Source organism: Morchella importuna, assembly GCF_003444635.1.
Source record: "Morchella importuna strain M04M26 chromosome Unknown Morimp01GS027, whole genome shotgun sequence".
NCBI classification, from domain to species: Eukaryota; Fungi; Ascomycota; class Pezizomycetes; order Pezizales; family Morchellaceae; genus Morchella; species Morchella importuna.
The window spans coordinates 10,907-138,259 of NW_025763424.1; the positions used below are offsets into that span (position 1 = coordinate 10,907).

Consider the following 127,353-nt stretch of genomic DNA (forward strand, 5'->3'; position numbering starts at 1 on the left):
TCCAGGAAGTTTGGGGGCATCGCCGGGTTTGTCCATTCAATGTCCTCCATCTCATCCGCTCCTAAGTCATCTCTCTGAGCATAACTTTGGAGTTGTGCTTGGACTGAGGAGACTTGTTCTTGCATATAGCCGAAGGCATTCCGGAGCAGGACCGCCTCAGCTTCTTGTCTTTCTTGCACCAAAGCTAGCGCATTGCCGGCCTTGATGACTTCCTGCTGCAGGCTGTGCTTCAGGTAGCGCTGCAACTCTGCAAAGAAGTCCTGTAAGGTGACTTCATCGGTATCTTGCCAGGTGGGCTCGCATCCGGGGATGTAGGACTGGAGCGCCGTCCTGGGCTTGTGGATCAACTGTGTCTGACCCTCTTGGAATCCTAAGGCTGCCGGTTGCCATTCAATCTGGAGAGGCACTTGGGGAGCCGGGAGGGCGGACATGTTGTAAGAGGAAAGAATAATCTGAAGGTGATTTGAGCCTTAAAGATTATCTGTAACGGGGGCGGACTATCTATGTATCGCTAGAATCCAATAGAATAGATGCGGCCGTGCAAGATAGAAATCAGGTGCAGATTTATTCAAAGATACTATCGCTTAGAACTCAATAATCTTTAAGGGCTCTGCTACTGATAATTCTCGACCTCAAGATCAGGATTCCGGACAGTTGGGCGGGAATGATCCTGAGTACTTATACTCCAAAGGATTCTATTCTCTGCTCCTACTTCCTTACTAAGTTCCGGTGCTGCCTCCTAGCGGAAGGGAAGCAATACCATCGCTACCCCGCTTCTCTCTAAGCGTCAGCGAGTGCTTCCGGTTCCGAAGGCAACCACCCTTAGTCAAAGCCTTTGTAACACCTGCAGCCTTGGTTGCCACACAACCGGGGGCCTGCATGAATGAGCTGCCGCTCAGGTGTAAGCTTAGTCATTGCTGTAGAGCTTTCGCTTATTGTAGACTTTCCCAGGCATAGTCCTTGCCACTACCGGCGGACTTATCATGCTCGGAGGATGTAGAGGATCGCCGAGCACTCAGAGCTTCACTCTGGCTGGCCTTCTAATCATCGGCGAGGTATTGACTCGTCAGTCATTACTCCCATGAATAGATCCTCTTCCTAGCGCTCAGAATGTAGTTACTCTGACAGCTGGTAGCTAACCACACTGCCAGTACTTGCATGTCACTGTGCAACTGGCTTCTAACAATAACTCTCAGCATGTAACCGGGCCCTGTGTGTACTCATACACCAGACAGTTGGAATGGCTCCGTTACAGTGCCCCATTCTAGCACCCCTATTACTGTATAACTTTAAGCTCCTCGCTTAAAGAACCCCACAAAAGGGAAAAATCTACCTAAATATCTGGGACCACTCTCAACACTGAAATATCCAAGCTGTTAGCTTTCTTTTATTCAGCTTGGGCTGGCATGGGAGAGGCTAACTCGTTACTATGGTCTCCACTGTATCCGTCAAAAGGCTTATAGCGCCCACATTCGCTGAAAGGGTTATAGCGCCCACATTCGTTCAAAGGGATATAGCGCCCAGATTCGCTCGAAAGGAGACCACATCTAGGATCGCTCCTAGAAAATCCTGATAGCCCCATTGATCAGAGGACCCCATTTCCCATCTGGGCCCCAGTCCCAACCAAAGTTAATCTCCCTCCGTCCACGATGACGGCAGGAAGAGTCCGGAAGAGGAGGATAACTGGCTTTCCTCTGGCGCCACCATGCCTCGTAATACGCGTCTAGCGCCAGTTTCTGTCTCTCATTTGCCTCCTCTTGGGCCACTCTCCGCCACATCCACTCCGCTCCACTCCCATTTCGCGCAATCTCATCACACATCCACCCCACCTGCTCCTGTTTCTCCCTCATTACTGTATGGACACGAGCCTGACCAACATTTCTGTCCCCTGGTTGGAAGAAGGGATAAGGACGATGGTAATCCTCCCGAGTCAGAAAAGGTACCTGGTTGAAATGGCCATCGAAGGTCGAAGTCTCCAAACCCCTAGGAACAGCATGCCTGTGGAAACATTAGCGGGAGTAAGAAGGGATTACACGACTCGCTGGATCATACCTACCTCATAGCACTCCGTGATCGGACGGCTTTACGAGCAACTCTCCGAGCGTATTCAGAGTTACCACCACCCAACTCTAGGAGATCGGTAATGACTGGACAAATTAAGGATCTAAGCCTTGTCTCCCGCCGAAATCGACTAGCATTAGATAAAAGCGCTTGTACTATAGACGAATTGACCGCGATGAAAAGGGAGATCAATAGAATAAAGAAAAACATTATTGCTGAAAGGAGGTGATAAATTTGGTGTCGGGTGTGGAAAGATCGAACTCCCTGGAGTGTAGAATGAATAGAGGGAAAGGAATTCTTACGCTCCCTGATTCGACGGATACTCCGCTTTTATAAGCGAACCCCTACTCCAGATCTGAGAATCAGCGTGGCTAGCCGAAGCAGGAGCTCGGTCCGGTTTTAACCGAACCCGACATTAACCATCGGAAGAGACAAGGACACCGAGTTTACCTGGTCTGAGGAAGGCGTGTATGCATTCGAAGTCCTGAAAGAGGCGTTCCAATCCGCCCCCGTATTAGCCCTCTTTGATGCTGAGCTAGCCACCAAGGTTGAGACCGATGCCCCCAACCTCGCCAAATCTAGCATACTGTTCCAATTCCATTGAGATGACAATAAGTGCCATCCAGGAGTCTCTTACTCCAAAAAAGGAAGTCGCGAGCTGAATGGAATTATGAAGTTCACGACAAGGAGTTAGGTGCCATTGTGTCATGCTTCAACAAGCGAAGTCACCCAGGAGGAACCTCCAGCCGGAGGGAAACCCCCGGTGGAAAAAACCAGAACCCAGAACCAGCGGGTAATGGTGGAGGAGATGGAATAGTCCCCCCGGTTGGTGGCGCTCCCAACCCAGGAGAGAACTAAGATAGTTCAGATTCGGAGCCTGAGGATGGAGATAGGAGATGATGGTGGAGATAGCTCAGGAAGATGCTGGAGAAGCAGCAGAGGGAGAGAGCCCTGGCCTCCATAGCCCAGTTCATGAGATCTCCGGCCCCCCCTCACACCCCTCCGCTGCCTCCAGTGGCCGAGAACCAAAGACACCTTCCTTAAGCCAAGTTCAATGGCAAAGCAAAACAATGTGCGGACCTTCATCGGGCAATGTGAGAATGTCTTCTCCATTGAAAGCAAGTCCTTTACCTCCGAAGAGGTTAGGATCCGATATGCTGGTAACATGATGGAAGGAAATGCCCTGGTCAAGTGGTATGAGGCTTACCACCACTCCATTGACCAAGCTTCTGCCAAACAGATAGCTGGGATGTCTGTGGTGTTAGATGAGAGATGGAAGCGCTGGGATTCCTTGTGGATGCTCTCAGAGCAGCCTTGGCGAAGCCATCTCTAGGGATGATGCGGTAGCCCATTGGAATGGCCTCACCCACACCGCCAACGGGGGAATAGACTCCTTTCCAAATAGCATTATTCAGCTGATGTTGAAGACTGGCTATGAGGGTCAGTTCGTGAATGATAAGATCCTCAGTTCCCTCCTTCCGGACCTAGGCATGAGCTGTACCCTCTTCACCCCGTTGCACCTCTGGGCTTCCTCCAGCCCGGGTTTGCCAAGGGGTTATCCCCGGAATCCCACAGAGGCACTGAAACCGAAACACGCTCGATGGGCGGCCAACCTCACGGAGTTTGACTTCAAAGTTGACACCGCCCTGGAAAACTGAAACGCCAAAGCAGACATCTTGTTGCGGCGTTGGGACCACGCCCTTAGAGAGCGGGGTAAGGCTCATCAAGACCCTGAATTCGCTTGTTTAAGTCAGGACAACTTATAATGGGTTCTGTCCAATACCCGATCGTTATGATCAACTCAGCATGGGCAAGAGCAGCCCAAGTCTGCAAAACTCACACCGGTGCTCCTGGATGAAATCCAGGTTCGAGCAGCCTTATTTCCAGGGTACCTTTCCTTGAGAAAAGCAATTGAGAACACCTCTGGGAATCTGGTGAACCAAGACCTCACTTTAAAGGACGGAGACGTCTTCTATAAGGAAAAGTGGTACATTCCAAATCATCGAGAACTGGAGCTCAAGATCCTGAGCTGTAACGGGGGCAGCCTATCTATGTATCGCTAGAATCCAATAGAATAGATGCGGCCGTGCAAGATAGAAATCAGGTGCAGATTTATTCAAAGATACTATCGCTAGAACTCAATATTCTTTAAGGGCTCTGCTACCGATAATGGTCTGCTCGAAGATGAGGATCAGGTCAGTTGGGCGGGAATGATCCTGAGTACTTATACTCCAAAGGATTCTATTCTCTGCTCCTACTTCCTTACTAAGTTCCGGTGCTGCCTCCTAGTGGAAGGGAAGCAATACCATCGCTACCCCGCTTCTCTCTAAGCGTCAGCGAGTGCTTCCGATTCCGAAGGCAACCACCCTTAGTCAAAGCCTTTGTAACACCTGCAGCCTCTGTTGCCACACAACTAGGGGCCTGCATGAATGAGCTGCCGCTCAGGTGTAAGCTTAATCATTGCTGTAGAGCTTCCGCTTATTGTAGACTTCCCAGGCATAGTCTCTTCCACTGGCGGACTTCCAATGCTCAGAGGATGTGGAGGATCGCTGAGCACTCAGAGCTTCACTCTGGCTAGCCTTCTAATCATTGGCGAGGCACAGACTCGTCAGTCATTGCTCCCATGAGTAGATCCTCTTCCTAGCGCTCAGAATGTAGTTACTCTGACAGTTGGTAGCTAACCACACTGCCGGTACTTGCATGTCACTGTGCAACTGGCTTCTAACAATAACTCTCAGCATGTAACCGGGCCCTGTGTGTACTCATACACCAGACAGTTGAAATGGCTCCGTTACACTACTCCCCTCTTCCAGGATCTTGGTCTCCGAGATCTATAATCTGTATCTATTTATCTATGCAATACTATATGACAAGGAAACTCCTTTGGTGTGGAAGGGGACGAGAATGTTAAAGGAAATGCTACTGGCCTAGAGCCCTCTTATCTCTGGGCTTCTTAGGGTACCTCATATGGAAATCCCGGAGGGCTTCTTCAGCACTCTTCCTGAGATGTTCCCAGGGTTCCCATGTAGCGTCCTCATTCTCATATCCTTCCCACAGCACCAGGTATTCCACCCTTCTCCTCTTCTTATTGACTCGGCTATCAGCTACTTCCCGGACGATCCAGTTTTGTTCTCCTGTAATCTCCTCAGGTTCCGGTGGGGGAACTCTTCTCTCAGGATCTATTGGTGCTCTATAGGGTTCTAGGAGAGAGACATGGAAGACAGGGTGGATTCCCATTTGCGGGGGAAGAGAGAGCTTGTAGGCACGGGTACCAATAGCTTCTAAGACCTTGAAGGGTCCCATCTTCTTCTGATCCAATTTTCCCAATGGCCGCTTTGTTTGCACATTGCGCCGGTCTAACATAACTTCATCTCCAGGCTTGATTTCAGGGGGTGCCAGGGCATGTGCATCATACCACCGGGCCATCCTTAGTCTAGCCTTTCCCAAGCTTGCGTTCATAGCCTGCCAGATAGATTCCCATTGAGATACCATGACCTCGCTTGCTGGATTATTCCATTCAACACCTTCTTTGGGGCCGGCCAGTTGGTTCTGGGTTCATATCCATAGTTGGCATAGAAAGCCGATACTTTGGTAGACTCAGAAACCGCCGAGTTATATGCATACTCTGCCAAAGGCAAGAGGTCTGCCCAGTCATCCTGTTGATATGAACAATAACTCCGCAAGTAATGCTCCAGGGTCTGGTTAACTCTTTCTGTTTGGCCGTCCGTTTGGGGATGGAAAGAAGTGGACATCTTCAGCTTCACATTGAGGAGGCTCATGAGAGATTGCCAAAAATGAGAAATGAACCTGCTATCTCTGTCCGAGACTATGTCATCAGGTAACCCATGGAGTCTCCAGACTTCCTTCAAGAACAACTTAGCCAAATCTTCCGTTTTGTTGAGTGTAGGAAGTGGGATGTAATGTGCCATCTTTGAGAAGCGGTCCACTATTACCCAGATCTTTGTAAACCCATTGGATTCCGGTAATCCCACAATAAAGTCCATAGAGATGGAAGTCCATGGCCGATAAGGTATCTCCAGTGGTTGGAGCATACCGAACTTCTTATGTCTTGAGGTCTTATTCCTCTGGCAGCTGTCGCAGCTCCGGACATATTCCTCAACATCTTTATCCATGTTGGGCCAAAAGAAGTTGTTTTTTACCCGCTCTAATGTCTTGAACTGACCGAAATGGCCCGCCACTTTAGAGTCATGGGTATCGGTCAGGATATCCATCTGGAGCTTCTTGTCTTTGGGAATATACCATCGATTCTTGTAGAAGATGAGGCCGTCCTTGACAGACAAGTTCTGGTCCAAGTTTGGTTTCCTTTCAACCAGGGAGCGGTGCAGTTCCTGCCAGATTCCATCCTCTTTAGCTGCCATACATAGGCGCTCTAAGAATGTGTTCTGCAATTGATTCACCCTGACAGCCGCTAGCTTAACAGGATCCAAAACCAATTGACCTGGCCTAAAAAACATCTGTGGCTCCGGCCGCAAGGTTTCACTCCCCTCTTCAGGGCGGTGATCCCAACGCCTTGATAGCACATCAGGTTTGCCATTCCTTTCTCCCGGTCTGTAGACAACTTTGAAATTGTAGCCTGCTAGGTCCTCAGACCATCTAGCTTGCCGCCTAGTGAGAACCTTGGTAGAGTTGAAGTACTCTAAATTCTTGTGGTCTGTGAAAACCGTGATCTCCTGCTCGCAACTCTTGAGCATATGCTCCCATTCCCGGAAAGATGCTACAATAGCTCCCATTTCCTTATCATGAATGTCATAGTTGATCTCAGCCGGGGAGAACTTCTTAGAATAGAAAGCTACCGGGTGTAGTTTCCCATCTTCCCCATACTGAGAGAGCACCGCTCCTTTGGCAAAGTCACTGGCATCAGTTTCGACCACAGTTCTTCTGCTAGGGTCAAAATGGAGAAGGATTGGAGCGCTTGTGAATAGCCTCTTGAGTTCCTCAAATGCTTGTTCACAGGCTGCGGTCCAATACCATTTCTTGTCATTTTGCAAGAGGTCGGTCAATGGTTTGCAAACTTTACTGAAGCCTTCAATAAAGCGGCGATAGAAGTTTGCAAATCCCAGGAAACCTTGCACTCCCTTAATATTTCGGGGTACTGGCCATTCCTGAACCGCCTCTACCTTGTCCTCTGACATAGATACTCCCTTTCCGAGATGTGGTAGCCAAGATATTCTACTTCTCGGACATGGAAGGATGTCTTGCTGATGGAGGCACACAGTTTTGCTTCTCTGAGCTTCTGTAGAACCTTCTCAACCAGCCTTTCATGCTCTTCCTCAGTCTCTGAGTAGATGAGGATGTCGTCGATATAGACAACCACTCCTTCATCCAGTAGTTCCTTTAGCACATCATTGATCATTGCCTGGAAGGCGGAAGGGGCGTTGCATAGACCGAATGGCATCACATTGTACTGATACAGTCCATAGCGGGTTCTGAAAGCGGTTTTCCACTCATGCCCTTCTGCTATCCTGATCAAATTGAAGCCATTCTTCAAGTCTATCTTTGTGAAGATCTTGGCTTTGAACAACCTATCCCTGAGCTCGCTCATGATGGGCAGCGGGTACTTGTCCTTGACAGTGACCTTGTTCAATCCTCTGTAATCAACACAAATTCGCCATGTTCCATCCTTCTTGGGTATGAACAATATGGGCGCCGCTGCTGGGCTATTAGATCTGGAGATCTTTCCCAAAGACAACTCTTTGTCCAGGTACTCCCGGAGAGCCTTTAACTCTGGAGCGGAACATGGGTATAGGGGCCAAATGGGGGAGCGGTACCAGGCAAGAGATTGATCTTCAAATCATTTCGGGAGTGCGGAGGCAGTTCCTGTATCTTCTCTTGACTGAAGACATCAGCCCATTCCCTATAGCGGAGAGGTATCCTCACAGCGATATCTCCTCCCTCTTCATCATGCCATACTGAAGCGGCCAGTTGATATACTACATATTCTTCTTCCATCATCTGGTATGAAGAGATGAGTTCAAACTTGATCGCTGCTGGGAGACAATTCTGCTTGCAGTAGTCACTTCGCCACCTATGGTATTGAGTTCCCAATTGATATCCGGGTTATGCTTCCTTGCCCACGCAATTGGCAGGTAGCCGGATATTCCTTCTTCCAAAGTAGCCACTTCCCATCGGAGTGTCTCCCTATGATCTCCCATGCTCATATGGATTGGGTGAGTGTAGTACTCTCCTCCACCCATCATGATATCTCCTTGAGCATCATACATTGTCAGAGGTTGATCTCGCCGCACTAAGGGAACTCCATGCTTCCTGACAAAACTCTGGTTGAGGATTGCTCCTGTACAACCGGTGTCAAAGAGGAATGTCCCTTGGGCGTCTTCAACTTTATTCTTGACCGTCCATGACAGTTCTGCTTTCAGTATTAGCCTCTTGCCATGTACTGGTAAGGATAGAAGCTTCTGTTCCATTCTTCTTCGCTTCTGTGCGGGTTCTGGGCTTGATTCTCTTTGTCTTTTCTCCATTGCTAATAGCTGCGGGCACTACTAAGATCAAAAGATCCTTTGGTTCTATTCCCAAGCAATAATATAGCAAGTGTATTGTGTGGAAGTCTGATAGCGGGCTGGAAGTGTCTTGTAGCAAATGTAACTTTGGCAGAGCACTTACAGACCAGCTGTTTCGGGTCATAAACCCATCCTCAGAGTGCTTGGAAACAATCAAATAGGCGAAAAAACACAAAATTTATTCAAGAGAAACAAAGAAATCGAGACCCAAAAGAAAACTAGTAAACATAGACTCTAAACAGACATTTCTACCAGATGATTTCATTGTCCGAGTCTTGCTCAGGCTGAAAGACGAAATCTTCTGTCACCTCTGGGAGTACAACAAGTGGTTCCTCTGCTACAACCGCAGCCACTTTAGCTTTCTTCTGAGGATTGGTCTTGCCATTTCCTCGTTTCCGCTTTTGTACCCTCACTGCTGCCACTCGGACTACAGTAGGTTCCCTGGACCAACAGTCGGTCCATTTGTGTCTGGACTTGCCGCACTATTGCACAAGTCAGTCTATGTACTCTACCAATAGGGAGTACCGGAAGGTCATACCTTCAAGCATACTTCTGCTTTCCTTCTTTCTTCTAGGATATCCCCCGGGATACCCTTCAGCTCCACCGCTTTGTCCTTGGAACTGGTTTCTTCTGAGGTTTGGAGGAGCTTGCAGCTTCTCTCTTCCTCTTGGGATGCCGTTCCTTCTCAGCAGGGGGATCTCTCTTGGTCCTGGCGGGTGCTTTCTCAGCGGCTACCGTCTGGTACCTCTCATGGGTGTGTCCTAGCTCTCTTAGAGCAGCTATCCGCTCCATCAAGGACTTGGGCTTGGGGGTAAAGAGAGCCCAACTCATGCCTAGGTCCGGAAGGAGGGAACTAAGGATCTTATCATCCACTAACTGACCCTCGTAGCCAGTCTTCCACATCAGCTGAATAATGCTATTCAGGAAGGAGTCTATTCCTCCCTTAGCTGTGTGGGTAAGGGTGTTCCATTGGGCTACCGCATCATCCCTAGAGATGGCTTCACCAAAGGCTGCTCTGAGAGCATCCACAAAGGAATCCCAGCGCTTCCATCTCTCATCCAACACCACAGGCATCCCAGCTACCCGGTTGGCAGAAGCTTGGTCGATAGAGTTGTGGTAAGCTTCATACCACTTGACCGGAGCATCTCCTTCCATCAGGTTGCCAGCATATCGGATCCTGACCTCTTCAGAGGTAAAGGACTGGCCCTCAATGGAGAAGACGTTCTCACATTGCCGGATGAAGGTCTCCACGTTGTCTGCTTTGCCATTGAACTTGGCCGGAGGGGGTGCTTTGGGTTCTCGGGCCCTAGAGGCAGCGGAGGGGTGTGAGGGGGCCGGAGGTCTCATGAACTGTGCCATGGAGGCCAGGAGTTCTTTCTGTTGCCTCTCCAACTTCTTCCTGAGGTACCTTCGCCATCCTCTCCTGTCACCATCCTCAGGCTCCGAGTCTGAACTGTCTGAGTCCCCTCCTGGGTTGGGAGCGCCGCCAACTGGGGGGACAATTCCATCTCCTCCACCATTACCCGCTGGTTCTGGGTTCTGGTTTTCTCCACCAGGGTTTCCTTCTGGCTGGAGGTTCCTCCTAGGTGACTCCGGGGGTGGTGAGCCTCTGTGGGATTCTGGGGATAACCCCTGGCGAACCCAGGCTGGAGGGAGCCCGGAGGGACCACTCCTGACCGGTGTCTGGGAGTAGTAATCGTCGTCTCCTATAGGTTGTCGGGGGGCCTTGCTAGGCCGCCTGCCAACGGGCTTGATGGGGCTCTCTGAGGAGGTAAAGGTGAGCCTCCAATGGCCGCTGGCATCATCAGGGGAAGTGTCCTCTGCCTGATAGACCTGACTGGAAACGCTGCAAAGGGGTTCACCCTTTGGTGGAAGGTTCTCAGGGCCGCTCTGGATGAGGCCCTGGAGTTTTGCGGAGGTGCGGGATTGGGGACAGGTGCTGGTGTAGGCATCCTGGCGATGGAGAGCCTTCCTTCATTAATGGCTCTCTGGATGTCTTCCAGGAAGTTAGGGGGCATCGCCGGGTTTGTCCATTCAATGTCCTCCATCTCATCCGCTCCTAAGTCATCTCTCTGAGGATAACTCTGGAGTTGTGCCTGGACTGAGGAGACTTGTTCTTGCATATAGCCGAAGGCATTCCGGAGCAGGACTGCCTCAGCTTCTTGTCTTTCTTGCACCAAGGCTAGCGCATTGCCGGCCTTGATGACTTCCTGTTGCAGGCTGTGCTTCAGGTAGCGCTGCAATTCCGCAAAGAAGTCCTGTAGGGTGACTTCGTCGGTATCTTGCCAGGTGGGCTCACATCCGGGGATGTAGGACTGGAGCGCCGTCCTGGGCTTGTGGATCAACTGTGTCTGTCCCTCTTGGAATTCTAAAGCTGCCGGTTGCCATTCAATCTGAAGAGGCGCTTGGGGAGCCGGGAGGGCGGACATGTTGTGAGAGGAAAGAATAATCTGAAGGTGATTTGAGCACTAAAGATTATCTGTAACGGGGGCAGCCTATCTATGTATCGCTAGAATCCAATAGAATAGATGCGGCCGTGCAAGATAGAAATCAGGTGCAGATTTATTCAAAGATACTATCGCTAGAACTCAATAATCTTTAAGGGCTCTGCTACCGATAATGGTCTGCTCGAAGATGAGGATCAGGTCAGTTGGGCGGGAATGATCCTGAGTACTTATACTCCAAAGGATTCTATTCTCTGCTCCTACTTCCTTACTAAGTTCCGGTGCTGCCTCCTAGTGGAAGGGAAGCAATACCATCGCTACCCCGCTTCTCTCTAAGCGTCAGCGAGTGCTTCCGATTCCGAAGGCAACCACCCTTAGTCAAAGCCTTTGTAACACCTGCAGCCTTTGTTGCCACACAACTAGGGGCCTGCATGAATGAGCTGCCGCTCAGGTGTAAGCTTAATCATTGCTGTAGAGCTTCCGCTTATTGTAGACTTCCCAGGCATAGTCTCTTCCACTGGCGGACTTCCAATGCTCAGAGGATGTGGAGGATCGCTGAGCACTCAGAGCTTCACTCTGGCTAGCCTTCTAATCATTGGCGAGGCACAGACTCGTCAGTCATTGCTCCCATGAGTAGATCCTCTTCCTAGCGCTCAGAATGTAGTTACTCTGACAGTTGGTAGCTGACCACACTGCCGGTACTTGCATGTCACTGTGCAACTGGCTTCTAACAATAACTCTCAGCATGTAACCGGGCCCTGTGTGTACTCATACACCAGACAGTTGAAATGGCTCCGTTACATGAGCGCCCTAAATGATTCGAAGACTGCTGGTCACTTTGGACAATTCAGAACGGCAGAACGCCTTCAGGCACTGTCCTTTGGCTAAAGATGGACAAAAATGTGGAAGAATACGTTTGGAGTTGTGATACATGTCAACGCGTTAAGGCCTCAACACACAAGAAGTATGGGACGTTGCAACCTTTAGAGGTCCCCTCTATCCCTTGGAGCTCCATCTAAATGGACTTTATCATGAGCCTGCCTGAATCTGAGGGCTATACCCGTATCTGGGTTATCGTTGACCGTTTCACCAAAATGTCCCACTTTATTCCGCTCAAGACCAAAGCAACCACCCAAGAGCTTGCTCAAATCTTCCTGCGGCAGATATGGCGACTGCATGGATTTCCTGAGGAGATTATCTCCGATTGGTACTGTAGATTTGAAACAGATCATCCTCAAACTGACGGGCAAACTGAGAAGAGTCAACCAAACGCTAGAACAATATCTCAGAAACTATTGCTTCTATCAGCAGGACGATTGGGCAAGATTACTCCCGCTTGCCGAGTAAGCCTACAACACGGCCACCCAAGAGTCAACCAAAGTATCACCGTTCTACGCGAACTATGGCTTTCAACCAGATTCCACTTGGCCCTCACCTAAACGGGAAACTAGAAAACTTCGACGCGTCCAGTGCGGCGCAAGAACAGCGGGAGAAATGGTATGATCAGAAACATATGAGAGCTCCAGAACTGAAGGTCAGGGACAAGGTGATGCTGGACCGACGGAACATCTTAACCAAGCGATCATCAAATAAGCTAGATCACCATAAAATCGGGTCCCTTTGAGGTTGTCGGGAAACTTGGCGTCACGTCCTACAGGCTGAATCTATCCTCTCAGTGGAACACTCATGATGTCTTCCATATATCTCTGCTGGAACCGTATTCGGAGTCAAAGGACCCTCAACGAGGTATAGTGCTTCCACCTCCGGATGAGGTTCAAGGCTGATCGTGGGGGAGAGGTTCGTGCAATATCGGATCACCTGGGAGAGCTATCGCTCAGAAGACTTCAGGGAACCGTACAAAGTGTTGCAAGGAACGGCAGACGGGACACTTCGAGAGTTCTATCTGAAGTATCCCGGAAAATCACGGGACTCATGGGTGAAACTTTAGAAATTCTCAAAATACGGCGTTTTTTCCCATCGGTCTGACAGTGTTCGGATGCCGCTGCTTCCCTGGGAAGCAATACAGGAAAGTGAAGGAAACCGAGGCGACGGAGTGTTCTGGGACAAGCGTGGAGAAAACGGGTCTCCCTTTGTTAGGTTACACGTTTTCACTTGAGGTTTCCTTTGTTAATAGAAATGGATGCGGAAAATAGAGTGTAACGGAGCCATTTCAACTGTCTGGTGTATGAGTACACACAGGGCCCGGTTACATGCTGAGAGTTATTGATAGAAGCCAGTTGCACAGTGACATGCAGGTACCGGCAGTGTGGTTAGCTACCAGCTGTCAGAGTAACTACATTCTGAGCGCTAGCAAGAGGATCTATTCATGGGAGCAATGACTGACGAGTCTATGCCTCACCAATGATTAGAAGGCCAGCCAGAGTGAGGCTCTGAGTGCTCGGCGATCCTCTACATCCTCTGAGCATGATAAGTCCGCCGGTAGTGGCAGGGACTATGCCTGGGAAAGTCTACAATAAGTGAAGAGCTCTACAGCAATGGTTAAGCTTACGCCTGAGCAATAGCTCATTCATGCAGGTCCCGGTTGTGCGACAACCAAGACTGCAGGTGTTACAAAGGCTTTGACTAAGTGTAGTTGCCTTCAGAAGTGGAAACATCCGCCAACGCTTAGAGAGAAGCAGGGTAGTGGTGGTATTGTTTCCTTTCCGCCAGAAGGCGACTCCGGAACTTAGTAAGGAAGTAGGAGCAGGGAAAGGAATCCTTTGAAGTATAAGTGCTCAGGATCCTTCCTGCCCAACTATCCGATTTCTCTAGTCTTCAAAGAGAGTTATCAAGTATTCTACTCGGTAGCAGAGCACCTAAAGATTATTGAGTTTTTAAGCGATAAATCTTTGAATAATCTAAACTTGATATTTATCTTGCATGGCCATATCTTTCTATCGGATTCTAGTGATACGTGGAAAGGCTGTCCCCATTACAGTTACATCCAGCGGTACTTTAGAAGGAAGCTACATCTTGGATACAAAGATATGCCCAAAGACATCGATAGCTAATGTGTAAACATATTCAAACAGTTCAACGTACCCATCCTTTTGTACAGTAAGGGCGAGGGGAGTACAATTCACACACTTTGTACCACAGGAAGGCCGGGTTCAAGTTACAGAGGGTGAAACGAACGCAATGACTGGGTCTGGTTTTGTCAAAAGCCGGCTGACTTGAAGGCTTTGCAGAGTTAGGCTCCCGCCAAACTGTTTCGATACTTCAGTCTTCACAAAAACAGTTTGGCCCTTAATGATTATTGAGTTCTATTGATTGAATCTTCAAGAAAAATTCTGAACCTGGCTCTTCTATCTTGCACAACCGTCTCTTTTCGTTGACTCTATTCTCCGTAAATAGAGACCCCTGTTACAACTATACCAAAATAGCTCCTAAGTACAGTCGTCTCTGGGTCAACGACGATACCGGTCCGATGGCGAATAGGCCAATCGAAGCCAACAAAATCGCTCCGACCCTTTTTCTTTGACTGACTATCAGCCCAAAAAGTAGTCATTCGTCATCGAGCCGGTTTCGTCGTTGACCTAGAGACGAGTGTATATCCCTTTGTTCATAGTCCACTCCCACGTCCTTTGTATCCATTGTGTTCCTTGTCTTCTATCCTACATAGTCTCATAGCCACACGTTGCATATATGTAGTCTAACTGCTAGTACCAAAAATAAACGGGCAGGACCAGCCCCTCCTTCCCAACCATCTCCACCTGTAACGGGGGTGCCTTGAAAGGGCGCGACCGTGACTTCGATCAGGTAGATAGGCAGAAAGGAATTCGACAAGCTATCCTTTCGGCTCGTTCGATGGAAAGATAGAGTTTCATTTGTTTGATCGTTATTTGTAGTCTAGAAACTTAATAACTTTAAGGGGGCTCCTCGCTGGTAAAGACTCGCTGATCCCCCCGAAACCAAGCTGGGGCAACCGAGTTCCTTTATGGAAGTTCGGCGCCCCTTCCTTCATTACCTCTTTCCTTTTTTCACTGGCCGTCCGCCTTTCAAATAATCTGGGGGCACCACCTATTTTCTATCAGGGGGAGGAGAAGAGTTGCTACCACACCACGGACGAATTTTCGTCCGAGTCAAATCTCGCAATCCTTGCCAAGAAAGGGTCGGGATCCTAGGAACTAGAGGAAACAGCCGACCAGACAGCAATTGCTTATTCAGTGTATTTAGAATAGATTTGGGTGTTTTTAAAGCAAAGGTTTGCTTTGGTAGTTTGGGTCGCACTCTTACTCCCCCCCAAAGATGCACCGGGCTGAAACAGGAGGGTTCCGGCGGTTCGACGCTCCGGGGGTTATTTTTGGGGGTCTAAAACGTGTTTATTTTGCAGTGTTTCCTCAACTCCGCAATGCGTTCATTCAACCACCCCAAATGGACCGGAGCATCGCCAGGATCCTTTCTGACGTGGTAAAGCATATTTTCCGGGCATCGGCTGCAAAGTTATTGCGCCTCAAAGGTTGAATGCCAAGGTAGGGTAACTTATGTTTGGGGTTACCCTTCCTTATTTGGTCTGCTCGTCCTGCTGCTCTAGTTTTGGTCCAGTCGTCTAGCTTGACTTGTAAGACTTCTTGCTCGCCAGGATCTCTACCCTCTATACCAATAGAGGTAGGGGCTCATCTGCCCTTCTCTTCACCCATCGATGAAGAACCAGCTGCGGTTAACCTAGGGCCGTATGGCTTGACTGGTAGAACAGGTATTTTTGTAACAGCCCTACTGTGGCCCTGTTACACTACTCCTCCCTCCGGTAGACTCGTCCCGAGTCTAACCTAGGGTTTTTGGTATGGTACGTTATGAGCATACAAGAAAATGTAGCTCTAATAATCATTCCATACAAACTCAATGTAACGGGGACAGCCTTTCCTCGTATCGCTAGAATCCGAGAGAAAGGATTTGGCCGTGCAAGATAGAAATCAGGAAATCGGATAGTTGGGCGGGAAGGATCCTGAGTACTTATACTCCAAAGGATTCCATTCCCTGCTCCTACTCCCTTACTAAGTTCTGGTGATCCCTTCTAGCGGAAGGGAAGCAATACAACCGCTACCCCGCTTCTCTCTAAGCGTTAGCGGGTGCTTCCGGTTCCGAAGGCAACCACCCTTAGTCAAAGCCTTTGTAACACCTGCAGTCTTGATTGTCGCACAACCGGGACCTGCATGAATGAGCTACCGCTCAGGCGTAAGCTTAATCATTGTTGTAGAGCTCTTCACTTATTGTAGACTTTCCCAGGCATAGTCCCTGCCACTACCGGCGGACTTATCATGCTCAGAGGATGTAGAGGATCGCCGAGCACTCAGAGCCTCACTCTGGCTGGCCTTCTAATCATTGGCGAGGCATAGACTCGTCAATCATTGCTCCCATGAATAGATCCTCTTCCTAGCGCTCAGAATGTAGTTACTCTGACAGCTGGTAGCTAACCACACTGCCGGTACTTGCATGTCACTGTGCAACTGGCTTCTATCAATAACTCTCAGCATGTAACCGGGCCCTGTGTGTACTCATACACCAGACAGTTGAAATGGCTCCGTTACACTCTATTTTTTGCATCCATTTCTATTGACAAAGGAAACCTCAAGTGAAACGTGTGACCTAACAAGGGGAGACTCGTTTTCTCCACGCTTATCCCAGAACACTCCGTCGTCTCGGATTCCCGCACTTTCCTGTATTACCATGCGTCCCATGATTTTCGGGGATACTTCGCATGGAACTCTCGGAGTGGCTCGTCTGCCATTCCTTACAACAATTTGTACGGTTCCCAAGAGTCTTCTGAGAGATAACCCTCCCGGGTAATCCGATATTGCACGAACTTCTTCCCACGACCAGCCTGCTGTCATTGGCTATCGGCTATTTTCTTGAGAACGTAACTGTCTTCCCCTTGAACCTCATCCGGAGGTGGAAGCAGTATAGCTCGTTGAGGGTCCAGCAGAGATATATGGAAGATATCATGAATGTTCCACTGAGTGGGTAGATTCAGCCTGTAGGACGCGACGCCAAGTTTCCCGACAACCTCAAAGGGACCCATTTTTTTTTTTTTTTTTTTTTTTTTGTGGTCTAGCTTATTTGAGGGTCACTTGGTTAAGATGTTGCATCGGTCCAGCATCACCTCGTCCCTAACCTTCAGTTCTGGAGCACTCATCTGTTTCTGATCATACCATTTTTTCTGCTGTGCTTGTGCCGCGCTGGACGCGTCGAAGTTGTCTAGTTTCCGTTTAAGTGAGGGCCAAGTGGAATCTGGTTGAAACCTATAGTTCGCGTAGAATGGCGATGCTTTGGTTGACTCTTGGGTGGCCGTGTTGTAGGCGTACTTGGCAAGCGGGAGTAACTCTGCCCAATCGTCCCGCTGACAGAAGCAATAGTTTTTTGAGATACTGTTCTAGCGTTTGGTTGACTCTCTCAGTTTGCCCGTCAGTTTGAGGGCGATATGTTTCGAATCTAGAGTCCTGATCGGAGATAATCTCCTCAGGAAGTCCATGCAGTCGCCATATCTCCCGGAGGAAGATTTGAGCAAGTTCTTCGATGGTTGCTTTGGTGATAAAGTCCATTGAAATGGAACTCCAAGGAATAGAGAGGACCTCTAAAGGTTGCAACATCCCTTTCTTCTTGTGTGTTTGAGGCTTTAGCGCGTTGACATGTATCGCAACTCTGAACGTATTCTTCCACATCGTTGTCCATCTTTTGGCAAAGGACAGTGCCCGAAGGCGTTCTGCCGTTTTGAATTGTCCAAAGTGACCAGCAGTCTTCGAATCATGTAGGGCGCTCAGGATCTTGAGCTTCAGTTCCCGATGATTTGGAATGTACCACCTTTCCTTATAGAAGACGTGTCCGTCCTTTAAAGTCAGGTATCGGTTCACCAGATTCCCAGAGGTGTTCTCAATGTCTTTTTTTTCAAAGAAAGGTACTCTGGATCTAAGGCTGCTTGAGCCCAGATTTCATCCAGGAGCACCGGTGTGAGTTTGCAGATTTGGGCTGATCTTGCACATGCTGAGTTGATCATAACGATCGGGTGTTGGACAGAACCCATTATAAGTTGTCCTGGCTTAAACAAGAATTTCAGGGTCTTGATGAGCCTTACCCCCCTCTTTAAGGGCGTGGTCCCAACGCCGCGACAAGATGTCTGGTTTGGCGTTTTTAGTTTTCCAGGGCGGTATACAACTTTGAAGTCAAACTCCGCGAGGTTGGCCGCCCATCGAGCTTATCTCGGTTTCAGCGCCCCCCCCTTTTTTTTTTTTTTTTTTTTTTTTTTTTTTTTTTTTTTTGCTGGTTGGTGACGACCGTGACCGTATCTTTGTAGGAACGCAGAAGGTGACTCCGGGGGTGGTGTACCTCTATGGGATTCCGGGGACAACCCCTTGGCGAACCCAGGCTGGAGGAAGCCCAGAGGTGTAACGGGGGTAAAGCGAGCCCAACTCATGCCTAGGTTCGGAAAATATGGGAACTGAGGATCTTATCATCCACTAACTGACCCTTATAGCCAGTCTTTCACATCAGCTGAATAATGCTATTCAGGAAGGAGTCTATTCCCGCCTTGGCTGTGAGGGTAAGGGCCTTCCATTGGGCTACCGCATCATCCCTAGAGATAGCTTCGCCAAAGGCTGCTCTGAGAGCATTCACAAAGGAATCCCAGCACTTCCATTTCTCATCTAACACCACAGACATCCCAGCTATCCGGTTGGCAGAAGCTTGGTCAATGGAGTTGTGGTAAGCCTCATACCACTTGGCCGGGGCATCTCCTTCCATCAGGTTACCAGCATATCGGATCCTAACTTCTTCGGAGGTAAAGAACTGGCTTTCAATGGAGAAGACATTCTCACATTGCCTGATGAAGGTCTTCACATTGTTTGCTTTGCCATTGAACTTGGCCTGAGGGTGTGCCTTTGATTCTCGGGCTCTGGAGGCAGCGGAGGGGTGTGAGGGGGCCGGAGGTCTCATGAACTGTGTCATGGAGGCCAGGAGCTCTCTCTGCTGCTTCTCCAGTATCTTCCTGAGGTATCTCCGCCATCCTCTTCTATCTCCATACTCAGGCTCCGAATCCGAACTATCTGAGTCCCCTCCCGGGTTGGGATCAACACCAACCGGGGGGACTATTCCATTTCGTCCACCATTACCCGCTGGTTCTGGGTTCTGGTTTTCTCCACCGGGGGTTTCCCTCCGGCTGGAGGTTTCCCCCCGGCTGGAGGTTTCCCCCCGGCTGGAGGTTCCTCCTGGGAGACTTCGCTCATTGAAGCCTGACACAATGGCACCTAACTCCTTGTCGTGAACGTCATAATTCCGTTCGGCTTGTGACATCATTTTGCAGTAAAAGACTCCTGGATACCACTTGTTGTCATCTCGGTGGAATTGGGACGGTATGCTAGATTTAGCGAAGTTGGAGGCATCGGTCTCAATCTAGGTAGCTAGCTCGGCATCAAAGTGGGCTAGTACGGGGGCGGATGGAAGGCCTCTTTCAGGACTTCGAACGCATGCTCCTATCCCTCAGACCAGGTAAACTCGGTGTCCTTGTCTCCTTCCACGGTTAGTGCCGGGTTCGGTTAAAACCGGACCGAACTCCTGCTTCGGCTAACCACGCTGATTCTCGGAACTGGAATAGGAGTTCGCTTATAAAAGCGGGGTATCCGTCGAACTAAGGAGGGTAAGAATTCTTTTCCTTCTATTCATTCTACACTCCAGGGAGTTCGATCTTTCCACACCCAACAACCAAATTTATCACCTCCTTTCAGCAATAATGTTTTTCTTTATTCTATTCCTCTCTTTGTTCATTGCGATCAATTCGTCTATTGTACAAGCGTTTTTATCTAACGCTAGTCGATCTCGGCGGGGGACAAGGCTTAGATCCTCAACTGGTGCGGTTGTTACTGATCTCCTGGAGCTGGATGGTGGTAACACCATCTACGCTCGGAGAGTTGCTCGTAAAGCCGTCCGATCACGGAGTGCTATGAGGTAGGCATGATCCAGCGAGTTGTGTAACCTCTTCTTACTACCGCTAATGCTTCCACAGGCATGCTGTTCCTCGGGGTTTGGAGACCTCGACCTTCGATGGCCATTTCAACCAGGTCCCATTTCTGACTCGGGAGGATTACCGTCGTCCTTATCCCTTCTCCCAACCAGGGGACAGAAGTGTTGGTCAGGCTCGTGTCCGTGCGGCACTGATGGAGAAACGGGAACAGGTGCGGTGGATGCGGGATGAGATTGCGCGAGATGGAAGGGGAGCTGAGTGGATGCGGCAGCGAGTGGTCCAAGAAGAGGCAAGGGAGAGACAAAGACTGGCTCTCCAAGCATATTACGAGGCATGGTGGCGCCAGAAGAAAGCCAGTTATCCCCCTCTTCCGGACTCTTCCTGCCGTCATCGTGGACGAAGTAACGTTGACTTTGGTTGGGACTGGGGCCCAGATGGGGAATGGGGCCGTTGGTCAATGGGACTATCAGGATTTTCTAGGAGCGATCCTGAATGTGGTCTCCTTTCCGAGCGAAGCTGGGCGCTATAACCCTTTGAGCGAATGTGGGCGCTATAACCCTTTGAGCGAATGTGGGCGCTGTAACCCTCTGACGGATACAGTGGAGACCATAGTAAAGTGTTAGCCTCTCCCATGCCAGCCTGAGCTGAAAAAAAAAACAAGCTAACTGCTCGGTTATTTCAGCCTTGAAAGTGGTCCTAGGTGTTCAGGTAGGTTTTTTTTTCTTTCTCGTGGGGTTCTTTAAGCGAGGAGCTTAAAGTTATACTGTAACGGGGGTGCCTTGAAAGGGCGCGACCGTGACTTCGATCAGGTAGATAGGCAGAAAGGAATTCGACAAGCTATCCTTTCGGCTCGTTCGATGGAAAGATAGAGTTTCATTTGTTTGATCGTTATTTGTAGTCTAGAAACTTAATAACTTTAAGGGGGCTCCTCGCTGGTAAAGACTCGCTGATCCCCCCGAAACCAAGCTGGGGCAACCGAGTTCCTTTATGGAAGTTCGGCGCCCCTTCCTTCATTCCCTCTTTCCTTTTTTCACTGGCCGTCCGCCTTTCAAATAATCTGGGGGCACTACCTATTTTCTATCAGGGGGGAGGAGAAGAGTTGCTACCACACCGCGGACGAATTATCGTCCGAGTCAAATCTCGCAATCCTTGCCAAGAAAGGGTCGGGATCCTAGGAACTAGAGGAAACAGCCGACCAGACAGCAATTGCTTATTCACAGTATTTAGAATAGATTTGGGTGTTTTTAAAGCAAAGGTTTGCTTTGGTAGTTTGGGTCGCACTCTTACTCCCCCCCCAAAGATGCACCGGGCTGAAAGAGGAGGGTTCCTGTAACAGGGCCACAGTAGGGCTGTTACAAAAATACCTGTTCTACCAGTCAAGCCATACGGCCCTAGGTTAACCGCAGCTGGTTCTTCATCGATGGGTGAAGAGAAGGGCAGATGAGCCCCTACCTCTATTGGTATAGAGGGTAGAGATCCTGGCGAGCAAGAAGTCTTACAAGTCAAGCTAGACGACTGGACCAAAACTAGAGCAGCAGGACGAGCAGACCAAATAAGGAAGGGTAACCCCAAACATAAGTTACCCTACCTTGGCATTCAACCTTTGAGGCGCAATAACTTTGCAGCCGATGCCCGGAAAATATGCTTTACCACGTCAGAAAGGATCCTGGCGATGCTCCGGTCCATTTGGGGTGGTTGAATGAACGCATTGCGGAGTTGAGGAAACACTGCAAAATAAACACGTTTTAGACCCCCAAAAATAACCCCCGGAGCGTCGAACCGCCGGAACCCTCCTGTTTCAGCCCGGTGCATCTTTGGGGGGGAGTAAGAGTGCGACCCAAACTACCAAAGCAAACCTTTGCTTTAAAAACACCCAAATCTATTCTAAATACACTGAATAAGCAATTGCTGTCTGGTCGGCTGTTTCCTCTAGTTCCTAGGATCCCGACCCTTTCTTGGCAAGGATTGCGAGATTTGACTCGGACGAAAATTCGTCCGTGGTGTGGTAGCAACTCTTCTCCTCCCCCCTGATAGAAAATAGGTGGTGCCCCCAGATTATTTGAAAGGCGGACGGCCAGTGAAAAAAGGAAAGAGGTAATGAAGGAAGGGGCGCCGAACTTCCATAAAGGAACTCGGTTGCCCCAGCTTGGTTTCGGGGGGATCAGCGAGTCTTTACCAGCGAGGAGCCCCCTTAAAGTTATTAAGTTTCTAGACTACAAATAACGATCAAACAAATGAAACTCTATCTTTCCATCGAACGAGCCGAAAGGATAGCTTGTCGAATTCCTTTCTGCCTATCTACCTGATCGAAGTCACGGTCGCGCCCTTTCAAGGCACCCCCGTTACAGTTCCGGCGGTTCGATGCTCCGGGGGTTATTTTTGGGGGTCTAAAACGTGTTTATTTTGCAGTGTTTCCTCAACTCCGCAATGCGTTCATTCAACCACCCCAAATGGACCGGAGCATCGCCAGGATCCTTTCTGACGTGGTAAAGCATATTTTCCGGGCATCGGCTGCAAAGTTATTGCGCCTCAAAGGTTGAATGCCAAGGTAGGGTAACTTATGTTTGGGGTTACCCTTCCTTATTTGGTCTGCTCGTCCTGCTGCTCTAGTTTTGGTCCAGTCGTCTAGCTTGACTTGTAAGACTTCTTGCTCGCCAGGATCTCTACCCTCTATACCAATAGAGGTAGGGGCTCATCTGCCCTTCTCTTCACCCATCGATGAAGAACCAGCTGCGGTTAACCTAGGGCCGTATGGCTTGACTGGTAGAACAGGTATTTTTGTAACAGCCCTACTGTGGCCCTGTTACACCACCCACAGAACATACTCACACACCCAACTCCTCAAAGGTCTCCCCAACTCCCCCAAGAAATGGAACTCGACTGCCATAAAAGGCGTCGCCCACCTACCCATCGAACTCCTCGCATCTCTCCCCCTCCCCCTGATAGAAGGAGGCATCGCCCCAGCACGAATGAACCTCCACGCAAAAACACAACTCCTCACCAACTGGCAATACTTCTACCCACACCCTGAGTACTACCTGTTACAGGAACTACGGAACACTGTTCTAAGGGCTTAGAACAGTGAGGAATACGAGTGACGGGTTGTGATTCGAGGACAGTCGGGTAACGGAAGAACAAGCATAGAAAGATATCGGGTAGTGTGGGGGCACGCGGTGTTACAACACTAGTCCCATACTATTATGGCGGCACGCTTACTATTGGGTGTCTCACCCGGAATAGAATAGTAAGCGGGGTGTACGGCTGTAGGCTGTTCTACTTAGGGAAGTAGGTCTAGGATAATAGTATGGTACAGCCCGATGACTGGCAATTGCAAGGTTCATGATTACGCGTCGGAATTAGAATGGAGGACGGAACTATGCGGGGGCGCTTTTCTATCTGGGTTATCTTCGGGAGCATTATCTTATTCTATTATCGTTGTATCAGTTAGTATTAGAAAGCGGGCCTTGGCATAGGTTCCAACATGTATAAATAGGGCTTGATTCTGCGAAGACTTGAGGGTATATAAACCATCAAGTCAAGGGAATCCGGTTTACAATATCATCAGTTTAAACGCTACAGAATTATCGCTTAGCACTGGCCATTTCCCCAAACACTACCCCCACCCACTCTCCACCACCCCACTACCCTTCAACGACCTTCACAAATTCATCGCAACCCGCATCCACCAGTTCAGGTCAGGAAAGAGCTACCTTCGAGCCCAAAAAACCTGGATGACCGCTCACCTCCCCTCAAAATGCGAACGCTGCAACGCAGCAGAAGAAACACCAGAACATGTCATCCTCCACTGCCCGGCGCTCGCCCCAAACAGACACGGCCCGCTCCAGACTATCACATCACAAAACGATATCTGGAATGACCAGAACCTCACCATAGCTCTAGGTGCCTTCATAGCAGTCAAGAAAGTTGGCTACCCCAGAAGCGCCCCCCCCCTCACCACTGGCCACAGGCTCAACGACCATGTCGACCCTCACATCGATCCCACCACATCCTCCTCATACCCGCTAGTGGGGCCTATCCCCACAATCTACGCCTCATAAGAAAGACCCACATTAGGCACATGGGCTCGGCCCACAAAACCTTTTCTTTGTCCCGCGCTGCTTCGCTTGTCTTCCTTTGTATATTTTTTCAATTTGTTTGCAATATCTTTCCTTAGGGGGACGTGTTTAAGAAAGGTTGGGGTTAGGTTTCCTTACGCCATAGTTTATACTGCATGCGACCATTCTGTACCTAGAAACTAGAAATGAAATGACTACACACACACATAGTACCAAAAATAAACGTGTACGCACTTCATTATATATTACTCGATGTCTTACTTTCAATGAAACACGCCGCATATTTTTGTTTGTTTGTTTAATTCATTAATCACATAATGACGCAGTATCCGTCGTATCGCTTGAAGTATCCCGTGAAGACGACGAAAGTATCTGTTTTCTTTTAATTACATATACATACATAAAGTATATACTAGGTAGTCCTGTCATGAACGAATCAGATGTGGTGATGGTAGAGCAATATCTAGGTCTAGATAAAAATAATTAATGGCTAACATGATAAAGATAATTATAAGTACCTTCTCACTATGTTCACCCCTAAGACAGCCACTGCGTGTTTTCAAATACAGTAAGAGATTCTTTTGCCATCTATGATCATTGCCTCCAGGACCTGGCTTTATCAGGTTTTATCGAATATAATAATTATAATCAGGTGCACACTTTCAAAATGGTACTTTCACAAGTGAGGGATATTAAGAAAGCTTGTTCTTGCGTAATATTTTACTTCATAGAACGTATTTAGGATCCTTATATACGTCAAACCCATGATCAGGAGTCACTAACGAAAAGGATTAAGATTTTCCTAAACCGGTCCTTAATCTATTTCCAACTTCATCCGCGCCAGTCCCGTTCTATATTTTTCCGTGACTTTAACATGTATGGATCACTGATTGATTGATTGATAGATTGATAGATTGATTGATTGATCTTGATTGATATCTTTTAGGCATACATTTTAAGTGGGTCTACTTAATCTAAAGTTTCCCTACTCGGTGAGACTCAGATCTTTCATACCCATCGATCCCTTTCTCAAAGTCGAACCCTAATTCCTCCAACTTGCGCACAACTACACCTTGCTTTTTCCTCTCCAGATAGGCGTTTTTAATTCGATGGGTTCTAGCTCTAACCCATCTTTCCCTTTCTCCCCACTTTGGCGCCTTAAATCCAATCTCGGTATTTCCTTCGCCTTTGGCTTGTTGACACATGTATCCTAAAAGATCGAGGTAGTCCGCATCTCTGGGAAAGTCCATGTAATGAAAATGTTTTCCATCTCCCTTTTCGGCAATCTCCCGCAGCTCCCAGTGTTTCATTTCAGCCATAGAAGGTAGGATAATCCGACTGGCCCAAACTCTTGCAACTAATGCTGCTGCTGCCTGAGCTAGTTGAAAGGGGATCACCTTTACTGGGAGCCCGATAATACTAAGTGTTGGGTCTGGGATGTAAAAAATATGCTGGTATAGATTATGAACACGGGATCCATTCACTATTAGTGGGTCCTTTGTTTCGTTTAGTGATGAGAGGAAAGGAAGTGAATGAAGATATCCCCTTGCAAGTTGAGTATAGATTAGTATCATATGTTATGAAGCGAAAGATCACCATCTTACGTGCAATATAATATATGGTCCACATTTTTTTCTATTCTCCCGTCGCAGAATTCTACAGATCTCTCGGGAATTGAGAAAGACTGGATCTCTGGTAACTTGCAAATCGCATCTTGAGTGTCACCCGCAAAGAGACCTGACTCCCCCCGGCATGATTGAAGGATGGGAGACTGGCTAAATCGACTTATCTGAGCAGCTATGTCGAGACCGCTTGCAGAGTTTCCTACTATAACTACTTTCTATTTCATTCAGTAAATCTTTGAAGTCATACTGAACTATAGTAGTAACTAGTCAAAGGGTACACTACCTTCCCAATATAAGAGTTGGCCTTCCTAAAATTCTTCGAATGCGAAATTGAACCTGGATATGCCTTTGTCCATTCATCTAGGCCGGGCACAGATGGTATATAAGGAATGTTATAATGTCCTACAGTTATGATTATAGCGTCATAATAACGCTTTCCTTGTAATTGACCAGTCTGTGGATCGTTTACCAAAACTTCCCATTTCGTTCCTTTCTTTCGACAATCTACCACTTTAGCGTTGAAAGTGATAAGGTGCTGGACGTCCTTGCCATATTCTTCGATGTATTCCTTCACAGCGGTATGAGGAGGAAATAGAGGCAAGTTGGCGGGAAATGGGTGCGTATCAAAATTCATCAACTGCTTGGGAATATTGGTTTCTGCAGATAGAGGTATTGTGGCCAGACATATGCTCAGCCTACATCGCCTCTCTAGTCGAGAGATGGAATTGAGAGCGCATACCCAAGTCGTCGTACATTGCCGAGATAAACACAGGCTTTCCCGCGCTGATTACCGCCTCCTCGACAATACTAGGATCAGTAGAAGGAACTGATACATTGGCAGTCTCTCTGGTGTAGTTCCAAACTCCTCCCGTCTCCATCCGTTGCTCGAGTATCTCAATAGATTGGAAGCATTTTTCCGCAATAAGAGCTTTTGCTGAAGAGAGTCCTGACGCCCCTGCACCAATAATTCCTATATGTTGAAGCTGCTGATAGCTCATCGCTGGCTTGATAATATCGACTTTTTACACCGCGCGATGTGGGTATTCTACAGTTCCAGTGTTAATGTACGGAGTGAGACATTAACCGATATGTGAGACGCTGCGCGTCAAACCTGGTGGGGTAATTACAGGTATCAATGGTGCCGATCTAAATGTAGTACAAAAGTACATGTACCTACTTCGATCTTCGAACAATACCACGGCCGACTAATGAAGCAGGCAATTGCATTTTTGTATATATATACCCCACTGTTGTTCTCCACTGAGAGAGTACATATAGCAATACTAGAATCATCTATATGTAAGTAATTACATATGTACTGTACTCTACCTAGATTCTAGGATAGCACTATCGAAGGGTTAGGGTTGTGATGGTTTGAAAGTTCACTTTCCACTACCTATCTAGGATATATATATGTACACCTAGAGTAGATAATCGGAATTAAGACCCGAGTTGCAATTAACCCAGCAACATTAGCAAGAAAAAAGTATGAGGGGCTCCTCATTGATCTGCAGTTCTTGTTCACGAGCAGTTGGAACTCGGTCACTCAATCGTTCAATCCGCCAATGGTCCTTACTTTCACCGCACACCCGAGTTCAACATCTTGTCCAAACCGCACCACGTTCTTTTCGCTCTCCGTCAACCTTACCTGAAAATGGTACACGGTCAAGCCAGATACTTACTGGAGAGAGTCTTCGTTCCCTTGCGTCCTTGGAGGAGAGAATCCAGAAAGCACTTCACAGTACGAAATCTTCACCGACCGAGTCGGACGTCCTTTTGGCACTGCAGGCATGCAAAAGTTATGCCGGCTTTCGACTACAAGGTTCGGCGCAAAGCTCTGCGGCTAGTACCCCTACATCCGTTTTACTGTCACTTGACGAGTGTCAACCGGCGGAGCCGGTGAACCATTCTCCATCCTCGCGGGGAGCATCTGAGCAGCAGACTCTTGGATCAACGGTAAACGCAACAGGGTCGGGTGCTATCATTTCCTCCAAACCAAGCTCTCTAAAAAGTCTTCAATCGCTCACGGGTCTGGCCTACAAGATTATATCTCACCCGGATGTCTTTATCACCCCTTCAATCCTTGCATCCTACGTCTCGCTCCAGGCTCTAATCCGCGATCCGTCACCGATACCGGCTGTGTTTTCTCTTTACGCCAACAAATCATACACACCTCCAGGCTCATCCAAACCCCGGCAGCCCAATCCCAACCAGATCAAATACGCAATCCCAAGTCATATCGCATCTGCCGCACTTGACGTAGCTATTGAGTCGAGAGATATGTCGATCTGTCTTGATATCATTGACACCTCGTATGGCGCTCCGGCTTTCATGAAAGCTAAATTGGTCCGGAGAGCTGCCCCAGCAGCTGTAGCAGGCTGCCTAGCTCCTTTTGCTATATACGCCCTCGCAGATACCATGGCTGGGTACCAGGATGAAGTTGATCACTCGCTCGCTTTAAAATATGCGTTCTCTGGCTTATTGGCATACGTTGGTTTTACCGGAAGCATTGGGATGGTTGCTTTGATGACTTCGAACGATCAGATGGTGAGAGTTACATGGATAGTTGGAACACCTTTGAGATACAGGTGGTTAAGAGAGGAGGAGAGAGAGGCGCTAGATAAGGTTGCCCAGGCATGGGGCTTTTCAGAGCCTAATAAATGGGGATTCGAAGAGGGCGACGAGTGGGAGCTTCTTCGAGCAGTGGTTAATCGAAAGGGAATGTACTTAGATAACCCAGCACTAATGGAAGGTATGGAATAGATGTGGCTTGTATGTATGCTCAGTATCTGGAGATATGTATTTCTGGATTCTCGATCATGGTCGCATACTTAAATATCAGCTCAATCAATGTTGGATGGAAATTAGGGACTTCGTGGAAGAAATTATGAGTTTGTTCCACAGATTTACGTGGGTATATACATGCACGGTACTGGCCACATGCCGGATAGGTTTCGCAATATACGTGTTTATAACAGGGCCTTGTCTACATTCATACATTTATTTAGTTCAATATAAGTACATAAAACAAGCACTTAGTATAGAAAAGAAGCACTAGAAGGTGAATTATATTAACAATCACGTGAGGCGTGGCATAATACTTTCACGCAAGTTTAACCAATCACGAGTCATTTTGACCAGGCTTTTATTTTAATTCTGGCGATATGAGTACCTACTACATGCATGTAATTCTGGGGCAAGGTACCCCCCAAATTCGTTCAAAGATGATAGGATTTTTAGAGCCTGTTCTGAAATTCTTCTGTGGTTAGTTCGGGGGGTATTTAGCCAAACATGGGTTTATTACTCTAGTACAAAGTATGTACATGTACCTACTCTACATGTAGGTACCTGACTTACTGTCTCCGCGCCACGGACAGTGGCGCTCTAGGTACATGTTGCATACCGAAAGCCACACTCCTATGGCCCCTTTCCTTGGTGTACCACTGTTCGTGACCGCCAACAGCTCTCTTCCCTTACTCGAACGATAGATATCCCATTTATACCGAAGTTCGCTTTTTTTTTTTTTCCTTCTCCTCTTTGTTTCTTACCTGCTACTTGCTCAACTTCCGCTCTAACTATTCCGATCGGCCACACTCCAGAAGCGGCTTCTTCAATCCCGTCTCGATAAGCTTCAAGGCTAAGGAAGCTGCTACTGTTTACCAGATGTCGCAATTTTTCGGTTCTTTAGGGTATGCTATTCTTTCTCTCTCTTGATTGTTTCCTCAATCTCCTTCCTCTCTTTTTCCCACACCAGCATCATACTTTCTCTACATCTGTTCGTGTTTCACTCTTATCCAACTTCAAACCTCTTGAAGAGTTATTTCTGACATGTTGGCCTCCGTCACCGATTTTTTTAGTCGCGGTTTCCGCCCCCGTAAGCCTAAGCCTGGCCCTCTTAATCAAGAACCTGCTGGTGCTGGTGCTGCTGCAGGCGCTGGAGCCGGTGGTGGAGCCGGTGGTGGAGCCGGTGGTGGGAGCTTTGGTAACGCCTCCCCGGCGGGACTTATGCCAGGCTCCCCATCAGCCCAAAGAGTAACACAGAAACCGTTGTACTTGTGCAAGCCATTTGTTACCAGTCAGCTTGTTAAAGGAAGCTTCTCAACTATTGTTGTGTTGCCGAGATATGTTGACCAGGGGGAATGGTTGGCGTTGAATAGTAGGTTCCTTTTGATTCTGATTTTAACAGACGAGCATCACTAGTACTAAAGGAACGTTATGGTCAACGCTAATCTGGATCTCTAATAGTTTTTGAGTTTTTTGATATGTTGAACAAATTCTTCGGAGTCGTTCAGGAATTTTGCACTGTTCAAGCTTGCCCGTCTATGTCTGCAGGCATTGGGTATGTAATCGACATCTGCTCAAACCCCACCCATTACACTCTCGAAATACTAGCTTGTGCAATGAAACCATGCTAACATAAAATTACTTGAGTACAGACTGGATTATTCATGGCTTGATTCCAATAAAAAGCCTCTTCGGCTCCCTGCTCCGACTTACATCGAGTACGTGCTGCAATGGATCTCAAACCGCATCAATGATGAGACTATATTTCCTTCGAAATCCAACCCTACTACTACGGCCACAATCAACACCCCATCCGCTATCCTTCCTGGGGGGTCTTCTGCTAGCTCGCCTGCCGGTACTCCGGGCGCCAGTGGGCAGGCGTGGATTGGCAAGGAAGGGGGATTCCCCCCAAATTTTTACACCACTTGTAAGGCGATCTATAAGCAAATGTTCAGAGTATTCGCACATATCTACCATACGCATTTTGCCAAAATAGTACATATGAGTCTGGAGGCCCATTTCAATAGCTTTTTCGCTCACTTTATTCACTTCGCAAGGGTATGTGCTTTCATCAAATAAATCCAAGTTAAACTGGCTCTTACATATATAGGCCTTCGATCTGCTAGAACGCCGCGACATTGAACCTCTACGGCCTCTTATTGATACATTCGAAGAGCAGGGTCTCTTCAAGGATAACGACCGATCTAGGGAGCAGCAATGAGCATAATGGGATGTTTTATGACTGATCACTATTACGCCAAAATGAATACCATGGAGTCCCTTTTTTGACCCCCCTTGGCCAACATTACCAAGACGAAATCTATTAGGGTCATGCGATGTCTTTTAGCCTAGCCTTATCTATTCATGTTCTACGTTCACAATGGTCTTTCTTCTCTCCTCTTTCTTTTTCTTTGTGATAAAGGATTGTTTTCTTGTTCCAGGAAATTTACCATCGCGTTGCCCCACACCTTTATTGTAATCTCGGGCTGTGTGATTTGATTTTTCGTTCTTATCAAACAAAACCTTTAAAGCTTCCTAACTTAAATCTTTATCGGGTATTAGATTTGTTTCTTTTATAGATATTCCCTTATTATTATTTTAGCCTATCTAGCATCAGATCGGCGAACAGTTGACCACCTTATAAGTGGACAGTTTCACTGATAATCGAGCGAGTGATGACGAATGATTCGTTTAGTTAAAATTGCCAAGAGGGATGTTTGACTCTACGTTTACGATAAACCTATCCTTTTCCCTCACCAAAGTTATCTCTCGTACCAAATATATCTAGCCCATCAAGAATAAAAAAGTATGTAAATTTCAAGACAGCCATTCTATAAGCGATAACAAGGACTACCGATTACCTGTTCCAGTCCCTCATATCTACATTTTTGAATGAGTTGGGTGAAGAACACGAACCTAATAGCCACCGCGAAACCACCAATGAAATCATAGTTTACCCACATAGATCCAGATCTATACCTCCATATAAGTGATTTCTTGATACATACGTACTAGGAATGGGTTTCCATCTCTAACATCGTTTTTCTTTTTCGTCTGGACCGATGGCCGGAAAGGCGCGCTAACGTCGACTGGCACCATCGAAATACATGTAGTTCAAATGGTCAAATCGTGTTGAATTTGAATACCTGCATGTATTCATACCAGGGTTTTCATACCTCGGCCGGAGTAAGGAGTGATATGACACAGATCACAGGAAGCTCTAAAGTGATGGCTCAAACAACTAGTACTTGCATGGGTACAAAGCCCAAGCTTGATGTTCCCCGAAGACCCGTGACTGCCAAGCCCCGTTGAACCTCAAACCTGCCAGCTTCAACTATAGCTAAGGACCACCGAATTTACCAAATCAAGCCAGCTATCATGATAACCCAGCGAATACAGCACCGCATTCATTTCGGGATATTACGCTTACATGCACAATGCAAGCAATGTTTCTCTTGCGTTCCGGCCCTCGGAAAAGGCAAACCGATGCCTCCCAGACCATCGGTCATTGAGGATGAAATTGTTGAAGTATTTCTGAAGGGAAGGTAATCGGCAATAATGGAACATAGAAACATTCATGATATGGAAGAATTCTGACATAACCACATTGTCCCAGCGGCCCTGGAGGTCAAAAGAGTAAGTGTTTTTCACACTCTATCCATATTTAAATATACTAACGCGAGCACACTTAGTCGTAAGTTATCAGGATACCCAGGCAGTCGAACAAACTAATCCTCCATTCATGGCCTTATAGAACAAAACAGCCTCGGCTGTTCAGCTCAAACATCTACCAACAGGCCTTGTTGTTAAATCCCAGGCCACGAGATCCAGGGAACAAAATCGCAAAATTGCCAGAAATATTCTGGCAATGAAACTTGATGAGCGATTCAATGGAGCCGAAAGTAGGCACGCAAAGCTAGTCGAAAAGGCACAGAAGAAGAAGGCCAGTAAGACGAAAAAGGCCAAGAGAAAGTATTCATGATGACGCCATATTTCCAACCATTCTACAGGTTTACTGATTAATTTGTGTAGGTACGCTAAACTGGACTCGGAGAAAAACACTATAAATTGTGAAACGATGGAGAGGGAGATGAACGATGACCTCGAGAATGATGAAGAGCACCCCCTAGATGCAAATATTGCATCACCACCACAATACGTTTCGGAAGACACACCTGAAGCATTAGATGAGACCGATGAGGCAATAACAGGGTCTGAAAAATCGCCCGAGGCTACCTCTGATTGTCAAAGGATAGGTTCCATAAATTGAGCCTACTCATTTGTTACTATCTGTATATTTATCTTAGCACAGTGAATTCTCAGTTTTCAGGTAACTTCAAAACATTCGAATCAAGAGCGCCGCGATGTGACGATAGTCGCCAAAACTCAGGCTTAGTTAGCCAATCCCTGATTTTATGGCAATCAAACGATTTATCCTTTCGGTTTCACTTACCATAGTGTTGGTTAAATCGTGCAATAGGTAACTAAATTTCAAGGTAAGTATCGTAGTCAACCACATACCACATTATAGCATTGTAGATATCTTTGTATCACTACACATTACATACTATGGAATTAGCCCTACTCTTACAGGTAATAAATATTATTAGCGCAAAACTTATCACTTTTAATGCGTCTCTTCTAGAACGAAACTAATTGTCATACCATCGGATACTCAGAAATTTTCAAATGATTTCCCGTGCTGAAGTCTGGTTCTCTGTTACTTCTTAAAATAAGATAGGCAATGTTCTTTACGTGTCGATATCTCTCCGAACTGCTGAAACGTACCGAGTGATATTCTATGACGCGTAGATTCCATATATTAGGATTCGCCGGGGGATCTAAGATAGCAAATTGATTTTGCAGTAGGAAAAACAGAACTCTCAGAGAAATTGGTCCGGGACAGCAAGGGATCCGGCATGCTGAGTCCCGCCATGGCAAGGTGTAACTAAATACTTGGATTGAAACGAAAGACACGTTGTATTCTTCTCATTGTGTTCTTCTATTTATAACCACACCCATCCCCATGTATTGGTAAGAATACCACACATACAATTATGAACACAAGCGCCACCTGACGGAAAAAAGAAGAAAAAAAAGGAAACGATACTTGGCACACTGTGATGCACTCGCACAGGAAATACCTTACTACCCTATCATTCAACTCGCAATAACAGCCTTGGTCCTACTTATGATTTGCGCGAATTGACTTTACAAACCCCCCCCCAGCCTCTGCCCCGAGGGTCCCAATAATCATATCTTCGTTCATTGCATGATTTCCCTATATTTTCTTTTACAACCCAGTACATCTTCCTGTGACAATCCTGCCCAACAAGAAGATTTATAACCTTTCGCCCGCGAAGAACTAGTAAACCTTCTTCTTTTCGTCGACACTGAATTGTCCAGGTCCCATGTTGACGAGAAGAACAAGACCGCCACTTTAATTTGTCAGCTTCAAGCTTACACAGAGGAACCCTTGAGGGCAAATCAGGAGATACTTACACGATGGACAAGATCTGGAAAAAATCGTATTTGGCGAAGTCCCTGTGCGGGTGGTGGGGGTGAAGCTGCGTTCGCGTTTAGTAAATACTCACTTTACCGACCCAACTCTAGATGAAATCCAAAACAAAGGATATACTCACAGTCCAGAAGTTGTTGATCAAAAGGTTGAAAATGCTCAGGATTACAACCAATAAGACAGCACTGAGCTTTGCCTTGAACCCAACCACAACCATGACGCAAGCAACAAATCCAAGCATACTAACAATCACTCTAGTGATACTCCACTCACCAGAGAATACGAACCCAATAAACAAAAAGATAAGAAGGACTCTTCCAGCAAGCTGAAAATACATCTTGCGATCCTTTTCATCGAGTTGGGGGAGACCTGCAAATGCGAACCGTTTACGGTTCCATGAGTCGGAAAGAACCATGAGGAGACCGCCCATGACGGAAAGATTGCGAAGGAAGAAGTTCAGGTCAAAAATAAGACCGTATCCCAGTGCTTGGGTTACAACAACGGCGAGAAGACCGCCGACGGCATATTCTGAATGACGCCGGGCAATAACTAGGGTAGAGCAAGCCAACATTGCGACTACATTGAGAAAAAGAAATGTGTGCGTGAGGCCCCAAGGTACTATGATAGATGACGTGTTAGATGTAATTCCATAAATAAAATCCTGATAACATGTGTCCTTTTGAGAACCCAGAGACGCAAAAGCAAGGTGCACGAACTGTGTCTATAGTCACGGAGATACTGGAGCTGGTCATTCCATTGTGTAACAATCCTAACTGCATCCTCAAGGAAAGTTACGACAATGAGAAATCGCCCAATTGCCGGTAGATATCTACGGTAATTCCGTTAGTACTCCTCATGCTTACTTGAGCACATCCCCGGCGGTCATTGAGAAAAACTCACGGTTTAACAGGTTCCGCAATGGTATCCAGAAAGTCTTCAATTTTGCTCGTCTGTTCACGAATTGCATCAAGGGGTGAAGGGTCAGATGTAGCTGCCGAGTGTGAGGGTCCCCCAAATGGCCTATTATCCGGACCCAAGTGATAGCCCGCAGTTCCTCGAATTTGTGCCATTGTTTCTGATGTTCTTTGGTGCTACACAAATGGTAGGGGAGTGGTAGTATTAGTGATTCCTGAGAGTAGTGGCTTTTATGAGGTTTATTATTCTCTTATTTCTCCACTAGAAGAGAGAAAATTCAAGAAGAGGCGATGATAAAAAGTTAGGTTCCAGCCGGACAGGTATGTTAGAGCTTAGTGGAAAAACCGAGATCGACACTAAAGCTTGAAAGAACGATTCCCGAGAGCAGCTCGAGCAAGCGAAAATCTGATGGTGATAGTAGTATAGGTTGTGCAGGAAGCGGGGAGGTGGGTGGCTTTATCAAGAGAAGGAAAAGGTAAGAAAGAAGGGAAGGGGGCGGGGTGGTGAGGATGGGAGGAAGTGAGCGAATGTGGGAAGGAGGTCTTTCGTAGACAGAGAGATGACCGCTAGGGCTCAGTGACGGAGAGGCAAGGTGGTCAGAACTGTACGGACGACCAACCCATCCCATCCCTTTGTAGCAGAACCACCGGTCAGTTAAATTCAACACCGCCGCTTTAGATTGGATAGCCTACTGCGTAAATAAACTGATAGATACATGAAATCGCATTCACGGGGATAATATCTCACAGATTTTACTTTATTAGATATTCGTCGCTGGGTACCTATATCATATCATAGGTGCGCACGTTCAAAGTTCTTTTGAGGATTCTTTGACCGATGACGCCTCACGTAACAACAAGGCGCCACAACCCTAATTGTTTCTCAATCGAAAACCCAAGGTGTACCTACATACAGTACCTACTGTAAAGCTCCAAACTTAGCCCAGAATGGAGGGGGGAAGTGCATTTGTGATGCCCGCCGGTCAATTCCCTAACCACGACGCTAGCACTCTCCAGAGCTATTTTAAGAGCTTAGGGTGGTTCAGCCTCCAGGTACTGTAGGGAAAAGGCAGCTAGGAGGCACGGGGGTAGATACATGTAGGTACCTGTAAGTAAGCCTCTCCGGCTTTACCAACAACTTATTATTACACATACGCTACAATGTACCTCTTCTGGCGGATTCACCACATGAGTGCAGCTGGCAATAGGGTTAGGGCCTAGATATTTGATATTTCCTGGGCGATAGGGTTAGGGTCTACATTAGTATTCTCCCAATCACTGTTAGCGATACGATACTCATCTTTTGTTATCTGAGTAAATGAGTTCCTGCAGTTGTCCCTGCAGTTTTTCCTTGAAAAACCCAGCAGCCAATTAACATATCTCGCTAGTATCCCATTTCCTCAAAGATGGGCATCTTTGAACCGCATATGTACCTGTTGTGCCGCAACACATAATGTACATTCTAAAAATGAAAAAATCCGATGTGCGTAGCTACGTCCTCTTTACTTCGTGATGCCATTTACTTCAATCGTAATGTTTCCCTTCAATGTCAGCAGCGCAGTTAGAAAACATTGTTTGATATACTAGGTGACATCGGCGGTAGTTGATGCAGAAATGGCAAGAGTTGAAGATTTCGGCTTAAACTTGCACAACCGGATATGCAAGACTGGACTCTACATAAATATGTAGGTAGTCTCTCCTTGATAAAGCGTTAAATCCGAAAAGAAAGCAAACGACAAAAGACGTTGAACTAGATTTTCAACAGAAGTCATGAACGAAATATTGATAAGAGGAAGCATAACCAGTTACAGGCAAACAATCAACATAAATTGCGGTGTTCTGCTTTTAAATGACAAGAGCAACCCATTCAAAGGTTGACTACCCAGACCCGTTGATGATGAAAAGAAGGAGTAACAAATAACTTCCAGCGTGATTGTAAGAAATGCAAATGGCGGAAATCCCCCAACCCAAATTTTTGACCGAAAAAAAAAAAAGGAAATCCGAACAGCATTAGGAACGTTTAAAAAGGCCACACCTATTCTTCGGGATGAACTGCCCAGTTGTCGGAATCGTCGATTTCTGCCCAATCGGAACTTGAATTCTTGGTATCACTTGTTGTGCTCCCGCTGTCCAAGAGTTGAAATCCATTCCCACTTGTTGAAGTGTCCTTCTTCTGGACAGTTTGCTTCACGATCTTGGCAGGTGCCTTAACTGGGGCCTTGACTGAGGACTTGATTTGGAAGTTCTCTCTCCCGCTCTTAGCATCCGTAGACTCATCCCCAGTTTGCGCATCAGTTGCAGCCTTCTTCTGCTTGCGACTCTTCTTTTGAACTTCGTTCCAACCCCCAATGAGATGCTCTGGGATTTCCTCCCAGTAAGAGTTGTCAAGGTGAGTACTCCTCATCTGTTTCTTCTCATCTTCGCTGTCGATGGGTGAATCGTCGGCCGTACCAGGCTTGTTTAGAGTTGACGTAGAAAATGTATCGAGAAGGCCATCTGTTTTTGGAGCTGCGGGGGCAACAGGTGCGGTTTGACTATTTACGCTCGTCCATGCGGAAGGTGGAGGTGGGGTAGCAGCTTGAGGCTTGTGCTTCTGCTTAGCAGATTCTGCGGCCCTCATAGTCGCACGGTGCAACTCAAATCTGGCTTTTTGTTCCGCCTTCTCTGCCTCCTTCGCGGCCTTTTGTTTCTCCTTCTTTTTGGCATTTTTGCTCGCATGTACACCAGCCTGGTCGGCTGCGCTTGTCGTCTTTTGTTTCTGCGACCTCGGAAGTTGGGTGGATGAATTGATTTTCAATACACCCGGTCCGCCGGTAGAAGGCTCAAGCATGTCACTTGGATCGGAAGAATGTGACTGCTTGGAGGCAGCGGAATATTCGGATTCTGGAAGACGAGTGGCTTCCTCTTCGTCAATATCAGCGTCTGCTCCTGCTGAGGACGTCTGCGAAGCCGTGGCGAAGGGCGAAGCCGGAGCTGCTAAAGCCTTCTTGGGAGCAAGACGGGTAGAAGAGCTAGAGGAGGAGGATTTCTTGCCCCCAACATTGCCACCCTCCTTCAAAGACTGGAGTCTGCGAAGAAGCTCGGCCTGGTCCACCTCTTGGGCAACATCATCATCATCCGTAGACTCTGCGGCCTTAGCAATGTTGCCAGTCGACACAGGCTCCTTAGCGGCTGTGTTACTGAGAGCGGCCTTCTTCTTCTTCTTTTTCTCGCCCGCTACAGCACTCTCTGTGCCGCTGGTACTGAGAAATATGCTGCCTGCCCCCTTATCTTCCGTGACTGCCTTGGAGCTAGGTTTAACGGTAGCAGATTTGGGCGAAAAGTAAACCCAATAGATGCCGCCCACTAGGGCCAGAAAAATGCTCCAGGAAAGAACGACCGAACTCATTTGAGCAATCGGACTGATATATCCAGGCCTCCCTTTAGTCTGTAGGACTTGAAGCTTTGCTAAGACGCGCGGAAGCTATTGGGAAAGCTAAGTGAACAATATCGAGGATCGAGGATGTTGCTCGGATATCTAAGCAATAAGATGATAAAATTGATGATTGCTTTCAAAGGATAGATAGTTTGTAAGGTTGACTGAGAGGAGAGGTGTCTAGAGGTGGTGTGGCGACAGAACTAGCAAAATAGCCGGATGAAGGACGGTCAGCGCCGAGTGGACCAATAATGGCCAGAAAGACCAATTGAGGTAAAGCTAGATGGCTGTTTTGAATGCCAACTGGGTGACAATACTAGATAGAGAGAAGGACTAGTAAAGCGAAAGAGATTCCCACACGAGCTAGCAATGAACGATCAGCGGGAAGGAAGCGCTGAATTGATTAATTGTTCAGGAATAAGAGAAGGAAGGAAAGAAGGAGAATGAAGGGGTAGAAAGTGAGAGCTGTCCGCAACTCAAGAGCACCGAATCTCTCTATCCAGCTTGTGGCCCGTAGTGTGCACTTGTATTTTCCTGGTCTGGCTTGTCAAATAATGTCGTACTAGGGCCATAAGGGGAATAGGCCACCTGTTTCTCCTCTTCATTGGATTGCCAAGAATGAATTTGACACCTTTACTTTTCAAAGACTGGAAGCTCGCAACGAAGAGACCACCTCGCGGAACCCTAGGTCTGAGGCTGGAGGTACGAGCCTTGGTACTTTCTGCCAGTTTCCTGGTATTGGGTACTTTTTCTTCCCAACCATCCTATGCCGTCACATTATAGAAGATGGCCACCCCTGCTAGACATCCCAAATCGCTGTTAACGTTGCGTGCCTTACCTGGCTGTGGTGTGAATTGGCCACTCTCACGTCTTTGTAGACGGAGTGTTACCAATATCTAGGAGCACAAAACTATTCGTCGCGAGGTGCAATCTCAAGACTTGAAAATCGACGTAGCGAGATCATCCCCGGCCTCAAAACCTTTCAAATTTAACTTACACCGAGGGATACTCCTTTTAAAACGTACGTGAGGGCGAGGATTCAATCCATCTGGCTTTCTGGACACTTCATGGAGCGATTGTCCTATTTCACCTTAACTGTTCAACGGCATTTATTACCCACCTGGTGGTTCACCAAGCTCCTTCAGGACTTGTTTCAAATGACGCAAAACAAACGACGCATGACACATGACAAGTTCAAAAGCGAAAGTTTAGTAAAAACTGAAAACGTACACGTTCTGTATTACCTCCCAGCCTACAAGATCAAATGTTTCAGCGAAAGGGATAACAGTCAAGGGATAAACTCAAACATCATTATCATGACCTGGGTGCAAAACAGATGTGAGATGGAACTGATACATTAGACGTTTTTGCTTTTGGTCTGAATAAATGTACCTACATAGGCATATAACTACAAAGAATAACCGAAAGGGGATGGGAAACCTATGTTCCGCGGGAAAGGGATATTGTTATTTGTGACATAAAATGCTGACACAGAAAACTGCCCTGGTAAATCGCTAAAACCAGAAGCCAAATCATATAATATCACTCGTGATTAACCTTTCCCTTTCTAATTCCTCGAGGTTTTTTTGTTTTTGTTTAATTCATTAATTTAATTCCTCGAGGTGGTCAGCATTTTCTACTAGTACTTATCCCCATTCTAAGTTATAATATTAATGTGAGTGAACTGTATAATACAAATCACCGGCTAAATAATCTCCGGGTATGGGTCCACTGGTGTCAATGACAGCTTGGAAATTTACCCGGGCACAGACAATTACAGAGCCTCGCTTTCTCAAGCTCAATACTAGTCATCAGCTTACATATTATATCGATCGACATGAACAGGCAGTAGCATGGTGCGCGGTTTGGGCCTAGCTACGTGTATTGTAAGCTGAGATATGGACTAAGTTTGTGTAAATAGTGTGTCGCGAAACTCGGACTGTGTCGCCCCTAGCCTTAATGTGGGCATTTTTATTGAGTTTACAATAAATACATGTATAGGTTCAGACAGGGCTCGTGAAGGTTTTTGGGTTATACCGAGAAAATATGTTTTTTTTTTTATTTTTCCCATTTTTGAGCGAAGATGAGAATAGGATTAATATGGGTGAGATCGGGATCGATATTTGCAATTACAACCCCCAATCCCGACCTTTCATCTTAGTGATGAAGTTATTCCCGGGTGCTCGTTTCCAGCGAGTAAATAAGTGGCAATCTACGTACATGTACTTAGCAGCGCCGTCTCATAAAACGGTACATAGGTTAGGGTGAATATCAAACTCGTTTTGGGTGGTAAGGAATGATTCAACTACTCGTAGAAAACCCCTGGGAATTTGTAATGAAAACGATTCCCCATAACTCAAATCCTACCTAGAAAATCCCTTACCTTAGAAACAGGACACTCCCGAGGGAATCAAATGATTTGAGGGTATATAAAGATAGAGTCAGATCCAGAGCTTGGCAATATTACAATAACTTTCTATGGCTATAAGAGTGTTCTTATAGTAAGGTCTATCTTTATAATTTTTGTATATTGGCAGGCATCGATGATGTTTAGTGGACATATCGAATGTTAGTCTTATAGACCTACATATATATGTCAGATTCCAAATAGAACGGACTTTCATAATGCAGATACAGATACGTCGTCCGCCGTCGACCCACCAGATTCAAAGAAATAATATATATGTTGTTTCTGTGCCACATACACGGTGCACCTATCTATCCATAAGATTACATGTAACTCGGCTCACCACTGACGCTCTTATCGTTGAAGGCTCTCGCAGCGCTTAATTGTGGCTAGTAAAATAGCAAGTATCTCACTTCCAAAGGATTCTTCCTACGGCACAGATGCATACTATCAAGTTTCGCTCACTGCACTAAAATCGCCGTTCATATCCAATTACAGACGGTGAACAGGATTTGAATCCGTGGCAAGAATCGGCAGGCATGGTCATTCGCAAAAGTGATGACTGTGCCTTTGATAGTGACATGTTCGAGACCAAGAAGATGCAAGGAGAAATAGTCACTAGGGAGAAGGCAAAGAAAAAAGTCCTCCTTTGACCACGAGGCAGTAAGCCAAAGGAGAAAGAAGAGAAGAAAACTGAGGGACTAGACAGATCTTAAACAGCGCCGTGTGATCATGCTACGGCATGCATAGCTACACATGTCCGATCTTTCGATTTCCGTATACTCTCATGGATCCCTGCTGTGTATCTCTCATGGAGTTATGGCAGGCATTACCGAGAATTTGTAATATTTTCCGGGCTTTTACAGGTATCTACCTAGATCCTGGATTCACCGATAATCATTTTTCTTTTTTTTCCCCTCTTTGCCACTGAGTAACTGATGGATCATGGAGGCTAAAAAAGCCTATCGGTTTTTCTTGGATTTATATCCCGGGACGGTTCATATGCCATACGGCGCACATGGCATTGCATCTGTTGAACCACGTCACTACTGTATATTTCCGAACGGCCTTATCCAGAATTTCTCCATCTGCTTTGAGTGATGGCAGAGTATAGCGTGGAAAGTGCTTTGGCCATACTCAATGGCTGTCGAATCAAAAGATTCAACATGGCGCTGAAAAGAGGCACATCCATCGCCGGAACAGACGATCTAGGTCTCGAAGAAGACAAAGGCGTCACCGTGAGATTGGTTGGTGAGAGCAATGAATGGATGAAAGGGACCTAAGCATCAATGAGCCAAGATATATGCGGAGCGGTGGATGCAATGAAGTGGGGAAACTGAACCAGAACTGCGCCTGTCCAAAAAACAAATGCACTGCGCGGTAAGTACGAATGCAGCTGCCTAACTTCGAGCCCCGGCCGGTGAGTATGACCGATCAAATAGGGTAATTACGACATGCGAGTAGGGGCAGTGCGGGAACAACATGCAGTGCTGCAAGACATGAACAATTGAGGTTGATAGGTACTGTCTGGCAAACTGGAGAAACCCGTTGACCAGAATCATGTATGATCACTCGTGGGCGTTTTCACGAAGTGGAGATTTAAGGTCTGTTTCTGATAAGGAGTATCGTTAAGCAAAATACAAGGGGCCGGGAGGGGGGTGGAGTACGTACAACATGCCAATATATTTGATCTCCAGAGCACGAGAATAAACATTCTTGAGGGTTAACTATGAATACCGCCATAACTCGAAAAATTGGCCAGCTTCCAGAGATCAAAATTACTTGTATGGGAAACTTCTGATGCAGATCGATGCCATTCAACCAATCACTCGAGTGATAATCCCTGGCCGGAGATAGCCAGTATATCGAGATCGATGAATAATTGCGGTAAATATATTTGTGTTTGTTTAATATCGGCCGCACGCAGGCGGTAAAGGTTCGGGCCTAATCCAACTCTACCCTCTCGGATATGTACCGATTCCTCCCAGAAGGGGCTTTATTTGCAACTCCAACCTTTCTAATAATAGGTTTGGAGGGGTCACCACCCGGATAGGGATCTAATTGGGGGCAATTAAGAGGAATAGGCGCTTAGCAGGCGAGATTAGTGGTATATTTTTGCCGCAGACTAGAGAAAGAGGGAACGGAAAAGGCGGAAAGGGAGGTAGGGTGTAGCGAATGAGGGGGCAACTTTAGCACCAGCCGAGCACCAAGCTTTGTGGAGATGAGACGAGTCGAATCACATTGCGAGTTTTGAGAGAGTGACGAGTGATGAGCGTGCAGCAGCAGGGGTGTGCGTCTTGGACTCTCAGGGATTGGCTGCAGAATCTCGTCTACAAGACACACAAGCCATGCAGGTACGGTTGAGCCAGACCGATCAAGCGAGCGAGTAGCTTGATGTGGGTATGGATTATTATGGATCATGGGTGGTAGAGAGGAGAGAGATACGCACTGTCCAGTGTGCAACCCGTCCTCGTGGGTAAAACGAATTGTTGGTTTGCCCCCCCAAATCCTGCTCCCTCTATTCCTAGGATACTGATCTAAGACTTCTTTTAGGTACTCTACTACGGACCTTACACCCCCCCCTCTCAACACACTCACCCACCCACCGACCTACCCCCTCTCAAAGCTGGGTTCTTGAGGGTTAACTGCATGCTCTAGTACACACAGTCTTAACCTTGCCTGTCTTAAGCATGCCTGTTCGAGAAATCCATGTTACTCCCATGTCCTGTAATGAGGGCTACCCAATACCCATCTACTGTGGCTACCAAATGTCTGAGACTCTACAACAACCGTCTAGTTTGGTTATGCGCCGCATGCTCGCTCGAGAGTACATATATATCTCCCTGAATGTCTCCCACTTTTGGGTGATCAGTTTCACCATCCCATTGAATCTGTCAATTCAGTAGGATACACTAGAAGATCTTCTTGCCGCCGAACTCAATTCTTCTCTCCCTCCGACTTGCACCCGTATCTGCAGCAGTGCCGAATTCGATCTCCTGCTTCTACTTCTACTTCTCTTCTTCTTCCTATCACTCTTCCTTTTTATCTACCCTAACCTCAGTCAATACTTCTTCTCTTATCTGGTGTTGACCTGTCTCAGTTCATGTTCAGTTTAGCTACTTGGACTGCAAATCTCTGCCCTTTTTGTATCTTGTTGTCTTTTTGTTCGCAACAACTTTAATCCGTATATATTTTGTATTTTCTCTTTTACTTTATTTTTTGTATTTTTCCATTTCTTTCATTTGAATATCTTTACGATGCTTTTCCTTCATTTCGCCGCCGTGGTCATTGGCTTCACCAGCGCCGCCGCGAACGCCTTCCCACTCGGTGCCAGTCCTCAACTGACCGAGCTCGCAAGCCTTCTGTCCGCTTACAAGAACCAAAAGATCACCGGCTGCGATCTCTCAGGTGCGGTCATGCCCGAGACAAATGGTTAGTTTCTCATTGGCCCATTCAACTACCTCATATGCATGCCCCGCAGTTTGGCGCCAACCTTCTAGAAACTATATATAAATATCAACCCCGAGTAATTCTTACTAACATATGAATTAATAAAGGCACGAAAAACCTTTCTCCTCCAGATGCGGGCACGAGCCTTGCACGCGTAGTCCTCGGACGCGGCGTCCAGAATTATACTTGCGCAGACTCACTCAGCACTACAATCCCAGCGGCCAATGGCGCCGTCGCAACCCTCTACGATGCCTCTTGCCTGGCTGCCTGCAACCCGACGCTCCTTCACACCCTCCCGGACATCATGGTCAACCTCCCCAAAGATACGATTGCGGAGTCACTTTCCATTGTCACGAGGATGACCCGTCAGCCGATCATGGTCGGACACCACTACTTTGCGCCCAACAACACCATTCCCGTATTCGACTTTCGGGTGCAGAGGAGCGACAAGTATCTGCTGGCGGGCCAGAGAGATGAGGGTGTGCCAGCAGTCACAACGGCATCGAAGGGTGAGATGGGGGTTGGATACGGCGCTGTGGACTGGCTCAGGATCAAGGCGATCCCGGATATGTCTGTGGATTACAAATTGGCATACCGCATCTTGACAGCGGGTGGTAAGCCACCGGCGACGTGTCAAGGTATGGCGAAAGAATTTAGTGTGGAATATGCGACTGAGTACTGTAAGTAACCTGACTCATGGCCATTGATTTGTGGGATAAGGACTAATGATTATCTATAGGGATCTATGCCTAAGATTCAAGCCACCACTACCACAACTACAACCACCTGCAAACGGCTTTGTGACCTAGAAAAGATTACCATACCTACCTCCTTCACTTTACTTCTACACACTCGTTCTTCCAATTAATCATTAATTTCACCGCTACCACGTACCATATCGTTCCTCTTCCTCTTCCTCTTTTTTTTCTTTTTTCCCTTTCACTGGTTGTAAATACTTTTTGGACTGTTTTGTTGCAAATATCAATTCTGAGCTGTAGTGGTTTTTCTTCTTTTTTGTTGCCCTCGCTCTTTATTTCTTCGTTCTTCTTCTTGTTTCTATACTTTTCTTAGTTTCATTCGTTCTTATCGGATTGGGGTGGTGGGTGCATGCATGGCGAACTAAAAAGGGCGTTATTTTTACTTCGCATTTTCTCTCGTTGTTTTGTCTGGGGTATTCTTACTACATTGCGTGGCATTATGGAATTTGAGAGAGAGGGAGCGCAACATTCCTTTTTGTGTGTATATATATCTTTGAGTCGGTGTGTGGGGGGGGGGGGGGGATTAGGCGTTTGTATATAGATATCCTATGACGATTTTACGAGGATCGACCACGAGGAACAAATCTTACGCAAAGGCATTTTCAAAACCGATGTCACTACGTAATCCAGTACAATCCCGGAAAGGAAGATAAAAAAAAAAAAGGGCGATTTCCAAATCTGCCACGCTAGCAAAACAAACCTTTCCACTGTGTTGGGTTTTACATATATGTCCTGGCCAGGCGATTAGTTGAAAACCCTTGTTTCCCACCACCACCACCCCTGTCAATGATCGTCCCCACACCTTTTTCCCTGAGCTCGCTCCGTTGCGCCATAAGCTCGCGCCGCCGCAGATCACGAATCGCGGGTCTCACACAGCCCGACCGTTAGAGTTCCCTCGTTATCGGTGCTGTACCGGATTATCTTTCGAAATCCGTACCCCCGGTCTGGCGCTCCAACTAATGCACGCCATAGCCGCATCCTGCCAATGATCGTTCGCGCAGGGCCGGGTGATGGGGGAGCGAGAAGTTACCCTGCCTGAGCCTCCACGCTAGAGGTCTAGAAGCTTCTCTTTGGCGGGGCGCGGGAGAGGAGGCGAGGGAGGGCGAGGGAGGCCAGGCGAAGGAGAGAGAACGCGGCTTAAGAGGCCTTGCAGAGGTACAACTGCGTTTGATTCCCCCCTGGAAGAGTAGAGTATTATCGTTCCATCATCTTCATCTTCATCATCATCATAATCATCATCATAATCATCATCTCTCACACCGGCCTCATTACTGCGTTATCATCATAATCACTTATCACAAAAATAGAACACAGCAAAAGAAAGCACTGCAATGGCCGCCCAGAAGTGTAACCACAAGGGCTGCGAGAAGACGTTCACCGACCCCGAGGAGGACTGCTACTACCACCCCGGGGCCCCGATATTCCACGAGGGTCAGAAAGGTATATTTCCACACACACACACACTCTCTCCGACACCACGCACACACACTCTCTCTCCGACACCACACACACTCTCTACCTACTTTACATATATATAGCACTGCTGACAATCTCTCTCTCCCCACCCTTAGGCTGGCAATGCTGCAAACCCCGAGTACCTCCCTTCCCCCGCCCCGCCCCCGTCCTTCCCGCATCACCGCCCCGCACTCCCACTAACCCCCGCCATAGGTACTCACATTCGACGAATTCCTCCAAATCCCTCCCTGCAGCACCGGTAAGCACTCGACCACCGCGCCCACCCTCGCTCCCGCACAGACTTCCGGCCCCGGCGCGTCCGGCCAGAAGCACATCGAGGTCGCGCCGCCGCCCGAGACCAACCCGGACGGCACAGAGATCTATGGCTCGGAGCACAAGCCCGCGCCCCGCCCCGTAGCCACGCCAACCCCACAGGAGAAAAAGGAGAAGCCGCTGGAGCAAGATGAGCCCGGCACCGTGGTGCCCCTAGGCGCAAAGTGTAAGCGCAATGGGTGCGATGCGGTCTATGATGGCGGGAGCAGGGACGATGAGGACGGGAAATGTGTCTTCCATCCGGGGGTGCCAATCTTCCACGAAGGTATGTGTGCAGCCGGGGGTGCGGGCGGCGGCGGGCGGTGAAGTAAGCACTCCGACTGACTGTCCGACCACCATACAGGCTCCAAGGGCTACTCCTGCTGCAAGCGGCGCGTCCTCGAATTCGACCAATTCCTCAAACTCCCCGGCTGCGCCACCAACCGGCACCTCTTCGTCGGCGCGCCCAAGCCCACTGACGAAGAGGAGCTCGTCACCTGCCGCAACGACTTCTACCAGACCTACACGCACGTGATTGTGTCCATCTTCGCAAAGAAGGTTGACAAGGCGCGCGCGCACATCGAGTTCCACCCGCAGCAGCTGGACGTCGACCTGCCCATGCCCGACAACAAGCGCTACAAGGTCAGCTTCCCGCTCTACGGCCCCATCGATCCCGAGGCGTGCGAGTACCAGGTTATGGGAACAAAGGTGGAGCTGAAGCTTAAGAAAGGTATGTTGTGCTTCTTCCCTTTTCTTTCCCTTTTTTCGTGGGCCGCTCGCATGCCTGCCTACCTGCCCGGCGGGCGCGGTGCGGTGCGGTGCGGTGCGGTGCGGTGCGGTGCGGTGTGGTGCGGTGTGGTGTAGGGGATTATGGTTGCTTACTTGAGCGCTTTTCTGTACCGCAGCGGATGGGACGTCGTGGCCGACGCTAAGGAGCGACGAGGCCACGGGGGAGATTATTCAGATTGGGAAGCCGGCGACGGCGTAAAGGCAGCAATACATTGCCCTTTTTTTTTTTTTTTTTTTTTTTTACTAGGCTGGCCGATCGAGTGATACACATGATGTTGAAAGGCATTTAACTTGCTTAGATCGTATGCATGAAACTCGAGATAGATGTGAGAATAAAAAAAAACATTGCGCAATACCCCCCCACCATTCGTTGCTCTGGGGGAGAGAAAGAGGTTGTAGAAGAATTCATAGCTCTCGCCCAATTCGTGGACTGGCCGTTGGGAGCTTCGAGTAGTGAAATGTGTAGTTTCACCGGAAATGGGTGGTGGTTCCTTCAGGTTTATATAAATATCTCGATACTGTCACTGATACTGTAACTGCATGGCATGGATGTATCTACCCACCAAGGTTCCCGATCCCGAATGCGTGCGAGGGCTCGGGCGCGGGCGTGACTTGCCGGATCCCTGTTTTAGGTGCAAAGTGATCATTGATATTCTTACAAACACCTACTACAACAACACACACACACCTTTATATTAACGCTAAACCTGGACATTTGCAAAAATGGTCCGGTTTTAGTGCCTTCCCGCACTGGCGGCGGTTTATTTACTGATGTAGGTATTTACATGTATCTATGGGGTAAATCGCTAAGGATTGTGACGCTGTGGGTAGATAAAGATACGTTTACATCACACAACAGCGTAGGCATTACCAAATTCAATCCCCTGTGCAATTTACCAAAGTCTTTACCAAAAACAAATACGCTATGAAAAACAAAAACCACAGGAGCAGTAGTGAGTTGACTCTTGTCTTGCACCATACGCTACTGGGTCTGGTTCCAGAGAAACTCAGCTCGACAACCTCCTATTGTGGCCAGTGATTACACTGCCTTCATTGACCGCCCGCTGCCTAACCTCCATCCTAGGCGTTCCGTTGTCTTTGTCCGGGCACTCGATCCCTCCTCGAGAAACCTGAAGGCTATCTCTCACATTCAGATACAGTCTATCCAGGGTAAACTCAATTTCACATCTAGCCTTGAGAAGCTCTCCTGCAGGCCAAATGCTTCGCTCACCCTTCTCAATCCAATACTTGACTGTTTGCTTATCTGGGTTTTGCAGCAATTGCTCAAAATCAGCCAACCTGAGGTGCGGGACCACTGTGACGCTGGCACCTGGGATGGTCTCGTCAATGAGGAATGTTCGCAGCCCGAATGGCAAAAAACCAAGAAGGTCGAGCTGGCCCAATCTGTGCCGGATCTCTAAACCCAGTAAGTGCACTATCTTCAAGGTGATGCCATGACGGCCGTGGCGGTGGAGATCGGACATTAGGAATGGGGCAAGGTACGGGCGAGCTTGAGAAACAATAAAGTGGTTGACATTGAAGAGCTCGGCGATTCGAGTCTGTGGGGAATCGCGGTCTGCGTTTGAAGCCTGTGTCCAGCGCTGCCAGGTGATCTCTTGATCGACCCAGGGAACTATCGCGCCATTCTCGTCTTTGCACATCAGCTCAACACTATCGTAGAGGGTTGAGGTTGCGTTAGAGGCGCAAGCAGCAGACCAGATCAACACGTTCGGCGCAGTAAGATAATTGAGCAACTTTGGGACCCCGTTTCTCTTAGCAGTCGAGACAGTGATGTTCAAGATCCGCTTGGTCTTCTGATAGGCCTCATCAAAGGTCAGATCACCGACATTGGCTCTTACACACTCCTCCAGCACTTTCACGTCTAAAAAGTACCCGTGCTTCCAGAATCTCATCAGTTTCCTCTTCAAACTACCTTCCTTCTTTTTTGTATCAAAGGCACTGAGATCTATTCCATCAACAGCAAGGAACCTTATCAACTCCTCCTCTGGGTGTATCCCAACCAGTGCGGCTATCAGCGCTCCCACGCCAGTTCCTGTTATTATTCTAGGCAGCAGGCCACGGAGGTGAAGACCCTTAACGATGCCAAGATGGTACAGTCCAAACATCGCGCCTCCCTGCAGAACAAGCGTTGAGCGCCCAAACGACTGCCTTGTATCGTGGAAAAGATCCAGTTTTGCTTGTGACGTGAGTTGGGGGGTTGGTTCTAAGTTGGCAATATAATTCAAGCAACTGACAACTTCCGAGACATATTCACCGATCAAGTATTTGCTACCAGCATAGGAGCGATTGAAAAGGTTTATGTGCGATATGTTTCCCAGATTCCGAAGCAGACCTACAGTACATGGTAAACATACCATCTTAAGAATTAGGTACAATCGATAGCTTACCAGAACGTACAAGGTTCACGAGTCTTACGATATCACCGTCCTTCCTTGCTTCTTTTAGGCGTCGGAGGGAGTCGCGGATGAATTGATAGTCGTAATCCGTACTGGTAGGGTCATGCCGCCTAGGGAGCGTGTCAGCGGATCGACTCTATCCACGAACGCAGGTAAAAGAGCACAAACCACAAATCATTTCCTAGCTCTGCGTCAAGCTTAATCGCGGTATCTTGCCACTGCTCGTAGGTTTCCGCGTGAGAAAGTTCCTCAAGTAAACATTCCTTTGGCTTCTTCTTTCTGTACCAAGCCCGTAGCTTCTAAGTCCCCGCAGATCTCATGTTAGCTCTCATGAACCAAGATCATGAAAATAACGTAGAAGCTGCCGCCAGAGTGTAGACATTTCTCCAAAATATAAAGACCTCGATAAACAAAGCGTATATTGATGTCAATAAGAGAATCAAGCTGGACTATCACAACGCTGTTAGCTACAGGGGTTTTTGAGGTTGCAGTAGTGATACATACAGGCATGCTATCGAACAGTAGCCTAGCTAAGTAATACATTTGACGTGAGAAGAGAGATAGAATATTCCCACTAATCTCATCGATGTATTTGTTTGGTTTCTGCTTTCTTTGTATGAGGTTTGCGGGAGAATTGCTTCATGTACCTAGTGGGCTTTCACATGTCATCCCATGTGATGTGTTACATGTAGGGGTTGTGCCGGCGGTACATACCACCAGGGGACATATAACGTCTTTATATAACCTACTACCGTGTCAGACTCGAACAAGTTTGCTTGTGAACAAATTTGGTTGTAATTATTGTCGAGTCTTTTCGCTTTAAAGTTTACGGCTCGTTTCTAGGTCTAACACATTACCGGCTAGTCAAATATGTTACACTTGGGCGACTTCGGGATACTACAGTCTCTTAGATTGTTTAATACAGGTAGTAGTAACGGGTCTAGGTATGTGGTTAGAAAGGCTGTAGCTGAGAGTGATCGATCATGATCATGATAGATCGCAGTCATTGTAAAAGAGAGCCAACTATAAACTCATTCAAATTTCCCTACAGAGGACATCCGTGCTTCCCGTACAGAATACTGTTGAATGTTCCTTTATTGGCCCTTTGCTGATTTATATATTTCTTATCTCATGGAAAGGTTCTCAGGATGGCCTTCCTCTATATACATGTATGAACCATTGACTACATGTATTCACAAGAAATTCGTCCCTCAATTTCTCGAGCAGTGCTCCCCAAAAGTAGGCTAGCTAAATAGCTATGTGTTCTTTTAATATTCGCGGTGATCCACCAGGTTGCCTCGCCCTTTATATTATTGTTCGGAAAAACATAATATTTGCGAACCGTTTTGTTTGACAGTTGCTCGTTCTGTCATGAGGGATGACGAGACCAATCAGCTTAAAAGCAACGCTTGAATTCATCACGAGAAAAGAATAATATCGTGAGCCAATGACATAACAATAGAAGCCTAATTTATTTAGAGACCCCGAGCGCCACTTTCAACCAAGCAACCAACAACACCAGCTCAAATGAGAGACGAAAGATCAGGCGTCAAAATGAGCTTTAAGAAAACAAAGCTGCAGTAGACCTACTATTCACAGATAAACCCCTTCTTCCATTTCGGCATCTGCACTCCCTTCAGTTGTGGCATGGGTAGTGGAGGAGCTCCCTTCCACCGCTGCTCCAATAGCTGAAGAATGTGGTGCCTGCTCACCAGTACCACCCATCTCTACCTCTGGGCCCAAACTGCTTTCTTCCCGCTCAGTACTTGCGCTGCCATTAACCAGTGTTCCTCCAGCTCTAGCTCCATGCTCCATTGAGAAACCCCTCCTTTCGACCTCCAGCCTAATCATATCGATTCTGTCGCTCTGGTCTTTGATGACGACCTTATTATCCTCAATCGCAGCCTTGCATACGGGATCATCCAAGAATTCCTCCAGTTGAACCTGGGAGCGCCTGAGATGGTATAATGAGAGCTCGAGGCGTGCCGCTTCTGCGTGTAGTTGTTCAAGCTCGAGCTCACGGATCGCCTGGAGGAAGAACTCCTGCTTGGAAAAAACGTCGTCAATAAGGGGGCGGAAAGCAGCTGATACATATGATGACAGTTACCGGAGTTATCGGGTGGGACGTTGCGCTCATTTTAAAGTCTTTTTTGCACACTCTCTGTGGTGAATAAGGTGAATAATGTCTTTACGCGGGGTTGGCGTGGGGCAACAATGAGGCTCTATCGTATTAAACCCTTTGAATCATTCTTGGCATAATAATAAAGAGTGCTCAGACAACCATGCTGCAGGTACAGCTTCCCAAGAAATAAATAACTCCGATAACTTCCACCAATGACTCAACATACATACAGCCTGAAATACGTATTTCTATAAACCTTACCCGATATTCTATAGAAACAGCTTAAAGTAAAATGGGGAAAAATTCCTGGGACCTATTATACAATGCCCACCCTACCTGATATCACTATTTAAAGAAGAGATAGAGGAAAAAATACCTCTAGTTGATTACCATGGAAGCTAGCCAGAGTTTTTGCAGGCAAGTTCTCTCTTCTTTTTGAACTCCTGATCTTTCCAATAGGCAAAGGCCAACCCCAGAGTAAACCTGACAAATGCGCCATATGATCGACTGTTTTCCATCCTCTAATGATCCCGACGAGCCCAACCAAGGCGAAGCCACTTACGAGCTGAGAGACTTTCAAAGGAATAAACTCTGAGGGAACGCGTCTAAAGGGAGATAATGTTAGGAAGTAGGTCAAGGTTAGGTAAGCCACGCAGAAAAGCTGAAGTATGTACGCACTCTGGGTTGAAATAAGCATATGTGCCGAGGACACCACTGATTGCGCCTGAAGCTCCAAGTGAAGTGATGTGGAATCTAGCCCCAAGAACATGGTATGCAAGAGAGGTAAATGAGGCTACAGCTCCTGCTGAAAAGTAAAGTGCCAGAAAGTTTCCCCGACCTATCTGATCACAAACTATAAAAGCCATCAGATTTATTCCCGATTAATTTTTCAATAGACAGGTAACATACGGGAAGTTCCGCCCGTATATAAAGCCTGTCAAATATATTTGGCCTAAGCGTCAGTACAATTCCTATTATTCGGGGCGTCCGGGTGTTTATTACAATCATGTTAAGCCCCAAATGAGCTATGGTCTGATGCGAAAAGACACTTCCAATCATGCTGAAGCTATACGGCAATCCCACTACAGAGATAAAATATCTGTTGAGTAGTCGCCATGAGACTGGGAGAGGGACCTTCCATGCCAGGAATATCGCGCAATTGGCTGCAATAATCGTTGCAACGGTTGTAAACGACTGCGGGAGCGTCGGGAAAAGACGGGATTCCACCGGTGCTGGTACCCAAGTTTGGGCAAAGTAATAAGAACCACCACAGATGGCTGATGTGAAAATAAAGGGAGCGAAGAGGCGTTGAAACTATTCGATACCTACGGTCAGCCTGGCACTCTATTGGGGGGAAAAATGTATCTTGAGTAGGTACATGGGACAAACTCGGGGGGGCTTGGAGATCAGAGACAGCACCCGCGGCTCTCAGACGATCAAGCAGTCGAGGTTGATTGTCCAATCCTGGTAAATTTTCCTTTATGTTTTGGACTACGAGATTTGATTTTCCCGAATTTGCCGATTTAGGGACAGGTTTGGCATGTTTTCTTGATTTGGTAGCATACTGTCTAAATGCACTTGGTTGAAAGAACTGAGGATAAACTGGTGGGCGCTGAACTAGTAGCCTTGAGCTCAAAGAAACTGAAGATGATACAGTTGCATAGGTATTAATTTTAGTGCATATTGTCCTTTTTGAAGTAGAAATTATTGCAATTGTACGTTTTGAAAAGAGATGTAACATGGTGACGAAGTTGTTCGGGTCACTGTGCCTGAATGGATGGGGGAATTTTAACATAAACCACTTAGGTTTCCTCTCACAACCAGGCCGGGTAACTGCCACACTGGTGCCAATCATAAAAATGTAGGTATGCATGTACCGTATACTAGGGGTGTGCCACCTCGCGACCGCGAGTTGTTGGATGATTAAATAAATATACAATGTACAAGTGGTTTCCGGCCTTCGGCCGGTTAGGACAATGAAATCAGCTAGGTAGTCTCGTCCAAATGTGACAGGTCGTCTTGGAAATGTGACAGGTCGCTTGGAAATGTGATATATTGACAGAAAGTGATATATTACATGTACGCTAGGCTCACTCAGGACTAGCGCGCAGCATTGCTGGGTGAGGATCCCCAGATCGCCTCCACCTCCACCTCCACCTCCACCTCTACCTCTACCTCTACCTCTACCTCTACCTCTACCTCTACCTCTACCCCTACCCCTACCCCTACCTCTACCCTACCCCTAACCCTACCTCTACCTCCGCCCCTCCTACCTGACACCTATGCTAACGTCTATATAGACTCTTAATTCGACACCTAATTCACGCCCAAATCGACGCCCAAATCGACGCCCAAATCGACGCCTAGGAGGCATCAAATCGAGCACCGCAGCGAGCACCGCAGCGAGCACCGCAGTCGAGCACCGCAGCGAGCACCGCAGCGAGCACCGCAGTCGAGCACCGCAGCGAGCACCGCAGCGAGCACCGCAGTCGAGCACCGCAGCGAGCACCGCAGCGAGCACCGCAGCGAGCACCGCAGCGAGCACCGCAGCGAGCACCGCAGCGAGCACCGCAGCGAGCACCGCAGCGAGCACCGCAGCGAGCACCTAGTCGAGCACCGCAGCGAGCACCGCAGCGAGCACCTAGTCGAGCACCGCAGCGAGCACCGCAGCGAGCACCGCAGCGAGCACCGCAGCGAGCACCGCAGCGAGCACCGCAGCTAGCACCGCACCTAGCACCTAGTCGAGCACCGCACCTAGCACCGCACCTAGCACCGCAACTAGCACCGAGTCGAGCACCGCGGCGAGCACCGCACCTGGTCGAGCACCGCACCTAGCACCGCACCGAGCACCGCACCTAGCACCGTTTCGAGCACCGTTTCGAGCACTAGCGCGGGCGTAAGTAGGGGTGCAGGCGCAGACATGAATCAGGCGATGGGAGGTGGTAGGCGCGAGGTGCTAGAAGCGGGTGCTGGAGCGGGTTCTGGGGTGACGCGGGTGCTGGGAGCGGGTTCTGGGGTGATGCGGGTGCTGGGAGCGGGCGGGTGCTGGGTGCTGGGTGCGGGTGCTGGGTGCGGGTGCTGGGTGCGGGTGCTGGGTGCGGGTGCTGGGTGCGGGTGCTGGGTGCGGGTGCTGGGTGCGGGTGCTGGGTGCGGGTGCTGGGTGCGGGTGCTGGGTGCGGGTGCTGGTTCAGGTAGGGTAAGGCTGCTAATATTATGGCGCGTTGCTGTCGTTGGGTTTCCCCTCTTCTCCTTTCCTTTCACAACACCGTCCGTTCGCTTGCGCAACAACCTTCGCTTGCGAGTTCAAACACACAACAAATAAGTGAGAGTTCAAATAAGATAGAAATTCAGATATTTCGGTGCTTTGCCCTTGATATCCTTCTATACTTAGGAGTACAATCGCTTGTTCTTGTTGTTCTTGTTGTTCTTGTTGTTGTTGTTTATTCCTGACTCACAGCTTCTACAAACCCGATTCACTAGCACAAAAATGCCTCCTATCCGATCCAAAAGAATACCACCCCCCAAAGCATACAAAAAAGCCATCAATGAAATTGCTATCTATATAGCTAGCAAACCCTCTCTTCTGCAGAAAATCAGAGATAATAATATTGATTCCCTTGTTTCTTCTATTAAGAGAGAGTTCTGTAATGTTGCCGATGGAGTTAACGATAGCATTTTCAATGATATTTCAGCTTTCCTCAACCACCCAAACAAATGAAGGAGCCGAATTGCCATCAAGAGTTAAGAGAAGCGATGAAGCATAGGAAGAATGAGAAGGAAAGAATTAAAAGAATCAAAGCTGTATTTGTGCAGGAGTGTAACCTCAAGGAGGACGATGCAAGGAGAGACAAATATTTGGAAAAGTTTACGATTGTGGAAGTAACCCGATATCAAACACCTTACCCTCCACCCAGTAATTGGGTGTATGAGTCCGAGCAAATCCATGACATTTGGCATGATCACCTCCATCTTGGTAAGCCGAAGGACAAAAGGCTAAAAGTACCACCGATGCTACTTTTGGAACCACAATATCTACAACTAGATGTTGCCGAAGACCAAAACTACATTTTTGTTGATTCCAACACCAAAGAAATTGTTGGATTGGTTGCTAGGAATTGGATGGCCGAGGGCAAGAAAGAAACTCTAGATTGGGTCAATGAGATTATTATCAAGGAATGTCAGGTCAGGAAATCAGTCCGAGTAAGTATTATTTCTTTCCAAATTTTACTATTGCGATTGCTAATTATTTTTTAGCTTGAAGATATTGGCAAACTTTGTCAAATGGGATATTCAGCTGTTTCCAGAAGCAAAGCCAGTTTCGATTGGGTTAGAAATATCACCTCCAAGAAAAACCGATTGGAGGACTTTGAGCACTTGGGCAGCTATATTTTTGCTCTTCTTTGGAACATGAGTAAGGGTAGATTGCCGAAGCCGATTATTGAGGATATAACTGGGTTTTGCAATTCTACCCTAATTCCGAGAATGAATTATGCTGCTAAAGACAGGGCTACTTCTCAAATCTTGGGGAATTATACTGTGAGGGTGGGAGCCGATGACATTTAGTTTGACTGTGTTCCGATGGCACCCCCTTCTGGATTTATGGCATATAATTATTCAAGTTAATAGTCACTCCGAGTACTTATATTTCATTGTTACTAATTAATTATAGGGGTACTCATAATGAAAAGTGCCCTCATAAGTATGCATTGTTCTGGACTACAGCTAGGACATATGGATCCGAAGAGGGGGGTCACTTCTTCATTGCCGATTATGGAATAAGAATTAAACAGTCAGCCAATTCAGTGGTAGTTTGGAAGCCGACTGACTTTCATGGTACTACTTTATCAGTAAAGGGCCCTACCGATGAGTCTGATTCCCATCAAATTGGTATGAGTATTGTCACTCCTGTCCGATTGGTAAAGTTGTGGGAAAAATATCAACAGGAACAAATTACTGCCGATAATGTTGAGGCTATTTTGGTTGAGTCCGATGATTCCGAGGAGGAATAAATTGTTATTTCCTATATTATGTATTGTTATTATTGTTGTTACTGAAAATCTCCACTCTTGTATTAAGTACCGATAGTTTTAAAAAATTGTTTTAAAAATAAAAAAAATAAAAAAATAAAATTTTATAACAAAAGACTTTTATATACAATATTTTTAACTTTGTTTTTATCCCCGATATCAATAACTGAAATATCATTATCCAATAAACACTTAATATGGTTTCTATTTCTGACTCGGGAAACACTTGTATACAGTTGACCATGTGCAAATACAGGAGTTCTGAGATCGATGACAGCTCTATCGAGTGTTAAGCCTTGACAACTATTGAAGGTTGTTGAGTATGCTAGTCGTAAAGGGAATTGTCTTCTCTGTACAGTCCAAGAGCAATATTTTGGTTGAAATTCAAATACAATTCGGGGGAGGCAGAAAACAGTTGTATCTCGTCGAATATTATCTGCAGTAGATATCAATTCAACTTTGACAAATCTTTCATATAGCTCTTTAATAACTACTCGGGAATTTTTAACCAAGCCATTCTCCAGTGATAGATTTCGCATAATCGAACAAACACACCCAACCTTCAAAACCAATCTGTGTGTAGGCACACCAAGCTCCTTCAACACAGATATAAAATCTAGAATCTCCCCCGATGGTAGAATATTGATAGTCGGGGATGTGAAATTAGGGTCTTCTTTGATACAATCGTGGCTGTAGTATGTTCTTTCTTTAATAAATAATGTATCAGTATATTGTAATTTTTAATAGTAAGGAAAATAAATATACATACTCTCTATTGTCGGGAATCTTTCAAGAATCGCAAAGTTAAATTGATCTACATTGATATTCAAAGGACTAAGAAAAGCACGATGGGAAACAATCGCTGGATTTTGCAATACTTCTGTTGGAAATAGAAAGTCAATTGCCTCCTCGATTGAGTTCAAAGACTCAATTAAATCCAGATTGACAAACGATTCATTTGATTCTTGACAACCATCTCCAATTTTGTCTACCCACTCGGCATATTCTAACTCAGAGGCATTTCTTATAGGTGTATCCAATCGTAAAATTTTGAATTGTTCCCAAAGGTAGGATGATCGTATAGATGCTTCAAGTGTAGCTGTTGGTCCTGCAGATTTAACTACTGGTGCTACCTGTCGAAAGTCACCTAAGCCAAAAATACTTTGCCACCAAATGGTTTGTCGTTGGCAAGCACGAGTTGCAAGAACTCATCTGCACATTCAATTGCTGCTTTGTTGGCCATAGGCATCTCCTCCCATATAATTAAGCTTGACTGCGATAGTAATTTCGCCCGATCTGATCTGATACTCAAAGTCGATTGTAGCTCCATATTATTCTAATATCGTAATGTCAATGACTGTTTTTACTAAAACCTTCTCATAGGATAGCTTTACCTCAACGACAAGAATACCAAATGCAGAATGTGCAGTACGACCTCTCTCATATAGTGTAACACTCAAAGCTGTCGAACCAGTAATAAAAACAATATCTCCTTGCCCTCTTAGATAATTTACGATCGTATTTACAACATATGTTTTGACCCGACCAGCTTTTCCATCCAGAAAAAAACATGTATGTTCAGGAATCTCCCCGATTGCTATTTTATCGATATTATTCATGATAGTATCAAAAGCATCCATCTGTTGGGGTAATAACTGTTCCCGAGATAATATTGCTATCTCAGTAAGTTCGATACTACGATGATCAAATGCAAGAGTCTCAATGGATATTTCATCTGTGAGGTTTTGAGATTGGGGTAACCCAAAATCAGTCAACCTACTACCTTGAGCAGCCAAATGTCTTGCAATCCCCTCCAAACATTTATTCATAACCATTATCGGAGAATCATATTGGTCAAGATAATCTGCCGAGAGAGCCTCCTGATATTCCTCGAACAATTCAATAGCTGCCACTGGAATATTCATCAGGAGATGTGCAAACAGAAATCGTAGCTGGTTAGGACTGCAAAAGCTTTGGACAGCTTCTGCCATAATTTCTTTCCCCTCCGACTGATTTTCGAAGAGACCTAATGCTGCTGCTGCCTCTTGGAATGTTGAGTATGTAATTTGATTGACAATTTTTAGGTCCTCGAAACAATAAGCTGATCCATGAAGTAGGAGAGCTCGCAGGTAGAATAATTCTCCAGTTCTCGGGGAGACTGTATCGATTCGGGCAATTGCTTCATTCCTTCTCCTAGCTCTTACAATAAACTGTGGATAACTATTGCATATTTCTTCAAGGAAATCGGTATCTTTGAAAGTGGTTGACGACTTCGAGTACAGAATCCACTTCTCGTAGTATTGAATATAAGTCAAATCTTGAAAAACTGTATCTCGGGGCCTAGAGAAATATCTAAGCAAAGTCGATGCTGTAGATTCTCCACCATCCTTTCGATACATTTGATGCATGTTTCTTCCAGGTAGATGAACTGTGAGCGATTTGACTGCAGGCGATCGATCTGTTATATGGTATTGCAGGATCCTCCATGCTGCCTCCGAGGCAGACAGATATCTCGCATTGATATAGTCATTAATCTCGTCAACCTCCTGCTGTCCTTCAACATTGAAAGAAAATAATGTTCGATCGGGTCCTTTAAATAAATATTTATATAGATACATGAAAATATTAACCGTAAAACATATATCGACATTAACATGACATTCTAGTAGCTTAGTAAGAAATGGCATATACGATGCTATCCATCGATCCTCTTCCTTTCTTCTTCTATACTGTACTCGACCATATTGATTAAGCTCTGTAGTTTCCTGAATCGCTTGTGGGTATCCCCAAATACAGGATCCATTTTTGTTACACCGACTGTTGGGAGAATTTAAATGTGTTTGGGGGTGTTGATTGAATCGTAGAACCAATTCTCGTAGGACAGAATCTTCCTCTTCTGTAGGTACTTCGGCAGAGACAATGGAATCAATAGCTGAGAAAGGTAACTCGGGATTCACCTAAAAATTTTTAGAATCAACCTCAATTGGGGTTTCGATTATCTCACTTTGATAACAACATGTGCATGTGGTAACCCCCTCTTTTGAAATTCTATAACCCGAACAATGTAAACTATTGTCCCTAAATGGCTCCGAATTTTGGCAATGGCATTCTCTAGCTTTGCTTTAAATACCCGACAAACAATAATTGGTATATCTGAGGCATTCTGTCCTGGATTCAATCGTTCTTTAATTTCTGGCCAGTTAAGATTTGTTGTAATCGTGATAAAAAAGGATGGTTTGCCTCTTGACCGACAGATAGCAAGAGAGTCGGCAACCTCATTCGATGCCCATGCTCGGGAACCTAGGAAAGAGTTGGGTAGTGTAGTGCCTTTCTCGATGGGTAAATCACCTTCTGCTTCTGCAATTTCAGATTGCTGGTTGTATTGTCTCTCTCGTCCTTTTCGTATATAGTCCAATCTTTCATCCTCCACTCTCGAGTACATATCCACCAAATATTCTCCACACAATCTACCAAACCTCAGAAATCGGTTCTCTGTTGTGAGCCTGGCTCTATACCATCGAATTTGACTGATATCGGATTTGCAGTCCCAATCAGGTGTACCATGAGGAAAGAAAACAGGATATTGTAATGGCTCGTAAAGGGGACTTAATATACTGATAGCTTTTGGACGATCCCGAATATTGTTGTAAACTAATACACTCCGAGAGTAGACTTTTTGTATATTGTTGGCATGTATAATCGCAGCAATTTCTCCACCACTTGTTGGTGTATATAACTCTAGTGCAAGTGGGGTATCTATTGCAGTAGTAAATGCTGCTCGGAGATGGTAAACAAAAGGATTGTTATCTTCTAATAGTTTTCGAAAGCTGTTAACTAGGGAGGAGGGTACACCAAGCTCAAGAGCTAATGAGTCTCTTGATTCCTCATCGTGAAGAAACCATCGAATTGAATGTTGCCCTTGGTTGGCATCCAATAACTGATGGTATACTCGTCCTGTTATAGCAACATTTGAAGGTGTCGGTAACTGCCGAAATCCACCTGTAACTCTTAAAATTGAAAATGAAAAAATATTGTTGAGTTTTCGGCTGATCCTACTCAACTGAGAGACATGTTGCACAAATTCAATTTCGGTATCGGGTGGATATACTGGTAGGGAGGGTAATCGATATTTCCCATTAGTACAACACCAACCATTATTCTCACTAGTTAATAAAGCTGCATCACAATAGGTGCATTGTTTTGACCAAGTAATAATATATGGTCGGAGATGAATTGTTTTTGTAGGTAAAATATTCCACCAATTGCTAGACAATGAATTTGGCTCTACATTGCTTTGGTTTTGGGTGGATTGTCGGCGATTTGTAATTTGTTGTTCAGCTCGGGAATTTAATCGCATCTCAATTCGGTCTAATTGGGAGCTAGAGGCTTGAGAGTTTCTATTTCTTCTTGTTCGGATCCGATTCAATGTTCTGGAATCATCGATTGATTGTCTGGAATTGGTTCTTGGCATCTTTGCATTAAAAATTGTATTTAATATAGAAATCTGTCGCCCAATTCCTAAAGAGGGATACACGATAGTTATATATGCCATTGGTAATAATACACTCTCCCGACTAAAAATAAAATAGCTAACGATAACTCACAAACCAATATATCCTATACCAAACCTATTCTAGTCAGAACCAACATCCTCAATAATATCATCCTCAATATCCTCAAACTCGTCATCGACAGAACAGTCATTAGATACACTCGAAGCTTTCTTTTTGCCTGGTGTAGTAGGTTTGGAAATAGAAGATGAGCTAGCAGTGATCTTTAGAGGGGGGGAGAACTTGAATACAAACTTGAATCATCCATCGCAGATCTTTTCTGAGCCCGAGCACCCCAAGATCTTCCAACATTTTTGGACTCAGATCTACCTGAAGATTGTCCAAGAGACCCACCTCCCGATCCAGATTGCATTACTGAAATATAGTTTACTGATGACACTATACAACCAAGAAAAGAATGAGATGCCAGTGATGAATTATCAACGATTACTCTAACTAATCTCCCACTGATTTGAATTACACTATCGACTTGGGGTAATTTTGTGCTCTCCCACCTCTTTCCTGGTGGTATATACCACCTGATTACAAAATACTTTCGGGAAGCTGATTTGGAGGCCACCTCTACATCATAGTAGGAGGATCGTAAATCAAAGGATCTCCAGCCTATAGAGAGAGACTTGATAGTACCCTTAGGTTGTCCTACAACCTTCCCGACTGAGTATATAGTGGGACAAGAGGGTGCAGGGGCTATATCGTCAAATCGTGGATGTGTCGGGTCACCAGCAAATCTAAATTAAATTTATTAGTTTCTAATTTTAATAAAAAAAACACCTTAGTTAAATTCAAATTTCTACTTACCTCCGCTTTTATTCTACGTAAAGTAATAACAAACTGGTATTGTCTTTAAATCCAGAATTCAGGTGAATATTCTGTAAAGAATCGACAAAAAATGATCGGATGGAATCTTATCGAACTAAGAAATATCGTCAGCAAAATAAACTAAATCGTAGATTTTGAATACATTTTGTTTTATTGTAAATTAAGCATGCAGTGAATTTCGGTAGAAGCATTCTCGTTGAATATTTGAGGCATCGTATCAAAAGATATTGTAGGCAGAGAGTTTGGAAATTGATTGTTTAACTAAAAAATAATGTGCGATCGAGAGTAACTTTAAACTTTAACTCTAACAATCAAAACTCTGACTAACACTAACAATAATAGAAAAACAACGTAAGATTTCCGTATTGGCAATAACATCATTAGCAATAACATCATTAGCAATAGCAATAACATCATTATAGGGAAAAAGCAATGTCCCTACCCGGATTCAATAGAAGGAGACAGTAAACTCCCCGATTCGCCACTAACAGCAATAGAGGAAAAAAACAATGTCCCTATCCGAATTCAATAGAAGGAGACAGTAAACTCCCCGATTCACCACTAATAGCAATAGAGAGAAAAAACAATATTCCTGCCCCCAAATCGTCACTAACAGCAATAGAGGGAAAAAGCAATGTCCCTACCTGAATTCAATAGAAGGAGATAGTAAACTCCCCGATTCGCCACTAACAGCAATAGAGGGAAAAAGCAATGTTCCTGCTCTTGAATCGCTACTAACAGCAATAGAGGGAAAAAACAATGTTCCTGCCCTCGAATCGCCACTAACAGCAATAGAGGGAAAAAGTAATGTCCCTATCCGAATTCAATAGAAGGAGACAGTAAACTGCCCGATTCGCTACTAACAGCAATAGAAGGAAAAAGTAAACTCCCCAAATCGCCACTAACAGCAATAGAGGGAAAAAGCAATATCCCTATCCGAATTCAATAGAAGGAAAAAGTAAGGTCCACGATTTGTTGCTTATATCAAGAAAAAATAATATTATCAAAATATTACTAATCAAACTACCAAGAAAAAGCAATCTAATACCTGGCCAATCAAAACCTTTAAATAACACATTGCATATCGGTATATCTATATACTTATTAGATATGTAGGGGGGGCTCCTTCCACCCCCCCCCCCTTCCTTTTCCAATCCCCAATCCATCCTTTCCACCTCCCCCCAGCTCCCCCTCTCCCCACTCCAGCTCCTCCTCCCACAAGCCGTCCACCTCGTCTACCACCTCCTACTCCCAGTCAGATCATATAATATCACTATTTCATTATATAGAGCTTTTTAATTTAATTATACAAAGATAAAGACTCAACGGTGCACTCTCATGCTCAAGTATTCTTAGTGTCATGCTCAAATATTTACACTCCCATGCCCAAATATTCTCAGTCCCATGCTCAGATATTCGCGATTACATGCTCAAATATTCGCAGTTTCATGCTCAAATATTGGTGTCGTGCTTACTAAACACCCATGTCGGTGTCGACCAATCAGACTGCAACAATCTACATAATAGAAGATGTACTACACATACCTACAAATGGTACCGGGTGTTGAGGGTAAGCTACACCCTAGTACATGTATGTAGCTTCAATGCTACTTATACATGTAGGTAAATACATTGTGCATTATATCTAGGAACAGTGCCAGGTCGCTCTTTTTTTTCCTTCCTACCTAATAAAAAGGTATAAGCTTGCAACCGCTCAACTCAAACGGGCAAAATCCAGAGTTGGAATTATACAGGGAGTAATTAGCTACAGCTTCCTTTAACAAAAATCCCATGAATTTCCTAGTATTATACAAAGTATCCAGCAGGACAAGGAAAGAAACTTTAACGGTAAAACTCAAACTTATCCGCCTCATTTCCACCCTTAACTTGACTACTGTAGGCATCCTCCAAATCGGCCTGGATGATATTGTACCTATTCTTTCTTACAGCTCTCAAACCCGCCTCTTGCATGATTGCAGCTATAATAGCGCCCGAGAGAGGGTCGTTACGGATGATGAGCGAGTCTAGGTCAACTTCAGGAGAAAGTGACATTTTGGATGCGATCGTAGAAAAGATGAGACGACGCTCACGACGGTCGCGGAGAGAAGGAAACTCAATTTTACGATCAAGGCGGCCAGGGCGAAGAAGCGCTGGGTCAAGAGTATCCGCGCGGTTTGTGGCCATGATAACCTTTGTCCTATTAGAAAATGTAGGACAGAGTTATTAGTCCCATGGGAGTATACTTACTTTAACGTTTGAGGTTTGATCAAATCCATCCATCTGATTCAACAGTTCCAACAGAATTCGTTGTACTTCACGATCTGCACCTGTTTGGGCATCAAAACGTTTCGTTGCGATGGCATCAATTTCATCTATGAAAATTATGGCGGGGGAGTTCTCTCTAGCCATGCGGAAAACGTCACGAACCATTCGAGGCCCCTCTCCAAGATATTTCTGAACAAACTCGGAACCCACAACGCGGATAAAAGAAGCAGTAGTACTATTTGCTACAGCCTTTACCAACATAGTTTTACCAGTCCCAGGAGGTCCGTAAAGTAGAACTCCACGTGGCGGATCAATACCTGCACAAAGTTAGTGTATGTTCGGCCCATAACAGATCATAGTAGCAAACCAATCTGCTTGTAGAGATCAAAATGGGTTAAGGGAAGCTCTACGGCCTCGCGGATCTCTTGCTTTTGCATATCTAAACCACCAACATCGGCGTATGTTACATCAGGCTTCTCATGTGCTTGGAGCATAGCAATGGAGGAATCTGCTTCTGGAGGAAGAATGTCGACAAGGGCATTTGAATGTCTGTGAAGCGCTACTGATGATGAAGGTTTCAGTAGTTCACGGTCAAGGGTAGACAGGATTCGGACGACGTAATTTGAACCCGTGGAGCTTTGAACGATGCCAGTACTAAAAAGAATAAGTTATCAGTGCCAAGGGATTTCATGGGACAAGTTAACAAGGTACTTTTGATCGATAGCCTCCATGAATTGCCCAATCACCAAAGGAACGCTTTGGATGCGTTTGATCTCTTCCTGCGCCCGCACGAGCTCCCTTTTCAGGCTCCTATCGTTGTAATCAGAATTTTGAGAAATAAGTTAGGAGAGTACCCGAAATACCTTTGCTCATCTTTGATATATTCTTCCTGTAGGCTTATATATCTATTTTGCCGCAGCTATCAGTTATCTATAACTCCACCAATCCATCAAGAAACCATAGATGGACGATCTGTCCATCATCCAGTCTCCATCATTCAGGAGTGAGTAGGCTTACTCAAGGTGTCGCTGAAGCCTTTTAAGCTTCGCATAGTCGTTGTTATCCGTGACCAAACTATTATCGAGGGTGGAAGCATAGGAGGGGTCGGCGAACGGTGAAGATGCGGGGCGTTTTTGAACGGCGACGTCTGCCATGACGAGCTTTATATATATTGAAGAAGTTTTGGTTGTTTTTGACGCTTTCTTGGAGGATGGTTGTGATGATGGGTAGATGATTGGGGTGTGGACGAAATAAAGGTTGAACGTTGCTCCGTGTAAAGAGAGTCTTGAAGCTATTCTTGAGTACTTGTGGTACCACCAGGCGCAGCACTGGGAACATGCAGTGTGACGACAAGTGACCAATCAAGTAATCAAGGGCTAAACGCCCCCCATACAAACCACATACTGTACTTATCCTTCTCTTCCTGCCTCGCTTTCCTCTTACTCTCTCGCCATCACGCCTACCTAGATTCACAGAATACTTCAACTTGTTTTCGGCATTACATAGGTCCCTTTTTTACTTGCTTACCTCGCTCCCCGGAACGCGTCTTGACGCAAATCGCCAAGATGGGCCAGGACACTTTGTTCCGCTCGTCGGAAATGTCGCTCGTACAATTGTATGTAGCGACAGAAATAGGGAGAGAAACCGTCAGTGAATTAGGAGAAGTTGGCTTGCTTCAGTTCCGCGACGTAAGTCCCCCACTATCAATATTTTTGGTGAATAAGGAGGAGGAGGTCGGGAAAACAACAAAAGCCGTGTATCCAAATTTAGCAGAGAAAGAGAATATATGCTAATCTTTTCGATTTTATAGCTTAACGCTGAAACCTCTGCCTTCCAGCGGACCTTTACCAAAGAGATTAGGCGGTTGGACAATGTTGAACGTCAACTTCGTATGCGCTCCCTGAACACTCTGCTCGGAATCGCGGTAAGGTATTAATAGTCGCAGGTTATTTTGCTTCTCAGATGGAAAAGAACTCTGTTCCAGTTCGCCCTGTCCAGGACAATGCAACCCTCACTGCTGCCCCAAGCTCTTCGGAAATTGATTTTCTTGCCGAGCGTGCAGAAGCCTTGGAAGCCCGGGTCAACCAACTAAACGGATCTTACGAAACGCTTCAGAAGAGATGGGTTGAACTCATAGAGTATAGATGGGTCTTGCGAGAGGCTGGTGGCTTTTTTGATCGCGCTCATGGCCAGGCGGATGAGATTCGTCGAGGTTCGACCGACGAGCCTTCTGCTCCTCTTCTTGAGGATGTTGAACAGTCAACCCCAGCTCAATACGGAAATCAGGGAGAGATGAGTTTCCAGACAATGAATATTGGATTTGTCGCTGGTGTTATTCGCCGTGATAGAATTTCGGCATTCGAAAGGATTCTCTGGAGGACATTAAGAGGAAATCTCTACATGAATCAATCCGAGATCGATGAGCCAATCACAGACCCAACAACCAACGAGAATGTTGACAAGAATGTTTTTGTAATCTTTGCTCATGGCAAAGAAATTCTATCAAAGATCCGCAAGATTTCCGAATCTCTTGGAGCCGACCTTTACGCAGTTGATGAAGATACGAACCTTCGTCGCGACCAGCTCCATGAGGTCAATAGGCGTATAGACGATCTTCAATCAGTCTTGCAAAACACTAAGAATACTCTGAATGCTGAATTGAGGACAATCGCACAAAATTTGGCAAGCTGGATGGTGATCATCAAGAAGGAAAAGGCTATTTATCAAACAATGAATCTATTCATTTACGATTCCGCACGGAAATGTTTGATCGCTGAGGGTTGGTTACCAACAAATGTTTTGCCCAAGATCCAAGAGCGTTTGCGGGAGGTTACTGTCCGTGCTGGATTACAAGTGCCCAGCATCCTAAACGAACTTAAGACAACAAAGACTCCACCAACCTTCCACAAGACCAATAAGTTTACTCTGGCATTCCAGACTATCGTTGATGCTTATGGTGTTGCAAAATACCGCGAAGTCAATCCAGGTTTGGCGACTATAGTAACCTTTCCATTCCTGTTCGCCGTCATGTTTGGTGACATTGGTCACGGAATCATCTTGACGCTCGCTGCCCTTGCTATGGTATGGTATGAGAAATCTCTTCAGGGAAAGAAAATTTTTGAGCTTTTCGACATGGCTTTCTTCGGACGATACATCATGCTGCTCATGGGTATCTTCTCAATTTACACAGGTCTTATCTATAACGACATCTTCTCTAAACCCATCACATTATTTGAGAGTGCTTGGGAATACCCCTCTCACTTCACGGAGGGTGACAACATCGAGGCAGTAAAGAAATTGGGCTATGCGTATCCTTTTGGTCTCGACTGGCAGTGGCACGGAGCAGAAAACAGTTTATTATTTACGAACAGTCTTAAAATGAAACTCAGTATTATATTGGGTTGGGCTCACGTGAGTTCAACGTCATTCCTTAGGTTTGGTCTTTACTAATAAGAGTTATTCCTATTTAAGATGACTTACTCTCTTTGCCTGTCACAATATAATCACCGGTACTTTAAATCAAGAATCGATACCTGGGGCAATTTTATCCCAGGGATGATCTTCTTTCAGTCAATCTTTGGGTACCTGGTTATGTGCATCATTTACAAGTGGACTGTTGACTGGCCTGCTCGAGAGCAACAGCCACCTAGTTTGTTGAACATGCTTATTTACATGTTCCTTTCCCCCGGAAATGTTCCAGAACAGCTTTATCCCGGACAGTCGGGAGTGCAGGTTATGTTGTTATTAATAGCACTCGTCTGTGTTCCATGGATGTTGATGCTCAAACCCTTATATTTAAGGTGGGAGCATAATAAGCATCGCGCAGCTGGATATCAAGGATTGGGTCAAGTCTCAAGGGTTAGCGCTCTAGATGACGATGATGAGGATGATAACGTCACAAGAGGAAGGGATAGTGTGGACAGCGATGGGTCTGGTCATGTACTCATCGCAGAGGAAATGAAGGAAGAAGAAGAGTTTGAATTTAGTGAGGTGGTGATCCATCAGGTTATTCACACCATTGGTAAGTCCTCTCAACATATCATACTCTACTTGAGGTCTTAAACTGATCGCAAATCCAGAATTCTGCCTGAACTGTATCTCCCATACCGCCTCCTACCTCCGTTTGTGGGCACTTTCTCTTGCTCATGCACAGCTCTCCATCGTTCTTTGGTCAATGACCCTAGCCATTGCCTTTGGGTTCACCGGTACCATCGGTATCATTGCAATCGTCATTTTATTCGGGTTCTGGTTTATTTGCACAATTGTAGTGTTAGTAATTATGGAAGGGACTAGTGCCATGTTGCATAGCTTGCGATTGCATTGGGTTGAGGCTATGGTACGTTCCTCTCTTTGGCATTTGTTCAATGTGGTTACTAACATACTTGGTAGAGCAAATTTTTCATTGGAGACGGTATTGCTTTCGAGCCTTTTAGCTTTAAGCTGCTGTTGGAGGAATCTGAGTAGTTCATTCTGCATGTTGCTTTCGAAGCATCCGCAAATCTTAAGGACAGTAGGGATATCATGATAGTGTTTAGTACGATACGAAATTGGTTTGGTTACTTTAAGGAACTCTGATAGGAGGGCTGCGTAGGGTTGCAGTGTATTTTAGTGAGGTTTTGCGTTGCATATCAAGTCATTTGTAAAATCAGAGTAGTTAATAGCAGCTATTGGCATCAAGCACAATTGCTTCCTATTCATATTTCTAATAATTTAGACCCTCTTACTCCCCCTGAAATTTGGTTACAGCGTGCAACGGGACAAAGGGCCCTACATGCATTAGATTCTTTCCCTAAAAGCACCAGCCAAGACCCTATATCGATTTTCTTGTTGAGTAGGTGGGTAAATTTGGTACCAGGAAAAACGAAGCAAATTATTGGTTGTAAATAATACATTCCGACGCAGGCAAGCTACATGTAGGTTTCTTCGGTCACATAATCGGAAAATTGCCGGAACATTTTCGGAGCATTTTCGAATTCTTGGAAACTGCTCCGGGAGACGGTCTAACCCCAACGCGGAAGACAAAGCCCACCCACATATATAAGAGCTAGATATGATCCCATATTTTGAACTTTCTATGCCTCCTCGCACCATGGCCTTCTCGCAACTTCATACTTTGTCACTCGACCTGAAAAACTCTCAAAATAAATGTGCGCGAAACAGTCCAAGGTATCAAAATGTTCATAATTCAAAAATAAAGTCGACGAACGAGATGTCATATCAACCCTAACACTAATTCAAATTATCGTCAGACCCAAATAACTCGTAAACCCATGAGCTAATCTAACGCCTCCATACTATAGTCATTACCCCGCTTCCTCTAGACCTTATCGGAGTGCGATATACTCGGCGACTGCCTTGATGGTTTTTAAAATCCTTATACAAAGCGGTTCGTTGCCCCACCTATCCGTGAGATTTCCAACCCTCGACGCCGGCACGCCATGGAACTGCCCCGTAATTATCTCCAATTGCTTCACAATTTCCAGCACTTTCATAGCTTCCTTCCTTATAGCAGTTCTAGCCATAATCTTCCACTGTTCAGGATCAAGTTGCATTGCTTGTCCATCGCCCATAACTACATATTGCGGATCGGTGGTAGCCTCTATAGACGCCAATACCCTATGGTAGAACTGACAAAGCAGTGGCAACTGAATTCCCAGCATCATTTGTGCGATATAGGTGGCCTGAACGTCTGAGTGACAGGACTCGCAGTTGAACGAAGTCTGAGTGGCTTGAAGGGCTGCATCTGATGTCTGGAGGACGTATGGGAGTGAGACAGAATGTGTAGGTGGTGGAATTCGAAGCATCGAAATTATTGAAAAAAAGGTAGACAAGCAAGAACATGAGGTTTGAAGTGGTCTTTCCTCTATTCCGGGGAAATAGGCCGCCAGTCCATCGCTAAAGACAAAGGGCTCCGCCGGTCTGTCCCTTAAATGGAAAGGCGAGGGCTCGCCTGTACGAAGACGGAGAGTAGAGTTACGGTTAGGAGGTGATACGGGGCCCTCAGACATCCCGAGAATCGCGCCTGCAGGTTGAGCTTCCAGGTCAAACAAACTATTAGGGGCTGCGCTCGGCTCGAAGGTTTCACTACACAAAGCGAGTAAACCGCCTGTTAATTCTACCCAAATACTCACAGTAGAAGATTTAAGGATAAACACTCACTAATTTAACCATTCAAACTGGTCCACAAAGAGTGTGCATGGAGGGTTACCTTGCTCGGGACCCACGATTTGATTTTGGTTGTGATGACGGTTGGAAGACGGTTCTACTATTGAAAGCTCCGCAGGTATCTGTGAAGAATACTGAGCCTGCTCATCATCTGCCGTATCGCCGCCTCTGCGCCTTTTCCGAGGCCTCCCCATAGGCTTCTGGATTGAGTACACGCATGCTACTTTATCTTTGTGGCATCGCTCGCAGCCAGACTGATTCCCCGAACATTTGAGCTTTCGCGCGCCTGCAGGATCATTTATTAGCTCTTCGATTCCACTTCAAAGACATTAAAGGGATACGTACGGCACTCATCGCAGGCAGAATGTTTCTTCGGTTCCCGTTCCATTGTCGGATGATACAAGAAATCACCACTGACTTCTAGAAGTTGGATTGTGCTCGTAATATCTTATTTTCCCAGCCCCTTCGTGTTGTCTGACAGGCTCCTCAATAAAGGCTTGGTAATGAGGGTTCTGGGATTAGTGGCTCCCTATTTTTATACACCTGTCTGTTGATCCAAAGAAGATACATGTACATAGATATGTAGGTTCATGTATTCTCACAGCGGTTTCATAACCGACCTGGTCCACAGGCAGATTGATTGAAGACTGAGAAGAGCAAATATATTGAGTAGACTTGGAGGCAGCCTTCATGCATTCAGGCTGTATACCAGTAAAGTCGCCCTCACCCAGTTTTAAACCTCTCTTTTCTTACTAAAACGTAGGTAGATGTGCACAGATTAAAAACTATCGCTCCCTTCACAGGGTTCCTCATTCATGATCATCTTGGCGACGTGTTGACAATAACATGATACATCTTCGGCTGCTACGCCCTTTTCCGACAGGGCTGTGCTTGTATGTACATACAGCTGACGCTCGGAAGGCCATCCGTCCGGGAAAGTGCTACCGGAGTAAGCAGTAGGTTGTGGAGTATTTACCAGTTACTATGCAGCCTCACAGCATCAGTAACAGTTGTCTGTACTGTATGTATGTGTATTATCTGGAGTTCAATCAAAGCAGTTTAGTCCCCCTCTTTAATCCCAGCACCGGTATCTATTGCTATTGGGGTGATAAAAATTCGGTGAAACACCTCCTCATAAGGCTGTGAATACACCTTCGATCGATGGTGATCATACGCTGCTATGATAGCTTCGATGGAATTTGGTAATTGGAGTTTATTTTTATACTTTGCCTAACTGCACAATTAGCGTGGACAACACATAGGCTCTGCAATACTTACTCTTGGGGAGAGCACGATTGACAATACCTATCTAACCTACATACCTTATATCTTATGTACTTGTATGTACCAGCGAGATGCCATTAAACCGTTAGATGCCGAGATAATAAGCCAACTCTGCGCCACAGACCCACGTTTTCAACCCCTTTGAATGTTCAAGGATGTCACATCTGCAGATATTTCCAAACTTGAAAAAAGCGAATGATGTTCACCGGAGGTGGTTGAACCCTGAGAACCCGTGTAACATTGTGGCGCATCGCAGATCTCTAGCTAGCTCGAGCTAACTTTCAATGTATGATTAATAATAGAACTAATAGAGTACATGTCCTCGAGTGATAAAGTGTGACCTATCACGCAAGCACTCTTCATATATTGGGATTGTATGAGTGTCTATAGATACGATATTAACGATTCGAGAACCTGTATCTTTTGGTCTCCCATAATCGAAGCCCAGTAATAAGAGAAGTTGATCATGAGATCTCGAGATCAACGTACATACCTGCTAAATTAAATCGTACACTGGCTATATCACGTGCCAAGATCATAGCCGGGTAACAGGTAGCAATGACGATATTGCATTTCAATAATACATGTATATAAGCTAGAATGTAGTAGAAGCTTCGCGATCGAATTCGGGTGATATATCATGAGCATTATTTTATAGCATATTTATACAGAGTTGGCCTCACTCTCCTGATGCGATTGAATCAAATCTTTTCTTTAACAGAAATTCTCGATCAAAATGCTTCCACAGTCACGTATTGCAGGTGCCGTTTTTCGTCCGTTGCTTCGAGTTCCACCACTCAAAGCAGTGATTCGAAATAGCTCAAAATCTCAATTACGACTTCCTTTATCAAAGATACTCTCAATCCCTCAAGTAAACTTATTACCTATAGTCTATACCAGGGGATATGCAAGTGGACGGGGTCCAGTGCATCCACCCGGTGGGACACATCGGATGAACGTTGGTGGTGGCGGTAAGTAGATATATCACCGTGGCCGCTGCATTATAATTTTGAGCACTTTTGCAAATATATTCATTCTAACGCCCAATATTAGACGAAAAAACAGCTCTGGAGCAGTTTGGAACCGATCTGACAGCTCGCGCAAGAGATGGAAAATTAGATCCAATCATTGGCCGTGATGCTGAGATTAAGCGGACAATCCAAGTTCTTTCCCGGCGGACTAAGAACAATCCTGTTCTTATAGGAGCTGCCGGTACGGGAAAAACTGCAATTCTTGAGGGGCTTGCACAGAGAATAGTTCGTGGGATGTTCCTGAGAGTATGAAAGAGAAAAAAGTCATCAGCTTGGACCTCGGTCGGTTAATTGCCGGGGCGAAGTTCAGAGGAGATTTTGAGGAGCGATTGAAGGTAATGAATAATTCGATTGTAATCATTATCCATGTAATGTGGCTAACTGTATTTAATATATAGGGTGTTCTAAAGGAAGTCTCTGAGTCTCAGGGAAAAATCATACTTTTCATTGACGAGCTTCATACACTTTTGGGTCTCGGAAAAGCGGAGGGATCAGTTGATGCTTCGAACCTTCTCAAACCCCAACTCAGTCGTGGTGAGCTTCAATGTTGTGGCGCAACAACATTGAATGAATATCGTCAAATTGAGAAGGATGCGGCACTGGCCAGGAGGTTTCAGCCCATAATTGTCGAGGAGCCAACAGTTCAAGATACAATAACTATTCTTCGAGGGTGAGTTATTGGCTCTTTGAGGTTAATATGATGTTTTCGCTAATTTTGCATAAAAACCATAGGATCAAAGATCGATACGAGGTTCATCATGGTGTTAGGATCACTGACAGTGCGTTAGTAGCTGCGGCGACTTTGTCAAATAGATATATTACGGACCGTTTCCTCCCCGACAAGGCCATAGACCTAGTTGACGAGGCTGCATCCGCGCTCAGGCTTCAACAGGAATCTCGCCCTGATGAAATACAAGAGCTTGATCGTGCGATTCTGACGATCCAGATCGAACTCGAGTCACTCCGGAAAGAGGAAGATGTTGCCTCTAAAGAGCGAAAAGAGAGACTCGAGCAAACTTTGAAGGAAAAACAGGCAAAGGTCAATGAACTTATCAAAGTATGGGAGAAAGAAAAGGCGGAACTTGCAGAGATCAAGAACACCAAAGCAGAACTCGAAAAAGCAAGGTTAGAGCTTGAAAAGTATAGGAGGGAAGGTAATTTTGGGAAAGCCAGCGAGCTGCAATATTCAACGATCCCGCGCCTGGAAGCAAAACTCCCAAAGGATGGCGATTCATCCTCAAAACCATCTCTTCTTCATGACTCAGTTGATGCAGAAGATATATCCCGCGTTGTGTCCAAGATCACCGGAATTCCTACAACTAAATTGATGTCTGGGGATGTCGAGAAATTAATTCATATGGAAGATGCTCTGAGAATGAAAGTCAAAGGCCAAGATGAAGCCCTCAAGGCTGTGGCGGATGCTGTGAGGCTCCAGCGTGCCGGTTTGGCGAGTGATAACCGTCCTACTGCTAGCTTTATGTTCCTGGGTCCTACAGGTGTTGGTAAAACAGAATTGTGCAAGAGGATGGCCGAGTTTTTGTTTTCCACAGAGAACGCTGTCATACGATTTGACATGAGCGAGTTTCAAGAGAAGCACACAGTTAGTAGACTTATTGGGAGCCCAGCAGGATATGTCGGGTATGAGGACGCTGGGCAGTTGACGGAAGCTGTGAGAAGAAAGCCATACGCAGTCCTGCTGTTTGACGAGTTTGAAAAGGTAGTCCTCTCTAATCGCAATTTTTTACCAGAGTATATATACAGTGTTCTAATTATTTTAAAAGGCTCACAGGGACATTTCATCATTGCTTCTTCAAGTTCTTGATGAAGGTTTCCTGACCGATGCCCAAGGCCGCAAAGTCGACTTCCGTTCTACGATAATAGTATTAACGTCCAATCTTGGTCAGGACATATTAATCGATGATGCCACACCTGAAGGCCCTATTACCCCCGAGACGAAGGCGAAAGTCATGGAGATAGTTCAGCACACATACCCCCCCGAGTTTCTAAACAGAATAGACGAGTTCATTGTGTTCCAGAGGCTTTCCAGGGAAGCCATAAGGGATATCGTTGATATACGTCTTAAAGAGCTACAGGAAAGATTGCTGGACCGACGAATCACACTAGATGTAGATCCGGAGGCAAAAGAGTGGTTAAGTAAGAATGGTTACGACTACAGATATGGAGCTAGGCCTTTGAATAGGCTTATTAGCAAGAAGCTTCTGAACCCACTCGCAGTTAAGTTGATTCGTGGCGAGATAAGAAGCAATGAAACTGCCAAAGTTAGGGTCAAGGAAGGTGGCGAGGAACTAGAGGTTTTGGCAAATAGGGAGATCGAAGAGGGCGGGTCACGACTTGGAAAAGTGTGATGTTGCTAATATTATAATATGTATTATCAATGTGCATTGGTTCTCAGTACAACAGCCGATTTACAAAGTGGTCAAATTTTTCTTTAACGATTTCTACACCTCCAACCGGTTTGGGATATGGGTTGATGTACGGGTGTTTAAATCAATACGAACTACCAAATTCTCAGGGCTTTTTTTATATTATGTATGCGTTAATTCTATTAAATGGCTGTATCAATTGGCAACACAAGCATAACATTATATATAGCATATATTGTGTATCAATAAAGTAAATATTCGTATGATCACTAAGTAATAATGTTGGCCATTGACCTAGAATATCGAGGTCAGATACCGCATACACATACGCCAGCACATTTATTCATGAGGTCTAAATCAAAGTCCACACGTATTCCTATATTAAGCTGGGCGAGTTAGAAAATCCATCATAAGTACATGTAGTACATATGTACTTTCAGATAAGTAACAGATGTATACGTAGCTCGGTACCTGTTGATGTGATATGATATCTCAAATACTACAGGATGAATTATGTGTATGCGATCTAGCCGTACACGTGTGCGGGCCGCAAACACATCACCTACCCCAGCTTTTCAAAATGTCATAGTATATAGACTACATGCAACTATATCTACTTCGAGGTTCAAGTTTGCTTTTTATTGGGATTATACCATACATTCGGGGCAAATCAACGTGGAGAGACCAGGGAAATGCCATTTATCCCAATGTGCACCCACATAATAATGGTAAACATAAAGTGCTTTCATGTACGCCGATGATCATGGTTTTGAATCGGCCGATTACGCCGGAGTTATCCGCTGGAATTTGGGTTATTGCAATCCGGAATTCGTTGGCAAATTTATAAGTGCCTGCAACTGTGATTAGAAAAATCTAAAAGGAGTGGTCATTTCGGCGAGGCTGTGTCTAGCGAGAAATACCAAATTAAAAGCACTTTAAAATTTTGAAGATCGGGGAACGTGATAAAACCACCTTGGGGCGAGCATTACTAGTGCTATAGTACCACAGCTATATTAAAGTATCTCTGGGACTTTTCTTTGTGATTTTATAAAATCAAAACTGGAATGTGTTCACCGAATTCTAACTATGCTGCTCATCAAAAACTGAGTCATGATAAATCACTCGGTAGTCCTATTACTCAATTTATCAACGATCATTACACGTAGGTTGATCTATGATTGAGTTGTTCAAGCAATAATTCTCCGGAGTAATTATTAATGTATTATTACGACAACTATATCACGCATTGTTGAGCGCATATTCATCTACATACATAGTTGTACTTTATGCTCGTATGTTTTTGTAAATAAGTACAAGTAGCAGTATGCGCCCGCTTTTCTTAGATCATCCAGCTGGTACATGGTCATGGTCTCGTGTAGAAAACCCTCCAACGACATGCATGACGTGTGACCTATATCTATAGATATGTACGAGTTTGGGAGGGAGAGTAACATAATATAAAAGTTCTACGCTTTGAAATCTGAAGGAGGTAGATCATCAACTGAACTTTCAGCAACCGAGTCGGGTACGGTTTTATGGTACCCAGGCCGGTACTTGGGTAGCAAAGATCCCAAGAGCTAGTTAACCCTATATAACTACAATCCATCATATTTAGCGATTTAAAAGGAGGTAATGATACCTAGCCGTCGGATTCCAGGGCACCTGGCGCATATGTACATACATGTACGTATGCACGCATATTGGGTTTAAGGAAAATCGTCAAGCTAGCACAACGTGGAGGCTGTATGGTGTGCCTACCTCGAAGTGAAACGCTGAGTAGGGTGCCGGTCTATATTTAAGAACTGTATTTAAACCCCCTTACGTATATGCGTGCACATGCTTAAGTAAACAAACCTAGGGCCAAGAAACAGCTCGGCATAAAGGTTTCTAGTACATGCAGTGCGCGCCTTCATATATCCTGTGATAGGGTGTACGTGTACTGGTAGTACATACACACCGGTCAACTCATGAAGAGGAAATTATTTCCTAGCTAGTATGTGTAGTCCATCCTACACATACATGGGGTGAGTTGTCGAATATTTAATAGTGAGAAACTGATTAGGCCCTTTTCAGTTGCAGGAAAAAATAGGAGTACTGGAAGATACGTGGTGATGATAAACGTCGCTGAATTCATAAAGTTGGTAACATGGCCATGGAGTTCCACTTATAAGAGAAACAATTTCCAGTAAAGAATATTCGCTTTTTATTGAGGTGGTTATCCTGGCTTGCCTAAAAACTGGTTACATAAGACAGGGTTGGGTTTAAGTGCGACCTTTAAGGGATCGGTGATTCGGTATATCCCGTTCAACTACCGCCAAAACTCGAAAAATTGGCTATCTCCGGCCAGGGATTATCACTCGAGTGATTGGTTGAATGGCATCGATCTGCATCAGAAGTTTCCCATACAAGTAATTTTGATCTCTGGAAGCTAGCCAATTTTTCGAGTTATGGCGGTAGTATTTAGATTAGAGTAGGAGATGGGGGGGCTTTTCTTGGCAGAACCCCCGCCATCTGTCCATACCGACGTAACATCACCTCAACCCCTTGACATATCTTTCAACAAGCTTAAAGACCCTCTAAATTAAATAAAGAAGAACCGATCCAGGCACCAAAGACTTGAAAATGTCGGCTCCAGAACCAAAAAACTTCGCGCCTAAGCAGCCAGTCGCCCTTGCACCACCCAAAGAGGACCCTATCTCTGTCGAGCACTTAGCAAAATGTAGTGGTAGGTACCCAAGAACAAAAGAGCTCTATAACAACCAAACTTGGTCTATGGGGTCATCTATAGACAATACTATATAATGCCTTTTGTCTACTATTCAAGTTTCTAATGCTCTGATAGGTGCTAATCCGGATTATCCCACATACGTTGCCATTAAGGTTTGCATATCATATTTTATCACCTCCTATGAGATACAATAGCTAATTGGGGGAAATTTCGAAAGGGGACTGTTTTTGATGTAACAGGAAACAGTAGCTACGCCCCGGGAGGCGCCTATCACGGTTTGTCATCCCCGAAAGGCCTCTCGTTGTACCCGAGCTAATTATCTATCACTTTTCACTAGTTTTCGCTGGTAAAGACGCATCTCGTGCGCTGGCCAAATCGTCTGTCAAGGAGGAGGATGCTCTTCCTGAATGGTCAGATCTCTCTGAAAAGGAAAAGGGTGTTTTGAATGACTGGTATGAGAATCTTGCTTCGAGCCCTTGTTTATGCCTTGTGCACACACTGACATTTATCTCAACACGATTTTTTTGTATCGCCAGGTTTACTTTCTTCAGCAAGCGCTACAACATTGTTGGAAAGGTTACTGGCGCTTCTAACCTTTAGATCATAAGCCAAAACACCTTACTTGAGTTATGTATGTGAGAATATCAACGTGTTCTCGATTTCATTGCAATACCAATAATAGGAAGCATATAACTATGAAAGAAATCTTGGTGATATGTCTAATATCTTTGAGTCCGGCGAAATGCTATGTACCAGTTTAATTGTGCGGATTCTTAGCACAAAGAAGGCGTATGCAGGATATCCGTTGCATTATCTGTGTCCACGTGGGTTAGGCGACATCTAAAATCTCCCGTCAATTATGGCAACTTTTCGCATAAGAGTTCCAATTTTGACATTTTGCAAGGTCTTCGAAGAGGAGACATTCGCTGCCTTCATCGTAAGCTAGGTTTTGTATCCTGACCTATGAGTTTGTGAAAAAACAGCAGGAAGGCTTGATTAGCAGCAAGGGTCACTTTTTATATAAAATCTGTATTACATATACGAATACTTAGGCATTCAGTAAAAGGCTGTGACACTTTTACTGAACGCCTAAGTAGTCTGGAAACGAAATTTGAATACCGTATTCATGCTGCGTTTCAGAGGGACTGTGGGTACCGATTGCCTATTGTGGCAACTCACATCAATAAAGAAAATCCTGGGGTAGATAAGTCATTGTCCCTTGGATAGACTTAAACTCGCAGCCCCCTTGGTCTAATACCAACCATATTTGGTAGTTAAAACTAACTTTTAATTAGCTCTGTGGCTACATTTAGGTACATGTACATGTATCTCATATCATCACCCGTAGTGTAAAAAGCAAATTTTTTTACCTGACTAAGTTTATGCACGGACAGTTTTAAGCGTACAGCGGGGGGGAAAATTATTATAGAAGTATGGGAAGAGTCCTGTTTTTAGACCCCTGTTTCTACAATAATTCCCCCCCCCCCCCACTGTACTCTAGTACGTACACCACTACATGTAACTTAACTATCATGTTTCCTTGAGAGTTCGCCCCCATAAATACATAGAATTTAGTACGAGCCAATATTCGGAGACTACATGTAGTGTTCTTGATGCATCTTGTTGTTGCACAATTATAAGTAAGTTACAATCCAGCGATGTACAGCGGTAGGTAATAAGTGATGGAACACAGCGATACCTGTTTTGGTAAAACGCCACCAACATTTGGTGTTTGTACTCCCAGGGCGTTCCATCACTTATTACCTGTCGCTGTGCCTACATATCCTTAGTGCTCTCAAACCTTGCAGTCATGCATGTGTACATGTGTTTTGGTTAGTTGTTCATAGTACTTGGTAGTTCCTTCCTATATATAAAACAGGGAGTTCAGATCGTGGCCAATTAGATCTATCAAAATTCACGGCGGGCGCCTGACCCGGCCGTACGAGTATGCAGGAGATTTCGCCAGCAAAAAGAGCGAATGTAACAAAAGCATCTAATAGGTCATCTGAAAATGTTGTGTAAATCCTTGCCCATTGTTATTTGCTAAATCCTTTCCTCTAGATGCTTAGCCCATGAGTCTTCCCGTCAGATCTTATCCGGCCGCACTGCATGGCCGTTGTCGATGTAATTTCCCCTGTTCCCCTGCTTCGTCATACCAAGGACAAACATGCAAAAGAAATAAATAAAAATTCAATTAAAAGATGCATCGAAAATAATAAGACCAGTAAACAATCATTCATATCAAGGCTTGCTAACAAACAGTTCATGGATTCAGTGCAGAGAGAGTTTAGGAAAACAATTTTAATTCAACGGAGTTCATGGCTAGTATAAAAACTACCATTCATATAAACCTCTATCCCTCAGGCCCAGGTTCTATTCCTTAAGTCTTGCAATCGGAGCATTTCTCTCCTTCAACCCTTTTTTCGCGTTTGATGGCTGCTACTCCCCAGCATTGGTGGAAGGGATCGTTTCGAGCAAAGTGGCAGTAGGACATGAGGCGGAGTTTGGTGTGGCTACACTCCTCATAGATGATCTTTTCGTAATTGCACATTTCCAAACGTATAAATGTGTTGGAAGGTATTCGAAAGAAGGGGTATGATCAAGAGTCTTGGGACTTTTTTGTGTAGGAATTATGATTGACTAGGTGTTTGGTATTGGGATATGGAGGAATTCGAGAGATGAGGAAAGGAAAGTGATTGTGGATAAAGAGGTCTTTAATACAAATTCAATCAACCAAGTCGAGGTAGAGACTCGCGGATCTCAAGTTGGAACGAACGGGAATGCACTCAGACGTATTTGGAGGCCTGGAAGGCGTTTTAATTTGGGGTTTATCATATGAAGAAAATAATTAGGTGGGCAGTGAAGGTAAAGGATCAGAATTCGAGTAAACGACTTTCAAACAAAAACCTGAATCTCCACTTTCCCCAGGAATTGAAATGACAGCTAAGAGCCCTCACTTTGGACGGATTTTAAAAAACTCCGCATTACATACTATCACTGACGTTACCCTCATTATTTGTACAGTGGCGTACAAATCTTTCGCGTACGGATATACGTCTCCGGGTCGTCCTGAACACCAATTGTTCTAATGGGGGTTTCATCATAGCAACGAACACGATTTAATTTTGCAGTTATATAGGTTGCGTATAGGTATAGCGAACATGGGGATAAGAGTTCACTTGGCATAAAGCCTGAAATGGGCCAGTTTAGTTGATCATTTCAAGGGCCATCATCCCCAGTATGTACTTAGCTGCAACTGATCATGATCATGATATATATGTCTAAGTATGAATATTATTTATTTATTTTTGAGAGAATACGAGCTCTTGAACACGCAATACGCAGAAATGCACTTCTAGACTTACCATAAATTAAGCTACTGAATTAAACTGCTGGATTCATCATTTGCAGTCAGTTCGTCAAAAAAACTACGGTTGATGTTTGAAACAGAAGCTCCACTCCCGCTGCATCATGGCAACCAAGGCCTGATCTACTTTGTTGTATAAACTGAGGTCCGGGCCTTATCGGTTCTCTCTCTATATCATTGTACCGGCCGGCCCTGATTGTGAGTACCTACTACGTGTATGGAAACCAAGGACTTACGGTTGATAAATCAAGGGCATGTTCAAGAAAAGATGGATACCTATACTTCACGAGAGCGCATTTTAGGCTGGTAAGAGGCAAGATTAAGGAATTTATGTCAGGCATGTGAATTAAATATAAAGCACGTTATCCATCATATTTTGTATCATTGGTTCTGTAGTAAGTATTCGTTGGGAATTAGAACTATTATTGGGCTGGGCAGCTAGCGCCTGCTTGACGATCGCACGACCGTCATTCACTGCCTCATGCACGTGGTGTCGAGGGATTCTGGAGCTCGCAATTTTCTTATATCTATATCACATCTCTTCTCACTGGAGACTTTAAACTGCTTCATCACTCATTTTCTTGCCTGATATTATCAAAGAAGCCGCTGAGTTTCGCCATCATGATCTCGGATATGGGCTGGTTTTCGCACGTATCAGAGGGTAGTCTTGGGCGGTGGGTATGGCGGGAGTTGCAATACCAGTGAAGCAGAAAGCCTAGGACGAAACGTGGTTTCGGCATTGCCGGCGCGCGAAACCATGGTGTCAATCAAGCAGCCTTGGAGATTAAATTCTGCAGGGGATATCTTAATTTTTCCTTCTTTTCTTTCTTTTCCCGCAGTCATGCTTTATCACTCCATGCTCCGAAGCTGCGCCGACACTGGTCGATCGGTGATGCCACACTAGGGTCGATTGAGCTAACTTCTTGAACATCGATATCACAATGTAAAATGCGAAGAAATATATAGTAAAAAGAAGTTCTTTTCTCGAGCCCAATCTCAAATCTAGCCTTTGGAATCACTGGACCGTTGATTAATCCTCACGATTGTTCTGCTCGGGTATCCCTGTAGACTAGCTGGTAGGCAGGAGTTGAAGGCCGAAACTAGTAGTTCTCCGGCCCCCTAAGCTTTCAATACTTATGTGCGTCCCCCCTCATGCGAGTGTTAAAAAGCCACATATTTTATTAGTAAATACTAGCCACAAATTTTGTCTCACCAAGGAGGCCAGCATGTCTCGAGTAGAGTTTAATAGGATTTCCACCAACCACCCCCTTGGGAATTTCCCGAGAAACATCCACCTTCCACAGATATATATAATCTTATCCATAAACTGTAATAGGTAGCCTCGAGCGGAGGCCGACCCAACATAAATTTCTCTATGAATATATAAATACATGTAGTATACATTGTGGATCACTAGCTATGAACCAATAATCAGCAAGATACGAAAAGGCCAGTCTTGGTGAGGTGCTTTTCAATGTGATGTCGAGTATCATCTTGCCTTGCCTGGCTCGTAAAACTTTGAAAGTTTTGTATCTGGTATCGCTGAGTGGAGGGACCGGTTACCCCACCGGGAGGTCTTGGACATGCATCGCAACATTAATGCTAGTATGAAACATGAGATATCACTCACAATTTTTATCCCTCGTAGTAACGTTTCTTAAATAGGTAACGCGCTATCTGTATTACTAATTCGTCGTGTATTAACCTTAAACTTACATAAAAGGTGAAAATACGCTGCCGCATAATCTCATTACCACCCAGCAATACGTGTAGCTCGATGCATAGGAAAACGAGGACCTACATGTATCCCTTGGACGAATGAGACATTGGAATATCTCTCCCATGCATTAGCGTGCTCTATATAGGAAGTGATTGACTGAACTTAAGGCAGCATCCTGCGAAATATATGGTATACTAGCGTAATATAAAGACTGGCTAACGTAGCAAGCTGTTTATCCAAACGTTTTCTTTCCAATGTCTCACTCTTCCAAGGGATAGCCACCGCTCCCACGCGTATAATATGCATCCGAGCTCCATGGGGTTCAAGCAAGATGGAATAGGCCTAGTTACTTAGTACCTACATGCTTCAGATGTTTCATTAGAAACACATACTAGACGCCAAGTACCAGCAATGATACACATGTAACCAGCGGTAAGATGGTCATAGGCTCGTGATGAGACTAAGATGACCATCATGGCGGTTGTTATATCACTTTTTTCTTTTTTTCTCTTTTTTTCTGAAGAAAAAAGAAACCCCCTTTTTTCTTGTTATTAAAATTAAACTAAGATGATTGGGGCGTAGGATGAGGTGGGGGTAGAAACAAATGAATGCACGACTTGATAAATATGCACTTGTACTGCAAGATAGAAGAGATAAATGCAATCAGATAAATAAAATACATAGAGAACTTTCAGTTAAGTTAAGTAGAGCCTCAACAATGATTATCTCGACTCAACTACAGAAAGTCTTCCTCTCAGCCATATCGATAGAATGCTACGTTGCCAAAATCCGCAGTTGCAATATGTGCTGAAGGGTTATACTCTGGTTGGGAACTATCTGTCACCGGGAGAGACCATTCGTATGGAAAGTGGGGTGCTGATATGACTGATTCCGGAGGAGTGACTAGATTCTCTAGCTTTTGTTGAAACCGCCTTGATATCATGTAAGTTGATTCTTCCCGAAATCTATCCCTTAAGGTTTCGACTTCTTGCCATCGAACAATCATTGAGGTCAGAACGAACGTAATTGCTTTTATTGTTTCAAGGGCGGACTCTATATTCGAGTCATCTATGAGGGCATGTTCGCTATGCCACACTGCGTGGAGAAAGTTGTTTCCTATGAAGTATGTGCGAAGGGCATCGTGATACGTGTAAACAAATCGAGCATTGGAATCTTGGAGTATGTTCCGGAATCTCCGTGCGTAATTGACGCAATTATTGAAGATTTGGACCATCGCTTCGTCGCAGGGACGTGGGATCTTTGGACAAGGGGCAGCAACATAAACATTGAGGTAATACCATTCAAGATAGAGCCAGTCTTTGGTAGATTGATTAATCGACTCGGGCATTGTGTCTTTCCAAACCTTCAACATTTCTGTCCTTTGTCTAAAGTATGGCTTAGGGTCTTCGATGGGAATATTCCCAGAAAGATGCAAGTTTTGATACCACTCAGATTGAAGTTTCCGTAACTCAAAGAGTTTTGTGGCAGCAATCATCGGTGTAAGTGTACCCCTGACATATATTCTTTTAGCGACATCTGGATTAGCTGCCCTGGGTAGCTCTACTAGGACAGAGTCATCTGAAAAGGTGACCGGCCGCTGGAGGACCATGCTTATAGACCTATACCACAAACTTAAGCCCCAAACCAAACCAATACAGTACTCAGAGGTAACCCACAAACTCACCTATCCAAGGTATAAACACAGTAGAAAATCCTTCTTCGTAAATCAACATCAGATTTCTTCCTCGAATTCTTCAGAGGTTCTTGGTGAAGACCAATATCAATCATTATCCTCGACGCAGTTCCTATCAAATACCAGCTATTGAAATGTGCCGGCTCTAGCATTGAGTATTGAACTAGTAGTAGGGTTGCTTGAACTCCCGTGACCCCACTTGGCGATATGACAGAATCCGCATGTTCTAAGGCAGACTTGACAAAACAAGCAGCATTATGTGCTGCTACCGATTCTCTCCTTTTCGATAAGGACATTGTTCCTATCGCAAGAACCATATATACTGTATAAACATCAAAAGGACTGCAAGCTGCTTCATCGCGATAGACTGAATTTACTGCCCCAAAGAAACTGGATTCATTGAGGCAGGGGAGTGTCGTGAATATCTTGTCAAAATAATGCTGTATCAGTTGCGTTGCTACATGTCGTTCAGGCAATCCAGCCTTGGGCTTTGATTCGATCACTTTTGATGCAGCAGAAGCTTTTAGCATAAGTTTTGCAAAAGTCATGCTTTTAGTGAATCCATAAAAATCTCTTGTTGTGGCATTGATAGCCCTAGAGATGTCAGGCATAGTGGTCAGCTATTTGTCACAAGTGCGATGTGGGTAATTTGCGTACATATACCCCAAATCCGCAACCAATTCTTCAATCTCGTTCTCATCATCTCGCTTCCCAGGTTTATTTGATGTTACGGCAGGTGTCTCTGGCCGAACTTCGCGGAGATTCAGCCAAATTCAATGATGGGGATATAAATGGCTTCAAATACCTTCAGTTTGACCGATTACTGTTTGGGGCTCATACTGGGATTCCAGCATGGAAACCGAGCCTCTCCGGCCATCCATAGCTGCAAGTTTCTTTTCGAGTTTTTCTACCCTTGATTCTAGGGAGGCCATATAGCTAAAGGATTTATCAGAATATTTAAGTCTCGAGATGTATTGCCAGAGATGATGGTTACCTGCGTTCCTTGCCTCTCGCAAATTGATCCCCCCCACCAGTGCATTCGTGAACCTTACCAGACTTTTCACAAGCAGTACAAGCAGGTAGTTTTCCATCGCACTAGCTTTTTGGTTAGCAGACTTCCGAGTTCCGTTGACTGGGCCATGGAAGTTTGTTGAACCTTCACTTTTGCGCTCCTACATCGTGAGCACGCGCTTACAGGCCTGCTGACTCGCAATAATGGCGAACTTAAAGAGTCCATCGATAAATAGCAGATGATTTGAGTTAAATATATTCGAAGCTCAAGTAGTGTTGCTTGCTCAAGGGAGTGTCCCCCGCACTCTTCTCAAGAACGGCTGTCAGTGTCAGATTAAGAATAAGCTCAGCAAACCCATCACTGGCAGGGGTGTCAATCAATCAGTACAGTAGGTTGTAGCTAACGCGGGCGGCGTACTCAGGGCGGTTTAGGTTGTTGCCGGGATACACACTCCTAAAACAAGGATTCTTAACTTCTTTGGCTCTCGCATTCTGCGCTTTCAGCTAGTACGGGATGTCATGCATACCGTGGATCGTGTTCCTGCGAGAGCAGGAACTTTTAGCCACTCTGGAATTATGGCTTGCGTTGAAAGCATTTGCCATAAATAGGAGTGTATAGAAATCCACTTGTAAGGTGGAGGGAGGAAGACCTTACCCAGTAACCTCATCTCATGAGGGTCTTGGATAAGAATATCTATTAGTGGGTATTTAAAACTTATAATAGCTGTAATGCGAGTATTTAAGTATGGACTCGGTACATAATTTCTGGTGGCATAGTAAACAGTTCATAGCTACATGTACTTGACATACGGATATATTATATCCAAGCCTACTGTAGATGGCAATTCTAAAGCTTGAACCTGACCATGCATTTGCAAACTCCAGATAGAGAGAGGGCACGAGCCTTCGGTTAAAATAATCCGGAGGTCACGGGAGAAACTCCGGCGAATAAACTCCGTTCAAGAAATGTATCTACTAACGCACATAACACCAAACCTATCAATATGTAGCTCACAAGCCATCCGACCACGGCAACGAGAAGTACTAGGGTGTAGCGAAAAGTGATCAGAATCTGATAAGACAAATACATGTATTCACCGCAACATTCACTTATCAGATTCTGATCACTTACCCTCAACACCCGGTACGTATCCTTTAATAGCTGTAGCACGATCATCTATCATCTTCTGCAACCCCTGCACCCATGATTCCGAGTGTTGGTATTGGAGGAACTATTCAACGCTGCAGCGTGTAGCTTGCGGTATTCAGAAATGTCCTAATGGGTGTCTGTCATCAGGAGAGAAGACAGGCAGACTGATACTATGTGGGCCTCATTCAAACAGTCCCGAGATACCAAGCCGTCTATCCCATTCAGGAATACTATCATCACTGCAGCATTCACGAGGTATGTACTCGCAAAGTGCACTGTACACTGAATTATCCGGAACATCCATCTCCATCTGGTTGAGGTTCCCCTCATCTCGCTAGGCCGGCGCCCTTACGTTGTTGCGGCTGGTCGTGTCACACACCCAAACGCCATCTTCGCGGGGAATAAGCACGAGAAGGCTGACGCAAAATTCCTGCAGCAAGATACTCTATTGCAAGTCCAACAGGGGAGCTGTTGGTTTCTTTTCCCGGCGTATGTTCCAGTAGCCGCTACAAATCATCGGCTGTTGAACTCCGCCGCTCTCAGCTTTCTCCTCAGGTAGACCACCTCCGTCGCAACGAACACTATTGACACGAAATTCGATATCCATGAGTCCCCGATGGAAGCGAAGGAAACTAACAGGACACGAAAATCTCCGGGGGCGCGCGGGAGAGAGTATCGAAGGAGTCCCACTGAAGCTCGGCAAAGTAGTGACAGAGATGGAAATATCGAGAATGACAGTCGGGGAGAGGCATCTGAACCTCCAAAACTGTACCATACTTTAACAGCTTGCACACGATGCAGAACTGTAAGAAACCCATAATTTGTTTTAGGGCATAAGTTCTTACGAGTTATTGACAGCGTAAAACCCGTTGTGATGCCGGATTACCGAAGTGTGGGCCTTGCGAGCGAAGTGGGGCGCACTGTGAATTCTTCGATTCGACAAAACAAAAGACCATACCTAGAAGTTATGTCGTCCATCTACAAGCCAAAGTTCGGGCTCTGGAGGAGGAAATAAAGATGCGGGAGGCCTTGACACTTGAGGTTGAGACACCCAATATTGAAGACCTGGTAAGGGGGGTTGCCATGGTGAATTTCGCAGACTATGAACATTACAAAGAACCACGATATGTTGGAACTTCGAATGGGTTCACTGTGACTCGATTAGTTCTAGAGTCAGCAAAAAGAAATTTAGGATCCCAAACATTCAAGGATTTGACGACACAACATCGGCGTACATTTAGACATGCGCTGCGATCCAGTCCAGATCCCGAGAATCATTATCACAGCTCTGTTCCAGCAACAAAGCTTCCAAACCGTGAGATTACTGATAAACTTGTTGACCGATTTTGCCAGAAAGGTTCCTATCAAAGCTGCCCCGATTCTTCGAAGCACTGACTGATAGGTATGATATAGCTCTTTATCAGCTCCCAGTTTTACATGAGCCGACGTTCATCCAAGATGTGGCCGATGTATATTCCGGTTCAATAGATCCTTATAAGAACTTCCAATTGAAAATGGTGTTGGCTATCAGCATGCAGAGGCTTTCACGGCAATATGCAACTATTGCAGATAGTTATTTCCTGGCGGGACTGGAACACCTCGAAGAGGTTTTAGAATCCATGGACCACCGAACACTCCAGTGTTTGCTTGTTATGGCACAGTATGCTCTTGTCACACCTACTCGTATGGCGGTAAGTGTCAACCATTTACTAAATATGGTACGAGTCTGGTATCTGATTATTGTGTAGGTGTACCATATAGTTGGCATTGCTGTACGACTTTGTATGCAACTTGGATACCATCAGGAACGAACAATCATGCTGAGCGAAAACCCCCTCGACTGTATAACCAAGGATATGCGCAGGAGATTCTTTTGGTCGTTGGCATCTATGGAGTATGTAACTAATCGATTGTTTTAGCGAACTTCCCGGTCCTCTTGGTTGGAGTATTTGTCAGGGCTGGATTGCTGATGTCGGCTTAGATACGGCCTTTCGCATGTTCTGGGCCGACCTTCCTCCTTTGCTACAGCAGACTCATTCGTCGATGTTGGTTTTTATGAGACTGTTGATGACACTTGTATAACTGTAGAAGGGATATTGCCCGGGCCCCCATCTCCCAAAAAGTTGATATCTATGCATTTCTTTAGAATGAGAAGATTGCAGGCGGAGATCCGACAAACTCTTTATCAGAACCCAAGAGAAAACCCGAAGAGTGATGAAGACCCTTGGTTTCATGAAATGAGTGCAAAACTTGATAATTGGAGAGCTACCTGCCCTCAGAACGATCAAGGAAGTGGCATGAGCTATGACTGGTGAGTTCAAAGTGGGGGATCTTTTTTTCCTGTTACTTTCTTTCCAAATCCAGCTGACAAATTATCCCAGGTTTGACCATAGGTAGAATGGACTGAAACGACGTTTTCATATCGCGCTGACTTAAATACTCCAGATATCATCTCATGCGCATCTTCCTTTTCCACCCAACCCCGCAGATACCTCAACCATCCCTTGAGGCCACCATTCTATGCTACGATTCATCAGTTAAAGGAATCCACCTCCAAAAGAAGATGTTCGACGAGAAAACCATAGAATTTACCTGGGTTTATCTGCACCAGATATATACTGCGACTCTGACCCTTATCTGGGCATTGTATAATGAGGGAATTCGAGAGCTACATTCGAAGGAGGAGGTGGAATCCAACTTTGAGATCAGCCTATCACTTTTGACTGTACTGGCCGAACGATGGCCTGGGACGGAAGCTGCAGCAGACTTATTTGATAGGCTAGCCCGGGCAGCATTGCAAAGTTATACCACATATCAAGGGAAATCCCCAGTGTCAACGCACTCTTCGATACCATCACACTCCACTGCCACCTCACCAAGCCCTCAAAAGGAATCTTCGCCACTTCATAGGCATTCATCCCCATATGCTAGTTCTCCAAGTGTCCAGTCTGTAGAAGAAACTACTCCTAGTCCAGCGGCTTCTTGGGCTGCGAATTACATCGGAGGATCACACCTTTTTGAGAATAATCCGAGTAGAAGCGCGTCAGGGGCAGAGGTTCCCCAGGCTCTGCAGGATATGATGTTCAGTCCCCACCAAATGTACGGTCTTTTTGGGAGCGGTCCAGGTGCTGGAACACGTCATGGAATTCCAGCATTTGTAGGAGCCTGGGACCCCGTAAATACCTTCCCTCAACACACAATGGCCGCCCAGGCCATTAATCCATTGGTGGAGGGTTCTCCAATTCAGCAGCCAGATGGAAGTTCCCACGATCATAGAGTGCTCAATCAACAGCAACAACAGAGCGAGTTAATGAGTATCCTTGAAACTGAAGCAATGGAGACTCTCGACGATTCTCGACCCTGGGTACCTGATTACGATGAACACCTCCACTTTTATTGACCGTGTTTTCAGATATCTTGGGGGCGTTTTTGTGAAGTAAGGCGTATTGTCTCGGGTTTTGGGCTGTCGATCGTAATCCTTCGTGGTTTGATTATTTAAGTTTCAGTTTCTCAAGGCTGTATCAATAGCTGTATGATTGGATTTGAGCAATATCAGGGTGTCCTTATATGTATTTCTGTTATAAATTCGCCAACTAATTTCTGCTTTGTTCCTGGGAAAGGCGTCAGTAAGATTTGGAATTTCAAAGGGAATAGATTCTAGATACGTCCTCACCTCTGTCGTAATCACGCCCTGAATCGAAATACCAGGTAAAGAGGGAGGGGAGGGACTCTACAGGCAAGAAAACAAGCACGTTAAGTGGGCTATAGGCCTGCTATCTGGAAAGCCGTAGTTCTTATATACTAGCGATGCAGCTAGCACCTCATATAAACTTGGTCCATTGTGGAACCAACCCTGGACCGTCTCCGAGCCCAACTGTGCTTAGTGAAACAGCTACAGCCTTGGATGTGAGCCGCAAGCGTGGGGATCTGCTGCTGGGATTGGAAAGCCCCGCGACTTGCGACCTTCCCTTCGCCTTTATGCAGAGGGAAAGGATTTATTGCTCGGGCATGCTAAAGCGAGCCGTTTTCCCACTTTACATACATACATTCAGATACTATGATGGCACTCTGGGTTTCCCTAGCCGGTAACAATAGCATCTTGTGTACATGTAGGTATGTACAGATATTACATATCGTTTCGGCGATGCCGAAATATTCGGAGACGCCGAGGTGGGAGGGGTTGCTATTCGCTCCTCCTCGTCTTCATGCGGATCATGGTTGACTCTGTAATTGAAAAATGCACTCTCAAATTGCACGTACATGCAGTGCAAGTCAAATTGTTCGTAATTCTTAAGGCTGGCTTTAGCGAATACTACATGTACTGAGCTAGTCTACATTGTTCATGGTTCATGGGCGCGCGGGGGGGGGGGGGGGGGAGCCGGGGTCTCTCCAAGTCTTATATTTTGGCTCTCCTATTTCAAAGAATGAGCTTAAACTACATATAGGTAGTCACGTTTCTAAATAATCCCGCGATTGAAAACTCTCTTGGCTCTCAGGCCATCGTTCGATTACTCTCCAAAAGTAGGATAGGTGGTGTAGGTACATGTACAGCGCGGAGGCCGTGGGTTCTCACATGTTTCTTCTACTAGAGATTTATGATATTAATGACCCCAGAGCTAGAGATTTGGGGAATACCAATCATAACGATTGACCAGATACAATGTTGTACGCGCCATTGCCCTCAAAGTAGACACTCTGATGTGTTCTACATTAATATTACTGCACCGTATGCGTGCATCATGGATATAGGTGAGGAGGTTTTACCATACACGTATTTACCGTGTTCAAACCAGGGGACGAAGGCAGATTGAGAAATCCCAGCCATTGATATATCGAACGCGGATGTAGGTACATGTCCCGCACACGTACTCCCTTCTCGCCAACATTTTTATCTTATCCCTAGCCCCAAAATCAGATGGTGCCTGCATGGAATATTTTTGCTCCAAATCTGAAGGTTTCTGAAACCATGGAACCGACATAAAGTTATTTTCGCCTAGGTATCCTATCCCTGCCTGTAGATATTTTAGGAAACCTCTGTGAAAGATATAAAGTAAGTAGTCTGGAGCTCTTTGATCGTTACTATACCCCAGACGTTAGGTCTCGTTTAACGAAACCAAGAATACATGTGTGGTTACATGTATATATATATTAAGCCTCTGCATCTGGCCTACCACCATCAGTACCTACACTGGGGCCTAACCCCAGCCTAACTTTTGAATGCAACGGTGAGGCATGCGGCCTATGCTCCGGTGTCAAGAACCCGTCCGTTGCCCAAGCAATCGGGTCTTATCCCAGTTTGCTTCGCAAGCCAATGATAGATACAGAATTATCAACAACACGGTCTTCGGATACGTTATGATATTTTTGTAGTAAAGATAGCGGACCCAGAACAAAAAAGCTAGCAGACATGGTTTGGCATACTGGACATATGATCCCAGATGCCCGTCTACTCTATTATACATTAAATGCGTGGTTTTAACCAATACCTCCCATCTCCCCCCTGAACTTGATAGTCAATGGATATTGAATGCATGTACTTGTGACTGGCATTGCCCGCACCTCATCCGAGTTACCCGATCTGCCAAACAGGAAGACGTTTATGCGCGTGGCTCCAAAGCGGGAACTTTATTTGAGACAAGCGAGCTGTTAGCAGGGTCTCGAAGAAAACACAGCTCCGCGGAGAGATATGTATGTATGGTTAGATGGGTGCCATTAAAGGGATGGATAGCTTACTAGTAAACCCATATTTGAAGGTCTTCCCGTCAGGTTGATGTTTGTCTATCTCAACCCTTATGGCAACATTCAATGCACCTGGAATGGTCTCTACCCCCCTCTGCGGTTGCTGCTGGATGTTCCGCACCAGCTCCATGCTCACCAGCTCCTATGGTGTTTGTTTTCTTCCTTTTTGGCTTCTCACCAACCTCGGTTTTGGGGTGGGTATCAGTGTTAGTACGGGATGAGATGATTGGAGACTCTGTGATTACTGAATAGTTTCTGGACGGCATTGTGTTCATATTTCTCTGGCGAGGCTTTCCATAAACATCTTTGTTAAAGAAATCGAGGAGCTGCTCGTCGGTGGAGCTATCCAGGTGATGGAGCTTGTTCCTTCTGGCCAAAATATTGCTGACCGCTTCTGGCGGCGGCTTATTCGTAATGGCGCTAGAAATAACATTCACCATATACCTATGGTCGTTGGCTGTTGGTATATTTAGTTCCGGCTTCGAATAAAACCTTCCGATTGCTGCCAAATGGACATCTCCGCTCAACATCGTTATCCTCACTCGTTTCTCCAATGAAAATTTCTGTAATCGTAGCAAGAATGCGTTACGTTCTTCCTTGTGTGGTCTTGCGCAGTAATGATCGTCCAAGTCATCAAGGATATCGACTTGTCCATCAAACTTGTTGAAAATGGCCCCAGCTGCGCCAAACCGCTTGTTGAGGAAACGTATGAATCCGAAGAGAGGGGATTGAAGGATGTTCTCAAGCCAAACAAGCCGCGGGTAGGCGATTGGTACACCAAGTAGGATGATCATGTGGCGAATATCACCTGCTTCTTCGACCTCACGATCCATGCGCTCAAAGAGGAGGTCGTAGGTTTCGCGCTCGTTGATCATATGTCTTGTTCTTTCGCTCCTTGCATCGACCCCAACGAACCCAATCCTTTTACCTAGTCGGGCATACACAGATCTTGAAGTATCCCCGATATACCTCCCAGGAGTTTTCCCGATAATCCAGCAGGGGTCCTCTTTTTCTTCCCCCGTCGGTGGTGTGTGGTGTTGAAAAAGCATGTAATATTTCCTCGCAGTTTTTCCGACACCCCTAAACACAGGGCAGCTCATGAAACGATCCGTGTAGCTACCATATCCATCAATGATATCATGGTCATCCCATATATTTACGGACGGTATCTGTGAGTTTGCGTGTGAATAAGGTGCAGTACTGTACCAATCAACATAGTTGTTGAAATACCATTCGTCCGCATCGGCCTCGAGCTGCTCGCTCCATTGATAGGCCCGTTTCTTGGAGGCGCTCCCGAGGCTAGCCCAATCTTTGAGCGGGCCGTTGACTCGGATTCCATCATTGTATATTTGATCTCCGCCGCCGATTGAGATATGGAATGGGTGCTCGGAATGGACGCGAAGGACATCGTTCCAGAGAGCAGGGCCCGAGTAGTCAGCCTCGTCAGTACCGACGGAGAAACCTAAAAAATATCTAATAAGATCCCGTTGTCCTAATCTAAGACTAGTAAGGTGCTTACCGTTACAAGAATGGAACTATATCAACATCAAAACCTATTAGTCCCAAGGTTCTATAACCAAGATTTGGGGCGTCTCACCATAATTCTCATACTATCGTCCTTTCCTGGGACCCAAAAAGCTCTCTTCAACACTTCATTACTACCAAAACTGACGATATATTCCACCTTCTGTTCCTCCTTCACCATCACAACCTCAATTATAAATCTCCAGAATGCTCTCCCGCGCTCATCGAATAGCTTCAACCCAGGAGACAATGCTGGTGTCCTCCTGGTTTGCTGTCCTACATTATTCCCTAGAACCTCTAGGCCAAATATTGGGACACATTGTGATTCAGTTACAACAAGAACACTGCCACGCCATAGAGCTGGGGGTCTCGCGGGATCAGTTGAGTAGTCCGCGCCGTGATAGCGGATAAGAGGACCGCATTTCAGTGCTGGCCTAAAAGAATCTGGCGTTTCTGGGGCTAAGGAGGGGCTAATATGTGTGTTATTAACGTGCGCAGGTGGAATTACTGAAGGGCCGTCTGGGATATTAGGTTTGACTATCACCATTGATTTTGTTGGTGATATCTGACAATTATTCAAAGTAGTTTGAGTGAAGTGACCAGCTGTGGAGCGTTAATGAACTAGAAGGGAGGTTGGGCGCGTTTTGAAGGATTTGCACAGCGCATAACTCGACTCCCAAAGCATGCACCTAAGACCCTAACGGCACCTGGACTCGTACGTGGTTTCACTTGTAACAATCGTCCAAGGCGCTCATTGAGTGAGTAGCCGATCTAAGTCTGGTATACCGCAAGAAAGAACGCGGGCTTGCGACGTCATTCGATAGCTTCAGCTTGTTATTTTAAGATTAGTTACTTTTTGACGATGGGTAGCAGGAAGCAATGTGACATTAAAAGCCCTTAATTAATGAACCTATCTACTCGCGTGTAGCATAAAGAACCAGAAAATGCAAGTGACGGAGTAGGGACTTTTTCTATGGAGTTGCGCTGATCTGCCATACAAAATACTCATTTGGTTCTTTCCCCTACACGCGAGTACCGCAAAAACTCACGAACTTTGCTAGCGGATCTGACCAAAAACTAACTTGTAGAGGAAATATCTGAAGCTGATCTCTGCCTTTCAGCCAATCATCAATGAAGAAATCCCTGCACGGAGATAATCAAGTTGGCGAGTTTCTGCGGTACTCTATATGTATAATGTAGCCATTTATTAACCTAATAAAGAAAGTAATAAACCGGAAGACCTACTCTAGAGGGAAAGAGAGACGGGTGAGTGTTGAGCCGCGGCCGCCAGGGTTGGTCAGATCCCAGGGTTGGTCAGATCCCAGGGTTGCCAGATCCCAGGGTCTTTCGATTGTAAATTAGATAACGACGTCACCACCATAAACCTTTCTGATTAACGTTTGCTGCGATGAAACCAAGCCTCCGGTTCCTTCAGAACGCTGCGAAATCGATCCAGCCTGTTCCAATCTTGAAGCCCCCATCACTCTCAGAGTTTCAAAAATCCTATTTTCAACCTGAACTTCCATGTGTATTTCCACCATCCCATTTCTGCGATATCCCCGCCATCTCAGCCTGGTTCAAACCCCACAAATTATTTCCAAAGACCGAAAAATCGATTAACATAGAGTTCTTCCGTGATATTCTCGCCGAAAAAGGCCGTTGGGATGTATTGGTACCTCTAGAGTTCACTGAAATATTGGATGACGGGAGGCAAACGTTCGATCGGAGATACCTGCCATTTCACATATTCCTACAATACCTCGCCGGTGACAGCTGCTCGGAAAAGTCAGTGATATATCTTGCGCAAGAGCAGCTTCTACTAAGTTTTCCGGCTCTTGGAGACTATGTGCCACCACCGGAGTATGTAAAAAAGGCTGGCAAGGGCGATATCTATGATGTAAACATATGGATGGGCTTTAGTGGAAGAACCCATACACCACTTCACAAAGACCCAAACCCTAATCTTTTCGTCCAATTAGCGGGAAGGAAGAAGGTTCGTCTATTCCCGCCAGAAGTGGGACGGGAAATGATGGACGTGTATCACCGGGGAGGAGATATCTCATTTCGAACGGGAGCCGAAATGATGGTGGGCGAACATAAGGATAGGATCAATCAAGTCGTATGGGGGGATGGATTAACCGATTTTGAGGGTCGGGGTTTCGAGGCCGAGGTAGGGAGCGGCGATGGGATATTTATACCAAAGGGATGGTGGCATGCCGTCAATGGAATCGGCAGTGGAGTTGGCAACAGTGTTTCCGTGCGTTTTCTCACTCCACGTATGACCGTCTCTTGAAAATCCCAATTAACGAATTTACAGATAAATTGGTGGTTTCGGTGATAGAAGTTTACTCCAAGCTTCCAAACCTACGACCTCAAATACACCTTAATAAGGAATGAGTAAGGGATGAATTCAGACTACATGTAGTACCGGAATGCCATCCACTGATACTCATGTGTACCGAGTGATCCCCGGCAAATAAATGGGTCTTTTTTAGTACTAGAATGTTCATATTCACCGGTAGACTTAGACCAGGGTATATCTTTATCTATTTTCCCTTCTGAGAGGAAAATACATGTAGTGGACAAGATATAGTTGAGAGACTTAAGAGATTATAGCTGTGCTGGGCATAATTTGCGCCCTCCATTAAATACTAGAACACATCAGATATCTCTTGCCCCATGCGAAGGATAAGGTGAGGTGGTTTCGGGAACTGATGGGAAGGCCTACTTGCATAAGGACCTAGCTGGGCACCTGTACTCGAGCTATAGAAGATCAATCACAGGTACTATATAGAAGGAACCAAACTCAGGCCCTTGAATTCCCTACATTCTAGACTGTAAACATGCCCCTAGAGCAGGATGATAGTGACCCAGGGGTAACACCCGGAGTAAGAGTATAAACACCTCGATATGCATGCCTGATGAACATATTTTATACCTCATCGTTATAAAGAATATGTCGAGACTATAAAAATACCCCCCTGGCCGGCGCTCATCTATAAACAGAACAAAAAGTAGCATTGATGGTCCAGTCATATCTACTACTCCCACCCAGCCTTGAACCCTAAACCCTCTGTACAACCTCTCGGTGTCCGTCCGGAAGGCGAGTGTTAACCGCTAGGCCACTCGCCAATGTGTGTTATCGGCCGGAAGTAATATTTCAACGCCAAGGATAAATGATAACCTCTACATAGCTCGATTGTTCGCGCTAGTTACTACAGTAGTAGATGTGGTCTTTGCGTCATGAAGCATCACTCGAGCGCCAAGGAAATTGCTTCTGTAGCATTACATCTCTGTCTCTTTCCCCAACCGCCTAATAGTGTTTGCAAATTTTTTTTTGGGGGGGGACAGAGAATATCAGAAATTAGTAGCAGGTGTCATTACTGCATCTATGTATATATATCATTCTTGTAGTCTCGTTCGCAGAAACTCGTTCTATGCAGATCGCGATCGATCGATGAGATGACGGTCTAGCTGCCAGTTATCATATGGTCATCCATATATACCGATATCCAGTCACTATGCGCTTTTAACAAAGTAAAAAAGTTATGAGCTATTTAGCCGTTGAGAAAAACAATCAAATAATGATGCAAAGATTCGGTGAAGACCCGGCGAAGAGATTGTGCTGTGCAACATTTCTTATGCTATTGCCAGGCGCTCGAAATACTATCACATAGAGACCATGGCGAGAAGGGCAAGTAAAGAAACCTATAAAGAGCTTGGCTCAGTACGAAAGAGGGCGGGTAGGAACCCTCCCCTTCCCCTCACCCCCTTCCTGGTATTCCGCGGTGGCAGCTCCGAGGGCAGGCGATACCGGGGCTGAGATTTCTGCGCGTAAGGCCTAGGGACGGCGCTCCTAGGTCCTTATTGTGAGATATATAAGTAGGCAAGAATGGGGTTAATTAATCAATTAAGCTTCGCGCAGCTGACCATTGCATACTTTCAGGGCCGAACACGGTGAATTTCTAGGCTTCTCGAGAAGTATCAAGAAGTCCTGCGGAACACCTCCCTCCAGTCAAACCTAGGATTAGCTAAATGACCCTCGGCTCCTCGACGGATAAGGCGAGGTAAGTAAGCAGAGTACAAAACCCGCGTTTATCCGCAAGGAAATGGGATCCTTGAGCAAGTTACTAATGGGGCGTTGAGGGAATTACAGTCATGTCCTAATCCCCCCTCGGCACAATGTATCAGCCTCGGAGTGAGGAAGATCGGTAAATGAACCATATGCCAGGCCTGTGGTTAGGCCAGGTCTTTCGGGCAAGATCTGTGATGTCTGGCTGTGAGATCTGTTGTGTAGTGGTAGCAAGGGCCAGTTGTTTAATTCATTAATTGCATGCAACCTTACAGTTATGGCAATAGCAAGGGCCGGTGAATACGGAGCCGGATTTAGTCTCGTACCCGTCACCTATGAGTAGCTAGCTGCTCGTCGTAGGGGCCAAGTTGCGTCTGGTACAGCTGGTATTATAATTATTAAGGCGAAGGCAGCGGGAAGTGCGCGTGTGTGTATTTGATGTACGAGTGATGCTCCATGATGCTCCAAAGTAAACTTCTGACGTGTGCTCCAGCTTGCTGGCTCGTGGAATTGGAACGGGCAGAGGAGCAGCACAGTATGTAGTATTGCAGGTACCGAACCTTATTTTGCCCTTGAGAACATTCCCTCAACCTGGTCAAAAATGTAGTTACCACTCTTGGCCTCCACCAAACTGGTACTTCCATCTTATTCCTCTGTCTTTCTGATTACTGATGAGTTAAATCTCTAGCTTTTAACCGTAGGTTTATTGACAAACACTCGCCAGGTATTGATCATTGCTGCCCCATGCCCAAGGATGTTTAACTATAAACGTAGTTATGCTCCGGTTGGTTTCCAAAAAATGCTGAGGGAAGGGAACAAGGTGTTACGTTTGGGTAAGTACTGCAGCCGGTAATGATCGACTTGGCTCCCCTGCATGCGTACCACTCCCATAAACTCCATTGCGCTGTCTCGCTGCATTGGATGGTGCGGCACCAGTTTAGCTCACGAGACTAAGTGGTTTCGCCTTTTTAGCTCGAGGCCACAAAACTTAAAGAGAAGTAGAACGAAGGGAAGAACTAAATCATATACTATCACTCGTCGATCGCATGTCTCGCTCTGTTGGATATTTGGCGTTTTAGGTGGTGTTGAACGAGTGCGGGTGTGGGTGCGGGTGAGCTGTCATGACGAAGAGCACTGGTGGTCGAACGGGTACGAGATGTCATGTCGAGACCTGTCCTTGACATGTCGAGATCTGTCCCTGTTCTGTCGAAGACAGCTGTTGAATGACAGCTATCTGGTCCGTGACTATATAGCTAGTCAGTTTTTTTGTCGAGATTAGAATCAAGTCACTTAACTGTCTCGTCCTCGTCCTACTTTTTCAACACGCTCGCAAGGTGGAACATGCGAAAGAGTGCATGGGAACCAAGACCAAAGATAAAACTTCTATCTACATGTGATTGTAAAGATTTCGAAGAGAGGTCTGGTTTTCTCTCTGCCCTACCTTACCGAATCATACTTCATGATTAGTGCCAAATCAGGCTCAATGAAATGCCGAACTAGCTAGTAATATTAATGCCGATATTTCTATGGGTTATTCACACCTAAAGACCACGCACTAGATACTCAAGCCTCCACACTGATATAGGATTATATGATTTATAGAATTATTATCAGCCAGCACTTGGTCGCTGAAGAGATATCGAAACTAAACGTTATAATTCTACAATCATTTGAGGCAATAGGTAGCAATCGTTGCAACCTTTAACTAAAGATAACCTAGGCTGTAGAATTCGCCTCGGCCGATCTATTTACACAACTGGTTATTCTATAGGTTCGGCTTTTGCTTCTTCCCGATACTTGATAGAATATGAAACTTCTATCTATCTGATTGTAAAGATCCCGAAGACAGGTCTAGTTTTCACTCTGCTCTAGTAATTGACCTCGTAGCTTGTTAGCGAACCATTCTGTTGACTGAGGCTACTGATGTATTGCACGTGTTGCAAGCCGATCTCATTAGAGTAAGGGTGCATTATGATCTGTTATACTCGGGCGTTCAGTAAAAGGTCGTGAAAGCAACCAAAGTTGAAGCAACACCATGAACTCACGAACCCATCCAAATGTAGCAATGACAACAAGAATCTTAATGAAATAGCAAATAGATACGCGATAAATTAACCTTGAAATAGATTTCCTCCCTTTTGTTGAAACATTGATTTAGTTGGACCGCGTCACGTCAACTTTGGTGTTCGCCCCGTTGCTTCCTTGGTTTCACGACCTTTTACTGAACGCCCGTGTATTGGTTGATCATAAATGCCCGTATATACTTGTAAACCTTTATCTAGAACTGTTCGGGCAACTAACCCAACGCACCACCTACGTCCCCATCACTACCGCAGTCCTCAGCAACAACTGAGCCATAGTGATTTCCCCCTCCATGTCACGTCAGTCATACAGGTGCGCTCATTATTACATGTAACCTAGTGCCTGGTATCCAAAGCTAATAATGACCCTTCCTCTTTCTGCAACTTTCTCTGGTCAACCAAGACCCAACAGCAAAATACTCATCCGTCTGGTACAAGAAACCCTCTCCAACCGTATCCTGAACCTTCACCTCCGGATCCACCTTCACAAGTTCAACGCCAAACTTTGTCAAAGTCTTATTCATCCCACTATCCAGCCCCGCAACCACGCCGACCGTAGTAGGCTCAAGCCACAGCGGGGGAAGATCGTTCGTCGAGTCCCCGAAAAACAAAACCCTGTCGGCCTCCTCCTTCTTTCCTCTTCTGTCCGCTTCAAATCGTGCCATAAGCTCAACCTTGTCCATACCAGTGTGCAACCTGGTTGGGAAGTCGAGCTTATTGGCCCTTACCATGCCGTCGGGCAGGATCTCAGAGCAGTAAATGGCAATGTCCTCAGCGAGGTCGGCTTTGAGCCATCTGCGCTCCTCTGCGGTAGCATTGGCACGCATCCTCTTCAGATCTTCGCGCAGAACCTGACGGATCCAGCGCACGCTCCAGTTAAGGGATGCGATGCGCGGGGTGATGTCGCACTCCAGGGATGACGCAATCATCTTCCAGAAGCCCTCGCGAATGGTGACCGCAGCGGCGGCCTTCTGGAGGATGGGGAATTGCATATATTCAAAGATACCAGACTCTGACACGCGGTCGAATGAGTCGGATTCGACTTTGCGGAGAGCGGGGGAGGAACGGTAGGCAATCTCTGCAGAGATATTGTCACGAGGCCCAAAGTTGTCGGCAAAGTCAAGATATTCGGCATAGTAGACATCGCCATAGTAGCTAAAAAAGTTTTCGGCGGGAGTCAGCTGACCGGTTTGGTTGATATCTTGGATTTGGGGGGGGGTTCAAATCACCTCCAGGGCGGGAATTGCGCTGCTTCTTCAGCGGTCATGGAATCGTACGCAGCAAGCGCCAATGTCTCGAAAGCCTCATTCGTCGCGATTGTTCCGTCAAAGTCGAGCCAGAGAAGAACTTCGCCATCTTTACCTGACGATAGTACCGGCTGGGCAAAGAGGGAGCTCGCGACGAGCAGGTAGATGGTCTTCAAGACCGGTAGTCTGATGAGCATCTTTGAAGGCTTTTCAGAGATCAAAAATGAGTGTTACAGAAAATTTCTTCGGGGATTATCAAGCACTATGTACTATTTATTTATACCCAGCTGGATACTCTGGTAGTGTGCGTTTTTAAAGCCACAATGGCCGAATCGAGTAATGGGGCACACGCACAACCAAACATCAAATTTCCACAAGTTCTGCATCGGGAAAAGAACTTTAGTTATTTTGACGTATCTTCCAGAAGTGGATAGTTCATGATGATACGATCGTTGACAAATAATGTCACCACTCCGGAGAACTCAGTTATTCGCAACAACGACTTTATGTCTTTAACTATTAGGGATCACAGCAGGCTATCTAATTAACCCAAGACGAGTGGCCGTTATGTATCTACACGGATGGGCAATGCTCCGCATGAGAACTTGATCATACCATATAGTGTTGGCACAATCCCGAAACCTCCAGCCTTCTAGAGTAGATGCTGCAACTTTCACGAATAATTAACTCCAAATCGCGGATGGATGAAAGCTATTAATTGGCCTACAGTCCATCTTACATGTAGTCTTGCTTATGTCAGCTACGGGCAGGGCTAGGTTTTAAGATAATAGATCTTGAGATCCCTACCAGTGCCATAAAGCCAAAAGAATCTCAGTCTTTTATTTCAAAGAGGACACGGAGAGTTACGGAGGCCCTGGACCAGGGACATTTGCGAAAGGACTGTGAGAAGTAAGGGAGTGGCATGATATACGAGCCCTTTACGGATTTCCCATTGAGAATACGCCTGTGCAGCAGACATAGTTAAGGCGGACCTCACACCAAAGAGTGAATATCACCTTCCAGGTTAGGCCTGTTTACTTGGTGTTGAGTACATGTACTTCTGCATCCTACTTGGGCCGCCCAGCTTGGGACTCAAAACACACCGCTACAAGTTGCACAGCGAGCTCTACGATAAGTACTTGTTATCTATCAGCTACATACGGGTAAATAATTGGTGCAGCTACATACGGATATGGTAGCGGTGCGGTGTTGACAAGAGGACTGTATATAGGGCACGTGCAATGCCATGCCGGCCGCGCCGGGCATCCCGAATTCAACACATACTGGTACAATAATCTCCAGGATCAAGGCCTAATGACGCCTCTGTTATCTCACCCATTCCCGCTCGCAAGCTACCAAACCAATTGCTCCGCCGCGTGCCTATCAAGGGTTTGAGAAGGCAGCACGTTTCCTTCCTTCCCCACCCGTACTACGTGCTCCAGCCGGGTAACCAGCTGGTACCCGGATGAACAGCTGAAACGTCGTTGCTACCCACCAACCCACCCCCAGTCAGCGTTCGAGCGAATTTAAGCATCCAGTCAGATCCCAACCCAACACACGCGACCTCTGGCAGGTTGAATGGACCAATCAGAGCTCGATCCTGAGCACGCCCTCCCCCAGCCATGGTAGAGACTCGATCGCAGCCTATCAGTTTCCCCACGGGCACGCGACACTCGCCTCACCCCTTTCAAACTGTAGAGGGCTGGCCGGTATGGGGGCAGCTAGCTAGGGTAGAACGGCGCTGCTGCAATTGCGTGTGGTTCTGTCACTTTTTTCTCATGGACGAAAAAGAACGATGGCCCATAAAGCTGCAACATGTGCTCTACGTCGATATACGTACTCTCTACATAGTTGAAATGTCCAAATAGTCCAACCAGATTCATACTCTGTTCCTCCTTGAGCATCTTTGGGTTTCCCCGGCCCTCGGATTGACAATGTACACATATAAAGTGCATAACATAATTGTCCCACAAAAGGCCTACCTAATTGGAAGTTTGGCATACCATTAGACTCCGTCGTCGTATCGAGCGAGCGAAGGCATCCTCCCCCCCCCCTCCAAAAAGAAAAAGGCTCTGGGCATGTGTGTGTGCGTGTGTGCGTGTGTGCGTGTGTCGAGTAACCCGAGTTGCTGATGAATTACCTACATACCTGTCCGGATTTTCCCCGTGATTTTGGTGCTCGGTATATTTATTTCGGACGGACCAGTGGTGATGGGTACGTGCCTCTCGTGCCTGTATGTATGCATCGGAGGCCAAAAAAGCTTGTACCGTACATGTGGGGGAAGGGTGGGAAAAGAGTTGGGACTTTAGAGTAGAGAGAAAAAAAGGTGGGAAGACCTAGGGGGGATATTAATAAACCCCTCGTATCTCCCACTCTCCCGTGGTGGCTTTTCCTTTTCACGTTCCTTCCTTCTTTCCCTTCCTCTCAGTCTCACACTCCCTCACTCTCACTCCCCTTCCATTCTACATACCACTGCCAACCAACCACGGCATATATACGCGTATATACGCATATATACTTCTGTGTTTTTCTTTTACCCACCTCCCCACCGCACCCTCCATCCAACCACGGCCACGGCCACCAACCCAGCCCGCACCACAGCAATATCAACCATCACCACTAACCACTAACCACCACCACCGTGGCACCCACCACACCTCCAAGCACCATGCCCCGCCCCATCCTCCCCCCAACACCCCAATCATCGCTCGACCTGCCGCCAAAGCTCCCGCCTAGCCTCTCGTCCCTCGAGCTCGCATTCACGCTGCCCCCGCCCGCTCTAGGCTCAAAAGATGTCTCTTCCACCACTACCTCTACCACCGCCGCCTCAGCCTCCTCCGCCGCCGCCGTAGCTACGACACCGCCGACATCCTCGCCGCCACCAAAGAAGCGTCGGAGAGCAACGCTGGACGGGCAGAAGAAGAAGACGCAGCAGCAGCAGCAGCAACAGGTGGACACAATCACGCTACCGCCGCCGCCGACACGGAATAGGAAGATTATACAGATGAAGCCTGCCGCGGCTGCGTCCAGCGGCGGTGGTAGCGGCGGTGGTGGGGATTCGAAGTCGGCGTCATCGTCGGCGGGGGCGAAGGGTGGGAGGAAGGGTGCTGCGAAGGATAGTGGGAAGGGAGGTGCAGGAGCAGGGGGAGGGGGAGGAGAGGAGGGGGGGAAGGAGGGGGGGAAGGAGGGGGGGAAGGCGACGACGGCGGTGGGCAGGAAGATTGCGAGGAAGACGGCGCATAGTCTGATTGAGCGCCGGCGGAGGTTTAAGATGAATGAGGAGTTTGGAGTGCTGAAGGGAATGATTCCGGCGTGTAATGGGGTGGAGATGCATAAGCTTGCGATTCTTCAGGTGGGTTTTTTAATTTATTTTAGGGGATTTTGGTGGGGGTGGTGGTGATAATTATTACCGCTTTTTTTATTATTTCTTTTATTTCACTTTTTTTTTCTTTCACTTTTTTTACTTTTTGGTTTTATAATTGTTTGGCTCTTTGTTCAGTTTCTAGTTTTTTGTACAACCCCCAATACTTAGAAACCGTGGTTTCGAGCATACCCGGCTGACACATTTCACCCCCCCATGCACAGGCAAGCATCGAGTACCTCAAATACCTCGAGCAATGCGTCGCCGACCTCAAAGCATCCAACAGCGCGGCAACGCACAAGAACAAAGTGCCCACACTGCCGCCCGGCGGCTACAGCGATGACAACGACGACGAGGACGACGACGAGGATGCTGATGACGCAGAGGACGGCGCGAACGAGGTGAATGATGAGGATATGGCGGACATGGAGGAGGTGCCTGTAGCTGGGACGTCATGCAATACGGAAGTGCAGCCAACCAGCACCGCTACTGCTGCTACTGCTACATCTACGGCTGCAAGCTACTACCCAGCATCGGAACACGCATCGCCGTATCTGGGCTGCACAAACGCGCACGAGTACTCGCCCAGGTCGACATCGCAGTTCTCGCTCTCCAACTCGACACCCACACCCACCAGCTACACACCCTCACACTCACAGTCACAGCCACAGCCACAGCAGCTCCCCCAGCCACACATCATGTCTGCGCACCCCTCGCCCACGCTCTACCCCCGCTCCTCCGTCACCGGCGGTGGCCGCGCATCGATAGCGCCCTCGCCAAACCTGTTCCCGCAACCCTCGCCGGGCCTGTATCCGCTGTCTGCGTCAGCCGCCACATCGCCGAACTTGTTCCCGCAGCTGGCGTCGCCGGGGCTGTTTCCGAAGGGATATTCGCTCGCTGATCAGGTGGATACTGAGGCGACACATGCGCTGCTGCTGCTGGCGGATGGGAGTAGACGGGATAGTGAGATTGCGGGTGTGGGTGCGGGGAGTAGTAGTAGGCAGGGTAGTGGTGGTGGTGGTGGTGGTGGTGGTGGTGGTGGTGTAATACCAGAGAAGAAGGGGCGGGGGATGAGTGTGATGGATCTGCTCAGTTCGTGATTCTCTTTTTTTCTTCTGTTTTTTAAATTTGGGAGGTATGGTTTATTGTGAATGGCGGCGGCGGCCGGGGCGGGGAGGCGTTTTTTGTGATATGTTTTTTTTTATAGTTTTTTTTTGTCTATTTTTTCTTTTTCTTTGAGTATTTCGATTTATTTAGTTTTTATTAAATCTGGATGGGCCGGGCCGGGTTTGGTGGCCTGGGTTTACTACATAGGTGGGATTGGATCGGTGCCCCATGTGGGATCGAAGGGGGCTTTCATGAGAACCAAAAAAGTTATTTCTTCTTTCTTCCTTTATTTCTTTGCCTGCATGTCACGCGGGGGGGGGGGGGGGGGGTGATGGGATGGGCCGGACGGGAGTCAGTATATCTTGTAATTTGTGCCACAAAATTCCATTCAAGGCCAGTCTCCTACTAAGCTAGCTAGAGTAGTTGGCGGGGGAGATCTCGGCTTGATCCTCATCTGTAACTTTGTTCAGGATCGAGCATGTGTAGGGGGAAAAAGCATGTATGTACCGTTACCGCACTCTGCTACATACTCACCCCGGTATTCTTTTTGCTCGTTTTTATTTGCTTTTTATACAAAGCCTTCGATCAAACGTGCAATGAGCTAGAGGTACTCTACTAGCGTCCGCCGGTCTCTGCCATCTGGAGCTTCCCGTATATCATTTCCGGGGAGTGGGAGGAGTACGTACCTAGTGTAACTATGTACCGGCGGTATTTGAGTACGTGCTCTTTTAGAGTACTCGGGGTAGGCTATCAGTATCAGAAGACTAAACTAACCATTGACGGACTGCTCTACTCTAGAGTACATGTGATGTAGAGAAAAAGCATCTCATAGGCACATCATCCGTACCGCGCACACCGCATCTCGGGAAAATACGGGCGATCGGAACCCCCCCCTTTCCTCCGGTCACTGGAGGGAGAATTCCGAGAGTCGTTGTCAAAGGTATTGCAGTTTGTCGTTTGGATTCTTCCTCCATGGCTAATTATGGCCAGCCAGTTTTTTTTTTTTAGGAAAAAACCTCCTGCACAATAGTTTGACTTGGAGGGACGCCGCATCGTGGCGCGACTGCCCAGCGGTTGAATCCGTGGTATTGGTATTGGTAATGATTGGGTATGCGATGAGAGATGGGCGGGCAAGTGGTCCGGGGGGATATAAAAGATTGTTTTCTAGTTATTCCAAATCATCGGCTTGTTCCTCAGCATCAGCAAAACAAAACAAAACAAAAAAACAGAAAAAAAAACCTAGCGGCATTGGTTAGCACTCGATCTATGCGCGGATGTGAAACATGCGAGGTGAGGTACTTACTAGAAGATGTGGGTCACAACCCATCACTCGACCCTCTATTACTCTGCTACTGACCCTATTCCGGTTAGGTCATCTGCATGTAGAATTGAGTGTACTCGTTTACGAGTAGTATCATGTATCTAACTCCAGCGCGCAAGAGAGAAAAAAAAAAGTTTTCTTTATGCAGCAGCAGTTGTGCGACCGTGTGAGCTGGCGAAAACATTTTTCCTCCGCTTTTTTTTTTCCCCTTCTCTCCCGGGGCTTGTATCCTGCTGTAGCAGAGTAACTTAGAGGTCACAAGTGAGTGGTGGTGTGGTGTAAGGGTTGCCCTGATTTTGCCGGTTGGATGTGGATGCGGATGCAGCAGGGTTGGATGACCGCAGACGATGGTAGCTCCAGGTAGGTACCGGATGCGGTAGAGTGCTGGAAGCGGTACCCAGCACATGTATGCCCCAAAGATACAAGAAGAGGGTTGGAATTCAGAGGCCGGAATGATGTCTTCTTGCATGGCCGTGGCCGGCTGGGTGAGATTAATATATAGATGACTTCGGTCACGTGCATTGTGGCTTCCTTCGGGAGTGGGGGTACGGAAGGACGGAAGGAAATAAGGAAGGGAGGGAGGCTCTCTATAAGCTTCCTCTCATGCACCCCGCTGCGTCGGCGTGCAGGTACGCAATTGATGTCTTGTACGATGGCGCACGGGATGCGGTGGGAGGTGAGACGTACTCTTGTTTGCTCTGCTCGTGCGACTTTGGACGAATTGAGTGTTGGTGTAGTGTAGTAATAAACTATATTTACTCAGCTACGTCGGCGGATGCGGTCTGTTTGATACATATTGACCATGCAATTCGGACCTGTACAACGGCCAGCTAGATAGCTATCCGTGATCACGAACATGGCCTGGAATCTTCAATAGCGTAATCAGCGCTATATATAATGAGGAGGGGTGTGATCGAAATACCCTTTCATGGCAGGCTGGCTGTTTGGCCGGCCACCAAGTTCTGGAAGTGATGGAAGGGATAAATTGCAACTAATGCCTATCCAGAGTTATAAAGAATCAATACGAGATCAGTGATCATGACAGCAGGTACATCGACTTTAACGAACGGGATGGGAGCTGGTTTAGATCTTCATACCTGTAGCTGGTGAATCACACTCTGCATCACTGGCTTATTTCTAGCCTAACATCACCTCCGTGCGTTCTTAAGAGCTCCAAACAAGATGTCTGTGTGCTCGTAGTCGCTTGCTAGATTCCCATTTTCGGTCCTTTATAGGGGGATCCTCAGCTTCCGGAGCTTGAATGACTCTGCCACAGTTTTGATAGCTGGCTCATGTAGGATCAGGTATTTTGATGGAAGCATGAATAATAGATGATAATCCTATGAGGAGGTTCGGAGGCAATTTCCTTAAATGCTCCATTGCACTATATATATCTGGCTTCACTAGCTTAATTAAAGCCACGGCGCTTTCAATATTTTTATCAACGCGACACCTATTGTATACGGATGTATAATACAGCGTGTACTGAAGCCTCCCTACACTGGCTACATATCTAGCACTAGAGGTCAGTATCAATGCTGTCTATATGTGGATATACATGTGTTTAACAGCTTACGGTCAACCTCGGATCCCCAATAAACATTGATACTCGACGAACCAACAGACATCTTTACAGTATCCGCCAATAGCCACCAATTTCTGACGCCGGCATCTACGACGAGAAGCAGGGTCTATTGAAGGTACCGCCAAATCGTAGCTCCGTTTTGTCCCCATTAATTGTGGTAGTGGTAATGGTAGAAGATTGCGTTTGGAAGTTCTGTTAATGAGCTAGCCAATATGTAGACCAAGCTAGTATTCAGAATGTGGTGCCCCAGGTTTGATAGTCTGGGCTCGTATATATATACAGCCTAGGCTTAGTTAGCTTTTGTTTTTTACTGGTGTATATATTCGCCTCTAGCCTCCTATCCTTTGTCTTCTTTGTGTGGTTCTGGCATGCACGTGTTTCATGAATTTGGATTGAATATTGGCGTCCAAAGTAGATGTATAAGCCTATATATCTGGTCTGATATGTTCGCTAAGGCAACCCATGAGGCTACAAGTACCGAGATGTTCAGGCCGGCAATTGCTGGCGCGGCCCCACCCCATCCTCTATCCCTCACAACACCAAAAAAACGACCACAGCACAGCACAGCCCATCCCACATCAACCTCTCATGAACATATTCAGCCAACGCAATACAGTATTATGTTAAGCTTAACAGCCAGGTCGAGCTTCCTTTCCTGTCTTTCCCGGCCGGCCCTTCTGGTGGCCGAGTGATCACCTGTGAAGGAGAAAAGCGTGGGGGCTAGAGCTAGATATATGGGCGCCTAAAAACACCTAAATCTCTATATTCCCTACAACCTGTATCTTTTCTAGCTATGGAGTAGTAGCAGCAGTAGCAGCAGCAGCAGCAGTACTGCTTTATCTACATCACATGTCTCGACACACGAGCCACAGACCGCGCAGCTACCCCAATATAATATCGCTGCATGCAACTGTCTGGGCCGCCGTGGTGCATTACCTCCCCCTGACAATGAGTTCTGAGGCTAGCTATCTGCCTGTGTAGAGTACCCAGGGGGCCCTGCAACGGACATTTAGTTTTTCTTCTTTTTCGGGCCGACGTATGTAGATACCATGGTACGGGCCTCATCTCATACCATGCTGCTGCTCCATGCCGCTGGCCATGGAGCTAGGGAAAAAGTAATGACAAGTGGTGAGATTTTTCGATGGCAGATGTCGAAGCAGATACATATAATATTTGCAATTTTAGGGCTGGGTAGGACATTGTAAAGCGCGGCGCGGCGGGGCGCCATAGAGTTTTCATGCGCAGAACCAAAACCCTCAATGGGTAGAACACGAACCATCACTCTACCATCCCTCACCAATTCCTGACCTCCAACTATCTCGACCTCCCCCCTCCCCCCTCCCCCCTCCCCTCCACGGATCCACCCAATGTCTCAACCCCCCCCCCCCCTAGCCTCCCCCGCAACCGGCCCGCGCTGTACTGTCATATCATGTCTGTCGGATTCAAAAGCCAGCCAGGCAGGCAGATTCCGAACCGGGCCAGCGATCTCAGGTAGAGAGCTGTCTGATCTGCCTGCCTCCTCGCCCTTCATTGGGCGCGCCGATCGGATCCGGTCCCCGCGCGATGGGATCGGTATCTGGGGTTGGCGCGCGCGGAGATCGGTGGAAGTGCAAGTGGAATTGGGGGGGGGGGGGGGGGTGCACTGGTCATGAGGGTCTGGTGGGTATGCTGCCAGCAGAGGTTTAAAACGGCGGTTCACTGAGTGCAGCTGGATCTGGATCTGGATCTGGGATGAGGATTGGATGGAGGATATATATATACGGTAGGTAGCTATAGCTATAGCTAGCTATATAATATGGGCACTGATAGCTTCCTGTGCCGCTTTGATCATTTGAAGTTTTCAGTTGTGATATTAGGCTCGTGGTGTCGGCGCAGAACTACGTGTAGCTAGCTAGCTATGGCAGTTAATACAGGTTTATCCTATAGCTACCTATTACCTACTCCACCACCACCAGGGCCGTCGACCCACCAACACAATACGTACAGCGCAGTCTCTAGCTCTTCCATCACACCGTAAAGTAAGTAAACCTCCGGAACCAGAATTAACCGGCCTCGTAGCTAGGGCTACCCCAATTACATAAATACACGCGCGGTCTACTCTAGATGACAGTAGATATGGCGGGTGCTGGGGGGATGAGACGTGCGGGTTATTGTGTGGTACTGTCGATAGCTATATCCGCGGAGCGGTGGTGGTGGTGGTTGTGAGCTAGCCAGCTGAGGTCGTTTTTACTCTAGTTTATCTATCCGAGGACCCAAATATATCTGGATAGATGCGCATAGCTATGGGAGACGGAGGAAATTATATCTTAGGGTATATAAGTGAAGTCCCCGCAATTAAGCCAGCCCGATCCCCGCCGGGCGAGCCAAGCCCACCACGGGCATGCACCAGCGGTGAGGGTTAGGGGTCGGCGTATATAGCCAGGGGGTAATGACCACTGGGAGAGTTAATATATTTGAATAACGCATTCTATTATAACAGTACCGCACAAACCACGGTTTTTTACTAATTACCCGGGGAAGATGTTGGCAATGATCGGTTTTACAAGAAAAATTGGGAGAGCGCGGCAATTACAATATTTACAATTAAATCAAGCAATCTCTAAGTCCCGCGCTCTCTCAGTTTTGTCAGCGCGTCCATAACGCCTGACACAGCGCCTTCATCATCATCAGGTGCAGCTTCGGCAGGTCCATCTACCTCCTTGCCCTTGCCCTTGCCCTTCCTCATTTCGAGCTCCTTCTCCCTCCTCCGCTCCTCCGCCTCCATCTCCGCCACGGCCATCAACGCCTCCTCATCATCCTCCACCACCCACTGCTCCATCTCCATCTCCTTCTCCTTCTCCCCCCCCACCCCCCCATCCCCCACCTCCTCCACCCCCCAATCCCCAACTTCGCCCCCACCCTCGCCTCCACCCTCCTCCTCCGTCTCTCTGCCACCCCCTCGCCTCCCTCGACTTCATCGCCCCACCCCCGCACCCCTCCTAAACGGCGCCCCCACAGCCTTCTCCCACCTCTCCACCTTCCTCTGCCCCCACCCCTGCACCATCACCACTTCTTCTCCTTGCGCATTCACCGCGCCCCTCACGGTGCCAAAATTGCTCACCAGCGCCACGGCGTCCGTCCGATTCACGCTGCGCACCTGCGTCAGCACCTCGACCACGCGTGTCGCCGGGTCGTCGGACGCCCGCTCCATGATCGCCGCGGGCGAGGCGTGCTCGTACATTTTGTAGGTCTCGAGGTAGCGCCCGGCTTCGGGGGCCGACCAGGAGAGGAGCAGCGTGAGGTTGTGTAGGAGGCAGGTGCGGGTGAGTTCGCGCAGGGGTCAGCGTGGGTGTCGATGTCGACGAGGACGAGGAGGAGGCGGAGGGTGTGGGTGTTGGTGAGGGGCTTGAGGCGTGTGTAGAGGTACTCGGGGTGGAGGCCTGGAGGGGGTTAGTAGGTGGTAGGAAGGGTAATGGTAATGGCAATGATAGATGATAGATGATTTGACTGGTGGGGTTGGAGTAAGAGACGGGGGAGGGGAGGGGAGGGGGGAGAGAGAGCGTACGGTGGTATTTAAGACTGAGGAAGAGGGCACAGGCGCTGGCGCCAACGAGGTAGTCGGGGACTATGTCGCCGTATTCCCAGGGGACGTTCTTTATGTATGTGAGGATTGGGTTTCCTTTCTGTTTTTTCTCCCCTGAGTTAGATATATGCCATCTGAATATAACTACATGTAGCTACAGCTATAGCTATAGTTGGTATCATACCTGTCGAGTGTTGACGATGATTGAGGACCCAGCGGGTCGTAGCTTCTGCGGTACGGGCTGCTGTATGGGGGGTTGGCTACAGCTGGGGCGGGCCGCTGTGGAGGTGCGGGGGGTGCGGGGGCTGCTGTGGGGCGGGCTTGTGCGCGTTCGGCGGCCTCGAGGGCAGCGGCGAGGTCGGCGTCGTGGGCATCGCCGTAGTCGTTGTCCATTGCAATTGTGGGGGTGGGAGCTTGGGGGTTTAGATATATAGATAGGGTATTTAGAGTATTTTATTTAACCTTTTCTATTAGTATTAATTGTTTATATATTAATATCGGACGATACGGCAGAAAACGTGGATCATTGACTGAGAGGTCTTTGTGGGTTGCGGTAGCTGCGCGCTGGCTGATTGGTCGGGCACGCACTAACTGCTTGTAGCTGTGGGGCGAGATGTCATCATTGACGTCGTTGTCGTTGCTGGGACGAGTGTCGGCAGCTACCGAGCGAGCGAGGGAGCGAGCGAGTGAGTGAGGCGAGGAGCGAGGAAGAAGCAGAAGAAGCAGAAGAAGAGCACAGCCTTCTATTTTAGACACAGGCAGGCAGAGCAGGGCAGCAGCAGGGCAGTAAGAGGATCGAAGGGCAGCAGAGGCGGAGGCAGGTATGATGTATCACCGCTGCTCGATGATATATCTGCAGCAGAAGAAAGAGGAAGTGAAAAAAGAAGCAACGATCATGTTCCAGGCACCCCTCGCCCTCTCGCTCCGTCCTTCCCTTCTTTCCTTCCCCGGCACCCATCCGTCCACACATCCACACATCCCACATCCCATCGATCCCTCCCTCTCCCACTCATCCATCCAACCCTCTTTCTTGGTCTGCAGGTTCCCTTTCGCACCACCCACCACCCACCACCCCTTCTGAGAATCTTCCCCTTGACTTTGCCATCCCTCCCGCGACAGCCAGACAGCCAGACAGCCGGCCAGCCAGATCGGACGTACTAGCACGGTCTAGCCATGCCATGTATCTGGCAGCCCTTTTTCTGTTTCTCTCCCTACATACTCTAGCTCCATACCTGGTCTGGAGCGAAGCGAGGGAGGGAGGGACTCACTCACTCACTCACCCTCTCGTATGATGGGGAAAATTAAAAAAGGTTTGTTCTATTCGGTCGCGCTGTACCTGCCCTACCACCTTGATACCCACCGCCCTACACTTCCTATCTAGGCGCTCGCTGGAGGGATGTGATGTGGTGTGTGTGGCCTGCCTGGGCTGCCTGGCCCTGGCTCAACTCTGCCACGGTCGGTACTCTACCGGTGGTCCAGGGCGTCACCCCCGTAACCTGCGTGTACAAATTGTGGAGCCCGTAGATTATACCCTGATTCAACCATCATGTAGAGTAGATTGCGACCCTCTCTACACATCACATACAGACCAGACCTGCCTGCCTGCCTGCTGGCGGCCACTGCATGATGGATGGGTTTCCATCCATCATCCAGCAAGGAAAAAAAAAAGTGGAAGAAAAAAAAAATTGCCATGATACTCTTCCTCTACACCTCCCCCCCTCCCCTCCCTCCCACCTCCCCCTTGCTTGCGTGACCCGCATATGGGGGGCGTGTGAGTCTGGTTCGCCGCATTTTTATTTTTCTGGGGGGAGGGGGGGTCGCGCGCCCGTCATCAATCATTGCGGGCTGTTTCATCGAAAGAAAGAAAGAAAGAGAAATAGAAATAGAAGCTAGGTAGGTACTGTGTGTGCTACATGGCAGGAGTTTGTTGCGCACAGCGCGTGTGAGGGATGGAGAGGTCTAGATGTCATAGCTGATACTATTTATCGCGGAGAGAGATCTAGGCTTGAGGGAACAGAACAGATAGATAGAATAGAACGAAGTCGCCATCCCACCCTGGGCGGGTGTGGTTGAAAACGGGGAGCGTCGGTTATGGCTGACGGGGGGGGGGGGGGGGGGGGGGGGAGTAGGTACCGTAACTCTCCCACACACCGCAGAGCTGTAGAACTGTAGAAGGTAAATACATGTATGCAGTACAATTGGGCCCAGCCAGCTCGGGGGTGAGCGCAGGGCGGCCGTCTGGGGGAATTGTATGTTTGGCACCTCTCTCTATGTACCTGCGAGGGATAGATAGAATGGAATTAAAGTCGAGAAGTATGGAGGAGAAGGGAGAGGCGCGCACACTCACCCACTCGGTGAATCTTCACACACCACCACCACCACCTCCTCCTCCTCCAGCTTCTTTCATTCCTTCCACACACCTGTCTGCCTGTCTGTCTGTCTGTCTGTCCGTCCGGGGTTGTTGCATCCACGCCCACAACCCACCCATCCACCCACACCCAGCGAGCGCCCACCACCACCCCATCCCGTCGCTGTGTCTGTCTGTCTGACCCTTACCCACAAAATTTCCAAGGTCCCAGTCAGTCCTGCGTGGAACGGACGGACCTGCTACCTACTACAGTCTACCACCTAACCTACATACCACCACCTACCTGCTACCTGCCTGCTTTTACTTTTACTTACATACTCTACGCTCTCTCTCACTCACTCACTCTCATTCTTTTCTTTCTCACTTACTCTCCCCTCCCCTCCTCCTCCTCCCCTCTCCCCAGAAAATTAATCCCCACGAAGAAGAAAAAACGACAGTACGCTCCGTCGTTCACTCTCTCTCTCTCGTATATACGACACAGTAAAAATCCGGAGTACCCCCCTCCCTCCCCTCCACCCCCATCCCCCATTACCGGTCAAGGATCAATCGGTCTCGGAGTATTTGCCACGGCCCCCCCCCCATCCAGCCAGCCCATACATCCATCGCCGCCTAAAGCCCACAACCACCGCTACCAACCACCACCACCATCCCCACAACCGCAACCGCAGCCGCAACCAGCTGGAAAATAACAATTTTAAAAAAATATAGCTATCTACGGCAGGAAAAAAAAAATTACAAAGTAGGAATTAGGGGGAATTGCGTAGGAATTAGGATATCAGGGATAAAGGGAGGAAGCAGAAGCAGAAGAAGAAGCAGAAAAGAGGGAAGGTCGGCCCCTGTAGTTGTTGTTGAGCAGAAGAGACGAGAAGAAAGCTAGTAGTTGGGGAAAAAAGAAGGGCTGGTTAGGTCATAGGGAAATAGAAAATAGGATAGGGAAAACGGGCTTCATCGGATAGCAAAGCAACCTACCTGCCTAGCTCCTCCTCCAACCCCCCCCCCCCCCCCCTCCCTCTCCCCACTCCCTCTCTACCCGCGCAAGATCGTGCTACTTCCCCCCCCAAACTCTCTCTCTCACTCACCCAATCACCCATCTCTATCTCTACACCCCGTAATAGGAGCCTGTGGAGACGAGATTCTTCTACATACATACATACCTCAGTACCTACTAGATACCTACTACATACCTACTAGAAGCGGTCAGACAAGACAAGACAGACGATTCCAACGCCGATCTCTTTTTTTTTTTAGGCCGTGAATTAATTTCCTTTTTCTTTCTTCAAGTACCTTTTTCCTGGGAAGGGGGCGGAAGATTATATATCGCTAGATCATCTCTCTCCTCTCATTAAGGGCACTTCCTGGTTTCTTCTTCTTTCTCTTTCTTTTACCTTCTTTCTATTTCTCTCTCTGATAGAAAAAAAGGGCACTTGTTTCGAAACGGTCGGAAGGGGGAAAAAGAGGGAAAGAAAAAAAGGGTTTCGACATCATCGCCCATCGACGCGAACCATCATCACCTAGCAACGATCCACACGCTCTACGATCGGCATTAAGCAGCAGCAGCAGCAGCATCAGCAGCGGCAGCAGCATTTCACGACCAACGTTTTTTTTCTTTCCATCAAGGGTTGATTTCTCTTTTCCACGGGGATCTCAAAGGAATTCTTCTAATAACGACCTTCTATTTATTTATTTTTTTAAGGGTGGGAAAAAAAGAAGAGGAGGAATTAACTAATTATTCTATTTCTCTCTCTCTGCCGTTGTTGATCACTATCACATTCTCTTCCCGTTTTCTGATTGATTGACGCCTTTCCACCGTCAGTCAACCAAGGAAAGAGAAAAGAAAAAGAACCGCCAAAATCAGTTCTTCTTCGTCGTCACAGACACCTCCCCCGACACCGTCGTCGCGTATGACAACCCTCTATTCCCACAACCACCACCACCCTCATCCTCCGCCTCCCCTGGAACACCAGCAGCAGCAGCAGCAGCAGCAGCAGCAGCAACATCAGCAGCAGCAGCACCACCACCACCACCAGCCTACCACTCCTCTGTCCCCCCCTTTCTACATGTCCGCCGCCAACCATGCTGGCTCAAGCAACACCACTTCCTCTTCCACCAACAACACTTCGTCTTCATCATCCTCCACAACCGTGCCCACAACAACCACAAAGTACCACTCGTCGGTAGCCGCGGGCGTCTCACCGCCACACTCGTCTCCGCTGCTGAACAACGCCTCGTTCAACTCTTCATCCTCCTCCTCCTCCACCACCACCATCACCACCATCTCCTCCTCCTCCTCCTCCTCCCTCCCAAACAACATGTCGCGGCAGCAGCAGCATCATCAGCACCATCACCAACAACAACCCACGTCGTCGATGTCGTCCACAGCCACAACAACATCGACAACAGCACCAAATTCCACGCTCCTCACGCCGACAAGCTCGGCTGCGGGCACGGTGCCCCCAACCACGTCGCACGAGGACACCGACGGCGACACCAACATGGAGGAGGACGATGAAAAGTCCCACAAAAGGCGGCGGACAAGCAGCAGCCCTTACGACAGGAACGCACCCACCACCGCTCCCGCTCTCCGCTACAGGAATTCAATGTCGCAGGGATACATGCCCGATGCATCTCCCCCCATACCGAGCGAGCATGAGGTCCTCTCTCAGCCAGATGTGTCAACATACTATTTAGTCTGCCCGAAACGTTGGTTAACCCTTCCCCCCTCCCCTTCCCTCTTTCCCTTCTACTCCCCTCCCCCCGTCGCGGTAGGTGTGGTAAAAAAAAATGCAATGAAAATTCGATAAAAAAAATAGGCAGAATCAAGAGAAAATGAGGGTTAACACGCAACAGCGCATGAACCTTCCTACCCAGACCTTACAGATAACCTGCTAGCCCTCTATGGCCTGCGACCGATCGCCGACTCAGTGGCCCGGTTCAATCCGGCGACGGGCGTGAAGAACAAGCTGCGGAAGAGCTACAAGGGCTTCATCAATGACCTCCCGGGCAAGAACATTGTCGTCACCAAGGCCTCGCAGACGGACCCCAATTCCGCCGGAGATGCCGCCGGAGATGCCAATAAGATGGATCTCCTGGGGACGCTGCTCATGTGGCCGGAGGAGGAGTGGTACAACCAGAACGTGCACGGGAAAGAGCTCAGCAAGGGGCTGGACATGAACAAGCTGCGGAAGGGTCTGAATATGACGAAGGGCGATATACCTGGGGTGTGTATCCCTTGACTTATACTGCCCTTATCCTCCCCCCCAAACCCCTCGGGGGGGGACAGAAACAAAACATTGCAAAATTGTTTTTCTTTCGTTCCTTTCCTGCTGGAGAGGGGGGCAGGTGGGTATTGTTGGGTTGGTTGGTTTGGACAACAATGACTAACGTGTGTGCTTTTCTTGCTCGGCCCAACCAGTTTGACGCCTCGATCCTGGGACTTGAGGATGAGCTCCGTCGGAAAGCTCCGCATGCGACTGCCGCGACGACCCCTGCGGTCGCGGTCGGAACCCCACATGTGAACGGCTCGACGCCGGGCGGCCTGTCGTCTGTGTCTGCGGGCGGGGATGACGCCAGGCCTAAACGCAGTAAGAAGCGAAGAAGGTATGACGATAACAGTTATGAAGGGTACGGAGATGACGACGAGGACGGCCCCCCGGTGAATAATGGAAGTGGCGGCGGCGGAGGAGACAGAGGTGGCGGCTTGGGCGGCGGCTTGGGAGGTAATGGACCAGGAAGCGGAGGGAGGGATTTGGGAGGCGCTGGAAGAGAGGGTTGGAATGAGGAAAAGAAGAAGAAGAAGCGGAAGAAGGTAATGAGCTCCCTGGGGCTTGATATCCCGCTTTGCAACTTTTTTTTGTTATTTCGTTGGTGGATGCTGTGGGGAGGGATGGGAGGGACGGGTTGGTGCATTGGGCCGCTGCCTCTCTCTTTTTTCGCTCCTGTGGGGAGTGGTTGCTGCGAATGAAAGAGATGTTGGAGGGGTCCATTATTCATTTTGGCGGCCGGGGGCCTGGGCTGGGACTGGTCGTGTTTGAAGCTGCGCGATATATCTGGCTTGGGAGAATAGAGCGCTGACTTGAATTTGTTGGATTGTTTTTAGAACCCCGATATGAACTCGCCAAGTGCCGGCGGTGGCATGAATATGTCGCACCACGCACACCACGGCGGTGGGATCTCGGTACACAGTGGTGGGCTGTACGGACGATGACTTTCTTCGCCCTCGCCCTCGCCCCATGCGCAGATGAGAAACGCCCGTCCTCACACTCACCCTCAATTCCCCCCCACCTCCTCAAGTTATCGAATCCAAATAACAACAAAGCGATAAATATACATAAAACTGTCATTTCGAAATGGAAACCAACAACAAACACCAAGCAACAAATAACAACATCAATAACGAATAATTAAAATAAAAAAAAGGAGTTCTCGCCCGCCGTCTGTCTTTTTTTGTTCCCTTTGTCAGGAAAGTGGAGTGGAGAGAGAGAGAGGATATGGAGTATGGGAGTGGGGGGGTGGTGGGGTATGAATTCCCCGCTGCCCCCATCCATCCATCCTCTCCTCCACCGAGAGCTGACTTGGATGGGGAAGGGGGGAAGGGGGTGTTGCAGGGTGTTTACCTTTTTTTCTTTTTTCTCTTTCTGTTTACAGTGCTGTGTGTTTTTTACTTGTTTGTGTGTCTGTCTTGGTTTCCAAAGTAGGATTTGTTGTGTTTAGTCTTCTGCTTCTATCATAGTGCTTCTTTTTTACTTCTTCATACGTTATTTCCTTCGTACCTTGGGGCGGTCTCTTCTTCTTCTTCTTACTTCTTCTTCTTCGGCTCAGCTCACTTACCTTACCTTCGTCTTCTTTTTACTCTCTTCCTCCTCCCGGTTCCGGGAAACCCTGGTTGGTTCAGCATCTAGTCAGTCAGTCAGCCTAGTACAGCCCAGTGCGTACATGCGTACGCTCTATCCATCCCCCTCCTCCCCACAGTGCTGTCTCTTGACATGCGCGTGGTGGTGACCTTGGGTGTGCTGGATAGAGAGAGTATTCTTCTACACTGCTTGTCCTAGCTGCTATACCATATTTCCTGTCTATCTCCACCCACCGGGCTACCTACCCGGCCCTCGATCCTCTTGACATTACAAAAAAGCCTCTTCATATATTCACTTCAATTCTTTGTCCCTTCTTCTTATTCTAGTATCTTTTTTTTAGCTTCTTTTTTTTTTCCCTTCTTTTCTTTATTGTGTGGGTTTCTCTTTGGGGTTTTCTTCTTTTTCCTTTTTGTTCACAAACGGATTTTTTTTTTATAGATGCCAAAAAAATTGCCGCGGAGAGAGAGGGAGCTGGGCGGGTAGTGGGTGGTTTGGATGAGATTTTTTTTTTTTTTTTTTTTTTTTTTTTCCTTTTCTGCGGCTGGCTGGCTGGTTGGTTGGTTGGTTGGTTGGTTGGTGAGAGAGTGAGTGGGTGAGTGATTGACTAGTGAGAGGCCTGGGGGCGAGAGGTGTAGATTTTGTATCTACAAAGCAAACTACCTTTTTTTTATACGAATAGTGGGTTCTGTGGGGGTTCTTTTCTTTTACTTCTGTTTTTTTGATGGCTTTGTTTTTTGCTTTTGCTTTTGCTTGGGACGGAGTTTTATTCCCTTTCTACTTTGCTGATTGATGATCGTCTTTTTTTTGTTGATCCTTCTGGACGGATGGATGATTTGCTTTCTTCTACATATAACACCGCCTTGTATTCTATGTATCTTTGAACTACGGTTCCTTTTTTTTCTTTTCTTTTTTCTTTTCTTTTTTTTTCAAATCAGACTGATACTTATGTCCTGTGTTTTTGCTGCGCTTTTTTCTTCTTTCTCATGTCGTCGGGCTCTCTCTCTCTCTCTCTCTCTCTCTTTCGCTCTCAGAATACCCCCTCCGCCGCCTCCTACCTTTCAAACTGTCTATGCTTTGCAACCACATTACCTACCCCCCTTCTCTTCATTTTAAATTCGTTGCCCGTCGCAGAGAGCGTTAATACCTTTCATATGCTTGCATGTTGACAGCGGAACAGCTAAGCGTAAAGAAAGTAAGTACATATAAATAAACTCAAGTTTGAACATATATAAAGCGGGCGGGCATGGTGGTGGGTTTGGGGCGAGGCTGGAATTTGAACGTTGAAATGACTTTTTCCTTGTTGGGATGTAATGGGATTCGAAGAAGTAGATGTATGTAGTTATGTATATACCTGAAGAGTTTTTTTTTTTCGGCCGAGAATAAAATGAATGTACGGAGTGAGATGGTCACCCTTTTCCCCCTATGTTCCTCTCGAGCTCCCTGTGATGCGGTAATTGGTAGTCTTGCTTGCCTTGCAATTGTCTTGTCCTGAGTATGACTGTTACTGTCTGAGGCAAATAACCTTGTTTCGGGCGTGTAACCCTTGAGTGAGTGCCACCGAGTGGTACAAGAATGATATTGGGCCATCTCGGTAATACGGTTTCTCTTTTTCCTAGATATTCCATAGGGCAGTTCCTCTCGTTTTTGAATTGATGCGGAGTGACAATTATCTGACGTGGCCAGAAAGGGGGGCAAGGACGATAAGAAACGTGGTGAATATTCCTTCAGTAACACCTTTTTTTTTCTCCCTCCCTTTGCTTTCACAAGGCTGGCAGCTGGGTGAAGGATTAACTCGCTCGTTTTGAAAATTCTCCTTTCGAAGCCTCGTTTCGTTTCGTTGGCAATGTGTGCACTACAAGCACATGTGTATGTAGGTACTGCTTGCACTGCTTGTGTAGTGTTTCCTTTTTCTTTGTCCCTGACCTCTTGATGTGAATTTATGCCGCTTTAGTGGGGGCTAATATTGACCATTGGTTGTATCGCTACCAATTATTTGGTGCCGACCCCGAAACCCAGCCTAACCCCAGCACAGGTTCGTGAATCGGATGAGTTGACGTTAGATACCAGTTCCTGTCATGTCGCTTGCCATTGATTTGGTTTGTTCTGAGATTGCCTGAATCACGTGATAGCGTGACGTGTTGAATGGGTGGGAACATAATTTTAGAATTTTGATCTTAACTTTTCGCAACGTTTCAGATCTGGTTAATGAAACCTTGATAGGAGGTCCTTAGCCATCACGCTTGGTTTTCAGGGGATATCGCTGTAACCTACTGATTTTTAATATATTTTAAGTCAGGTCACTGCAACGAGATCATAACTAGGGGAAGGTGTTCCTGGGGAGTGACTGCTTGGTGAGCTACTTCTGTATCATAAAAGGTCACTCGGCTCCTTAGTCACCTGATGAGTAGAGGTACCAGAGTCATCGGCGAACGTTCTGCGGGTCTGAAACCGATAAGTACTGGGAGATCGCCATTTTAGATCGACATATTGATCGACAAATGAACCGGCCGCGGCCTAAACATACCTCTCGGCGTAGGGCTTTTCTGCAAGGGGGTCCTCATACTTAGAGAGTAACTGCCATCACAAATTTATTGACTGTAGAGGGGTAACTCACGACGAAGCGTAGGGATGAATAAGAGTTAATGCCTTTTCAGAATTCGGTCAATATAATTGTAAGAAGCCTCATGATGAGGGTGATAGTTTTTAAAGGAAGAGAGGGCGACCCAAGTTATATAGAAAGAAAACTAGCTCCGAACACGTGTTCAGCATCGACGTAAGACATGATTAAATCTTCTCCTAGGGGTACAAATGGGACTGAAGGGTTTAGATAAACGTGTACGTATGCTCACTGTTACTGTTACATACATGTCACGATGATCAACTGGCACTTTAAATTTGTATTCAGTCTAAGGAGAGCATCTCCACTCCTAATATTCCACCTTGAACTTCCTTGGCTAGAGATTACCACGAGTAGCAATAGTCGACAATATCCAAGGATATTTGCGTACATGGACCCTGAAGAAACTCTTTCGAAGTCTGGGATATTTCTCATGGGGGGAATTTGGGGAGAACTACTTCGTCAATCTCAGATTTCTTAATAAGTATATGTAGGAAATATCTGCTATAAGGATTATTAAGTCCAGGAACGGGCTGGTAGCTGGGTACGCATGCCTAAGGGCGTGAAGCGTTAAATCAAAAGGAATAACTAGAGATACACGATATTTAGATGTCATTCTTTAAGAAACCATATGGTAAGTTATACTGCTTCGCTTAATCTCCCTGAACAAAACATCACAAGATTCTAGCTGACAAAACCTTATAGCTTCGTAATTTATCTCCTTACAGATCGCCGCTGTACAGCATGCGACCCGACCCAGATAATAGGTTCCTTAGTCCTGGAAAGATGTGCCACACCTTTATTTGCAACAGCCGGGTTTAGCCGCTCAAGTTATCGCAACTTTTCCTGGTGAGCTTACTTCAATATGGCGGAACAGAATCATTTGTATGGGCTTATGCCTGCTCATGCAGCCTATCTTAGGATGTATGTATGTATGCTAGAACAGCGAGCCACTTATCACCCCACGGGCACTCAAGATTATATCAAATTCTCAGTAACCCGTGTGGACAGTGTTCTAAACCTTACTGCATCTATATGCTGGCATACCCAGCGGATTCTATTTGGAATTGGTGATTCCCATAATCGCCTTCCCTTCGGCTGAGACGAGATGGCCGGAAAGAGCCAAATAATTTCTTTCTCCAGAGATCTCTTTGCATTCCACATGGAGACGTATGATATCGACCCATGTAGGTCATCTAACTTCCGAAATCATAAGGTTTGGTGATCGGCTGGTTCTGTTCGCCAAATTTCTTCCGATTGCTGTTAGCAGAAAAAAACATCGTCGTTGGCCATGGTATTTCCGATAATGGAACCCTGGCTGGCTGTCAAGACCGGGAACCCCATCCAACATCATCTGCACTTATCTGATTATGCTAATACCATCTCAAGCTTAGACGGCATACACGTTCTGCCTCCGTAGCCGCGGATCATTCCGTTTTTGGTCGTTTCCCGTTGGTGATCATTAAATATCACTCGATGCTACATGTAGTTCGAAGAACTAATCTATTCATCCTCCCTTTGAGACCGCTGTCAAAAAATTACGACCATTCTTTTTCTCTCACATTTTTTTGTTTATTGCTATTCACAATACGAGGGTTCTAGCATTTGCCGACTATACTCTAACTGAACTAAGTTGCGTCGGGTGGCTACATACCCGCCTACATCTTTACGTCCGTATCCAAAAAATAAAATAAAAAAAGGGAAAAGAAAAGAAAGAAAAGAAAATACCTTGAGCTTGATAAGGCATTTTAGGTAAATAAATCCGGCTATTGCTTAATGCTGCTTTCATGCTACCTTTATCGATCGATCCTCGACCTTCACATATACTTTACAACCCGCGGCCGCGAATCTTCGAACAGAGACCACTCATTCAAAGGAATCGTGCTGATAATGCTTAAATATGTAGTCAGACTACTGTTGATATAAAACACCGTTAGCTACAAGAAGCTGCCATAGCTTGGATCGCTGCTGCATAAGCCATCCCGGAATATCCGGGCTCGCCCCGCTGACAGGGTGAATCCACGGCACCTCGATAACAATAGTGCATGCGTACAGCAACCTAATTAATATCGGTTGCGTCGTCTGTGCTGTACTCTAATCGCTTCAATGATATTAATGTCAACCAATTTGCACTGTTGCGAGCAGCATTAAGCTTGACCATATACGTTCTGTAAAGGCCGATAGGCCTTGAGATACAGGTTCAGTGGGGAGATACGAGTTCAGTGGGGAGATACGAGTTCAGTGGGGAGATACGGATTCAGTGGGTAGATTTCAGAGAATGATTCCCCTTCAGGGACGACCTGTCAGTCAATCATATCAGCATCCATCCATATCTCAAAAAAATCAGGTTTAGTCCCCTGCAATGATGACTCGTTGCTATGCAAACACCACCCGGCCTGACCCAGCCATACATTCATTACCCGGTCAAATAATTGCACGGGTACAACGTGGCCATGTCGGCTCTCTCAGGCTGCAAGACTGGTACTTACGCGTACTGGATCCATGGAGTGACCTCTAAGGAGTCCGACTCTTGGAATGGGGTCCACGTGGATGATCATCAGGAGAAAAGAGAAACGGTACCAGTTGTCAAAAGGAAGAAACGTCATAATCAACCGATGACATTTCAATTTTGTGGCGTAGATCAGTTTGGCCTACCTGTGAACCTACCAATCCACATTTTTCCATGAGCCATTGGCCATTAGTAGAACATACATCATGTGCAACTACCGGGGTGGTGATCTTATCGCCTTCCATCCTATATCCCGGGCCCGGTCGTACATGTACCTGCAGCTGGCTGTCAGGCAGGTATCCAAACGGCTTCCATTGCATCTTGCATCGGTATCAGTGTTAGGTATCACTCAGGGGAGGGGGGAACCTGAACATGAGTTCCAGTGGTAATGACCTTTGGATCTGCGACATTTCAAACTCGGCAGCGGGTCCCATAGCTGGCTATTACTTGTAACTCATAGGTCCCGTCTGGCCTTAAGTGTTTATATATAGGACCGTTAGAATGACCTGGTTTGACCTCCCGCGGCGCATAAGTTTATTGCGGTTACACCAGAGGTATAAACTACATGTACATACTGATACAGCTACACGTCGAACAATATTGCCTTAGTATTTATGTATGCGCAGCATCCCAGAACACTGACCAAAATTCACTCGAACTCCGGCCGTCATGTCAAAAGTTAAAGTACATACTCAATCGCTCTATGTCTATATATTTTTGAAACACACGTACACTTGGACCGATATTCACACATCTATCTTACTCCTAATCGTTTCAAGCTCCCAGCCGGCCAGCCCTGGAAGTTCCTCTAATCCTCAAACCCGTGCCTGAGGGCGGATATCAAGAAAGACAACCTCTATAGTATCGGAAAGTCAGCAAAAAAAAAAAAAAAAAAAAAATTGTAAACTCCCCTCCACAAACTCAGTACTTACGAATTGGATTTAGAGGTCATGAAATCTGTTTCCATGTCTCCTTCCCTAGCATCTTCATCGTTTTTAAAACCAAAACCCAGCCCTCAAACCGATCCACCCCACTCTCATGTCCAGGCCCAAACAACCAGGACCGCAATGAGATGCTCAAACTCAGAATATCATCAGCCCAGCTCATTGCTTATAATTATTGAATCGTAACCCTGAGGATAGAGAGGTCTTCTGGAATCAATGGGAGTTTCAATGTCGAGGGATCCGGGGGTGTATGTGCTATGTCGTGGCCTGACGCGCGCAACAAGAAAAAAGAACACACCCCTTCGACTTAGATTCAAGTGCATTTATAGTTGGAATGCCAACCAGTATTCAACCCGGGTCACCTCAGTCACTCAGTCACTCAGTACTCGTGGGAACCGAGTGAAATGGTTGGCGCTCGGGCCACGCCGGCACGACTACATGTAAGCCTAAGCCTACTGACGTCCATGGTATCGTTAATTAAGGTTTCTCAAGTGGGGAAGCCCTGAGTATATGTGCACAACTTATTTCTATTCCGCTAAGAGTGGTCGTGGGCGTATTTCAAACTGGGGTGGGCCAGGGTTAGGGTTTAGTCCCTAGATATTAACTGGTGTATGGGAATCTACAAAAGGGAGATATTAGTATAATACATCATGTAATTATAAATATAATTCTACGGTACAAGGGATAAACCAACTCTGGCCGCTACTATGATTGAGTATCTACCCTACCCGTGAATTCACGGGCAATTAACAGGGAACCTTTGTTATCAATATCTGTAGCGATCAGGAGGTATTCCTGTCTGAAAAGTTAGAAATCGGTCAATACACTTACTATTAGTGTATTGAATATTGTTTTAGGGCACTACGTCATAATTCCAACGGCATCCAAGCAAAAGAGATGCCCATGACCTTGTCAACTGCAGAGGGCGGGAGCTTGAGCTCAGCGATATCGGATATTTAAAGAAATTCGAGGCATCTATTATATATACTCTTGTTTATATTATAATATAAGTGTCAACGCACCCATGAGTGGTATATGAGTGATAACCCATGATCGAAGGTATTTCTTCCCTATTCGCCTCCCATTGGCTATTTCTTCGCTTGTTTGTAGTTTATGCAAGATTTTGAGTGCTTTCTTTCTTCCATGCTGCAGTTGTCATGGTAGTTTTCGGAGTTGCCGTGTGATCTCGGAACAAAATGCATTTATGTTGTCCAGTTT

At 46.5% G+C, this 127,353-nt stretch overlaps 28 protein-coding genes across 28 annotated transcripts; 13 read left to right on the top strand and 15 right to left on the bottom strand.

The window, feature by feature from the left end:
* Positions 1–17,105: 17,105 nt before the first annotated feature.
* On the bottom strand, positions 17,106–17,700 carry LAJ45_07938 (uncharacterized protein; the record flags this gene model as incomplete). The annotated part of the gene is made up of 2 exons (XM_046117493.1): positions 17,106–17,378; positions 17,428–17,700. 2 exons carry the CDS (start codon positions 17,698–17,700, stop codon positions 17,106–17,108), a joined length of 546 nt encoding a protein of 181 aa, XP_045969142.1.
* Positions 17,701–23,722: 6,022 nt separating this feature from the next.
* Positions 23,723–24,049, top strand: LAJ45_07939 (uncharacterized protein; the record flags this gene model as incomplete). The annotated part of the gene is made up of 1 exon (XM_046117494.1): positions 23,723–24,049. One exon carries the CDS (start codon positions 23,723–23,725, stop codon positions 24,047–24,049), a length of 327 nt encoding a protein of 108 aa, XP_045969143.1.
* Positions 24,050–25,041: 992 nt separating this feature from the next.
* Positions 25,042–26,690, bottom strand: LAJ45_07940 (uncharacterized protein; the record flags this gene model as incomplete). Its single annotated transcript, XM_046117495.1, has 4 exons — positions 25,042–25,612; positions 25,672–25,907; positions 25,976–26,349; positions 26,432–26,690. 4 exons carry the CDS (start codon positions 26,688–26,690, stop codon positions 25,042–25,044), a joined length of 1,440 nt encoding a protein of 479 aa, XP_045969144.1.
* A 490-nt stretch (positions 26,691–27,180) lies between these two features.
* LAJ45_07941 (uncharacterized protein) lies at positions 27,181–30,697 on the top strand (the record flags this gene model as incomplete). The annotated part of the gene is made up of 8 exons (XM_046117496.1): positions 27,181–28,398; positions 29,002–29,007; positions 29,081–29,199; positions 29,292–29,381; positions 29,550–29,848; positions 29,938–30,031; positions 30,129–30,534; positions 30,587–30,697. The coding sequence occupies 8 exons, from the start codon at positions 27,181–27,183 to the stop codon at positions 30,695–30,697; spliced, it is 2,343 nt and encodes a 780-aa protein (XP_045969145.1).
* A 1,265-nt stretch (positions 30,698–31,962) lies between these two features.
* On the top strand, positions 31,963–32,746 carry LAJ45_07942 (uncharacterized protein; the record flags this gene model as incomplete). Its single annotated transcript, XM_046117497.1, has 5 exons — positions 31,963–32,021; positions 32,093–32,112; positions 32,169–32,170; positions 32,231–32,448; positions 32,509–32,746. The coding sequence occupies 5 exons, from the start codon at positions 31,963–31,965 to the stop codon at positions 32,744–32,746; spliced, it is 537 nt and encodes a 178-aa protein (XP_045969146.1).
* A 1,095-nt stretch (positions 32,747–33,841) lies between these two features.
* Positions 33,842–35,064, bottom strand: LAJ45_07943 (uncharacterized protein; the record flags this gene model as incomplete). Its single annotated transcript, XM_046117498.1, has 5 exons — positions 33,842–33,914; positions 33,979–34,043; positions 34,119–34,612; positions 34,711–34,823; positions 34,895–35,064. 5 exons carry the CDS (start codon positions 35,062–35,064, stop codon positions 33,842–33,844), a joined length of 915 nt encoding a protein of 304 aa, XP_045969147.1.
* A 1,879-nt stretch (positions 35,065–36,943) lies between these two features.
* Positions 36,944–38,296, bottom strand: LAJ45_07944 (uncharacterized protein; the record flags this gene model as incomplete). Its single annotated transcript, XM_046117499.1, has 2 exons — positions 36,944–37,919; positions 38,003–38,025. 2 exons carry the CDS (start codon positions 38,023–38,025, stop codon positions 36,944–36,946), a joined length of 999 nt encoding a protein of 332 aa, XP_045969148.1.
* Positions 38,297–41,799: 3,503 nt separating this feature from the next.
* On the bottom strand, positions 41,800–42,292 carry LAJ45_07945 (uncharacterized protein; the record flags this gene model as incomplete). The annotated part of the gene is made up of 3 exons (XM_046117500.1): positions 41,800–42,009; positions 42,073–42,130; positions 42,213–42,292. 3 exons carry the CDS (start codon positions 42,290–42,292, stop codon positions 41,800–41,802), a joined length of 348 nt encoding a protein of 115 aa, XP_045969149.1.
* Positions 42,293–43,987: 1,695 nt separating this feature from the next.
* Positions 43,988–44,933, top strand: LAJ45_07946 (uncharacterized protein; the record flags this gene model as incomplete). Its single annotated transcript, XM_046117501.1, has 3 exons — positions 43,988–44,162; positions 44,288–44,860; positions 44,920–44,933. 3 exons carry the CDS (start codon positions 43,988–43,990, stop codon positions 44,931–44,933), a joined length of 762 nt encoding a protein of 253 aa, XP_045969150.1.
* A 1,336-nt stretch (positions 44,934–46,269) lies between these two features.
* On the top strand, positions 46,270–47,693 carry LAJ45_07947 (uncharacterized protein; the record flags this gene model as incomplete). Its single annotated transcript, XM_046117502.1, has 5 exons — positions 46,270–46,378; positions 46,510–46,532; positions 46,607–46,991; positions 47,070–47,435; positions 47,611–47,693. The coding sequence occupies 5 exons, from the start codon at positions 46,270–46,272 to the stop codon at positions 47,691–47,693; spliced, it is 966 nt and encodes a 321-aa protein (XP_045969151.1).
* Positions 47,694–48,501: 808 nt separating this feature from the next.
* Positions 48,502–50,421, bottom strand: LAJ45_07948 (uncharacterized protein; the record flags this gene model as incomplete). Its single annotated transcript, XM_046117503.1, has 5 exons — positions 48,502–49,847; positions 49,903–50,021; positions 50,080–50,210; positions 50,292–50,360; positions 50,416–50,421. 5 exons carry the CDS (start codon positions 50,419–50,421, stop codon positions 48,502–48,504), a joined length of 1,671 nt encoding a protein of 556 aa, XP_045969152.1.
* Positions 50,422–51,504: 1,083 nt separating this feature from the next.
* On the bottom strand, positions 51,505–53,774 carry LAJ45_07949 (uncharacterized protein; the record flags this gene model as incomplete). The annotated part of the gene is made up of 7 exons (XM_046117504.1): positions 51,505–51,954; positions 52,019–52,072; positions 52,410–52,638; positions 52,712–52,886; positions 52,943–52,967; positions 53,036–53,347; positions 53,412–53,774. 7 exons carry the CDS (start codon positions 53,772–53,774, stop codon positions 51,505–51,507), a joined length of 1,608 nt encoding a protein of 535 aa, XP_045969153.1.
* A 541-nt stretch (positions 53,775–54,315) lies between these two features.
* Positions 54,316–54,755, top strand: LAJ45_07950 (uncharacterized protein; the record flags this gene model as incomplete). The annotated part of the gene is made up of 2 exons (XM_046117505.1): positions 54,316–54,323; positions 54,401–54,755. 2 exons carry the CDS (start codon positions 54,316–54,318, stop codon positions 54,753–54,755), a joined length of 363 nt encoding a protein of 120 aa, XP_045969154.1.
* Positions 54,756–58,391: 3,636 nt separating this feature from the next.
* On the bottom strand, positions 58,392–59,459 carry LAJ45_07952 (uncharacterized protein; the record flags this gene model as incomplete). Its single annotated transcript, XM_046117506.1, has 1 exon — positions 58,392–59,459. One exon carries the CDS (start codon positions 59,457–59,459, stop codon positions 58,392–58,394), a length of 1,068 nt encoding a protein of 355 aa, XP_045969155.1.
* A 4,833-nt stretch (positions 59,460–64,292) lies between these two features.
* Positions 64,293–65,869, bottom strand: LAJ45_07953 (uncharacterized protein; the record flags this gene model as incomplete). Its single annotated transcript, XM_046117507.1, has 8 exons — positions 64,293–64,640; positions 64,698–64,822; positions 64,878–64,904; positions 64,985–65,032; positions 65,083–65,369; positions 65,427–65,525; positions 65,579–65,620; positions 65,733–65,869. 8 exons carry the CDS (start codon positions 65,867–65,869, stop codon positions 64,293–64,295), a joined length of 1,113 nt encoding a protein of 370 aa, XP_045969156.1.
* Positions 65,870–66,280: 411 nt separating this feature from the next.
* LAJ45_07954 (uncharacterized protein) lies at positions 66,281–69,179 on the top strand (the record flags this gene model as incomplete). Its single annotated transcript, XM_046117508.1, has 6 exons — positions 66,281–66,403; positions 66,526–66,604; positions 66,661–68,126; positions 68,187–68,736; positions 68,795–69,051; positions 69,105–69,179. The coding sequence occupies 6 exons, from the start codon at positions 66,281–66,283 to the stop codon at positions 69,177–69,179; spliced, it is 2,550 nt and encodes an 849-aa protein (XP_045969157.1).
* Positions 69,180–70,039: 860 nt separating this feature from the next.
* LAJ45_07955 (uncharacterized protein) lies at positions 70,040–71,268 on the bottom strand (the record flags this gene model as incomplete). Its single annotated transcript, XM_046117509.1, has 3 exons — positions 70,040–70,799; positions 70,875–71,166; positions 71,226–71,268. 3 exons carry the CDS (start codon positions 71,266–71,268, stop codon positions 70,040–70,042), a joined length of 1,095 nt encoding a protein of 364 aa, XP_045969158.1.
* A 1,848-nt stretch (positions 71,269–73,116) lies between these two features.
* On the top strand, positions 73,117–75,561 carry LAJ45_07956 (uncharacterized protein; the record flags this gene model as incomplete). The annotated part of the gene is made up of 6 exons (XM_046117510.1): positions 73,117–73,135; positions 73,218–73,420; positions 73,501–73,530; positions 73,594–73,865; positions 73,928–74,912; positions 74,977–75,561. The coding sequence occupies 6 exons, from the start codon at positions 73,117–73,119 to the stop codon at positions 75,559–75,561; spliced, it is 2,094 nt and encodes a 697-aa protein (XP_045969159.1).
* Positions 75,562–78,201: 2,640 nt separating this feature from the next.
* Positions 78,202–78,907, top strand: LAJ45_07957 (uncharacterized protein; the record flags this gene model as incomplete). The annotated part of the gene is made up of 5 exons (XM_046117511.1): positions 78,202–78,304; positions 78,422–78,459; positions 78,525–78,582; positions 78,645–78,759; positions 78,844–78,907. The coding sequence occupies 5 exons, from the start codon at positions 78,202–78,204 to the stop codon at positions 78,905–78,907; spliced, it is 378 nt and encodes a 125-aa protein (XP_045969160.1).
* Positions 78,908–84,148: 5,241 nt separating this feature from the next.
* On the bottom strand, positions 84,149–86,324 carry LAJ45_07958 (uncharacterized protein; the record flags this gene model as incomplete). The annotated part of the gene is made up of 6 exons (XM_046117512.1): positions 84,149–85,013; positions 85,079–85,681; positions 85,745–85,838; positions 85,893–86,023; positions 86,082–86,182; positions 86,244–86,324. 6 exons carry the CDS (start codon positions 86,322–86,324, stop codon positions 84,149–84,151), a joined length of 1,875 nt encoding a protein of 624 aa, XP_045969161.1.
* Positions 86,325–87,302: 978 nt separating this feature from the next.
* Positions 87,303–90,648, top strand: LAJ45_07959 (uncharacterized protein; the record flags this gene model as incomplete). Its single annotated transcript, XM_046117513.1, has 10 exons — positions 87,303–87,318; positions 87,442–87,503; positions 87,685–87,803; positions 87,954–88,053; positions 88,107–88,605; positions 88,662–88,939; positions 88,997–89,142; positions 89,230–89,559; positions 89,630–89,641; positions 89,694–90,648. The coding sequence occupies 10 exons, from the start codon at positions 87,303–87,305 to the stop codon at positions 90,646–90,648; spliced, it is 2,517 nt and encodes an 838-aa protein (XP_045969162.1).
* A 2,383-nt stretch (positions 90,649–93,031) lies between these two features.
* Positions 93,032–95,058, bottom strand: LAJ45_07960 (uncharacterized protein; the record flags this gene model as incomplete). The annotated part of the gene is made up of 3 exons (XM_046117514.1): positions 93,032–94,449; positions 94,507–94,522; positions 94,585–95,058. 3 exons carry the CDS (start codon positions 95,056–95,058, stop codon positions 93,032–93,034), a joined length of 1,908 nt encoding a protein of 635 aa, XP_045969163.1.
* Positions 95,059–95,919: 861 nt separating this feature from the next.
* Positions 95,920–96,849, top strand: LAJ45_07961 (uncharacterized protein; the record flags this gene model as incomplete). Its single annotated transcript, XM_046117515.1, has 2 exons — positions 95,920–96,768; positions 96,829–96,849. The coding sequence occupies 2 exons, from the start codon at positions 95,920–95,922 to the stop codon at positions 96,847–96,849; spliced, it is 870 nt and encodes a 289-aa protein (XP_045969164.1).
* A 4,171-nt stretch (positions 96,850–101,020) lies between these two features.
* On the bottom strand, positions 101,021–102,108 carry LAJ45_07962 (uncharacterized protein; the record flags this gene model as incomplete). The annotated part of the gene is made up of 2 exons (XM_046117516.1): positions 101,021–101,819; positions 101,894–102,108. The coding sequence occupies 2 exons, from the start codon at positions 102,106–102,108 to the stop codon at positions 101,021–101,023; spliced, it is 1,014 nt and encodes a 337-aa protein (XP_045969165.1).
* A 2,471-nt stretch (positions 102,109–104,579) lies between these two features.
* LAJ45_07963 (uncharacterized protein) lies at positions 104,580–106,372 on the top strand (the record flags this gene model as incomplete). The annotated part of the gene is made up of 2 exons (XM_046117517.1): positions 104,580–105,263; positions 105,497–106,372. 2 exons carry the CDS (start codon positions 104,580–104,582, stop codon positions 106,370–106,372), a joined length of 1,560 nt encoding a protein of 519 aa, XP_045969166.1.
* Positions 106,373–111,884: 5,512 nt separating this feature from the next.
* On the bottom strand, positions 111,885–112,109 carry LAJ45_07964 (uncharacterized protein; the record flags this gene model as incomplete). The annotated part of the gene is made up of 1 exon (XM_046117518.1): positions 111,885–112,109. One exon carries the CDS (start codon positions 112,107–112,109, stop codon positions 111,885–111,887), a length of 225 nt encoding a protein of 74 aa, XP_045969167.1.
* An 810-nt stretch (positions 112,110–112,919) lies between these two features.
* On the bottom strand, positions 112,920–113,240 carry LAJ45_07965 (uncharacterized protein; the record flags this gene model as incomplete). Its single annotated transcript, XM_046117519.1, has 2 exons — positions 112,920–112,947; positions 113,032–113,240. The coding sequence occupies 2 exons, from the start codon at positions 113,238–113,240 to the stop codon at positions 112,920–112,922; spliced, it is 237 nt and encodes a 78-aa protein (XP_045969168.1).
* Positions 113,241–117,116: 3,876 nt separating this feature from the next.
* Positions 117,117–119,419, top strand: LAJ45_07966 (uncharacterized protein; the record flags this gene model as incomplete). The annotated part of the gene is made up of 4 exons (XM_046117520.1): positions 117,117–117,915; positions 118,063–118,433; positions 118,628–119,020; positions 119,312–119,419. 4 exons carry the CDS (start codon positions 117,117–117,119, stop codon positions 119,417–119,419), a joined length of 1,671 nt encoding a protein of 556 aa, XP_045969169.1.
* Positions 119,420–127,353: the final 7,934 nt, after the last annotated feature.